The sequence below is a fragment of the Prunus persica genome, chromosome G3 (assembly GCF_000346465.2).
Source record: "Prunus persica cultivar Lovell chromosome G3, Prunus_persica_NCBIv2, whole genome shotgun sequence".
NCBI lineage: Eukaryota > Viridiplantae > Streptophyta > Magnoliopsida > Rosales > Rosaceae > Prunus > Prunus persica.
The window spans coordinates 18,869,843-19,001,701 of NC_034011.1; the positions used below are offsets into that span (position 1 = coordinate 18,869,843).

General features: G+C 35.9%; 12 protein-coding genes across 17 annotated transcripts; 6 read left to right on the forward strand and 6 right to left on the reverse strand.

Moving 5' to 3' along the window:
* On the forward strand, positions 12,961-18,805 carry LOC18783002 (serine/threonine-protein kinase HT1). 2 transcript variants are annotated; one of them, XM_020560175.1, is made up of 13 exons: positions 12,962-13,463; positions 13,581-13,655; positions 13,741-13,836; positions 14,434-14,519; positions 14,659-14,779; positions 15,099-15,178; positions 16,053-16,115; positions 16,542-16,660; positions 17,060-17,145; positions 17,422-17,543; positions 17,918-18,029; positions 18,172-18,270; positions 18,540-18,805. In XM_020560175.1, exons 1-12 carry the CDS (start codon positions 13,128-13,130, stop codon positions 18,268-18,270), a joined length of 1,395 nt encoding a protein of 464 aa, XP_020415764.1. In that variant the 5' UTR covers positions 12,962-13,127; the 3' UTR covers positions 18,540-18,805. The 2 variants fall into 2 exon arrangements, with proteins under 2 accessions (XP_007215345.1, XP_020415764.1); XM_007215283.2 differs by lacking the exon at positions 18,540-18,805 and having other exon boundaries at positions 12,961-13,463; positions 18,172-18,538.
* On the reverse strand, positions 18,926-21,208 carry LOC18782048 (ATP-dependent DNA helicase PIF1). The gene is made up of 2 exons (XM_020560174.1): positions 20,926-21,208; positions 18,926-20,773 (listed from the first exon to the last, which is right to left on the reverse strand). Exon 2 carries the CDS (start codon positions 20,700-20,702, stop codon positions 19,155-19,157), a length of 1,548 nt encoding a protein of 515 aa, XP_020415763.1. The 5' UTR covers positions 20,703-20,773; positions 20,926-21,208; the 3' UTR covers positions 18,926-19,154.
* LOC18784236 lies at positions 33,150-40,251 on the forward strand. The gene is made up of 4 exons (XM_020560309.1): positions 33,150-33,664; positions 33,756-34,542; positions 36,763-39,845; positions 39,946-40,251. Exons 1-3 carry the CDS (start codon positions 33,633-33,635, stop codon positions 39,841-39,843), a joined length of 3,900 nt encoding a protein of 1,299 aa, XP_020415898.1. The 5' UTR covers positions 33,150-33,632; the 3' UTR covers positions 39,844-39,845; positions 39,946-40,251.
* LOC18783706 (HVA22-like protein f) lies at positions 40,454-42,304 on the reverse strand. 3 transcript variants are annotated; one of them, XM_020560312.1, is made up of 5 exons: positions 42,133-42,304; positions 41,417-41,443; positions 41,192-41,314; positions 40,804-41,021; positions 40,454-40,673 (listed from the first exon to the last, which is right to left on the reverse strand). In XM_020560312.1, the coding sequence occupies exons 1-5, from the start codon at positions 42,177-42,179 to the stop codon at positions 40,669-40,671; spliced, it is 420 nt and encodes a 139-aa protein (XP_020415901.1). In that variant the 5' UTR covers positions 42,180-42,304; the 3' UTR covers positions 40,454-40,668. The 3 variants fall into 3 exon arrangements, with proteins under 3 accessions (XP_020415901.1, XP_020415899.1, XP_007215098.1); XM_020560310.1 differs by having other exon boundaries at positions 40,768-41,021; XM_007215036.2 differs by having other exon boundaries at positions 40,772-41,021; positions 42,133-42,300.
* Positions 56,061-61,660, forward strand: LOC18781815 (zinc finger BED domain-containing protein RICESLEEPER 1). The gene is made up of 2 exons (XM_007216928.2): positions 56,061-56,792; positions 59,317-61,660. The coding sequence occupies exon 2, from the start codon at positions 59,344-59,346 to the stop codon at positions 61,309-61,311; it is 1,968 nt and encodes a 655-aa protein (XP_007216990.1). The 5' UTR covers positions 56,061-56,792; positions 59,317-59,343; the 3' UTR covers positions 61,312-61,660.
* On the forward strand, positions 66,261-73,360 carry LOC18783633 (agamous-like MADS-box protein AGL1). Of its 2 annotated transcripts, none has more exons than XM_020559281.1 (9): positions 66,261-66,691; positions 66,851-67,141; positions 71,495-71,576; positions 71,974-72,035; positions 72,120-72,219; positions 72,318-72,359; positions 72,491-72,532; positions 72,688-72,863; positions 72,980-73,360. In XM_020559281.1, exons 2-9 carry the CDS (start codon positions 66,915-66,917, stop codon positions 72,981-72,983), a joined length of 735 nt encoding a protein of 244 aa, XP_020414870.1. In that variant the 5' UTR covers positions 66,261-66,691; positions 66,851-66,914; the 3' UTR covers positions 72,984-73,360. The 2 variants fall into 2 exon arrangements, with proteins under 2 accessions (XP_020414870.1, XP_007217264.1); XM_007217202.2 differs by having other exon boundaries at positions 66,384-66,691; positions 66,858-67,141.
* On the reverse strand, positions 80,629-85,753 carry LOC18783897 (probable galacturonosyltransferase 15). The gene is made up of 6 exons (XM_007215328.2): positions 85,156-85,753; positions 84,718-84,761; positions 83,751-83,903; positions 81,912-82,493; positions 81,521-81,823; positions 80,629-81,274 (listed from the first exon to the last, which is right to left on the reverse strand). The coding sequence occupies exons 1-6, from the start codon at positions 85,358-85,360 to the stop codon at positions 80,990-80,992; spliced, it is 1,572 nt and encodes a 523-aa protein (XP_007215390.2). The 5' UTR covers positions 85,361-85,753; the 3' UTR covers positions 80,629-80,989.
* On the reverse strand, positions 104,382-108,003 carry LOC18783225 (trifunctional UDP-glucose 4,6-dehydratase/UDP-4-keto-6-deoxy-D-glucose 3,5-epimerase/UDP-4-keto-L-rhamnose-reductase RHM1). The gene is made up of 3 exons (XM_007214944.2): positions 107,859-108,003; positions 105,270-106,857; positions 104,382-105,169 (listed from the first exon to the last, which is right to left on the reverse strand). Exons 2-3 carry the CDS (start codon positions 106,842-106,844, stop codon positions 104,717-104,719), a joined length of 2,028 nt encoding a protein of 675 aa, XP_007215006.1. The 5' UTR covers positions 106,845-106,857; positions 107,859-108,003; the 3' UTR covers positions 104,382-104,716.
* On the forward strand, positions 115,136-117,375 carry LOC18781730. Of its 2 annotated transcripts, XM_020558760.1 has the most exons (3): positions 115,140-115,244; positions 115,793-115,807; positions 115,964-117,375. In XM_020558760.1, the coding sequence occupies exon 3, from the start codon at positions 115,966-115,968 to the stop codon at positions 117,007-117,009; it is 1,044 nt and encodes a 347-aa protein (XP_020414349.1). In that variant the 5' UTR covers positions 115,140-115,244; positions 115,793-115,807; positions 115,964-115,965; the 3' UTR covers positions 117,010-117,375. The 2 variants fall into 2 exon arrangements, with proteins under 2 accessions (XP_007217662.1, XP_020414349.1); XM_007217600.2 differs by lacking the exon at positions 115,793-115,807 and having other exon boundaries at positions 115,136-115,244.
* LOC18784295 (protodermal factor 1) lies at positions 118,739-120,572 on the reverse strand. Its single transcript, XM_007217399.2, has 3 exons — positions 120,355-120,572; positions 119,508-119,943; positions 118,739-119,309 (listed from the first exon to the last, which is right to left on the reverse strand). The coding sequence occupies exons 1-3, from the start codon at positions 120,509-120,511 to the stop codon at positions 118,976-118,978; spliced, it is 927 nt and encodes a 308-aa protein (XP_007217461.2). The 5' UTR covers positions 120,512-120,572; the 3' UTR covers positions 118,739-118,975.
* Positions 124,025-125,746, forward strand: LOC18784094 (taxadiene 5-alpha hydroxylase). Its single transcript, XM_007217220.2, has 3 exons — positions 124,025-124,931; positions 125,059-125,246; positions 125,340-125,746. Exons 1-3 carry the CDS (start codon positions 124,025-124,027, stop codon positions 125,634-125,636), a joined length of 1,392 nt encoding a protein of 463 aa, XP_007217282.2. The 3' UTR covers positions 125,637-125,746.
* Positions 125,755-129,094, reverse strand: LOC18783915 (MDIS1-interacting receptor like kinase 2). The gene is made up of 2 exons (XM_020561117.1): positions 126,495-129,094; positions 125,755-126,387 (listed from the first exon to the last, which is right to left on the reverse strand). Exons 1-2 carry the CDS (start codon positions 128,983-128,985, stop codon positions 126,086-126,088), a joined length of 2,793 nt encoding a protein of 930 aa, XP_020416706.1. The 5' UTR covers positions 128,986-129,094; the 3' UTR covers positions 125,755-126,085.

Below are 131,859 nucleotides of genomic sequence, written 5' to 3' on the forward strand. Positions count from 1 at the left end.
TATTGTGCATGCTGCCAGTTGTGGATATTAAATGTGTTTTTATGCAGGTTGAATTTCTGGGCAATGTTCAATTTATAAGGGAGACTCTGCCGAAATTTCGGCAGAAAGTCTCGTACCCTTATTCCATTTTGGGAAAAAGGGTATAGCTTTAGAAGTGGGCCCGACATCGGGGTGATGTCGGGAATTTCCACAGGATTCGTCTCGGGTTTCGGGAAATTCGGGGCGAGTCCTTTCATGGGGGCCAAGTTCAGGGACGTATACAGTAATTAACCCTTAAAAAAACGAATGGAAGTAAAAGAGGAGTAAGAAAATCAGCACCCTATAAATATATCTAGGTACTTATGCTAAGAACTCCTTTTGTAAAGCATTATGGCTAGGAAAAAAAAAAAAAACCTTATTTTTCATATATATATATATATATATATATATGATGGTAACTTGTGCTTCAAAGAGCGTGCAGGAGCAATAACTTAACGGGTAATTACTTATCGCAATTAATGTAAAACCCTTTGAAACTTTGAATATTTTGATTGAAACCTTGAAATTTGGTTAATTTTTTATATTCTAGCAATTAATGAAATTCGTTGGTTGATTGGAGAGACTTGTCTGCTAATTGATTTTCAATCAAGGCTTTAGAGAAGAATTAGAAAATTAGTTAATTACCGTTTGTTGTTATTAGGCCTAAGTATTAGGATTTTCTTAGGAAGAATGAGACATTATATTGTTATAATTTTAATATTTATGTGTTGCACTTGATACTATTTTTTATGTTATTATGAAATTAAATTTAGGGTTAATCGTTTCATCAGTCCCTGAACTTAGACCTGATTTGCATTAGAGTCCCTCAATTTCCAAAATCGTTCCCATTATCCTTCAACTTCGGTTTCATTAAGACAAATGGTCATGCCGTCAATTTTGTTAACTTTTCTATTAAATGCAGGGGCAAAATGGTATTTTTGTATTCAATGATTAAAATATGATTAAAAAAATTAAAATTAAACTCCCCTCCCCCCCTCCCTTCTATCCCGATTTCTACTCCCCCAAAACTTTTTTTTTTGGTTTGATTTTATTTTATTGTTATTTTAAAGATATGATTTTTACTCATTTTTTTGGTTTTAATATAAAAATACCATTTTGCCCTTGCATTTAACAGAAAAAGTTAACAAAATTGACAGCATGACCATTTGTCCTAACAAAAGTGAAGTTAAAGAACCACGAGAACTATTTTGGAAATTGAGGGACTCAAATGCAAATCGGGTCTAAATTCAGAGACTAATAAAATGATTAACCCTTGAATTTATATACATGGTTATTGATTTTGTGTACTATATTCTTGAAATTAGCATTTGATGAAAATGGCCTATAAAACTCCCTTTGCAAAGTACTACACATGTCATTGTTGCTATAAAATGGAATGTATTAGTGCTTTTATAAGTTAGGAAAGAGATGTATAATGGCTTTTTTTTTTCAAAAAAAAACTTCAACAATACAATCAAAGACATCAATAAGATATTGAAAGTACTAATCCCCGGAGGACAACAAACTCACATGTTAAAAACTAAACTAAAGCGGACAAAAGCCACAATAAAACTATTAGTCCACATCACCACAATTAACCATAAGACCAAACAAAGTCCACATACCCAACATAACTGAAACCCTAAAGCAAACCATGAGCCTAAAAGAACCTTACCACTACCACTTGAAAAAGCACCTTCTCGGCCATACCCACCACCGCATTCATAACAGATCTAGGGAAATATGGTTTCCATCAATCTATCTGCGCATAAGAGTGAATAAATAAATGAAAACAACTATCTTGATAAAAAAACAATTGGGTAACTCCGTCAAAGAATGCTATAACTGCATAAAACAATGCTATAAGATTGCATCCAAATTGCTATACTACTTCTAAACTGTTTTTCCATTGAATCAAGTTTCTTTTCCAATATAAAAAAATTCATTCTCTTTGAGTTTTAATTACAACATTAAATCCCTTATATTGTCACCTACTCATAGGGAGATGTACGATGTTAATTATTTCTTGAATGGTAATCTAGGGAGTTGCTTTTGCATTGAAAGGTATTTGCAAGGAAACTCATGATTTTTTTTTTTGGGTAGCAATCTTAGCTTGTCAGTTAAAATACCACATGTGTATTGGTACAATTTGACAGACTCTCACCCATCGGAGCACACGGCAGAGGTACTACCACACCTCAATAAAAGACGACTACTCAACAATGGCTTGGATGCTTCCTGATTATGGATTCAATATATGTTGTTGTTGCTTATTTTTTTACCTACAAGATGATACACATAAAAGCAAATACAGTATCTCAAAAGGCTTTCACAGATATGTGATTTCAGCTGCTAAGAGCTCCAACTTACCCATCAAAGTCGAAGTTGTTGACACTTGTTTGGATATGGACCCCCATCTATATTAGAAAAGTGGTCATCAATGTGGTTAGTAAATGTAATCTAAATAGCAACACCAATTTTGTCACATTCCAGATCGGCTCAATCATAGCACGATATTGTTCTCTTTGGGCACCTTGCCCTCACGGTTTTGTTTCCGGGAACTCACGAGCAACTTCCCAGTTGGTCACCCATCATCAGATTGCTCTGCCCCAAACTAGCTTAACTTCGGAGTTCTCATGACTCCGAAGCTAGTGAGCTCCCAAAAGGCCTCGTGCTAGATGGAGGTAGGCATGTACATATAAGGCAGATCACTCCCTCTCTGTTGGTCGATGTGAGATGTTACAATCCACCCCCCTTAGGGGCTCGACATCCTCATCGGCACATTCGCACCACACAGCAGAGTGGCTCTGATACCATTCTGTCACATCTCGGATCGGATCGGCTCTGCCTTAGCACGATATTGTCCGTTTTGGGCCCACTGCCCTCACTATTTTGTTTCTGAGAACTCACAAGCAACTTCCCAGTGAATCACTCATCCTAAGATTGCTCTACCCCAAACTCGCTTAACTTCAGAGTTCTCATGATTCCAAAGCTAATGAGCTCCCAAAAGGCCTCGTGCTAGATGGAGATAGGCATGTACATATAAGGCACATCACCTCCTTTCCGTTAGTCGATGGAGCAATATGAAAACTAGAAACTGTGAAAGTTTGGTCACACTTAATGTACAAATGCTTGAATATGTTGACGAAATGCAAGCTAATGTTATCATTATCATTCTTTTTATTATTAATTTTGAATAATGTAATGTAAACATTGGTATGAAGTATTAGAGTCGAGGAATATTATTAACCTATTAAAATTGTGGCTCAAATCCTTTGCCTCTTTTGCTTGTGTGAGTGCTCATATAATATAAGCCATATATACTAACAAATTTTGGGTTTGATTTTAACTTAATTTTGTCCACTCCTTTCATTTAGCTTTTAAATAATTGCATTATTGAATTTGGTTATGTACCTATCGGCATGTTCTAATTAGCTTTATTGACACAAGCAATGGCTGAGGCATATTAAGGCTTGACTCGAAATTTTGACAGCATTTAATATTTTGGCTTTGCCTCCTACAAATTTAGGAAATATATGTAATAAATTATTGCTTATGGTCCCTCCCCATTAAAGAAAAGCTACGATTTCCCTCTATAACTAAAAGACTAAGGCCTCATTTGGTTCGCAGAAAAGATTTGATGGGAACCAGGAAAGTAACCAAGAAATACCATTTTATTTCCTTTCACATATTTGGTTTCTGTAGGAATGTAAAGTGAAGTTTGTTTAATTTTTCAGTTTTTTTTTTTTTTTTTGAGGTCCTTTCCTATTGAAAGGGGCGATAGCATATTAAACTCACACACACAACACGGATGCTAGGACTCGAACCCAGGACCTTGCCTGAGGGAGTAAATACTCCAAACCACTACACTAGTGGGTCCGTTGCTTAATTTTTCAGTTATACTCATATGAAATCAAATAAAAAAATAATGCATTTAATGCTATATTGTAATTCTAAATTGTTAATGGAGACAAAATAGTCATGAAAAATGTACATTTAATGTTGGTTCATTTTCCCAAACTTTCCCATGAGGAGGAAAACAAAACCCAAGTGGAGAGGAGGGTTTCACTTTCCCCTATTTTCTCATGTGCCAGGCAACTATTTCCTATGCTTGGACTTACCAAAAATGGGAAAGCAATTGATTTTCCATCCCCAAGCCTCTTTTTCCTTTTTTTTTTCTTTATAAGGGAAAAAAAGAACTACAACCGAAAACCACGCGGGCACGCAGGCCCTACCAAGTCAAAATAAAAAGGAACAGAACAGCTTAACGGAAAACCCCTATCCCACAACCAGGACGGAGTAAGATTATGGCCTAAGCTAGCAACAGCATTAGCAATAAAGTTAGCCTCCCAAAAAATGTGCTGAAAAGAAATCTCATCGCAATAAGAACTGAGCAATTAAATGTCTTGCACAAGGAGACTTATGCTCTAGGAAACCGAAACCAGATTGTTAACACAATCAATGATGAGTTTTGAGTCACCTTCCACTATCTTTCGCCAACCCTTATGAATAGCATGCGCCAGGCTATCCCGAAGAGCCAAACACTTTGCGACTGTAATTGAAACTTGACCAGAGGTTTTAGCGCCAGCTAAACGAACATTACCATTCCAGTCACGAATCACAAAACCAGTAGCAGCCAAATTACCACTCACCAAACCATCAAAATTCACTTTAACCCAGTCCAGAGGCGGTGGTTTACACTTGATGTGAACCCTTCCAGTAGACTTCTGACTCTTTTTCCATGAACCAAATAAGGTCTAAGTGATTTTGGGGCCCACCAATATATTAATAAAAAAATAAAAGCAACCAATCAAATAAAGTTTCAAAAAAAATCCCCTTTGTCAAATAGGGAGTAAACTTTTACCCAAATAAAAAAGGTTAGGAATTTTTTTTTTCTTTCCCCTATATGAACTACCATGAACTTAGTCTGAAGCAATCTTTGTCTTTGAAGAATCGTTCCACAGCCGCATACATCAAAAGAAAATAATTGAATTTGGGTGTTTGCTCTCCCACATCCTTCTTCAAAAAAATTTATTCTTTATGCGTTAGATAACTTTACATAGTCATATTTTTTTTCTTTGATTATTTTATTTATATATTTTATGAGAATATATTTGTATATGTTTATATGAGTGAAAATTGAAGTTTTCATTTATTAAAATTATGTGTTTTGTATCTTATATGCTTTATGCATATAATATGAATTTTTGTTGTTGTATAATTTAGGAATCATGTCCTCAATAAAATTTGTAATTAGTTTGTAAATGAAGAAACAATATGGATTTTTCAAAAGAAAACATACTGAAATATCTAAAGTTACCTCATATATACATGATTCTAATATTGAGACAGTAACATATGAAAACCATTTTGGATCTCCAAGAATTGAGACTACTGACAATGAAGTTGATATTAGTTCTTTAGAGCGCGACCAAAGGCTATGTCCACAAATATGGAATTATCATGTTAATCAACGTGATGAAATTCAACAAGCTTACATTAACGTCAGTCCATACCGACCTATACTTTATGTTCACCTGTTTTGATTTAATCCTGTGATTGTAGGGTAAAGTTCCCCATTGACTTGACAACCATTGATGGTCAACAAGTCAACTTTCTTTTGTGTATGAGCATGCCACTGCTAGCAGTTTTAATACCCTAGCAGACTTCTAAAAAATAGATAACTTGTGCCCCAAGTTACTAATTCTAAACAAGCAATTATGAAATTTGGTGAGGAATATCTCCCAAGTAAGTTCTTTTCTTGCCTCAAACGAGTGAGGACTTCTCAATTTTTCACAGTACAAAGCTGGTAGTTCTGACTAGAATAGATAAAAAGAAAACAAACTGTTTTAATAGAACTGCCTATTACAGGACTCAAAAGAGAAATGCCAACTCTAAAAAAAAAAAAAAAAAAAAAAAAAAAAAAAACTGAACGTTGGACTTCGATTTCTGTCTGGATAGCTGCCTCTGAACCTGGCTGGACTGGATGTGTTTGTGCTGGATTGGATCATCAACACCTTCAACTGATGAGTTTCAGCTGGAAATTGATACCAACGTTTGAGTTTGGCAGAGCTTCGATCTATCTCAAGCCTTGAAAAGCTTCTTTAACTGATAGAATTGGGGACTCTTTGGTCTAAAGAGGGTAGAAGTGGCTGGATTGATGATCATTGGGCTGTAGCTGTATTGTAGTATTTGTTCTGCTTAATCAAAGCTTTTTGTAAATTTGTTGAGGTTTTCATATTGTGAAAACCTAGACTCTGCTTGACTTGGCTTGTGCTAAACCAAATTTGTAACGAGAGAAATCTCGCTTTGTAAAACTGTTTCTCTGAACTGAACTGAAATCAAAGATTTGAATTCTAGCTGATTTGTCTCTTGTGGATCAAAGAGCTTTGGTTGCTTCAGTGTCTGAAGACTTTTGAGATCAGTTGATCTTTTTGAGTTTGTGAGTTATGACTTTGAGAGTTTTTATCTTGATTGATTTTTTTGGCTGTCCTTTGATCTGTTCACCTCCTCTCATATTTATAGGAAATGCTGGAGTAGGGTTTTTAATCTTTAATAATGGGCGGCAGATCTTTCAAAGATCTTTCTTTTTAAATGCCACAAAAATGGAAGTTATTATTCTGGCAGAGAAGAACCATCAACAGTCAGTTTTCATAGTGATCTTTTCCTTACTTTTCCCTGAAAGAAAACCAACTCTTCTTGTTCTCTGTCTGTCCCTTGTAAAAATACAATATGCCATGATGGTAGGTTTGCTTTTCCTGATGAACAACTCTCTTGCTCCCTGCTTATCTCTTGGAAATATAACCTGCTTTGGTGCAGAGCTTCTTTGCACATTTAAGAGGGAATTTGATCTTCTTTCCCTAACTACAAAGATGGAGAAATCCTCCTGTAAGACATGCCTTCATTAACACCTTGTCACCTCCTCTGTGATAGTTGAAAATTTTGACTTTTCCAAAGTCAAAAAGTCACGTTGGGGCTCTCTTTGAGAAAAAAGATCTGCTGACTTGCCTTTTTTTGGGGTAGAGATCAAGTGGTGCGAATTTTTCAGAAGTTGGGCTTTTTATCCAAAGCAGCGTGTCATTTTTTAATTGCCAATAATAGTATTTTATTTTTTAGACCATGGCTATATTTGTAATCTGCTCAAAAAGGTTTAGGCTGTTTCATCTTCTTCGTTTGATTTCTAATTCCCATAAATAAAAAGCCCAAAACGTTTTGTTCATATGCCTTTTGACAAAAAATGGACTAGCGTGCAATATTTTGCCCCAAACACTTTCCAAGTATCCAAAATCAGGATCAGTAACTCATTAGTATAGCTTTCAAAGTTCATGGTTCAAGCTCTTTCCTTCGTGGTTAGAATATTCACCTGTGAAAGATGCAACTTTTTGTCTACCGTGCTATCTTTTTAAAAAACCATCTGGATATTTTGGGCAAAATGCTTTCACTCTTGAGGGATTTCAAAGTTGGAAGAAAGTTAGAGATGGAAAAAATTGTTCTTTTCTAAATCATAAGGGGAAATATCCTAACTCCCCTCATAAAATTGCCAAGAGATCATGTTTGAATTTGATGAATCAATCTTAGCATATACAAAAAGTCGTTGAGAATTATTATTCCCAACAAATTGTAGACAATTGACAACGACTTAAGGCAACAATTGAAGCAGTCAGGTGGCTTGCATTCCAAGGATGTGCTTTTAGAGGCCATGATGAAAAAAAGAATTCAATCAATTTCAAATGTTAGAGATATTGGCTGCATATAATGAAAAGGTTTTGGAGTTGTCTTAGATAAAGCTCCCAAAAATGCCTCTTATACATCACCAAATATCCAAAAAGAAATTTTACATGTTTTTCAACTAAAGTGAAGAAAGCAATCTCTGAAGAAATTGGGAAATCAAAGTTTTGTATAATTGTTGACGAAGCGTGTGATGAATCTAAGAGAGAGCAAATGGCTATAGTGTTGTGATTTGTTGACAAAGAATGTCTTATTTAGGAGCTTTTTTTGGGCTTGTTCATGTGTCAAACACTGAGGCATCACTTCTGAAAAAAGGTATATACTTTATATTGTCTCATAATTCACTAAATATTCAAAATATTATAGGACAAGGATACGATGGTGCAAGTAACATGTGAGGTAAGTGGAATGGGTTACAAGCTTTGATTTTGAATGATTGCTCATATGCTTATTATGTTCATTGTTTAGCACGTCGATTACAATTGGCATTAATTGCATCATCAAGAGAATTCATCACTTTTTCACTAAATTGACTTCTATTATTAATATTGTTGGTGCTTCATGCAAGCATAATGATGAACTGAGAAATGCTGAAGCTGGTGAAATTGAGCAAATGATTGAAATTGATGAGAACGAGACTAGGAAAGGAATTAACCAAATTGGGACCTCACAACGTACTTGTGATATTTGTTGGGTTTCTCATTTGAAATCAATTACCAGCTTGGTAAATATGTTCAGTGCAACATGCATAGTTCTAATTAATATACTTGATAACGGAACTACTTATTCTCAACGAGGAGATGCTGATGCAGCTTATAAGGCAATGACTTCATATGAATTTGTCAAGCTTTGCAATGTCAATCCCAAAACATCATAAATGCCATGAATCTTGTTTCTTCCACTAAAGTATGATGGATGGGATTCTTTGCTTACCAAGGTGAATTCTTTTTATGAAGTATGGAACATAGATATCGTATATATGAATGCTCATTATGTTGCAAGACGAGGTCGAGCTTGTCATCAACAAGATGATTTTATGATTAAACATTATTACTTGATAGATATTTTTTTATGTTGTAATTGTGGAACATATATCTCACCGGCCAATAAGGAGACGACACGTGGAAAAGGAATATTCCCTAGGTCAACTAATTACGATAAATTATCTTTGATTTAAGATAGTAATATCTCCCTAAATCAAGGAACCAATTTCCACCAAATCTCTTAGAGTAATTCATATAATCTTTTTGGGTCCGAATAATCCTAACCAAATAAAGATTATTCTCCCAAAACCCTAGCACACAAAGAGCATATAAATACATGGCTACACAAGGCATTCAAGGTAATTCTAAACTCACATTCAAAACTCTAGCTGAATTTCTCCTCTCTTTCTTTCTCGCCCCTCCTTCAAGCTCTCCCTCACATGGAAAAGTGCCACCACACACAGCTCTAGCCACCCAGCTCTCTACATCCGAGAAAACTTCATCCATTTTAGCTATTGTTGTATCTTTATCAAGATCCAATCTAACTAACTTAGGCATCGGAGGGCCTTTGACCAACACCCGGATGTGGTCTATTAACTCCTATTTATTTCGCAAGGATCGAGAAAGAGAGAGAAGGAAGATCGAAGATCGAAGCATCAACCTGCAAATATTCCCCATGCAGAATTTTACTCAAACAATAATAAACTCTCAACTCAAAGAATTAAATAGCCGATTTAGTGATCAAACAACATAGCTGCTTATTCTAGGGCGGCTTTGAATCCTCATAAAGTGAGTAAGTCTTTTAGAATTGATGATATCTGTCAATTGGTAGATAAGTTCTACCTGCAAGACTTTGAAGATCATTAGAAGATAGATTTGAGAAGACAACTTTAACATTTTGAGAGTGATGTCGTTTGACTTCTAGAGTTCAAAAACTTGTCAACAATTTCTGATCTATCTCAATGATTGGTAACGACTAGAAGATCAATGACATATCCACTTGTTTATAGAATGGTTATGCTTGTGCTTACTCTTCATGTTTTTACTGCAACTACTGAGCGATCATTTTTTACTATGCGTATAGTAAAAACTAGGCTTCGTAACAAGATGGAAGACGAATTTCGCACAGACTCTTTAATTATGTGCATCGAAAGGGCAATTACATAAAAGTTTAGCATTGACTCAATCATAGGTTTTCAAGATATGAAATAACAACGAGTGTTATTTTGATACCTAATTGAATAAACAATTGTTTTCTGCCTTTTAATTTTCCAAACATTGTTAAGGTTGAAAAATTGGAATTTTTTAATGTCTTTTTTTTGTTTATATGTTGCCCCCCCCCCCCCCCCCCCCCCCCCCTCCCCAAATATAAACTCATGGCTCTGCCACTAGACACAAGCAATATGTGCAGTTGGGTTGGTTGAGAAATATATCTGGCATGACTCTAATTGTGCCTCTTGCCTCATTTGGCCATGCTTTCTTCATGTTGTGCTTCCGATATTGTTAACTATCAATTTAAGTCTCGGGCAAATGTTGAATGTCAGCTCCAGTTATGTTTTCTCAATGCCAAAGGATGTTTGAATTATCACAGTCGATCGAATAGATTTTAATTATGAAAAATGAAATTCGTGACAATGAGAGTGTTTTGGAGTCATTGTCTGATCTACTTTTGTCGTCAAGTACCCAATGGCTCGAGAAAGATCTTTTTATGTATCCAACATTTACCTTTGAACTGTTTTGTGGTGCAATAGTACATGTTTATTTTCTTAATTTTATGTCTTTTCTTTCTTAAATATGATGTTTATGTTCACAAGGTAAGATACTATCCCTTTTTTATGAGTCATGCTTGGAAGATGAGATATTCAATATACTCCAGCTTTCACTGAATTTATTGTCTACACGAGAATTCAGTGAAAACTGGAATCCATCAAAATACTTCATCCTCTAAGTAGGGCTCATAAAATATGGATGGTCAAAATACTTCATCCTCTAAGTAGGGCTCATCAAAATACTTCTGAACATAAGTATCATACCTAAAACAAGAAAATACATAAAATTAAGAACATAAAAACGTACTATTGTACCACAAAAACTGTTCAAAAGACTTACAATAAACGTCAGTACATGAAAAAATCTTTCCCGATCCATTTGGTACCGAACGGCAAAAGTAGATCGAACAATTCAAAACATGCCCAATGTCATGAATGTCTTTTTTCATAATTAAAATCTGATAAAATCGACTGTGCTCATTCAAACATCTTTTGGCATTGAGAGTCTTTACTACATCATGATAACTCTCCCTAATGTAAGTATAGTTTTATGTCTTTCATGAATTATCATTTAGTATTTACAACATCATTCAAGTGTTTATTGTGAGAAATTACTATTCAGTTTTAGATGTCCAATGAAGGGAAAGGGTGCGTAGTTTGTTAAATTTTGGATTGCAAAAGCAAATTGGAAACTTTTCTCTATTAAACACTATGTTGTCCTCACATATTTCTGAATTCATGAGGGCTATTTTTAAGAAATTCAAAAGTGGATTGGACAAATAGTTGTTTCCTTTCTCTATTAGTATAGAGTAAACTCCTTTATTTGTTTAAAGTTATTAATTATGTCTTGTAAATAATAATTTCCAAAAATATTTAGGAGAAATTATTATTTGAGTTATTTATTTTGAACCATCACTATCTTGTTCATGTCATTTTTTTCAAAGAAGTCAATTACAAAATTGAATTAGCTCTTTCTTTCGGTAATAAGGGAGCCCTCCTTTGGCACCAAAGCTAAGTATGCCTTTTTGTTGGTTTCCTTTTCTTTGAATGTTCATATATTCAGTGCACTTCCAATTTCTCATTGTCTTCACAGTTTTATTCATTTGATCAGTTTACTTCTCATAAAGTACTTGCCAAGCTTCATCAAGTAAGAGCAAATTTTTTTCTTGTCCTTCCCCACTATACCATAGTATACTTAAGGAAAATTTTATTTGTATACACAACTTGTGTATATTGAACTCTGAAAATAAATTGCTCATAAACTTTTATCTAACTATATGATCCGGATTTACAATTTAGTTTCTGTGTAGCAAAAGAACATTATTCATCATATTTAAATATCGTACAATGTGACAAAATATACGAGCTAATCATTCATATCCAAATATATAAAGGGTAATGCGAACATTCTAGAAATGATTTTTTTTTCTTTCTCCCTCACACGCAAGCTCATTTTCACTTAAAACACACAAATGCATGCGTAACATGTGGAAACTTACTCTACAATGCTGAAGATATGTGGAAGATGGAGGTTTTGAACCCTAAACCTCCTGAAACCATAGCCAACACTTTGGGCTTGGATGTGGAGTATGATCATGTTGTTTGCTGCTAGGAGAAAGAACCTAGCCCAAGATGGGTAGGCTTATATGTTTTTTTATTTATTATAAATAAATACAAGTGATAGTCTAAACTACAATGAGGAATGAAGTTTTCTAACATATACTATCAAGGTGTCATAGGGTTTGAACCTTAAACCATTAGTCTGCAAATCATTGCCCTTATTTACTGCTATACACCGTTGGGGGGTAGGCTTATATCTGATTGTGCTTAGCTTTTGTGTGGGGGCTCTTGACCAGGGGCGGAGGGAGTTAAGGTAATCTCAAATTATGGACAATTACAAATCTTTTATTAAATTTCAGATTGCCCTTTTTTATTTTTATGTTTTTCTTCTCTCTCTTTTCCGCTATTATTACTATCCATTCTAAATATCTTTTCGTCTTTTTTCGCTAATAACAATAATGAGTATATAATTAATGTGATATATAAAATAATAGAGTATAGTAATCAAATTTAGGAATTCTGAATTGAATAAAAAATTAATTCCAATGTCACTATGAAGATAAATATATTTATATGAGGTGCTCCTCTGTGAAAATTGTCTGGCTCTGCCACTACTCTTGACCCCCAATGTTCAAATGTTTAATGGGAATTTTCCCATGTTTAATTCTTTTCTTGATTTTCTGTAAAGAAAATATGGGGGTGGAAGAAGATGGGGTTGGTGTGATGGCGGCGTGCCGCCAACTCTTGCAACTGTTTTATTGTTATTGACGACGACCACTAGACAGTGAGAATATGTTTTTTGTTTTTTCATCATTTTTAATTTTAATCAAGAAAGAGAAAGAAAAGAAAAGAAAAATAGGAAAAAGAAAATTCCACACCCCACCACAGAACAGAGTAGCTGAGGTGACCAAGTCCCTTTCTTTCACAATCGTGCTCAGAACTGTTTCTGCTAAAAAAGCCTACAACTTTATTCTTATCCTCCCAGTTCATCTCTCCTCTAAATTTGTTTGTTTTCTCATTCTGCACCCAAATCCCAAATCCCAAATCCTTCTTCTTCTCCATTCCATACATGGAAGCCATGCCACAACCTCTACAACCTCCACAACAAGCAGCAGCAGCAGGGACCCGGTTCACTCTGCTGAAGCAGTCGTCGCTCGCACCGGACCGGGAGGACTCGGTGACGCTGGAGCCGGTTGATCCGCCGGTGAGGCTGATGTACATGGCCAACGAGGGCGACTTGGACGCCATTGAAGAGCTCTTGGACTCCGGAACCAATGTCAATTTCAGAGACATTGATGACCGCACCGCTCTCCACATCGCCGCCTGCCAGGGCCGAACCGACGTCGTTCAGTTGTTGCTCAACAGAGGCGCCGAGGTCGACCCACAAGACCGCTGGGGCAGCACTGTAAGACATTTCACTGCCAATTTTGTCACTTTGGGTTTGTTTGTATGTGTGTATCGGTTGCTAGCAATTGCTTTGCTTAGTGCCAAGGACTCAGTGAGTGATTTATTTGTTCAACAGCCTCTTGCAGATGCAATGTATTACAAGAACGATGATGTGATCAAACTTTTAGAGGAGCATGGCGCTAAACCTCCGGTATTTAGTGGATTTTATGTCATCTACTTGTATTTGGGTATGCAAAGTTCCACAAATTGAGTAGTTTGGTTCTTCCAAATTTTAGATGGCTCCCATGCATGTCCAAAACGCACGTGAAGTCCCAGAATATGAGATTGATCCTACTGAGCTTGATTTCTCCAACAGTGTTGATATAACTAAGGTACGTCTCATGAGTCATATCATGGGAAAAGGTCCTATACTATGGGGTAGTCAATGGTTTTTATTTTGTTTTAAGAGGTCTGATTCAAGTACACGGTGACACAAGGCAAAGGCTCCTCCTTTCTAACTGATATAATAAGCAACTAAGCAGCTAATAAAGCAATTATAAATGGCAAAATATGACAAGGGATTGAAGTTGAAACTCAGAAGTTTGGGTTTCTGGGTGCAAGAGAACCAGCTCCACGTCAAATCTATGTGACCATAATGGCTCGTTTGTCTTGGTGCATGCATCTAGTTACTGAGCATGATATTTCTGCTGGGCTTATGAGGAGCTATATACCTCTGGCTGGGTTTAACTAAAATTTCCACATTTCCACATAGAAATGAAGGAAGTGAAAAAGTAGACTAGTGAAACTTCATACGTCTATGTGACTAGTTTTATGTGGGCGTCTGTTCAATGAGCTTAAGATAAAAGATTCAGTTGAGTACGGATTACTATTGATTAAGGTACTGGGTATGATGGGTTTAATGGTGATATTGATCTTGATTGCGTTATTCAGCTGTTTATTCTGTGTTTTTCCATTGAAATATATGATAGGGAACCTATCGCATTGCATCTTGGCGTGGAATTCAAGTTGCAGTTAAAACACTCGGGGAGAAAGTATTCTCTGATGAAGATAAAGTGTGGGTTTGTCTTACTTTAGGCATAAGTTTTTGTCTGTATATTATTACTGTTATACTTTCTAGTGTAATTTTGATAAGACTTAAAAAGTCTTGAATCTTTATTTTTTACTGGAGTTTTAATTGCTGAATGGAATTTCAGAAATGCATTCAGGGATGAGCTTGCTTTACTTCAGAAGATACGACATCCAAATGTTGTCCAATTTTTGGGTGCTGTAACACAAAGCAGTCCAATGATGATTGTCACAGAATATCTACCCAAGGTCTAACTGAAACATGAGAAGAATTTAGCTTAATATCTTCCCTGAAAAACATCATTCATTCCTACGTCTTACATGTTTCATCATCTTGTGTCTGAGTATTTGATTTTGACTTAATTCAGAAAACACTTGCATTGCATTGAGATTACAAAATAAAGGCATAAACGGTTAGTAGTAGTACAAACAAAATGAGGCCAATGTATTGTGTGGTTGTTTGGCATCATACACAATTGTAAAGATTTAATATATTTTTTATTGTCTTTTTCATCAGAATATCATTACATTCAAAGCTTTTGTTGAGCCTTTATTTTTACTTTTGCAGGGAGATTTTCATGCATATCTTAAAAGGAAAGGTGCATTAAAGCCAACAACAGCAGTAAAGTTTTCACTTGATATTGCTAGGTCAGTCAAGTGGCTTGTACACTGAATTTGTTTGCAAGTTTTTGTGGAAATGTGAATGGTCATTACATGTGCCTGATCTTGACATGGAATCTGATGTTTCCATGCTATATTATCAAGTTGGAGTTCTATTATTTTGTGTGTGGAATTTGAGGTGTAATTCTTTTAATTCCTTAAATAATTTATAGCAAGTGTCATTTCTTTTAATATTCGTAGTACTTGATTGACTTGAATCATAGCATACCACATTCGTGGATTTCCTTAATTTGATACAAGGATGGTCATTGGGGAGGTTTTTTGTTTTGGAACTTACCAGCAGTTAAAATCATAAGGTCAGCTGCTTGGTCCGCATTGCCTCCGTGAGAATTACATTCCCTATGGAGACATCCCATTAAAAGTGAGAACTCTAATTCCCTGTAGGGTTAGAAAATTTCTGGGGTGGGAATTCAAATATGGGGTGAAGATAATGAAAATGAAACTAACTATATAATAGAAAATCCAACGAAGAGCAGTCAGCCAATTACTTGTTTCCTCTGTTATATTGCAGTTTTTGGATCATATTGGAGTGTTACAGTGAAGCTATGTATGCTTGGTTGTATAGGTGTTTTGTTGTCACTGCTTGAATCATTGAATGGACTTGAAGGCCAAGTTGGTTAGTTTTGGTATCTACCTTTTATCTACTGGGGCCATGGTTTTTGGTATCTACCTTTTATCTACTGGGGCCATGGTTTTGTGTGGATCAAATGCAAACAGTATTCTTTGATTGAGTTTGTGGTTTTGGCATTCGTGGTGGTGGAAGGTGGATGATTGCTACCTATTATAGCTAGGCAATTTCATGTGTTCTCTTAGCTTAATGAGCACTATACTGATATTGCAGGGGGATGAATTATCTTCATGAGCATAAACCTGAAGCAATAATTCATCGAGATCTTGAGCCCTCGTATGCTCTCTCTCTCTCTCTCTCGTGCATTATTGCTTTTATTTTTTCTAGTGGCAAAACAGATGTAAACCAGCATAGTTTTACTTATATATTATCTGAGTCATCAGCAGGAAACTTATAAAATGAGCCATTGAGCGCAGGAAGGACAGTGGAATGTGACCAAGTAATATAAATGGGTGGAAAACTTAAGTTGAAGCCTAAACGGAACAAAATTGAGTGGGCGCAGTTTGGGCACAAATTGATAACTTGCATTCTTTCTTTCACTCCTCTTAGTTTAATAAATTGTTTGAAGCACTGTGGATTTTTTTCATCTTAGCTGAGCATGTGAAGCATCATAGTTATATGCTGGCATGAATCGTGCACTATCGATAAATAAATGGTTGAAGCTGTTGATAGTTTTTTAATTGTTCGTGAGTAAGATAACAGAAACATATTGCGGGATGATTCTGGGCATCTGAAAGTTGCAGACTTTGGGTTGAGCAAGCTACTGAAAGTTGCAAATACAGTTAAAGAGGACAGACCTGTGACTAGTCAAGACACTTCTTGTATGTTGCTCCTTTTCTGAACATTATTATCTTCCATTTATTTGATCAAAGCTATTCTGTGTGTAAAATTGTAGAGTCATCCAATCAATTCTAGTCTTTATTAAGAAATAAAACCCAGCTTGTTTGGATGACAATTTTGCTAATTTTAACTGGGAGGGGGAATACACCCTCATTTTATTGCATGGGTTGCTAACCCTATTAGAATCCCACACGGGCTCTCTTGTAATTTAGTTAGAGCTCTAGAATCTTAGCAATTCTTTGTCTCCTAAATGTTAGACATAACAGGATAAGGCTTAGGCTTATGTAAACATGTAATCATTCCAATTTTGAATATATCTGGTACTTCCTATCAGCATGTAGGCCTATTGTTGCTGATATAATGAAATCTCCAATGAACAGGGAGATATGTGGCTCCTGAGGTTTACAGAAATGAAGAATATGATACAAAAGTGGATGTTTTTTCATTTGCTTTGATCTTGCAAGAGGTACTCTCTCTCTCTCTCTCTCTCTCTCTCTCTCTCTCTCTCTCACACACACACACACACACACACACACACACACACACACATCTAGATAGAACCCTTTTTTTTTTCTTTAGTTATTTTCTGACCAAGTTTGTTGTCATTTGTTCGATGTTTATACGCTCAATTAATTTCTGTTCATTAATGTTTTCCAATTATCAGGTGTTTGTGCTCTTGATGGTCTAAGCAAAAATTACATTTTCAATGATTGAAGATAATATTTACCCTTTTTCTTTCCAGATGATTGAAGGTTGTCTACCATTTTCTACAAAGCCAGAAAAGGAAGTTCCTAAGGCATATGTTGCAAATGAGCGCCCACCATTTAGAGCTCCACCAAAGTATTATGCACTTGGATTGAAGGAGTAAGTTGTTTGCATGTATATGTGAGGTGTCATTTTCTTTATGCCTACCCACTTGTTTGTTGGTAATTATTTTGATATATTTTGTGGTACTAAAAATGAGTTTTTGACCAGTCTTCCAAACTGTTGCTATCTACACCTCATGATTATAAACAAGTTTGGCTCCCTAATTGTTGGAACCTAAAAGCTTTGAAGATGGGGGAAACAAAGCTTTCTATTTGATTTTTATTTTATATAAAAATGATTATATTGTGAAACTCCAATTTGAGAGGAAAATCCCTTGTTCCGTTTGCTCAAGATCTTTTATATACTGGGGTATATTCTCTTTGATAGGGGGAGCTCCTTGTTAAGAAAGCTTACTTGAAGTTTGTGTACAGGTTAATTGAGGAATGTTGGAGTCAGGATCCGTTCAAGAGACCAACATTCAGGCAAATAATTAAGAGGTTGGATGACATTAATACCCAGTTTGCTAGAAAAAGACGCTGGAAGGTGCATTCTCTCTCTGCCCAAATTACCTGGTTTTGACACTTGGAAATGCATTTTCTGGGATACTTGATTTCCTTTCATACATCTGCTGGAAATTTGGCTGTTATTGTAAATTCACCTCTGCAATTTCTTGTATTTTATACAGGGTATGCCACTTAAATGTCTCCAGAATCTCGAGGCCATGTTGAAGAAGGATCGTACATGCCCAAGCAGCCGTTCATCTACCCAGTCTACAGTGAGATGAGTAAGTATTGCCTCATGTCAGGCAGGACTAAAAGCTCTTTTTCTCCTCCAACTGAGGAAGCTTTTTCTAGCACAGTTTGTGAGATAGTTATACCTTTTTGCCAGCATGCCAAGTTTGCCTCTTAGTTGGGCCAACAGATGCTGTGTAATACAATGGGTAATGCTATTCTCACATGAAGAATTTGTAGAGTTTCTTCCAACTGGAGCATTTATTTCTTCTTTTTTTAAACAATAATAATCATAACAAAACTACACTTTGGTTGTTCTTAGGAATGGTCCCCAGCTTTATGGCTTATTGGGTGGCGTTGTTTGGTCTTTAAATCCAGAGACAATTTGGAAGGGGACTTGCAGCTTTAACATTTGCAAGCCAACCCAAGTTACTGAATCGTTTTATCAAGATCAAGTTGTTGCAGTACATTTGTCAATTACGAAAGGACCTAAATGCCATGTGGGTAAAATTTCACAAGTTCTAATCCCCTCAATATGTGAAACATACATTCATAAATAATAAATCATCCACCGAAAAGACAAAAAAAGAATCGCTTATGGCAGAAAAGATAAGGTAAATGGAAATGTTAAGCCATATGTGCTCCAAGTCTTCATCTCTGTGAGTAAACACACACGCACAACAAAAAAAACAAAAATTATCTCTCATTTGATAAGGGAAAAAATTAATTAGAATATGCCTAAAACAACTGATAACCATTAACAGTGTTGACAAGATTATATTTGCCAAAAATCTGATCAGATGCTATGTTGAGGGCACCTCTCAGGCTTATTCTATGAACAAGTACTAATTTTTACTCTAGCATCTTTCAGTCTTTTTCCTGGACTGATGGGCATCACAATTCAGAAAGAGAAAATTGGTATTTGTTCCTCCAATGTTTATTTGATGTAAGCCCGCATGTATTTTCTGCCATTAATTTCCTGGCTGCTGTTATCATTGCTGCCATTTTTGTTCTGGCTGACATTATCATCCTCACCCTCCTTATCTTGTTCACTAGTAAATTTGTTATAAAACTGCGCAACCTTAGGGTGCACCTTAATCTTCGAAGGGTCGAAACCAGATAAATACAGGCCTTCCAAGCTTCTCACTCGGGAAAGAGCTACATAAACCATTCCATTTTCGAAAGCTCTAGAGAGATCGGTGTGAAGGCGGTCAAGAGTCATGCCCTGACACTTGTGAATGCTTGAAGCCCATGCCAATATGAGAGGTAGCTGCTCTCTTTTAGCGACTGAATCTCCCTCATTCGCAGTCCATGTATTTGGTTCAATCGTCATTTCTAACCCCGAATCAAATCTAACAACCGGTAGCAGCCCATCATCACATATTCTTGTCACACCCACATCCTCTGACTCATAAAATCCTGTAACAGTTCCAGTGGCACCATTCACCAGGCCACGCCAAGTATTCAAATTTTTTACCAGCATCACCCTAGCATCTTCGCACAGGGCAATTTCTTTAGGCGCTATCCCCTGTTCAAGCTGTCTCTTCAAAGAATCCTCCCCGCTATCAACAGCTGTATAAACAACAAGTTCATTGCCCAAGCTTGCCAATCTACTTGAATTCACTCTATTTACGTCTTCATTCCTTGGATAGAGTTGTACCACAGTAGGATCTGGCTCGGCTTTTGAGCAAGACTGTTCTAGTAACTTTAAGTCTTCAGGATCACTCTCCCCTCTTCTTATACCCTGAAGCAACTTGATCAGTTGAGGGTCAGATTGCCGAAAAACCTTGGTAAGGTTAACTTGTAAGTCAAAGCTAGAATCCCAACACTCAGCTTCAAATGCAAATTCCTTACCCCCTGAATTCTGTTGAGGTTTAACAGGCGGTAACTGAAAGAAATCCCCACTCACAACAAGTTGAATCCCACCCCAAACTTCATCGACTTGCTTAATGGCTCTGGCAATGAAGTCAAGACTCTCAAACAACTCTGCATCAACCATGCTACTTTCATCTAAAACCAACGCCTCGGCTTTCCGCCACCTCTTATAAGCCTTATCATTTTTGGAAATCCTATGTAGCAAAGTGTCCCTATCAGCCATGGCACATCCAATACCAGCAAAAGAGTGAAGGGTCTGCCCACTAATTGCGCAAGCCGCAACACCAGTAGGTGCGGTGACAAAAACCTTTGAAGGTCCGTGACGTTTCTTCAATTGTTTGATAATATGCTTAACCAAGATTGTCTTCCCGGTCCCCGCAGAACCGGTAATGAACACAGATTTTCCCTCAGAAATGGCTGACATGACTTGTTTTTGTTGGTCAGTCCATTGAACTCTCTCTCTGGTTTTAGTGTTTTTGGCCTCTCCCTCTCTAGCTTTGTATCCGCTCTTGTATTTACCTTGAGCCCATTTCGAGTTTTTGCCAGTGATTTTGGTGCTAAAATTTCTATGCGCAGACAATGCACAGCCAAAAAACTTCATACCCAACATTTTTCCTTTTCAACTCCTTTCTGGGTCCTCTAAATTAGGCTCTCTTTTTTCCCTTCTCATATTTGGTAACACTAACAGATACAACAAGATGCACAAAGCATCATCAATATGAAAGGGAAATAGTGCATATGGTGAAATGAGATTGCTTGATATTAGGGACAAAGTGAAAAACAGTAAGAGAATATAGCAGAACCGAGAAAGCAAGGAAAGATTCGAGCTTTACCTTTCAGATTGTGCTCGGAATATGTACTGAGAGAAATTTTTAAAGTATTTCCTAGCCAGCCCCAACAATCTCTATCTCGAAATTAGGCTTCTTTAATCTGGAGAAGTTATGATACTGATATACAAGAAGAAGACGTGCTTCCTGCCAAAGTTGAAATGGTCGAAGGTGGGCAACCCCACTTCTTCATTGACAATCTTGGGCTTGTGTTCTTTTTTTTTGGGCTTTTTGGGCTTCATTGTAACTATTTCAATTTTGCAACTTCACTATTTAATTATTTGTCAATACACTTCATTATATCATAATTCCCTTTTTTTTAGGAAAAATCTATATCCATATCTTGAGCTCTAATAAGACCCACCCTGCATTGTATTTTAATAATATGATCTGTCTATTTTTTAGGTATTCATTTAAATATCATTTTTACAAAAAATCACTTGAATCGGGATTCCATTAACCACTCAATTAAATGGTTATTTTAGTGTTTTCTTAAAGCACCGTATTCATACATTTTGTTAAGCACCGTGTTCACACAACTAAATGTCTTATGGTTTCTGATTTGCCTAATTTTTTGCAAGAATGGTCTATGAGTAAAGAATTGAAAAATATACAGTTTGGATTGTTGAAATTAAATTCGTAGTGGGGCTCAAAGGGTATCCCTCGATGAAAAGGGACTATTTATCTATATATTTAAAAGTAGTAAGAATGGTAAAACATTTAAAATACCCAAAAATTCCCTTAGTTAAAGAAAATGTTAACAAATGAACATTTTCATTACATGGGTAATATAGTAAATTAACAATAGTTTTATATTAAAAAAATTTGAAAAACAAAAACAAAATGAGAGCATGGTTCCTATTTTTATGAGATACAACTACACTCATTTCCTCTTTATTAATTTAAATTGAATTACTAATATATATATATAAATTAAAACATATATCTATATATATAAAGTAAAAGGCATAGAATGGTAAAACATTCAAAATACCAAGAAATGCCATTGGTTAATGTAAATATTAAGAATTGAAATTATTAATTAAATGAGGATAATATGGTAAATTCATATTTTTTATATTTAAAAAATTAAAATTAAAAGAAAAATAATATAATAGATCCTATTTTTATGGAACACAACTACCCATTATCTTTTTTAATTCTAAAATAAATTTAAATTTTAAAATAAAAAGTCTCTCGCAGAGCATAAGTGCGTGCGAAGAGGCTAGTATGTATAAAGCAAAAGGCAGAGAATGGTGAAACATTCAAAATACCAGAAAATGTCATTGGTTAATCCAAACATTAAGATTAAACTTATTAATTAAATGAGGATAATATGGTAAATTTATACATTTTTATATTTAAAAAAATTTTAAAAAAATCATATAATGAATCCTATTTTTATGGAACGCAACTACCCATTATCTTTTTTAATTCTAAAATAAATTTAATTTTTTTTATAAAAAAAAACCTTGTCACAGGCGTGGAAGCGCATGCGGAAAGGCTAGTATTAAGCAAGGTTCTTTTATACAAAAAAAAAAAAAACTAACTAAACTTTTATTATTATTAATATTTGCGTTCTCATAACTAGCCTGCCAATTGGCCTTTTTATTTTTCTCTTTTTTATTTATATTAAATTTGTTTACATATGCAAATACCATTTCTTTTTTACATCAGGTAAATATATAGATATTTAGAAAGAAAAAAAATTAAAAAATTGAAAAGAAAACATTTTTAAAAATGTGGGTGGAGTGGAATGAAGAGTAAAAAGAGGAATGTGGATGGATTGGGGGAGTAACTTCCTCTATATAATTACTTAGGTGAAATTTAATTTTTATTTTATAATTGAGAAAATTAATATTTTACCATTTCACCTTGATTATATTAATTTGCAGTCCTTTTAACATTTTGGTTAATTCATTTTTTGTCTTTCACTTTATATATAGATTATATTGATAAATCTAGACTTTAGACTTCATTTGTTAAGGGGAAAAAAACAGAATATGAATGATCACTATATATATGGCCCAATACTTCTCTACAAACAATTTGGTAAAATTCTCTCCAAACAATTACATACAATTTCTTAATTTCACTATAAAAAAAAAGCAGCAATAGTCACCATTATTTGGTGATATTTTGGTGACTAATGCGGGGGTGACTAAAGGCTTTAGTCACCAAAAGGCTTTTTTTGGTGACTAAAGCCTTTAGTCACTCCTACATTAATCATCAAATAATAGTGACTATTGCTATTTTTTTTACAGTGTTTTGAAATTATCCGTTCTCCATTAGATTAAAATGGTCCAATTGATCATATCTTGGGTTGAGTTATTCGAAGCAAAAGCACCTAATTTCATATCAATTTTGGGCATGCAAAGATACTTACATCATGGCAAAAAGAGAAGAAGAATTATTAGCATGAAAATAACTACTTTCAACATTTGACTACGTAGAAAAGTGTGATCCCTTTTTCAGAATGATGCACATATATTTAGTATACAATTTTTGTCCATTGAAATCATCAAATAGTGGGTTACAAAGCAGACGACATATTGATCACCTATGCATCATTCATTGAGAATTTTAGAAAGCATTTTGAAGTAATTCTCATCGCTTTTATAGAATGATGATATAATTATGATTCACTGATAGAAAAAGAAGGAACACCTCTTGAGTTATAAACCCTAGACAACATGCAGGTGACCCCCTGGTTTTTGTTTTTTTGTTTCTTAAACATATCTGAGTGAGAGAGAATCTTTTTAGCAATTACTAACTAGTTATTATTATTAATGAGCTGCTGCTGCTGCTTCAGCAGCAGACTCTTCTTCCATCTCTTATTGCATCCCTGAGCCTCATCAGTCGTCATCTATATATCTACATGAGAGAGAGAGAGAGAGAGAGAGAGAGAGAGAGAGAGAGAGAGAGAGAGAGAGAGAGATGGTGACATAAGAAGAAGGGTGGTAAGTAACCGTATATAAGGTCCAATGGAAAATGACCAAACACAAATTACACAAACGAAAAGGTGAAAAAGTACACTTAATTTATGAGTTGCATGCACTGCTATCATCGCCAACACCTGCTCTGCTGCTCATGAAGATTTGTCATGATCTGCATGCATGCATGTGTACTGCTTTTAACTGCATTCATGTTTCATGTCTGGAAAATTCAAACAGACGAGTTTCATCAGGCTTTGCCATTAAAACTAATAATCTAATTAATTCTGCTAATCACATCTTGTAATGAGTAATTTAGGATTCAGTACTCTAGAACATGCAGGATCGACAGACACGGAAAATATTGAAATTAATTGGTTGGATTTTGGAGTTTTTTTGGACTACATAGTCTGTGAAAGTTAAATACAATCGAAATTGGAAAGAGACAGGAGACAAGGGTCTCGTTGTCTGTGCATGGCCTCAAATTTTTGGCCAGAGCGATCCTTCTCCACTTAATTACGTGCAACTTGGGGACCTTCTGCTTGGAATTATCAACTGTTTATTCTCCCAAATTCGAAGCAATCGAGGAGAGAGAGAGAGAGAGAGAGCAACTCTAAATTGTAATCCACATCAATCCGATTCCCTCACTTCCAAGTTCCTATGCCAACGTGTTGCTTCATTTTATGCATTTCATTTCCAATAAGTTTTAGAAGCTCTTGATTTTTGGTTTTTTCACTATACTAATTTAGAGGTGTCTATAAATAGGACCTTACTTCTCACCAAAGAAAGGTGTATTTGGTTGTTGAGCCTTGGACTCATTCTATTTGTGCAAATAGACTTGAGTCATACAGCGATTCAGTTGGACTGTTGTATCCTGAAAGGGACAGATTAAGAAATATATTGTTGCACCGGTTCGTGGGTTTGAATTTTCTAAAAGAGAGCGAGACTTCCACGCCTCAACTTAATTGTCTTCATGCTTCTTGAAAGACAAATATTATTAATTTTATCGTAATTTCACCGACTTAACGCACTTGACCAACAAAAGAAAAACTTCTTATTTGTTTGACAACATAATTTGGTAACACGATCTGATAAGAAAAACATGAACTTATATGTTTCAATTTGTTTCTTTTATTTTTTCAATGAAAAAGGAAAGAAAATATATGAATTATTTATCAAAAGTTGATGAAGAAGGCAATGTTTGGTGTGCGTGAGAACATAATGACCGCTTCTTTCTTTACTTTTACATGGGCTTTTATGGCCAAAAAGTACACCCTGCAAAAACGCACGCACAAACACAACTGTGAAAACTGGCTTTCTGGGATATTAATAAGGATTAATTAAGGCTAATCACTGCATGTCAAATGCGTGTGAATACATAAATAGAAACAATATTACGTCATGCTCAATACTTAATTATCTCTTGGTAGACAAGGCGAAGTGGAGGCTCTGAGTCTGAAGTCTGATATATCAAGTGAATCATGTGATTACGATTCATCAATTGTTCCTTTGTCACATGCATGCCATGAGTGTCCAAAACATTAAATAAATTCCCAATTCCCAAATAATATGCACACATATATATATATATATATATATATATATATACCCCTAAATCTAACCTTTTTAAATTCTACCTGTGTCTAGCTAGATGCCTAGCTTTTTTGCACCAAAAGCAAACCCTATATAGGCCTAAGCTATTGCGTACTTGCCTATATGCATGTTCTGAAGAGTCTGGCTACATCCTACATGAGGAACTCAATTATAATCACAAACTCTTGATCGACAAAATTAAACATAATTCCTACTAAAACAGTTACCATATTAAGATATAGAAGGCTTATAACCCTGATCCGTGTAGAATATTTGAGTTTATTTAATTTGTGTGAATTGAGATATGTACAGGTAAGTCTGAGATGGCTTTCGTCCCTCAACTTACATGTAGCTCCATGTAATCTCTTAAAGTGCACAGTTTCGAAACAAAAGTCCGATTAAGATATTTAGCCTTATGCTTTCCTCAGTTAAGATATTTTGACTTCTTGGCTCTTCCAGAAAAACTCTTCTGGTTCCGTCCTAATGACAACCACTTATAAGTTACACAACAACCAACTCCGCTAAAAGTTGGCCCACTTTTAATTTGAAGAATGTTAACCATTAAACAAACCCAATAATTCCACATGCCCTACATTGAGATAAGAGTAGTTGTTTTAATGGGCTAAATTCGGCACACTGTTTATTTCAATTCAAAATTCAGAAGTAGAAAACACAAAGAATTGAGCTCTCAACCAAAACAAGTAAAGTCAGAATCCAGAGAATTAAGGACAGAAAAAAAAACGTAATTAATCATTAAAAAAAGGATCAAAAAGCATAACATGATGCTAATTAAGATGACGCGCCTCGTAGGGGACGTTTTGATTTGATTTGATATGAATGAAACCTGTTAAGAGAACTGTGAATGTGAGTCACAATAATAATCAGAAAATCCAAATGCAGGACAACGAAGCACGTGCGTCAGGAAGAGCAAACACCAAAAAGCTGCTAAACAAACATAAATTATTAAAAGCAGATAAAAGGCGGGAAACTAAACAGCCCGAATTTCTAGAAAAGTAATCACAAGGATAAAACTTATTTAGAAACCCCACCAAAACCCAAAAAAAAAAAAAAGGACCGAAAGAGGAAAGAATTTAATAACAAAACACTCATTCCTTTCCTTCCTCCTGTTTTCTTTCTTCTTGATTCAGTCTCGTCTCGACTCGATCGGTACAATGAGAAGCCCTTTGATTATTTTTGATAGATATTGCAGCTCACTCTTTTCATGCATGCAGATATGCAGCTCAGTCTGTGACGAGATGGCCAAGAGCAAGAGGGAAGAATCTTTAGTTTGGTTACCTAATTCTATACTTATGATGAAGATATTATCTATAGATAAGTACTATTTGTTTAATTAACTATTAGCCTGAAACTTTTACCAAAATCATTTGTGACATGCATCATTAAAAAATTTGTACGGAATGATGGTCTCTTCATTGCCGATTGATTTTAGAATAAAATCTTAACTTTCTTTATGATATCAGAAAACGTTTGTCCTCTATATGTTATTTACGTTACCTTGTTAAATTATCTACGTGTTAGAAATCTTGTACGTGTTTTATGTCACCCAATTAATTGTTTGCATACACACCTTGCATGGTTTGGAATCTGAAGATTTTCTCCATAGATGGGTCAATTTTTCTTCTCGAACATCTCTCTAGGGAGAATTCTTCTTCTTCCATTTACATCTTTAATTTCTTTTTCCCACTTGAACGAAAAATTAACACGACTTTTGTAATCTACCGTTAGAAATATTTTTACTCGTCACTTTAATCTAAGATAGGTGTATTTTCACCACCCTTCTTAATACTTGACACATGTCCATGAACATAATCATAATTAACTCTTTGCTTTGTATTTGTAAAACCATGATTATGCCTCTAAATACCTATCAAGTGTGTTGAAAAAAATGATAATGATATACCTTGAATTAAATGGTGATTTAAAATACTCTCATTTACCGTTTGTCTCTTTCGTCAAGAGAGCTTATTATTTCAGATTCCAACCCAAACCATCTCCAATATTACATGCATGCACACACCTCCACTGAAAATGTCATGGAATTTGTTACTCAAAAATAGCTAATAAATAAGAGTGTAGGTTTATCGTTTACGCACCAAACAATACTTTGATATCTTTAACCCCTTGGCAAAGATTATGAAGCAACGTGAGAATAGAATGGCTAAAATTTTATCCTAAAACATATAACTCTTGGTACATGTAAAATTTGTTTAAGTACTCCTAAAAACCTTAAGAATAAACAAGGAATTAAAATAGGAAAATAACAAAATTTTCAAAAACTGCAAAAACTTTAAAACTGAATTTCGAGCTACTAAACGATCTCGGATGCCCCAAAAAACCCATATATCATAGCAAAGCTTTGAATTTTAATCGTAACTATGTTCCCTTGAATCGATGAATCATGGCTTGATTATGATTTCAGAGTCCAAATGTACAGTTTGACTAATTTCTCTTTGCCCACCTCTCTCCAACACCTCTTCAACTATTTCTACCATCTGTTATATATCAGATTAGTTCAACTACCATATCACTCACCAGTGGTATATTCCTTCTTCTTCTTTGTTTCCGACAGTGATAAATGTTCCATTTATTACGATGTTTTCCTACATTTATTTAAAATTTGGTTGTGTTTGATGTCAAATTCAAAAAGCAGGTGACACGCCTACTAGCTCAAGCCCATAGATAGCGTCAAGGAATTGAAATCGCCAATTATGAACAATACTTATTATTCGTATCCCGAGGGAAAAAAAAAGTATATAGACAATGATCACAGTTTCTTTTTTTAATTATCAAAATAACTTCATTCAACTGGAAAAAAAAACTTGCATCAAACGAAATTTGAAAAATCGAAACGAAAAAAATGTAGTCTCGTTAAAACCTTGTCATAGAAATCTTTAAAAAGTAAAATTCAGTATTAAAAAAAAATAGTACCACTGCCCTCCCAAATAAACAAATAACAGACTAGGTCAATTCTAAATCATGTTCCAATCTTGCCACCAGCTAAGGTGGAGCAGCATCTTCCCAAAAGAACCTTGTGCCTTCCTTTAACCCAAACCGAGCAAGTGCATGTGCCACTCCATTGCCAATTCTAGGTTGATGCACCACATCTATTTCTTCCCTATCAACAAGCAAGCGTCGAATATCCTCCACCACATTACCAATGTTACTCCACCAATCCAACCCACCCTTGAATATTGTCAGCAGCATCTTCACAATTGTGTATAAAGATTATTTCAATTGTGATTTTATGGAAAACTTACAGATGATAGCAAATTGGAATTGACATCGGCAAGTATGAAAAAAATTGGCCGTGTATGTAATATCAGTACTCAAATTATAGGATATATTCCGATGTTGGTCGATAATGGTGAGTGCCAAATTTTGGTTGGTAGATGAATAGCTTAATTAAGATTTATTTACTAAGATTTGATTTAATTAGGGATTTAAAATTAGAATTGAGTGTATCATCCTTGTCAACGAGATTTAACCCAATAAAAATAGACATTGATTTGACTAACGATCTCAAATTCGAACCTTCATAATATCTTAATATTCCTTGAGATTAGCAAAAATCCACAAGCCACCCATAGCAAGGTAAATAAAGTTGTTTGAATGATGTGGGAATATATCGTATTCATAGACACAGTGTACATGATCTTATCTATTCAGTTGATTTTTATGTTGTACAAATATCCCAAATATATAATAAAAATAATAAACATGACATTATTTGTTTATAATGTATATAATAATGGTGGGTGGTAGAAAAAATATAGTATCTGTGGTGTTGTCCTATAGTTGTTAGATGTCGTTTTTTTCAACTTTTCTACACGCTAGCTGCTTGTAGCTTTCTTCTTTTTTCAACAGCAGGCAAGCAAACAGTATAAATTTATTTATTTTATTTTTTGTTAAAAAAGCAAACAGGATTTATTTACTCTGGTATTTTAATTTGTTTTTCGTACAATGGTGTCTTTATCCATGGGACACATGTTTCTGGTAGCTGGGGCCTATGTCAGCTCCTCAGTGGAGCGGAGCGCCTGTCTCCATCATCACATGAATGTATGCATGCATACCTATCATCCACATTACATGCATGCACATCATACACTACATACATACACACAGATAAATAATTTAAGGAGAAAGTGTAATTTGTCCATTTCTTTCACTATGGTTTTGGTTCTTGTAGTTTTTATTTTCTCAATTTAATTTATGTAGTTTGATCTTATCGTTGTTTAAGAATGTATCCAAATTTCCATTTAATTCCGTCCGAAATACCCCTAACGTCGGAGACACGTATTTATTTTGTCAAGAAATTGAACGGAAATTTAAATGTGTTCTTAAATTACAATAAAACAAACTACAAGGGACAAATTACAAAAAATAAGAGTGGAAATTTTGTCAAACTACAAGAACGAAAAGCAACTTTTAACCGATAATTTACCATGCATGCATGCATAACAGCACAAGGATAATATAATATGATAAAACAATGCATATGATGATGTTGAATTGTAAAAAGGGTAGTGGGGGACTGGGGAAAGAGGGATGGCGCATTAAAAATAGGGTATAAAAAATCAACGGTCACCATCATGGGGCTTGCAAATTTATCGTACTTTCAATTCAACAGCTTCATCTAGGCTCACTCTCCAACAAGTCAAAGCCATATCTACTCGCTTTAGTTTTTGGGGCAATGGGAAAACCCTACCTTTGATCACCTACGAAAGAGATTTAGAAACCCATCTGTATATCTTGCTGGTTGGTTTCTTGTATAATTAAGTGGGAGCAAGCAATTCAACTGATAAGTACGAAACTAACAACACCTAATTAATGGGTTAGAAGTTGGAATTAAGTTTAACAAAACATTATTGCATGAAGGATTCGATCGATTTTTGAAAAGAAACGATATCGACCTATAAAAGAAGATTACAAACCGCCCATCCTCTAAACATCACAAATGATATTAGGAGGGTCCCTATATATCAGACGTATGAGCTTCGGATAAAGAAAATACAAAACAACGGATTAATAGAAAATTATTTAAAAACTAATAAATTTTACAGGAGTTCCAGTACTTAATTAATGTTAGTTCAACTTCTTGTAGGAAGCATATGTATCCTGAGGAGGAGAATTGCAAGTCTGCAAGTAACTATTACAAAAGATTTTGTGGATGTAGCAATGAAATTCTGCTACAGGGAGAGGTGAATGGGAGTAGCTGACCTGCTCACCAAATATATAATACATGTCTGTATATATATAGAGTTGTGTATAAAAAATAAAAATAATTTCTATTTTGCAAGTGCTTCCAACTATTTGTGCATGCGCTCTATTAATTAATTCGGATTCAGCTGCTCACTTTTTGCATTGTTCTTGCAAGTGCACTTCTGTTTTACTTGATTTTAGTCAACGCAAGAGAGAAGGATTTGGTTTCACGCACGCCTTTTATATTGTTCTTAGTTCTTTAATTAATTCAATATTTTTCAGAAATAAAAAGTGTTAATTCTTTTTTTTTTATTAGAAGAAAAAGAAATTCTAGGATTTCGATCTTGAGTGCCAACATGAAAAAGGAAGAGAACCACAACCACTGTGGTAACTCCGCTGGACACAGTGTTATATATTCGTCTTTCATCATTCTTTAAATTGTATATAATTAATACAAAGCTTGTGAATATATGCAATGTAATGTTCTCTTAACATGTGGAGATATCAATAACATTCTGCATCCAAAATTTAATTTGCCACGGTTTATGTCTTGGATCTTTATTCCGTTCTTTTATATGCACATCTTCCTTCCACGCAATTAATCCTTTGCATATACAACTAGTTTTGTCCTTGTTATTAAGAGCAATAATAATAGTCACATACTATAGCATAATATGTTGACACACCACCTAATCAACAATTTTGTTTCATGAAAGCATATATATGGACAAAAATTCCACGTGCAAGCGCTGAGAAAACTTCATTTCTATTCAATTTTCTTCAATGTTGATCACGTTTTTTGACAAAATTTATTCTTTAGGGTATAAAATGATTCTTTAGAGCTTCGGTTTTAGGTTTTTAAGTATCAAATTTTGGACTTCATCCTAAAACAATCAATCATGTCATAATAATCAAATCAAAGTAAATTGAATAGAAATGAAGTTTTCTCAACGTTTCATGTCTTTAAGAAAAATATATAGAACGTCTTGTGCAAAATTGTCATGGTTTGGTAAGAAAAAATTAATTACCTTGTATAAAGATACATGTCAACACCACAAGTTGACATGTAAGGATTGCATAACCATTTCTAGTTAGTTCAGTGGATGAAAGTTGAAACTAATGAGAATCTATAATCTATAATTAGCATTGTATTTTGTCTTGGTAAATAGCTTATAAAAGTCACAAACAATTTAAGTTCAGGGGACCAGCTACCATTTGATGTAGGTAGACTTAAATAAATTTGTTTGCAACTGTGGTCCATACATGAGGGGGTGAGAGAGAAGGTTGATGTTAATTCACGAGTAGGCCCTGCCCTTCACTTCACCACAAGGTCTAAATCTAAAAGGTCCACCACAACACAACCAATAAAACTTATTTCACTTCTAACTACGCACTGCGAGTTTAAAAATTACTCCAAACTGTACGTAGATAATTGTGGTGGTCCATGTTTATATATATATGTGTGAGAGATATAGCAGAAATTCTTTCATACGGATATCTAAACATTATTATTATGCAGACGTCATATATGTTCTATTATTCCTTCTTATTTTTTTATTTATTTATAATGACATCTGCACGATAATAATTTACGGACAATCATATAAAAGAATAACTATATACACGTACCTATTAATTTATGAAACTTATATATGAGGTACGCCCTAGGGTGTAGAGAAAGCAAATTCAATGTAATTGAATTTTATTTTGAGAATAATAATAATAATAAAATCAAGTGCGTATGTTCACGCGATGTTGTTGTGTTGTGTTATGTTGGGGGTTGCTTTTGAATGCATAGGCATAGCAGAATCCTTGCTGCTTATGGCTACAAGAATAATCGAATATGGGTGCTGTTTTGTACACGAACTTTTTAGATATAGTTTAAATGATATAATAAATTAATGGTTTGATTATAATCCTTTTTTTAGAAGTACTTCACTCATACTGCCCACAGTTTCAATGAAAATGAGTTGCATAACTCATTGTAAAATGGGGTTTTATTTAAGTATGCACTCTTTGTAGTTCAAGCGGTGAAGAATATTTTAACTTTGCATTCAATATTTTATGTTCGATTCTTCTTCTTCTGATATATTAGATAGATGCATATTGAATTGATAACATAAAAAAAATAGCATATCATTGAAATTTCAATTCATGGTATCATCAAAAAATTCTGCAAACTTACACCATACAATTGAAAAGAAAATATTATTCTTTACATGTGTACAAAATGTAAAAGTAATGTTCACAAGATACTTTGAAATGTTTTCTTATCACAATATTATTATGTTGTGTTACAATAATAATATGTTTTTGAATGTGTTATAATATAAATGAATTTAATGCATCACATCGTCATGTCAGATACTATATTAGATATACACAATAGTACTAAAACTGTTCCTTACGTATAAGTATATAAAAGGAAAAGATAGAAAAATGTAAAAGAATGGGAAAAATAGGTAAGGGTGTGGGGATGAGAGAGAGAGAGAGAGAGAGAGAGAGAGTAGTTGTGTTGGGTCACTTTAGCGTTTTGCGTAGGGGTCTCACAGGTCGCTGTCAGTCATAAATAGGGGGAAAGAAAGCAAAGAAAGTGCTGCTGCTGCTCTTGTTGTTAGAGAGAGAAAGAGATAGAGAAGGAGAGAGAAGAAAGCTATAGCAAATACCACCACCTCTTCAGCCCATCAGTACTTCTCTTCAGTCTTCAGTCTGTCTGTCCTTCCCTCCATCGAGCGGGAAAAAGAAAATAATAATAAACACAAGAAAGAAAAGAAAAAAAAAAAGTACAACACAAACACCTCTCTATCTCTCTCCTCCTTTCTCTCATTTTCTCTATCCTCCTCTAAAGCTTTGCTCTTTGATTCTCTTCTCTCTCTCTCTACCTAGCTACAACCCTTATCCTCATTTCCTTCTCTTCTTCTTCTTCTTCTTCTTCTTCAAAGAATAATAATCTCTTCCAAAACGACCATGGCTGTTGCGTTTGAAGGCTTCTCCATCCGGTATGCTTTGCTGCTTACTGTTCAGCTCAGATACAGTGAGTTTTTCTCTGCTTTACAATTTATATGCTGCTTTTGATTTCGTCTGTTGCAGAGAGTACGCGGCAAAGATGAGAACCGTGGACGTGTTCAAATCCTATCCCTTCACTGCTGCAGACAGTCATGATGCTGATGAAGGTGATGAAGATATGAAGGAGAAGAAGAAGAAGAAGAAGAAGGAACAAGTCGAGGCCTTGCTTCCTCCGATCACTATCACCAAGTTCAAGTGGTGGGCCCACGAGCTCCACCGCTTAAGAGCATCCACTAATCCCCACCACCACCACCCAGAACAGATGTTAACGCTTGTTAACAAAGAAAGCTCAGATATCCCCAGAAACGACATCGAATTCACTGCCGTTGCCGATGAGCTTGAGGCTGAGGTCGAGTCTCAGGAAACCCAGAAATCGTCTGAGACGTCGTCGTCGTTGGTTTGTCCAGTTTGTAAAGATTTCTCATCGGCCACTGTCAACGCCGTGAATGCGCATATCGACAGCTGCCTTGCTCAGGCGTCGAGGGAGGAGCGGAGGCAGATGAGGAAGGCCAAGTCCAAAGTACCCAAGAAGAGATCTATTGCTGAGATTTTCGCCGTGGCGCCTCAGATCCAAAATCATTACGAAGAAGATGACGATGGTGATGATGAAGATTGTGAGCTGTTGGGTGAGAGTGGTGGTGATAGTAGTTTCAGTGTTTCAAGGTTGAAGGCAAAGAAGGTAAAGAAAAGGAAGAAGGAGAAGAAGAAGGTGTTGTTGTTGGAGGAGAACAGGAAGAAGTTCAACAAGAAGATGGTGATGAAGAATAAGAAGAATAAGAAGAAGAAGAATGATGGGTTAATTGCAAACAAGGTATGTGGTCAATTTTTATACCATAAAATACTAATGCGTATATATGTTTTCATGATTCATATCATAAATTGAGTTGCAATATTATCATTTGGTTGTTTGCTCTCCTTTTTTTTCTTTTCCTCACACTGTGTGCATAAAATTACTGCAATACATTTGTGATTGTACCTTGTCTCAACAACTTAGCAGCAATGAGGTTCTGAGAATAAAGGAGAACAAATGTTAGAAAACAAAATAGTATGCAGGAGATTTTATGGGTTGTTATTTTGGGGAGGATTTTCATTGGGTTATGGAGAAGGATGGTTGGTGCTCCAGCTGTACAGTACGGGTTTGATTTGAATAGAAAAAAGGGGTTTTAGATAGGTTGGGAGATCAGTTTTTGTCCCTCGTTTAGCAAAGTGTATCCTGGGCTAATCAATGATGATGTCTTTACCCCACTGTGGAGATAATCATTTGGGAATTGGGGGTCAAAGTACCCTCTGATTTTGATCAGATGGCAGCTGGTGTTTGATTAATGACATTGATATAGATTGATGGGCGATTGGATTGAGATTCATAAGTGGTGGGCTTCTGTGTTTATATGACTGATGGGTTCTAGCTATTATGCTTTAAAGTGTGGTAATTTGAAAGCAATTTTGCAAAGTCTTACATATATATGCTTGTAATGGAAACTGGTTGATTTCTGATCATCTGGAGATGCAATACAAAAATGTCATCGTTTCTTTGTTGAAATGGGCAAGAAGTACTGTTGTTTTGTATGATCTTCTTGGTCTTTGTCTTTCATATTTTGGAGTTTCTGGTTGGCCTTCGGAGTTTCTGGGTCCACCACTTCTTCAACTTCTGATTTCAATATATACATCACTTTAAATTTATATATAGAGAGATTAAAAAGTCATCACAGCAGGTTATGGAGGATTGTTTTGGGATGTTGCTCCATTGGTTGACCGTTTGGAAGGGCGTGTATATGATGCATGCTAGATGATTTGCATTCTTCTGTCATCATGTCATCAGAATATATACTGTGACTCGAACAGTGAAACATCTTTATTGTATGGACAAGATCTTGTTAACCGGAGTTTATTCTGCTTATATTAGTTACTTGGCTGGATATGGGGTCTTGAAAGTTTGGAATTACGTAAGAATAAGAGATTTGTTGCATGGGTATTTGTCCTTGTATTTGGAGCCCTTTCTTCGTTTTGCTCTTTCTTAATCTTTGTGGCATGGCCTGATATGTAGTTCGAGAGGATGATACCAAAGGATGATATTTCACTCCAGAAGATGAATCGGTCTAATTGTTCTGAGATAAATATGATATGCAGTTCGAGATGAAGATTCCTTTCTGCAAAATTCACTGTATAGGAATTCTGAATTTGAAGCAGCACTATGGCTACTTTGATCTAGTGGCATAGAACAATCTCCATATGAAGTTTTACACAGCTACTTGATGCCATTGATTGAAAGAAGGATGGACATTATGAGTCTCAGTTTATCTTGCTTGAACCAGCTATATATGTCCATAATGTGAATGTTTGGATCGCGAGACAAATGGTTTGGACAAGAGAGCATTCTCTAGGATGCTGCTAGTTTTTATATGAAACTGATTATTTGGAAATCCTCAGATAGAGAGAGGGTAATATGCACTGACAGCTTACAATCCTTTGTAATGGAGTTGGACAGATGACACCTTATTTGCAACGCAGCTGAATTTCGAGACTGCTTGATATATGGTTTTGTGATTGGGTCGACTTTCTCATTGACTGAAATTACCTGTCTACAGTTGATGCTTAACGTGCTTTATTTTTTTAATTGAAGAGTCCAACAACATATAAATCTTGATATATTTGATATATAAGTTTATTTGAAGGACACCCTTGTGGGGTCCACTACACATTGTATTTCAATGATCCGAACAGTTTAGTGTTTAGATATTCCCTCAAAGATCATCTATCTGCTTAGTGTTTAGATATTCCCTCAAAGATCATCTATCCAAAAAATAACTTGTATCCGAGACCATTTGACCACTCAATTAGATGGTTGTTATTATAGTATTTTCTTGAAGCAACATGTTTGTCTATTTTGTAGGTCCCTATTAGAAGCCTTAATGATTTTCAATTTGCATGATTTTTTGCAAGGATAATCTATGAATGAAGATTTGTATATGATAATGTGTTTTGATTGAAGAATTTATATGAAATGGTGTAATGACTTTCTTGTCTGAATCAGGAGAAGTCTTGCAAACTCAAATTGCAAAATCCAGTCACTTTTGCCAAAAAGCTGAATAAGAAGTTTGCACTGGACATTTGGGATGGTGTAACTGTCCGTGCAAGGACGCCAAATCTGAAATACTTATCTACAAAGAAGAGAAAAGTAGTTCAAACATCCAAATTGATTCCTAAGCATCAGAAGCAAATTTTTGCTGTTCGCAGCATTCTCAAGAATCATGACGTTTGTGGTCAGAACTCCGCATTTTGCAGCATGCAAGGTGATAGTCAAGCAAATCCTTGTGGTATTCAACACTCAGAAAGGCATGTTAGGTTTTCTGACAAGAATCACATACTTGGCCCAAGGAAGAATGGATTGTCTTTCTTTCAACACAATACTGTTGGCAACTTATCTTCTGATACCTTTGTTAGTTCATCTGAGAAGGACCAGTCTGCTGACAGTAATAAAGAAGCAGCCCCCATGGAGGTAGACAGAAGAGAAAATCATGTTTCAATTGGCACAGATAATGGAACTGAGGCCTGCAGTATAATTGGAAGGAAGGAATTGCCTAAAATATCTGATCATGCTGATATACCAAGTTTTCTGAGGCCACATATTACTCATCAGGAAAAAGTAAAGCATTTGCCTGATAAATCTGTACCTGCAAGTAGAGCTGCAACTGAAGATAATAATTTGAGTATGTTCGGTCAAGGCTATCCAATCACCTCACATAAACCTGCATATGCTGGCATTCCAAGATTGATATCTGCTCTAGAAGAACCACGCATAAATACTCATGGAGTTGCTGTTTCCAGAGCTTTTGGTTCCAGTGGGACGATGATTGATCATATTGAACATCCTATCTATGGAGCTGCTATGAGTTCAAGGGAAAATGCAGGAGCATTTCCTGAACCTTTTTCATCTAGTTTCACTTTCAATGAGATTGCAAGGGGGGGGCTTCCATTCCCTTCACAATCTGAAATAGATAAATTTAGTGATCATGGTCTGCACCGCCAATCATTATGTCCTCCCATGAACTTGATGGGTGCCTCATATCCCTTTCCAGAGTGGAAACAAAGAGCAGGTTCCTTTAGGGAAAGGTGTGTGGATGAGGATTTTATTGGTTTGCCTCTCAATTCGCAGGGTGAACTAATCCAGTTGAGTCCAACGGGTAGAAGTGGGTTCAACCAGCTGAGGAAGTTGGATACTATACCAGGGTCCTCCAGTAGCTTACCTGTGCAGAATTTTAGCCAGTTGATGAGTACGAGTAGCTTACCAGCGCATAACTTTACCCACAGAACGAGTATGGAAGATTCTTTGACTGCATACAAGAAGCATTTTGTGGAGAAAGAACTTCCAAATGATCAGTTGAATTTGTTTCCTATGCAGAATTATGTTAAAGAGAATTTTAATTCACATTTTCCAGACAGGTTAGGTGTTACTTACTTGGATAGCACTCAAAGAGCAGGTATACACCAGCTTGATTTTGAGAGCAGCAGAAGCAGCCACTCTTTTCGTCCGCTTGATTCAGGCCTGAACCTCATGAATATCTCTACCAGTGGATGCAGACAATTTGACCAGGTACAGAACCAAAAGACAGTGGGAATGATCCCTATGGATAATTCAGGTCACACATCGTCGAATATGAATCAACCAACAATGCGGTTAATGGGAAAAGATGTTGCAATTGGTAAAAGTAGCAGAGAGATTCAAGGATTTGAGGATGGAAAAGTTTGGACAGATAAGGAAATTATAGCAGAGCATTGTCCTTCAAGTACTGCCTTGCATAGTTCTTCCTTGAACAAGAATTTCCAGCAGAGTTGGCTTCCAGACACGGCATCAGGGAAGTTGAAAGAAACTGTAGCACAGTCTTCAGAAATTCACAGCGAACATGCCTCTCTACAAAATTTTCTGATGAAAGCCCCAGAATATAGATTTCCTCATCCTTACCACAACTGGCAAAGCAATTCAGATTTTCAAACTGGCAGCCTTACCGCCCACAGAAGTCCAAGTTCAAATTTGATCCATTTTGCTCAGTTACCCACTTCACCTGCAATGTTTAATAGGGCACCCAACTTCCCGGAAGCCTTCATATCTGGAGCTGAATCTCTACAGTTTGGCTCTCAACTACCTGTATTTTCTGGTCCACAAACTACCTGTGGACATGGGGTTTTAAGACCTGCTGAATTCAATTACAAGCAGAACCCACCACATTTTACAAAATCAGCATTTGGCTTTCCTTTCCTAAATCCGGAATGCAGAGAAAATGTCCAATCACCATGGTTTCAGAGCTCCTCCAAGGGCCTGCCCCCTTGGTTGTTACATGCAACACTACAGGGAAAACCACCAAATACAGCTTCTCAATCTTTTCCAGATGTGGGTAGGAAAAACCATCATCATATTATGCCGAGAAGTGATATTTTCACCGCGCCGTTCATGCATCATTCATCTGAATTTTCTTATCCTTGCAATTTGATGACCTATCATTCACAAGTGATGAGTTCACCTAGTCCGGCAACTACATTTCTGCCTCCACATGCTCCAGCCAATACAGGAGGAAATCAAAAAGCAATGTCTGCCATCAATATGGGCTACAGAAACAGAACCAAGGTAAAAGACAGATTGAAATCAAAAGATTTTGGTATCAAAGACCCTTATCCTTGCAAGAAAACCAAGAGACTTGCAGTAAAAGCAGTTGATTCAACAATTCCTCCTAACACGTTCAACTTAGAAATGCAAGAAAAGTTGAGTGCTGTTGCAGGGTCATCAAGAGGGAACTTTTTCAGTGAAATGCAGTCTACTTCGAGAGCACTTGACGTTGACTCGAGTAGGACAAAAGCAAGTGATTTGGGTTGCAGCCTACATGAAATTCAAGAGGATGGATTCGGAAGCTTTGGAATTGAGTCCTCCAAAGTAGATGGTATGGTGAAATCTGGTCCCATTAAACTATGCGCAGGAGCAAAACACATCCTAAAACCCACTCAAAATGTGGATCAGGATATCTCCAGGCCAATCCATTCTACTATCCCCTTTGTTGCAGTACCTAATGGTTGTAGAGAACCAGAGCCTCAGAAGAAATCAACAAAGATTTACAGGTTTTAGAAGTAAGTCTTATTCGATTGAAAATATTTTCCTTCCCCATCATCTTAATTATTTTATTATCTGTCATGCTTATAAGCATCACATTTTTTGTGAATGCAACAGGATCACTACTTAGTCCAGGATACAGAAATGTTCATGTGTGAATACCAGCATAGTTCATACATGATTTGGCGCCGTTGCACTTGCAGAGACAATTCGAAACACTTTTCCAATTATAACTGTCGAAACACTTTGTATTTTTAACATCTGTTTCTGCAGCAATGTATTCTCCACATGGCTTCTGTAAAATATGACATTGCAGTAGTGGCGTATATGCTTATCTTACAATTCAAGTTATTTTCAGACTACATCATTCTGTTTCTGGAATTCTACAAAGTGAAGTGATTATTGTTTTCTTCATCATATGAATTTTTTGAAGTCTGAATATCCTAATATCCTTTGGTTAGCAGGGAATTTAGTCAGGTTTTTTTTGCCTTTTTTTGGCTTTTATTAGCATATTCTCCAAAACTCGAGAGAAGTTATTATATATACCAAAGAAAGAAGATTAATCACAAGAAACAGAAAACGTAGGCCTCCATGACATAAAACACAGCGCATCAAGAACAAGTGCTGTATTTAATCCATGCATGTATATCATTGAATTTCATTGTCAGACCAAAGAAGAAAAAAAACAACATTAATTGTTAGTTTCTGCTACATGTCCATCGCAGCAGAAGAACATTTTGTTTCTTACAGTTTTCACATTTACATATTATATATATAATAAAAATTAAAAGAAGACCAGATCTCTTTTCAGCTTCTCCTCAGTACTTCCTAGCTTCTTTTTCAGCCTGAAAATTTTGATCACGCACTAATAAATTTAATCCCAGATAGAAGGCATGCATAAATATTAACTAATGGATCATGATTAACATTAATTTATACATACGGCTTTGACGACTCTTTCGAAAGCATCAATACCATGTTGATCGATGAAACGCTCAACGGACCTCCTTGCATCCAGGCTCATCATTTGGAGGACCTTCTTCTGACCCTCTGGCTTGTTTGAGTTCACCATATACCCTCCAAGCTTCACATATTTTCTCACAATGTTCTCATAAATATAGGCTGCCCCGTTGTAAATTGGCAACACCAACCACATGCAAAACAGCAGCTTCATATACGGCCATATTGGGATCCTACACACACATAATACATTAAATATGTCTTTTTTATACAAGCGATATTTAAGGGATGGAGGATCTCGGGTGTAAGGTTAACTGTGCACTTTGGAGTTACAAGTATATTGAATATGTTAGAATGTATGTATATATATATATATGCATACAAAATTAAAATTTTGACTTACCAAGCCAAGACTTTCCAGCAGGATAGCTCGAATAATGTTATGAAGGAATATATAACCCAATACGTTAGCCACTGCTGATCGTCTAGTGCAGAAGGGCTCTCGATTGCTCGCATTGATGCATACCTGTTCATGATCCACAAATGGAGAAACATATTTTAGTTAGCTCAGGTCTTTGCTTTTGTTGCCCTTTTTAATTTCTCTTATTGAGAGATGTCATTTACTTACAAAGGATAAAGAAGCATCACTCCTGGCCTGCAGAGCAGATGATCAAAAGAAAAAAAAAAAATTCTCAAGGTCAGTTCATTCTTAAGACTTGCAAAATGATGACAATTTAATTATTTATTTGGTTTAAAATGAATCATCAATTACTAAGTTGCAGTTCTTATGATCAAACATTTTTTTTGGGTAGATTTCCAAAATATCCACATGAACAATCTTGCAAGTTATAAGATGGTGATCGAATCATTAATGTAAATATGCAACAAGCTAGGAGAACTATAAAAAAAAGAAGGTAAACTACATATTAGTACCCAAACTTTAGGGGTCGTTACAAGCAATTACCCAACCTTCTAAAATTTTCAAGCACATACCTAACTCTTGGAAAACCTACAAATTAATCACGCCGTTACCCAGCCCATTATTGGAGTCGTTAAGTGATTACGTGGCATTAGGCAATGTACGTTTTATTTATTTCATGCATCAGACAATGTACGTTTTATATGCAATCTAAAGCAAATCAAGATGTCATCTATATATAGTTGAAATTCTGTGTATAGAAGTTGACATTTAAGAGAAAAGCGCCCTTCATAGAAGACTTTTTCCACTTTTTGCAGAAGACACATCACATCCGTATACAGTTATAAATGATAATATATGAAAAATACGCACCCACACAAAAACAAAACAAAAACTAAAGTTTAGGTGGGTTTTCTGTTAATTACCCGATTAATGTATCCAAATTTTTAGCAACGGCTGCAAGAACACCCATGCTTTCTGATGATTCTGATGATGAAATGCTATCTGACTGCTCACAAATTAATTCCTGCAATATTTGGATTGAGATATGTGGGGTTGTTGGGAAAGCGTGAGGAATGTGTGCCCTGTATATAAAGGGTTCTTTGCCCTGTGTGAGAGGTTGACGAAAGGCTGACGCCAAGTAAAGGATTTTTGGTATCAGAGGTTTTCTTTTGAGAAGAAACAACGTTCTAGCTGTTCATGAACTGACCACATATCTCAAGGGCATTAGCATATATACCTTACCTTTCTTTCTCTTGAAACTTTTCTCCTTTTTTTAAAAGTGCTTTTACGTTGGCATCTCATAACATATTTGATTTCAGTTTTTCTTGAACATAAATTAAAGTTTTACTTAACGTATATAAAAAAAATGCCTTTGGATGTTAGAGATATGATTCAAAACATGTAGAAAATAACTAAATTAAGATAAGAAATAGTAATTAAAGGCATGCTTAGGTGTAAATAAATGAACTTAATTAATTAGAATAGAATGCATGCTTATGAGAAAAGAAGATGGGCACACCTACTTTTTGAAAAAATATTCTTGAATACTACAAATGTAGTTTTGTCACATTCACGTTTCATGATTACAATCATGTCTCATATATATAGTCGTTATATGATCAATTAATATAAGAAAATAAGAGAGAATTCATTCTCGATATATACATTTGATTTATATTTACCGTATGAAGGAAAGAGAGAAGAATGGGAAAAAAATAAAAAGATAAAAAGATAGTAATTTAAAAAAGAAAAAAGAAAAAAGAAAAGAAAAGTAGAAGCAAACCCTAAAGATGGTGGTAACAAAAGGCAAGAATGAATCAAGTCAAGGCATGTGAGACAGGTAGGGCAGGGTACAACTAGAACACTTGATTATTTTGTGGTCCAAAAACAGTATCCTTCCTTAATAATTCCAAAAGCTTTCATCATTACATGTACTTTGTGCATTAACTTGATGCAACCCCCCAACATGTTATGTAAAAATGACCTAACCTAACACAACGAACACATCAATTACATATCCCGCTGCACTTCTAAGTTCTACTGCGTGTGGTTGCCATGCTTGGTAGCTGCTGTGATCACAATGAAGATCCTTTTTGGTCTGTTAACTTAAATGGAGTTGTGAGTGATTACATAAAGTTAAAAAGAACAATCGTCTAACATGCGTGTGATCATATGATATATATTTTATTATGAATATGCATGAGAAGAGTTAAAGATAGTTATTCATGCGAACGTGAGCAAAAACTATCGTCAATGTAACATGTCAAGTATCAAATTCCACGGACTGTAAAACTTTGTACCCGTTTTGTAAGTGCAACAACTGTATTCATCATGAAATCATATGTAGTTAATATGGGAATAACAAGTATTATCATGCTAGGATAGCAAGTTGAAATAAATCTAGGACAATTTGAATTCCACCTAACATGTTCAACTTACAAAAATAGTATAGGCGAGCGGATATACTCGGTTTTTTCCTAATTTTTTTTTAAAAATAGTATAGCCTGGCGGCTTTACTGTTTTCGACAGGTGGCACCTTGGCGCTAAGTGGGTCCTTTTTTAAAAATCAAGTATAGCCGCCCAGCTATACTATTTATATTTATAAAAAAAGAGGACCTGCCTTGCGATTAGGTGCCCACTTGTCCAAGTAAGTATAGCCGTGCGGCTATACTATTTATATTAAATAAAAAGCACCTGCCCACGTGTCAAGGAAAGTATCGCCGCGCAGCTATACTATTTAAAAAATTTTTAAAAATCGGTTATAGCCAGACAGCTATACTTTTTTTTTTTGGTAATAAAAGAGAGGACCCTAATGATTAGGCGCTCACGTGTCCAAATAAGTATGGTGGCATGACTAGACTATTTAATAAATAAAAAAATTATGAAAAAAGAACCTCCTAGTTGCATTAGTTTATAGTTTATAGATATTAATTTGCTATTTCAACTCTACAAGCTAGTAAAACTTAGTTGCATAATAAATTATTTAGTAATCATTAACAATTTTGGCAAATTCTATAAAAAAATACGTGTATGAAACATGAAAGTGGTAAATTCTATTTATGAGTAATAACTCTGGAAAAGTAAAAAATAAAAAGGGGACAACAGGGACTTGAGTAATGGCCTAATAGTAATGGATAATTCTATAAACTACTCTTATCGGTAAACGAAAATCAGGAAAAAAAAAATTTTAAAGAAAAAAATGATCCAGTATATATATAAAAGTATAGTGGATCGACTATATTATTTTAAAAAAAAAATTTAGGAAAAAAAAAGAAAGAAAAATAGAGTATAGCCGATTGGCTCTACTATTTATTAAAAAAAAAAGAAAAAAAAAAGGAGAGGACCCCAAATAAGTACCGCAGCACGGCTATATTATTATTATTATTTTTTAATTAAAAAAACCGAGTATAGCCAACTGGCTATACGATTTATAATTTAAAAACCTGCCTTGCGATTCGGCGTGCATGTGTACATGTAAGTATAGTCATGCGGCTATACGATTTATATTAAAAAAAAAAAGACCTGCCTTGCAATTAGGTGCCCACGTGTCCAGGAACGTATAGCCGTGCGGCTATACTATGTATAAATAATAAATAAAAAAATCGAGTCTAGCCAAACGGCTATACTTGTTTTTTTGTTTTTTTAAAGTGAGGACCCCATCGATTAGGAGCCCGTGTGTCCAAATAAGTATCGCCGCGCAGCTAGACTAATTAATAAAAAAATTAAGAAAAAAGGACTTCCTAGTTGCATTAGTTTATACTTTTTAGATATTAATTTGCTATTTCAACTCTACAAACTAGTAAAACTTAGTTGCATAATAAATTGTTCAGTAATCATGAATAATTTTGGCAAGTAACAACTGAAAAGTTTGGTCATTATATAATACTAGCCTCTCTGCACGCGCTTCCGCGCATGCGAGAGGTTTTTTTAAAAAAAATTTAAATTTATTTTAAAATTAAAAAAAGATAATGAATATTTGTGTTCCATAAAAATAGGACCCATTATCTGAATTTTCTTTTAATTTTAATTTTTTTAATACAAAAAATTGTGAATTTACCATATTATCCTCATTTAATTAATAATTTCAATTCTTAATATTTGCATTAACCAAGGGCATTTTCTGGTATTTTGAATGTTTCACCATTCTCTGCCTTTTGCTTTATATATATAGATTTTAATATAATATATTTAATTTTGTAATATATATTATTTTTATTCAATATTATGTGAAAAATATGTGTATAATACGTGAATTTTGTGCGTATTATTGAAAATTTTATAAAAAATACGTGTATTGAACATGAAGGTGGTAAATTCTTTATAAGGGTAATAACTCTAGAAAAGTAAAAAATAAAAAGGACACAATAGAGACTCGGGTAATGGCCTAATAGTAATGGATAATGCTCTAAACTACTATTATCAATAAACAAAAACTGGGGAAAAACATTTAAAATTAAAAAAAGGATCCTAGTATATATATAAAGAGTATACAATATCGACTATACTAAATATTTTTTTTTTAAAAAAAATAGAAAAATAGAGTATCGCCACCCAGCTATACTATTTATGCAAAAAAAAAATAAAAAAAAATTAGTATAGCCGGAGGAGAGGACCCCACCCAGTGGTTGCCACAATAAGTATAGCCGCACGGTTATACGATTTTTTAAAAAAATAAAAAACCGAGTATAGTCGACCGGCTATACTATTTATATTAAAAAAGAGGACTTGCCTTGCGATTGAGTGGTCAGGTGTCCAGGTAAGTATAGCTGTGCGGCTAACTGGGGGACCTCTTTTGTTTTTTTATAATAAATAGTATAGCCGGTCTGCTATACTCTATTTTTTTTAATAAGGCTTTTTATCACAAATGGTCCTTCAGGTTTACAAAATTATCACGAATCATTCTTCAGTTTTTTTGTGACACTAATAGTCCTTCAGGTTATCATCTACCCATCAAAATGGTCCTTCTAGTTAATTTCCGTCAATACTAACGTTAAAAAATCACTGCCCATTCGACCAAACCCCACCCTCAGAACTCTGTCCCTCCATTTCCTCTTGGGTCCTTCCATTTTGGCGCCCCAGTATATAACCAGTCTTGAAAAGTAAATTCTAAAGAAAATGAAACAATCCAAGCTCAACAGAAAGACCAACAATAGAGAACTCCAGAGAAAGACTAACTTCATGCTCATGGATCAATATGAAATATAGAAGAAGTTTTGCAAATTCATTATTGATGGCACATCAAATACTGAGTCCTCAATAGTTTTTTGAGTACCGATGTGATTCTATAGTTTTTCAACATCCAGTACGGAACAGAGGATGACTAAGACTTCATTTATAGCTGCAAATCTCAATGTGGCTGGCAATTTCTTCTCACCTAATTATGGTTACCCTTCAGTACCAAGCTAAGCTTTTGCACAGTGTCTTAATCTTGTGGCTAATTGCTTGTAGTTCTCCTCATTCATTATGATTACCTAGGGGAAGAAAAACATGTGTATAAAGAAGAAGACAGTAGAGTAAGCTTAAGACATCAAATATACAGTTTGTTCATAGCTAGCTCAACTCTGTTTCTTTCTTATTTTTCTTTTTTTTTGGTCTTCTTTTCCCCTTCTGCTTTCCTGTATAAAGGCACACAATGCAATAATTAGAGCAAGCTCTTTGATTCTTTGGAGTACCCTCAAATCCTCACACACTCCTTAGTTAAAAGAGCTTCACCCCCCCTAATGCTTTCCTCTTGGCCTCTGTTTTAGGCGTTCTATGTACTACTTAGTTCTTCTACCTCCTCTAACCAACACCACAACAACAACCCCACCCTCTCCCCCGACGTGTATTAATAATTGGGTTCCTTTTTCTTTTCAATTTTTGCTTGGTTTTCAATTCTAAATTCTCTCTCTCTCTCTCTCTCTCTCTCTCTCTCTCTCTCTCTCTCTCTCTCTCTCTCTCGGCCTTCATGGTGTACCTAGCTCCACTGTAATCTCTCTCTGTCTGTCTCTTTCATGCATCGTCTGTAATTGTTGTCTAACTTTTTGCTTGAGCTTGGATTGTTTCAATTTGTTTAGAATTTACTTTTCAAGATTGGTTATATACTGGGCCGCCAAAATGGAATGACCCAGGAGGAAATGGAGGGACAGAGTTCTGAGGGTTGGGTTTGGTCGAATGGGCAGTGATTTTTTAACGTTAGTTTTGACAGAAATTAACTAAAAGGACCATTTTGATGGGTAGATGATAACTTGAAGGATTATTAGTGTCACAAAAAAACTTGAAGGACGATTCGTGATAATTTTGTACATATGAAGGACCATTTGTGATAAAAAGCCTTTTAATAAATAATATAGTCAGTCAGCTATACTCTTTATATGTATAGTATGATCCTTTTTTTTCTTTTAAGTATTTTTACCCGATTTTTGTTTACCGATAAGAGTAGTTTAGAACATTATCCATTACTATTATGCCATTACATGAGTCTCTATTCTCCCCTTTTGATTTTTTACTTTTTCAAAGTTATTACCCGTATAAACAATTTCGCACTTTCACGTTTAATAATGTATTATACACATACGTACGTATTTTTTTAATAATACATATGTGTTCTACATATGTCTTAAAGACTCGGTAAAGTTCACGTTTTTAAAAAAAGCAAACGCACAATACTAGTATTATACAGGTACGTATGTATTTTTCATATTTATTACACTTTTTTTTACAAAAATTTCAATAAGACGCATAAAATTCACGTATTATGTTGAAGGAAAATGTGATCCTCCTAATATAATTTCACCACCACTAATTAAATAACGGGGTTTTATTATTTTAGGTTCGACCCATTTGAGACGCAAGTCTCTTAATTACAATCCCTTGCTTCAAGGGAACACCCTTTGATTCCATCATAAAGAAACAGAACGTGTGTGTTTGATTTTGCAACTGCTCCCAAGTCCAACCTCAGGATGCCTACGTATCCCTTGCGGGAATCAAGCCACTCGTAGTTCAAAGAATCGCAATGAATAAATGACTCATTGCGAGGGAAATTTGATTTGAATTGTATTGAGAAGTGTTTGAGTGAATTTAGCTGAATAAACCAGGGATTCGATATGGGATTGCATTTGGGATGGTTGCATCTAGATTGAATCTCTAGATTGCCTACGTACCCTTTCAAAGGGATCAAACCAACGTAGTTCAGAATTTGGAAATTAACGGGTAAGTGTGGCCCACTAATTGAGAATTTCTGTTTGAGAGACTTGGATTTAATCTCATTAGAGTTTTCATGGGTAGATGACCCATGGAAAATTGGATGGTTTTGTACCACTTTCGTTGTTGTCAATGTCCAAGAAAAATAATGAGTAATTTTAATTATCCCATTAATTTTTCCTAAACATTGACAATTGCGTTTGGGGATTTTCATAGGTAGATGACCTATGAGAAAAATTGGAAATTAATGGATAAGTGTGGCCCACTAATTAAGAATTTGTATTTGAGAGATTTAGAATTAATCTCAATGAAATTTGCATGGGTAGATGACCCATGAGAAATATTGGAAATTAATGGGTAAGTGTAGCCCACTAATTGAGAACTTGAATTTGAGAGATTTGAATTTAATCTCATTGAAATTTGCATGGGTAGATGACCCATGAAAAATTGAATGGTTTTGTACCACTTTTCTGGTTGTCAATGTCCAAGAAAAATAATGAGTAATTTTGATTATCCCATTAATTTTCCCAAAAAAATTGACAATTGCACTTGGGAAAGTGTTTTGGCGAAATCTGGTTAAGATAAACCAGAGATTTATACTTGATTGCGGTTGCGTCTATTGGGATGTTAGACTGCCTATGTACCCTTGACGGGATCAAACCGACGTAGTTCCAAATTTTAGAAATTAATGGGTAAGTGTGGCCCACTAATTGAGAATTTGTATCTTTGGGACAATTTGGAGATTTCCATAGGTAGATGACCTATGGGAAAAATTAGAAATTAATGGGTAAGTGTGGCCCACTAATTAAGAATTTGTGTTTGAGATATTTGAATTTAATCTCATTTGGAATTTGCATGGGTAGATGACCCATGGGGAAAATTGGATGGTTTTATACCATTTTTCTTTTGGTCAATATCAAAGAAAACTAATGGGCAATTTTGATGAACCCACCAATTTAATTTGATCATTGACACATGCGTTTGTATCCATGCATGATTTGGAGGATTTGAGATTAATGGGCTTTTTTGATCAACAAAACCCATTAATCCATATTGATGCTCCTTTAAAATCTTTTGGGAGTTGAGCTTAATGCTCCGCGCATGACCAATAATTTATTTGGACTAGAGTCATAGTCACAGCATGGTTGAGTCACTTGGCACTCTTTTCTGAACAGCTTCCTTGCAACAATGGTTGATTCCCACATTTCTTAATGTGGCTTTTGAAGTGGTTTTGTGCCCCTTGACATCTGGTGTGGTTTTGTGCCACTTGAGTCTTCACTTGACGATTTGAGAGTTAATGGGCATTTTTGGAATTTAAGCCCATAATCCATCATTTGCGGACTTGAGACTTTGTGTTTTGGGCTCTTAGACTTGTTGCATAACCTTTGTGACTTTGTACAACAAACCCATGAAGCCCACCTCAATTGATTTAGCAGTACCTGATTGACTCAGCTTTGAATTTGAGCGGAACTACCCTATCGCAAACGGACTTATGGAGGTCCTTACAGGAGTGAAGCCTTAGTGTTTTGCTTTCCCGAACCTGTCTTGAGTAAGTAGGCCTGTGAAGCTTTGAGCCGTGAAGCCGTGAACTTGTCTCGAACTTGTCTTGAGTAAATATGGAGCCGTGAAGTTCTAAGACTCCACCCTCTTGTTTATTTCTTGCATGCAAAATGAGAACAAAACAATATTGCTGCTTTCTTGTTTTGGTCTTTCACGTGGTGGCATCTCCTCCACAACAATATTATTTCCTTCCTTTTGTTTTCTTTCTTTTTGCTTTGGTGCAGCTTTATTGTCACTGAATTTGCTGACCACTTTGTTGGTAGAGACCCAATTGTTGACCTCTTAAACATCAACGAGTCGACACGTCTCATGTCTTGGAGCCCTTTAACAATTCATGAGCTGTTTTTTTCTTCTTTTTGGCTGACACTCACAAAAAGAAGGGGTGATCTCTCTTGTTTGCTGGAGGGGCAATCCAAGATCAAAGCATGTGATACACACAAACATTGCTCATTTTGGATTATGATGAAGATCCTTAGTTGGCTGTTTTTGACGGTGGGTTGAACACCCCAGCCTTGATTTATTATTTTTACTCTGCCAGCAAATAGATATTTTCTGTGGTTGCAATTAGAGCGTGCCAAAATGGTGCTTTGGTCTTGCGGCACTTTTTTTTTCCTTATTGCACATCATATCATGGCTCCACATTTTGTACAGAAGCTTTTATACCCAAACATGGGGGACTTCGGAGGAGCATGGAGATTCGCTCGGCAGAGCATTATTGACTTACGGGTTTTATACCCAAGCATGGATTGCCATCCGTTTGTTTGATTGTGGGTTGCCACCCATGATGGATTGATAATCCATATAATTTGGTTTATGGGTTTCATAAACAAGCTAAGAGACTTCCAGGGAGGAACTTTGTTGAAGATGCAAAAAATATAAAGGTGTTGAATCGAAGTGGCTCCCATTCTTGAATTGAAACTGCCAGTTTCATTGATTTGGAGCATTTGGTTTGCTCTGTTTCAGCAGCCTTTTTTTTAACTGCCTCATGACTGCCTCCCTCCTCAAGGCTATGCCCTCATCACTGCCGTGCACTTTTTCTTCAGCACTATGGTGCCTTCTCCATGTTTGTCCAAGCCTCATGGCTTTATTTATTTTTCTTGGTGTCTCTCCACAGCCTGCTGGCTGCCCCTTTTCTTCGTTGTCTTTGTTTGTTCTTGCTGTATGCAACAACACCAAGCTGCCAAAGAAAAGCGTGACTGTCTTCAGCTTCCTTTTTTTTTTGTTCATCGCCTCTGTATGCACCAGACCCCATGGTTTTGTTTGTGGGTTTTGTACCCAGATTGGATCGGTCACAGAGTGTTTGATTGAGGGTTACACACCCATGATGGATTTTGTATCCAAGATTTGTTTTGTGGGTTTGGATGCTCAAAGCATCTCTGAGAGAAATCTCACTGTCTTGCTGCCTTTGATTCTTTCAGTTTGATTTATTTTTTTGCTGTTTGTCCATCTCATGATGAACATCATTGAACGAGCTTTGGCTTTTGTGGCGCCACAATAAGGGAAACCTAGAGAACTCTAGGATTTCCTCTACGCCCCTTTTCAAGAGAGTTGTGCACCAGTTCTGATTTTTTTTTTTTTTTTGGTGATTTGCCCACCATCACAATCAGCCCACACGAATTGATGTTGAATTGGAGGTTGGACACATCTTTGAAAGCATTTGATCAGAGCTGCCTGTTGGAATAGAATATATGATGATTGAAATCATCTTGGCTGTCAGTCCATAGCTGGCTGTCCTGGAGGTACTTGAGAAGAGGTACACCTTAGAGTAGTTTCTTGACTTAATACGTGATGATTTCAATCATCATAGCCAAGAACCCCCATGGGTTGATCGTACTGGATGCATCCTTGGAAGTCTTTGAGCGAAGCCTTGCCATAGAGAGCCAAGAATCCTCTTATGTGCTTGCTCTTCCTCTTCGTTCCTGCAACTCTCCCCAAGACTTGCGGCCTTACAGGCTTTTTTTTTTTTTTTTTTTTTTTTTTTTTTCTGGAGCCTCCCCTTTTATTTTTGTCCTCCCAACCTCCCCTCGTGTCATGCCTCTTATAGAGGCTATCTTATGATGAGTTTGAATTCAAGCCGATGACCACTTCTCAACCGAGATGCTTATCTCTTGATGTTTCAAAACCACTGAAATACATCTATTTTATTTTTATATATTTTTCTTGATAAGATTGCAGGGACAAAACAAATTCAATTCTAACCCAAGTCAAATTCTTGGCTAATTGCTTTTGTGAAAATTTTCCGTTCAACATATTATATACATAATTCTCACATATTATTGAATAAAAATAATATATATTAAAAAATATAAATAATTTATTTGAAAAAACAATACAGTGAACAAACATTTAAGTTGTAATTTGCAAAAAATTTGCCGAATAAAACACGTATGTATTTTATTCATATCTTTTTCTGTTCCGTATTTTACTTACTATGAATGAATGTACAGCCGTGCTGCTGTACTTGGATTCTTAATATTAAAAATTGTACAACCGCCCAGCTATACTAGGTTTTTAAATTTTTTTTAAAAAAAAATAGTATAGCCGCTCGGCCATACTCGGTTTTTCCTAATTTTTGGTATAGCCGGCCGGCTATACCTTTTTTAAAAATTGTTTTAAAAAATAGTATAGTTGGCCGACTCTACTGGGTTTTTCTTGTTTTAATTTTTTTAATAAATAATATAGCCGAGAGGCTCTATGCTTTATCTATATATATAAAGCAAGAGGTAGAGAATGGTGAAACATTCAAAATACCAGAAAATGTCCTTAGTTAATCGAAACATTAAGAAATAAAATTATTACTTAAATGAGGATAATATGATAAATTCACACTTTTTCATATTAAAAAAATTTAAAATTAAAAGAAAAATAAGATAATGAATCCTATTTTTATGGAACACAATTACCCATTATCTTTTTTAATTCTAAAATAAATTTAAATTTTTTATTAAAAAAAAATCTCTCGCAAGTGCGGAAGCGCGTGCTGAGAGGCTAGTATATATAGTGGAATCCTTTTTTTCTTTTAAATTTTTTTCCTAATTTTTGTTTATCAATAAGAGTAGTTTAGAGCGTTATCCATTACTATTAGGCCATTACCTGAGTCTTTGTTGTCCCCTTTTGAGTTTTTTAATTTTTCGAGTTATTACCCATTTAAACAATTTAGCAATTTCACGTTTAATAATTTATTATACATGTAAGTACGTATTTTTCAATAATACATCCGTGTTCTACACACGTCTTAAAGACCCGGTAAAGTTCACATTTAAAAAAAAAAAAAACAAACGTACAATACTCGTATTATACAGGTACATTTTCATGTTTAATACACATAATTTTAACAAAAATTTCAATAAAACACACAAAATTCACATATTATACACAAAATTCTCAGATATTATTAAATAAAAATAATATATATATACTAGCTTCTCTGCACGCGCTTCCGCGCATGCGAGAGGTTTTTTTTAAAAAAAATTTAAAATTTATTTTAGAATTAAAAAAAATAATGGATATTTGTGTTCCATAAAAATAGGATCCATTATCTGAATTTTCTTTTAATTTTAATTTTTTTAATACGAAAAATTGTGAATTTACCATATTATCCTCATTTAATTAATAATTTCAATTCTTAATGTTTGTATTAACCAAGGGTATTTTCTGGTATTTTGAATGTTTCACCATTCTCTGCCTTTTGCTTTATATATATAGATATGTATATATATATATTGGCATACACCAAACAAAACAACTTAGGGTTAATTTCACAAATGATGCCTGAGTAGCCCACTAACCCAAACCTTTAAACTAGGGCTGTCTTTCGGCCGGATCGGATCGGAAACAGCAATTCCAATTCCAATCCAATATCTTTCGGAATTCAATATAGAGTTCCGATTCCGATTCCGAAAAAATTTGGAAATTTTCGGAAGATTCCGATTCCGAAGCCCTTAACTTACACAAAAAATTTAAGAGATTTAAATGCCCAAACTAGCATTTTGTAAAAATCTCAACTAATCTTTAATCAAGAAAACCCAGCTTAGGGGTTTAACAACTAGTCCAACAGGAACTTTACAGGCCCAAATAGGTTGTACTTTTAAGTCCCTACACAAAATGACTAGTTTGAAGATATTTATAAAGGACTAAACACCTGAAGTTTATTCTTGCAGTCGATATGGGACTCCAAGAAGAAATGGGAGTGCAACTTCTCTCTCCACTCTTTTCTTGATTTCTACTTGGTTACTCATCCATCACTTCTCCTCTCTCTTCCGTTTCTTCCTTTCTAATCCATGAATGCCAACCTTCATTTTCTTTCTTACTTAAAACTCTTCAGATATGGAACAATATGTACGGATCCCGTTAGGAAAAAAACAAAAACACTTCTCCAACCAAAAAAGAAATCATTCTTCAATTCTTTATCTCTACTGTTTCTTCTCTTGCATTTTTATTTTTCTGGGTTTGCACTAAATCATTTATCCGATGTATATGTTCTCCATTGAATCCTCATTGGAGCTCTCTTCCCTTGTTGCAATACCCCACACCATCCAGATTTTTTCTTTATCATTTATTTTTCTGTTTCTGCACAAATTCATTACTTTTTTGGATTGAGATGGAATGAAAACCTTTAATTAAGAAAGAAATAAAATCAAAGAATGAGTTTTAAAAATTTAGAAATGTTTCCTTCTTTTTTTCGTCACTTCAATTCAATGTAGGATTGGAAAAAAAACGCAGATGGTTTTTTTTTAAAGTTATAATTGCCTTGGACCTCCTCTTTCTGATTATCCTTGGAACCTATTATAATTGCCCAAGGCATAGCTTATTTTGAAAGTTATAGCATGTTTGAATTCACCTTATATATATATATATATAACAATCTATTATTTTATATACAACAATCTATATAGTATATTGATTATTAATCAAAGTAATTTGTCCTACATATTATATATTTATATTTTGTTCATGTGAATCAAATTTTTTTGATTCCATGCTAAAGATGGATTCACATTCATCAATTGATGCTCAAGACTCAAGTTATAGCCGAGTGACTATCACATTGGTTTTAGATTCTAGTGGGTCATGAACATGTATAAAGAGTGTTAGACGTTAATCATGCTCTAGACAATTGTAATACTACAATTTTCAGGTTGGAATACTACAATTGTTAAAGCTCCAATTAATATACGCACATTATATGTGGTGTTTCATGTATGAAATGATTTTATAATTAAAAGTTTAATTGAAGATAGTTTATAATTTTAAAAATACATACATAAATATAAAATGAAATAGTATAATACTTCCTACATTTACCATATATGTACATAGTACTTATGGATATAACAAGCACACATATGCACCTTTTTGTTATATTAAATCAAGCATATTTGCCAAATATATATATATAGTCTTAAAGTTACATACTACTATGTTTAGTTTTTTATTTTTTATTTTTTTGTCAAGCCTATATTTAGTATGTACAAATATTTGTATGTGGGTACTAAAACTTAACAAATAAGAAATGAAACATATATAAGACCTATAAACTAAAAATAATGCAATTATACTTAGAAACTCGGAATTTTTCGGAAAAAAATTAGAAAAATCGGATCGGAATGGATTCGGAGAACTTCGGAATTTTTCGGATCGGAATTTCGGAATGTTCGGCATTTATCGGAATTTTCGAATTTTGGCATTTTCGGATATCGGATTTATCGGAGTCGGATTTTTTTGGAAAAAATCAGACCGGAATCGGTCGGAATCGGATTTTCCAATCCAACTTACACCCCTACTTTAAACCGACTAAGCCTGTTAGGCGCAGCTATGGAAGTCGACCTAAACCCAATCATAAAGCACAAGCCACGCTCACCTTCACCGTGGGATAGCAGGGGACCCACTTTATCTCACCAACAAATACATGGCCTGATTTCTTCGCTCCATTGATGGTTTGAACTTTTGATGCATTCAACAACGCTCATCAAATTAAAGGAAAAACCATGTACTTTCCATTCGGTACTTTCCAGAGCTCCAAGCCATGAAAATTAGAAAATACCGAATAGAAATAAAAAAAAGTAAATAATTTAGTTACAAGCTAGTGAAATTAAACTTATTGGGAGAACAGCTAATATGGTCTAATCCAGTGAAGAATGACATTGACTTGCAGAATAACGATTTTAAGTTTGAACGCTCATGACATCTTATTAGTATGTGTGTATGAGAAATCTCATTAATTTAAACTATCGCTTGTTTTTTTTTTGTTTTTTTCAAACCTATTGGAAGAACAATGAAATCTTCTTTTCTTTCTTTCTTGTGTGTTACTAATTATATGAATAAATTTAATTGACAAAAAAATGTTTTTAGAACATTGGAATAGTATTTAGCATTTAGTGGAATAAAAGAAGAAGAAAATAAATGTACATATAAAATATTTTCCTCAATCAATTTATTTTTTAATTTTTCAAATATTAATAAACACATAGAATGTCAAGAATCATAATTGTTTAGCAAGTAACATTCAAAAAAAGAAACAAGTAAACATTATATCAATCTCATTCCCCACCCCAATATTAATTTTTTAAAGGAAAAAAAACCCCAAAAAAGAAAAGAAAAAAAAAATCCTCATTTTCGCAGAAAGGGTACATTAGTAATTGAACGAAGTCATTGCTTCGTTATCCCTTTCCTCCGCTGCGCGCCTTCTTACCAAATTGTTCTCCCGCTTCCATATTTACCCCACGGTGCCACTCTCTCTCTTTCTCACTGTCGCAGAACACCCTCAAACCCTAACCCTAGCAACCCCAATTCTCTTCATCTCTCTGGCAAAGTCGGCTTTCGTTGAGCTTCTTCCTTCACTGTACGGCTTCAACCCCTATACTCATTATTTCTCGTCTGTTAATTTTGATGCATTTCATCAATTTAATTTGATATTGTATTTTTTTACGGTTTGAGCCCCAAAATTGGCTTCGGGCTCCGACTCCGAATGTTATTGGGGCTTTGTTTACGTATGCGTTTCTTCTGGATTCTTTTATATTTATACGTTGCTATTCCGATCCGAGAACCGCAATAGGGTTTAAAAGTGGGCCCTTTGACCCGATTTGTTGCGACCCGTTTAGAATCGGGTTGGGTCAGGCGGGTCCTGGCCGCTCTTATCCGGTACCGATCCGCGGCGAGCTCCAGAAGCTCGTCTTGCCCAACCTAATTACCTTATTTTGAAAAACCCGACCCACCTTCCCTCTCTCTCCAGGCATGGACCCGGGTCCCATTATCGGGTCGGATTTCCAGACCAAAATTACATTTTCATTTTTGTTATTTCTTCAATGGTCGTTGCTTCTGTAGAGCAAAAGCTTCTCAGACATTGAAGAGGATAAAGATGTCTTTTTTTTTTTTGCCCCTCTCTTTCTTTCTTTTGGTTCTCGTAAAAGCATAAACAAAAGAGTTAATGTTTCTTAATCATCTTAATTTACTTGTCAATTTACCGCAAACCCGTAATTAGTTTTTAAATTTCATAAATTCGCTGGGCCATTTCTGTAGTTTTGTTGGCCTTGGCATGGTAAATTCTCTAGTGCATGCTTTCTGTGTGTATTGCAGTACTTGTAGAATGATATTCACGAGTTTTATGACAACCCTTTATCCATTCTTGTAGAGAGTGAGTCTGCCTGCATTACATTTTGTATGTTCTACAAAAGTATGCAGTTTTGATCCTTAACTCCTCTCCTCCTACCCAATTATTGGTTATGTGTTTTTACTTAGATGGCTGTGTCCAAATTTGTTTTCAACACAAGTGGTGGATAGTAAGTTTGTAAAATTGTGGACTAATCCTTGCTATTATAGCCACTTTCTGCTGAAAGAAATAGAAATTGTGTCTAAGGGCTTATTTTCAATGATTCGTGCTCTTTTTACTTAGTGATGGATCAAATCGTGTTTCTCACATCGGTCATAACTTTTCATATCCTATTCCATTCTGTTAACTGCCTTTTGATTTGGCATCTCTAGGTCTGCTTCTTTGAACTGGGTGATGTTGCTTTTGAGTAATTTGTTACTTGGAAGCTCGCATCACTTATTACTCCAGTAGTGTCTTTTTGCACCTGCACTGTTGGATATGAGTGTCCTGTTGATTTTCATCCAACAATCCACGTGGTTCTCATCTCACCATCAATTTATAAGCAAGTCATTCCCAACTGTTTTGCCTAAATTTTGGAAGTTTTAACCTGAGAACCGTAATTGGACTGGCATTTTTGTTTAGAATCAACCTAAGCAGATTAGAAAATCAATAGGTTTTGATGGAATAAATTTTGAGCGTAGGGCATTTGGATCATTAGTTTACAAATCTTTAATTCAATTATAATTGTAGCATCAAAATTAGCTAAGTTTTAGGATTCAGAGAGATGTGTGTGCACTATTTGCCTCTGTATAGGCAGGGGTTTTTGAAGCCTGCTATGTACTTAATGTCAAGACTTAGAACTTAAGCAAATATATAAACCAACTGTAGACTCTAGTACTTTAGTGTCTGAAGCAATATTGACACTCAGATAAAATTGATCCTTGCCATAATCAAGGAACTTAGGTCCAGGAACCTTCTGTGTGATTGATCCTAGCCTAACCATGACTAAGGAACTTTGATCTGGGAGTCTGCTTTTTACTAAGTGATGCTTGTGGCTTGCAATCTTTATCTTTCAGCTTTAATGAAAGAGGAACCTTTCCACTTGTGGGAATATACACTATAACCTTGCTGACTTCGATTCCAACCTCCCTTATTTCTGTTCCAACCACTTGCATTGTCACAAATTAAAAACACTCCCTGATGCCCAACTTAAAGGACCACAAAAGAAAATTAAACTCACAAAAAAATCTTGGAAATAAATCACAATTCAAGGCAGGAACAACTTAGGAAACAATGAAGTGTCACCCTTCCTAGGAAACTATAGTGTTACGTACAAAAGATTGACTCATTATTAATGACATGAACAGATTTTTGGTTCCTTTTTTTTTTTTTTGGTCAGGAGAACAGATTTTTGATTCAGAACTTGAAATTTTGTTTTTCTAGGGATTGCACATACAAAAGCCTATCATATTGTTTGTCATATAATTGTGGGTTATTGTAGATACTTTTTATGGAGGTTGCTAATCATATCTATGAGCCTATTACCAATTCTTTTAGATTGTTTCACTGTCTTGTGATGTAAAAATGCACAAACACATATAACTGTTTTCTGATAAAAAAAAACACGTAATTGTTTTCTGTCCTTTTTATTGAGGGCTAATTGATAATTTAAGAAAGGTTGGTAGTCATGTAGACGCATCTTCTTCTTGTTTTGGTGCTATTCTGCATTCTTTTTTTTCCTTTGTGGGTTAATAGTCCTACTACTGATAATGTGCAGATACTGGTGAAGTACCAAGTCAATGCAATGGATATGTCTGATGCGGTGATTGTCAAATCAACTAGATTAAAATCTGTTGTGTGGAATGACTTCGATAGGATTAAAAAGGGTGACAAATGTATTGCTGTGTGTAGACATTGTAAAAAGAAACTCAGTGGATCAAGTACCAGTGGGACATCACATTTGAGGAATCATTTAATTAGGTGTCAGCGAAGATCTAATCTTGGCATACCTCAACTCTTTGCAGCAAGAGAAAAGAAAAAGGAAGGAACTTATTTAAATTTGGATCAAGAGCAGAAGAAGGATGAAGCTTTTAACCTTGTGAATATCAGATTTGAGCAAGAGCAGACCAAAGATGACATCATTAACTATGGAAGTGGTAACTTTGATCAAAGGCGGAGTAGATTTGATCTTGCCCGAATGATTATTTTACATGGTTATCCATTGGATATGGTTGAGCATGTTGGATTCAGAGTGTTTGTCAAAAATCTACAGCCATTATTTGAGCTTGTGACATCTGAAAGAGTTGAGGCTGACTGTATGGAGATCTATGGGAAAGAGAAGCAAAAGGTGAAAGACATGTTGGGTAAATTGCCTGGTAAGATCAGCCTTACGGTGGATATGTGGGCGTCTTTGGATGGTACTGAGTACTTGTGTTTGACAGCACACTATATTGATGAGTCTTGGCAGTTAAATAAGAAGATTTTAAATTTTATTGTCATTGATTCTTCTCATACAGAAGACAAGCATTCAGAAATTATCATGGAATCTTTAATGGATTGGGATATTGACCGTAATTTGTTTTCCATGACATTTGATAGTTATTCCACCAATGACAATGTAGTATTTAGAATCAGAGACAGGCTGTCCCAAAACAAGCTGCTTTCTTGTGATGGTCAGTTATTTGATGTACGCTGTGCAGCAAATGTTATTAATATGATGTCTCAGGATGCTCTGGAAGCACTATGTGAGATGACTGATAAGATTCGAGGAAGTATTCGGTATGTCAAAAGTTCACAAGTAATACAAGAAAAATTCAACTCGATAGTTCACCAAGTTGGAGGTGAGAGTAGGAGGTGCTTATGCCTAGATAATCCATTGCAATGGAACTCAACATATGTTATGGTTGAAATTGCTTTGGAGTACAGGGACGCATTTGCTCTTTTGCAAGAAAATGACCCTGTCTACGCCATGTGCCCGTCTGATGTCGAATGGGATAGAGTGAACATCATTACTAGCTACTTAAAGCTCTTTGTTGGGGTTACCAATGTTTTCACAAGATTCAAGTCTCCAACTGCAAATTTGTATTTTCCTGAGCTTTGTGAAGTATACTCGCAGCTGAATGAGTGGTGCAAGAATGCAGATGATTACATTAGTTCTCTGGCTTTGAAGATGAGAAGCAAATTTGAAGAATATTGGATGAGATGTAGCTTGAGTTTAGCAGTTGCAGTCATGTTAGATCCTCGATTCAAGATGAAACCGGTAGATTATTATTATGCCCAATTCTTTGGCAGTGGTGCTCCAGGCCGAATTTCTGATGTTTTTGAGTGTGTCAAAACACTATATAATGAACATTCAACCTGCTTAGCTTATGTTGATCAAGGTCTGGCTTGGCAAGTAGGTGGTAGTTCTCGCTTGCCTGGTTCTGGAAGGGACTTGAGGGATAGGCTGACTGGTTTTGATAAATTTCTGCATGAAACTACTGAGATTGATGGGACAAAGTCGGATTTGGACAAGTATTTGGAGGAGCCTCTCTTTCCTCGTAATGCAGAGTTTGACATATTAAATTGGTGGAAAGTTCATGCACCTAGGTACCCTATCCTATCTATGATGGCACGCAATGTGTTGGGAATTCCTGTGTCAAAAGTTCCAATAGACTCTACGTTCAACACAGGAGGAAGAGTGCTCGACCGTGATTGGAGTTCAATGAACCCAGCTACCATCCAAGCATTGATGTGTGCACAAGACTGGATACGAAGTGAACTAGAAAGTTAATTTAGGTCAATTTTGGTTCTTCTAATGACATTATCAGGATTTACATCGTTCCTGTAATTCTGGTGCAAATTGGGAAGCTAAATTGTATTGGTCTTCGTTTCAGTTTCTCTTATATATATTTCGTAGGTCTTTCCATCTCAATAAACTCTTCTCCATAGATTGTTCCAGATATTGTACATACATAGTTATTTTTTCTTAATTTTACAGGGCTGCTGCATTAGCATCTTTAGCATTTCTAGTAAAATTATATTTAACAATTTGTGTATGCGTGGATGATTGTTGCCAAGTGAACTTGGCATTTCCAGTTGATTCAACAAAGAAGAAAAGATTATTTGAATTGGAAGATTTACTTGTGGAGAATCTTTGATCAATTTTCTTGTAGATTTTCTTTCTAATCATGCCATGTTTAGTGTGGATGAAAGGTTTACAATTTAGCAGGTTATTTCACATGATAAAGTTCCTTCTGTCAGATACTTTCTGTGCGCAGTTACTACCCAATTTTACTGCATTGTCTGGTATGTTAATACAATTGAAGTTCTCTGGTAATTTTTTTTTTTCCAGATTACTGTTTTACCTTTTAACTTGTGTTGCCGTTGAAGTTCTGATGGAAGAAATGGGCTTTTTTGAAAAGCATTCTGACCATACTTTGGAACTTGCTCGCTTTCTGTTTAAAGCCAAAAGAAAGGGAAAAAGTGGACAGATTTTGGTATGTTTACCTAGTTTATGGGTAAGAATATATTCAATCAAAGATTAACAACAGTACAAATTCAAAAGCAGAGCCAAACAACAACAGAAAATAAAGCTCAACCAAAACCTGGTCTACAAAAGAAAGGGAAAAAAAAAAACAATAAAAGAAACTCTAATTCTAATAGCTTGAGAAAAAAACCATGAAGAAAGCTTTGTTTTAGAGATTCCTAGGGCACTAAAAATCTGTATCCCAGCTTTGAGGATAGTAGGTAAGCTGACAGCCCTCCAGTACTCGTAGGCAGCAGCATGTGACAAAAGCTGCATTTCAAAAACAAGTGGTCTCTGTTCATGAAGTTTGACAGAAGACACCCAGCAACCTTCAATGGAAATTAAGCCCAATGAGCCCATGTTTCAGCAACCTTTCAAAACAAGTGGTTTCTATCTAAAAATTGATTTGCTCAAGCGGTTAAGAGTATTTATCCACACACTAGAAGTTCTAAGTTTAATTCACCCTTCCTCCATATCGGTTGTATCGAAAAAAGAAACAAAACCCTTTTCAACCCTTTTCATGTTTTGGTTGGAGAATTTAGCTGACATCAAATTGGAATAAATGCTTTATGTTGACCATATATTATTTGGGCTACCATTTCCTCAGCAAAACATCACGATGTGGTCATCACTATCACCGCCGGCACCATCAAATCTTAAGGATGTGAAATGTTTCACATGTGTACTCAAAGTTTCTAATTTTTGTTAAATGGTTATTGGAAAGTTGAGATTACCACTTTCATTTTAAAAAAAAAACTAAAAATAAAAATTATAGAGTTGGGATTTAATAATTCAATGCAATAGTTGAATCAATTAAACTATTTTGACATCTATTGAATTGAATAGCATTTTCACTTTGCAATAGTACAGTTCAATAGGCACACACACTACACGGATGTTAGGACCTTTTCTATTGAGAGAGGCGATAGCATACTAAACTCACACACACTACACGGATGTTAGGATTCGAACCCAATACCTTACCTGAGAGAGTAAATACTCCATACCACTACACTAGTGTGTCCTTTGCTATTTTGGATTATTATTATTTTTTAAATAAAGGCAAAGAAAGGTATAATGGAATTCAATAGAGATGTAGGTCCCATAGTTAGCCTATTTCAATGAATTAACAGCATAATGCATTAATTGACGTATTTTTTCTATTTTTAATTGGCATGTGGATCCCATGGTTAGTCTATTGCAATGACAATAGAGGGTTCATCACATAGCACTCTCTATTACAATTGCATCCATTGCAATGAACTAAATCACAATTGCAAGTGATAATTTAATATTTTAGTTCAATTTCATGCAATAAACTTCAAACTTCAAACCCTACCCAGTTGCAATCACATCATAAATTTGTACCGAGGCCATATGCAATATTCTGTCATGCGCATGAAATTATCAAAATTAGAACAAAAAATCACTAGTGTCCTTTTAAGTATGTTGTCACATATAGATTATACTCCAAGCATTTCAATTCCTATTATGTGGAAGGAATGTGACAGAGGGTATGTGGCATTTATTGTATTAGGTATAAGCATTGAAAACCTGCCTTCTTTCACCATCATCATTTCCCAAGTTCAAATAGAACATCATTGTTGCATTGCACCATCATTTTGTGGTCCCTCCTCACCCTTCACAATATTGAATATAAATACCATTAATTTTGCAATGAATTATGGCTTGTACTTCAGATTAGGTCTCTCTCACTTTCTCTCTGTCTCCAATGCTTCCAAAAGAAAGCAAAAGGTGATTTTATTTAGAAATGCATCCCATTCAGCTTTGTGTGCGTCAACTTTTGCTTTTGCCCACAACTTGCACATAAATTGACATGGAGGATGCTGTGGATGTACGTATCTCTCTGGAAATGACGCTTACCCCTTTGTGATTTCACACTTCGTTGTCAATTTTGTTCCGTTTAGTCATGCGCGACCTTAATCTACGTAACATTTTCAAGAATTTTTGAAGGCTCTCTTATGACTTCAAAGTTGGTCAAAAAATTTCTACAATTCGGGCAATTTGCATAATTGCAATTAATGGTTTAGTATGCTCTTGTTGTTGAAGGTAAAATGAGCTTGAACAAGAAAACAATGTAAAATGAGAAATATTATGTGATGTTGGATGGGAACATCGATATGAGATTTCAGATAATAATGCTATGTTACGGCCAAGTAACCTTATGTGGCATGTGTGCGTAGTCCATTTCAGACATCAAATAAATGTGGGAACTACATTTTATTAATAATTAGAAATTACATGTATGTGCATGAGTGACTAGCCTAGCAAAATTCTTTCAAATAATAAGTTTCTTTGTGTGTAACAGGTTCTAACAAAAGATCCCATAACCATTTTCATTATATATGCAGTCCGAAATAACAATTCAGAGTTGACTCATCAAAGCCAAAGGGGTTCGATACACCAAACAAACGATCTTATATAAAATGAAAGGTATGCCCATCAAGATTCAACCCAGCTTGTGTGTGGCTGTGTTGCACTTGTGCATGTTTCCCGTGGATGTATGAAAATTCACAGAATAGCAAAAGTGGTTGATCCACAAAAGTGTAGAGTTCTCCACTAAGGCTGTAAAAGATATGGATTCCATTAATTGTTATATCACATCACAAAATCTTTGTTCTTCTTTCGGCATCCAACTCATCTTTGGTTTTGTCTTTACCATGATTCATCAAATATCAATCTTCTACATGACTCATCCTTGGAATTTTTACTTAAAGTTGAATTGTTGCAGCTCGATGAGCAAGTCTTTGCTATAACAATTTCATATGGGAAGTTATAATATCTCTCCTTTTTCTCTTTTCTTTTTGTGGTTTGTCATGTGGCTAGTCTTAAAGTTAGAACTCAGAAATTATTATGAGCTTTCACACAGAAAAGATTTAGGACACTGCTTCCCTCCTTATTTAGAAGGAGGCATTTCTACTTCCTGCAAATCGAAGTTTGACACATATGCAAAAATAATTTATAAAAAACATAAAAAGAAGAATATCGACGCACACATGTCAAACTTAGCAAAAAAGTAGGAGTTCCTACTTTCAAGAAAGGAGGCAAGTATTTTTCAAAGATTTATATATTTAGATATGGTTCATCAAATCATGATATTTAAGTCATGACATTTCACTTCTTTGGTGGGCTAGCTGAAATACCATTAGGATAGGATGGTGGCTGTATATTAATGCTCGGAGGAAACATCTGATATATTCATACATGTATGTCTGTTAGCATATAGAATGCCTACTGATCAGGTCCACGGTCATATCAAAGGAGCTAGCTAGGTAGGCAGCTAGGGCTAAGGTCCCTTGGGATACATGACATGATATCCTACGAAATTCGGCACCGTAGAGATGGATATATAGTCTTGCCGGCCATGTCAAACATGTCAAATGCATATGTTTATTTGACAGACGAAACAAATTCGAGTATTAATCAACTCACGAGTTTAACCTCAGGAGACCCAATAGTTGTTATATACATTATGATATGAATTTGAAGTGGCATACGAGATAAAAATATGAAGGAGAGATGAACATATGTATTTGGTAAAATAAAATGGGGAGAAAATAACTGAATGTTGGACAAAAACATGTGTGGAGAGATGCTCCTGAGCAAAACCCTGTTTAAGAAACTTACTTTGAATAAAAACTGCAGTTATATAATAGACATTCCTGGTGCTGCTTAACAGTTTCCTTCAATCATGAACAAATAATATTTTTAATTTTGGGTGACCATGGATTCTTATTACATGTATAATCTCTCTCTCAAGACCACCTACATTTTGTGGCTTCAATATATATACCAGATTGATGTAAATTTCAGGTAACACAAATGGATCAAAGGGCCTGTTCCATTCTTACCATAAATGAACTAAAAAATAAGGGATTGTCATGAACACTTCACAGGACATCACATGGGAGTCTTCTTCTGTTACGTCACTACTACCCTTGTAAGTAACTATATGTTCTAATAATGCAGGAGAGAGAGAGAGAGAGAGAGAGAGAGAGAGAGAGAGAGAATGAAATGAAAACTTTCAACAGCAGTGTTGACGTCATAAACAAATCTAGAATAAAAGGCCAACTCAAAAATCCAAGAAGCAAATAACATGGGAGGTCCTCTCATTTTGTTTTTTCTCTTCAAAAGACCATGGGCCTCCCTCTTTCTTTCTTTCTTTCTTTCTTTTTAAGAATTGAAGCTCTTGAGTGCAACTTAGCAAAGGGTCCCATTAATTCAAGCTCTGTTCATAATAATAAGTCACTCTCCAAAAGACCTTTTTATCAACATCACACACACACACACCTTCCCCTTTTCCCCATACATGAAGAAATGGACGGTTCATGGAGCATGAAAGCAAAACACCCCAAACCCTCCTATTCAATTCAATCTTCTCCATCCCTCTTTATATATATGTTCCTATACTCCTAAATTCCTACATAACAACCTAAAGCTAGCTAAGGATACATATTTGGTATTCTAGACTATCCTTACAAAGCAAATAATAGAGGGCGTTGGGTGATGGTTGGGAGGTCTATTTTCTCTGTCCTTAAATATCCATCTCCTTAACCAAACCCACTTGCAACTTCTGCAACTCTTCCTGTTGCCATTTCAACCAAAAGATCACTCAACTCAACAAGTAATTCTTCCTTTGCATATCCCTAGCTATATGCTTTGTTTTGGTTTCCTTTACTAATTGGCTATTGGTGGGCTTAATCTTTGTCTATTACTTATTACCAATATGGTTGTCACAATTGATCATGCCTTTTAATTGGACAGTGGTGTTTTTCTTTGCTAGCTAACAGAAAAACCAAAATTCAACTTGGGGGTTTTTGCCATTTTTTTTTTCCATCTTTGCAACAATGGAGTTCCCAAATCAAGCACCTGAGAGCTCTTCCCAAAGAAAAATTGGAAGAGGCAAGATTGAGATTAAGCGGATCGAAAACACTACAAATCGACAAGTCACCTTCTGCAAGCGCCGCAACGGTTTGCTTAAGAAAGCCTATGAGTTATCTGTTCTGTGTGATGCTGAAGTTGCTCTTATTGTCTTCTCTACCCGTGGCCGCCTGTATGAGTATGCTAACAACAGGTTTGCACTCAAATTTTCTCTTCTTTAATTATTTTTGTTTTAGTACTTCAACCTCTCTCTATAAGTCTCTTCTTCTTCTCCTTCTTTTGATCTGAACTCTAAGCTTTTCTTCAGTTCACTCAATGATCAATATATATATATATATATATAGCTTTACTTTACTATAACTTGTTTATTTTTTTTGGTTGCTCAAAATTCAGTTCTGAAATCTCACTAACAGCTCTCTTTCAAAGGTTGTTTCTTTGGATTTTTTGTAGCAAATATGAAGAGAGTCTCTATGAGAAGTTAAGATTGACTTGTTCTTTCTGATTTTGTGTCTAGTTAGGTGAAGCTTGATGAGTAAAGTGGCCCTAGAAAAAGATTCATCAGTCTTTATTTTATTCTTTCTGTTGTTTTCCTTTATGATCTTTGAGGTATATTTCACCTATCAACCTGAAATTTTTATCTTTCTAGAAAGTTCTTTGTTTGACTGGATTGCAGATCTGTTGGTAACAGATAGAAACAGAAGTAGTAGTGTATTATGAGAGCAAACTTAGGGTTGCCAAGAGTTGCAGGTCTGTTAGATCAGCTTCCTTGTATCTCCATTGTTGTTAAACTCAGCCAGGTCCTCTCTCTCTCTTCTCTCTCTCTCTCTCTCTCTCTCTCTCTCTCTCTCTCTCTCTCTCTCTTCACATGTCATCTATCACTCCATCAAAAGTACGTCTGCCTCACAAAGCTGTCCAGCTCTCATTAGCCAGTTCCCTTCATGTCTTGACTTTTCCTAAGTAATATGTCAGCTCAGCTAGACAGTAAAAATCAAATGGAAGCTTAGGGGTGAAAAAAATTGAAATTAATGTCTGTTATTCAAACCTTAACCAGTTTGCCCGAACTAAATCTCATCACCTTTATAGTTAGAAATCAGCAAAACCATGCTTCAATCAGTTGGCTGTAAGTCTGGAAAAAAAAGGTTCATAGCTTAATAGTCTAAAGTTTTGTCTAGATCTTATGCTTAGGGTTTCAAAAACCCAAAGTCCAGTGGGTGTTATTATTTATGACCAATCTACCCTTTATTTAGTACATATAACAAATTTGGAATTGGGATATATAGGGGAAGCATGTGCCTAGGGTTTCTTGTGTGAGCTGTGTAGTTACAGCATACGAATCTTTGGTCACGTCAGACATGATGTTTCTGTTCTTGATCAGTCCGGACAAAGAAGCTGTTGTGTCATGATGATTCTTTTTCTTCAATCCATCTTCTCTTCTTACCATTTACCCAATATCTTCATTTTGTTTCTTTTTATCTTTTAAGTTGATGTGGTGAAAAAACAGCATTATTATTATAATCTATGGACAGAAAGAGAAATGAGAGTCATGACACATAGAATGCCTTTCATCTATGTGGAAACAATCTCCTCAAGAATCATAAAAGAGTCTTAAACACATGCTTCAAATTTTGATGTGTCAAAAAACCCATTAGTTTTATGGTTTTTACAGAGCCAAGAAAAGTTATTAATGACTGCGACTCTTGTGAAGAGAGAGAGAGAGAGAGAGAGAGAGAGGTTTTGAATTAATTAAAGTCTGAAATGACTGAGGAATGGAGGAGGAGGTACGAGCCAATAAGAGGGAGGGCTTGCAAAACCCTTTTGGTGAATGATGAAGATAAAGTGTGAAGAAAAATGCAAAAAAATGGCTGCCAAAACAGACATCTCTGTCTCTGAGATTTCAGAGACATAAAAGGAAATAAATTCTTTTCAGATCTTTGAATTAAAAAAAATCACTTGTTTAATACCCAGAGACTTGGTAATATTTACAGAGTCTTTTGGGGTTTTGGGGTCATCGAGGTGAGTATGAGACTGTTCCTCTGGGTATTGCCCATTGTGTAATGGGCTACTGACACGTGGTGTTGATTAGAGGCTGTGAGAGGCGAGCCAATCATATTTGGGGATCTTCTGCCAGCATGGCAGAGCCAACCAATCACTGGCTCGACGAAATTAAGGTAACAAAGTCTCCAAGAGAATAGTGAAATACTTACTTTGGTTCAGTTCTGTCGTATAACATCAACTATAGGACTATATTAACTGTTGTGGAGCCACGTCTGTCCATGACCCCTAAAATGCTTTTAATACCTTTAAGAATACATAGTATTTTTGGGAAGTTTTATATAATATGTGAACATTTTATCGGGAATTTTTGAGTGTAACGGTCATACTGTCATGTGATGTTATGCATCCATGTGTCATAGTAATTTTATTTTATTATTCTCTAAATAAAATAATTGGTCATACTGGTTTTGTTTTTGTATTAATTTTATTAAAATAACTAATATTAAAAAGGTTCTTGTGACCATGAAAGAGAGAGTGCACCATACATAAACATTTATTAACAAATTTCGAATTTCACATGCTTAATATTGTATTTTCTAGTGAAGAATTACATAAAGATATAATATGTATAATTAATTTAGGAAATATCTATTCAGGGGGAGAGTTAGTATCAAATTGACACCTCTTCCAACATTGAGTAGAGAAATACTACTAAATTAAGAGCTAGTTGATATTAATAGTTCTAAATATGTACCAAAATCCAATGATTGGGAAATTTCATGTTAGTGCTATGTTGGAATATTATTTATGGAAGTGTTTGCATATGCTTGGTGCATAATCTTCTAAAGAAGTACATTATCAAGATGAATTCTACCTAAGGAAAACTAGTGTAAGTTTGTTGAAGTTGAAAATTGGACTATTGACAATCAACTCGTGTTATGTCATGTTCGGGTCGTGTCATTTTACAGTTGAGAGGAGTACATATCTCCTAAACCATAAATTAATTAAAACTAAAACTCTCTTGTTTGTTGACTATATTCATCATTCTTACATCCCATTAAAAATCACTCAATTTATGAAATGCTAGCAAAAACCAAGAAATAAACCAGCAATTCTATAAGAATTCATAAAATATGAGATCAAGAAATGAAAGAACAATGACTTCTTTCATATAATATCAGTTAAATATGTTTATCTCAGGAGAGCATGTGAAAAGTAGGACATGATCACATACGGTTCATTATTAATATTGTTGAAATAAGTTTTTCTTGAACGTTATATGTCAAAACTCCTTAAAATTATGCGAGAAAAAAAAAAAATTGTTTCCCATAGTTTAAGTTGAAAATCCTTGATGGTACAGCTCTAAGCTTGCTTTATCCAAAGCAGCAGAGAAAGTTTCAACTAAAATGGAAACTATTATGGTGGTTTTCGCCGTATATATGGTGCTTTTGTTATGCTCTCCAATGGTGCTTTTGTCTCTGACTGTATGTGTCTCTGGGTGGATGTGTGTGTGTTTTTGGAGCTTTGATTATTTTGCTAAATTCTGAGACTTTGTCTTTTTATTGACTTCCATAACAAAAGATCATTTTAGTTCATATTCAATACTGTGTATAGGGCATCCATATCTACCGTTCTTGATTATTTGGAACAATCTATTTGGTATAGTTAATTTACTCTCATAAAAAATAAGAAAATATATAGTTTACTTATTCATCGGAATATGTATACAATCGGCTTCTAATCTCTTCATGAGCTCTAAGAGCTAGCTAGTTAGGGCCAGGATTTTGTGTGTGTGTGTATATGTACGTGTCTAGGCTAAGGTTTTAATGGAAAGAAGAGAACACATATTGGAATCTCAATTCTTTTATGAGATCCAATAACATCTAAAATACAGATGAGGATGTTAAGAATTTTACCTTCATGAAAAGCAATAATCTTTGATCTTCAAGAACCAAAGTCCACAATTGCTCTCCACACGACCAAGCCTCAGAAATCCTTAAACCAATAAATTTGTTTTGGCTCCTATGTTGCTTGAAAACAAGGATGTGATGATGTTTCATGGAGAAAATATATAAAAGCTTCACGGATTATTGGGGTTTTTTGTTTTGTTTTGTTGTTGTACTGCAAATTTGCAGTCATGCATGGTGAGACTAATAATTGCACAAAAGAGAGAAGAGAACAAGACAATAATAGGTTTTTGGTGTCTCTGGATGTGTGCGGCAGCTCTCTTTGACTGAAAATGATGTGTTATGGTTGGCCTCTAGGCGTCTAGCTTATCCCTTTGTAGGGCAACAATGCTTAGGTGCCACTAATTTATGCATCTGATTGCTACACAATTGCATAATTCTGTACAAACATGCTTGAACAATTAATTCTAACTTGAAGTTCATTGGGATTCTGTGGCATTCCTTCTATATCTAGTTTGAACTCTCCTTCATTTTATTAAGGGTGCCTTTGAGGATAAGCAATTCCGTTGAAAATCATAATGTTTTTAACCAAACAAAATGATTGTAAGGTTTTACCTTGTTCTCTTTCTTCTTTCACTTTGCAGCGTTAGAGCAACGATTGATAGGTACAAAAAAGCATGTACTGATTCTACGAATGGTGGATCTGTTTCTGAAGCTAACACTCAGGTAAACTCTGTTTAGACAATGATTTTTATTTTTTTAAGGGTGTATGTTCCAAAGAAGATATGTTCTAGCATGCTTGCAAGAGATTTTCATATATTTTCTTGAATGAAACCCTAATAATCTGGCTTCTCATATCTTTTTGTAACAGTATAAAGTTACAAACCCATAATTAGGCAGAAACTTTCTAGCATCAGTCTAAACTAGTAGTTTTTATATAAATTAATAAGCTTCCTTTTCTCGTATATAGCTAGATGATTAATTTAGGATGGTTTGATAGAGAATAACCCCCTTGCCAATCATGTTAAGAAAATGTTTGAAACAGTTCAGTTAACAGGTTGTTAGTCAAACTTAGTTTTATATATGGGTTTTTCTAACGCTATCACAACATGCATGGCCTCAGTTTTATCAGCAGGAATCATCTAAATTACGAAGACAGATTCGCGAAATCCAGAACTCAAACAGGTAAACTACAAATAATTTTATTAAGGTATATGTTCATCTAATATCTGCAATGTATTATGATATAATGATTTATGTTGTCTCCAGGCATATACTGGGTGAAGCTCTTAGCACTTTGAACATCAAGGAACTCAAGAACCTAGAAGGAAGACTGGAGAAAGGGATCAGCAGGATAAGATCCAAAAAGGTAGTGCACTTTCCCTACTTTGATTTGAAATTTGTTGAAGTTTTTCACTTTTTATCTACACTCAGAATCTCAACTGACGTGATCGAATGTGTCCCTAGAACGAAATGCTGTTTGCTGAAATCGAATTTATGCAAAAGAGGGTAACTTTTGTCTCTCCTACTCTCTAGCATGAAATTGCACTATATTATTTCTTCAATAATACAAGACTCTTTTTGTGCAAATTCTTAAAATGAAACTCAAATCCTGCTGTTCTTATGTGCACATTGTGCAGGAGATGGAGCTGCAAAACCATAACAATTATCTGAGAGCAAAGGTCTCTCTCTCTCTCTCTCTCTCTCTCTCTCTCTCTCTCTCTCTCTCTCTCTCTCTCTCTCTTCAACCACATAATTAAGCCACACTAAAAAATTAATTAGACTACTTAAGATCTTAGTTTATTATTAATTAAGGTTGCATGCATGGTACATATAGATAGCTGAAAATGAGAGGGCACAACAGCAGCAAACAAATATGATTCAAGGAACTTCTTATGATCAGTCAATGCCTTCACAGTCATACGACAGGAACTTCCTCCCTGTAATCTTGGAGGCGAATAATAATAATAATAACCATTACTCTCGCCATGACCAGACAGCTCTCCAACTTGTGTAAGATCTTTTATTTCTTCCGTCTTACATCTTCCACTCCATTAACTTAAACTTAGATTTATTTATTTTCAAATAATGATCATAAGTTTCTGTTTATATTTGATCTTTGGATGCAGTTGAAATGCCGGAATGCCGTCTGATGTTCCATTCTATCCTTTGATCTGTTTTCCATAAATCTATCAGATAATTGACTGTAATTTGATGTATATGGTTGAGAACCAGCTTCTCAATGTTCTCACCACTCAGTTCAATCAGAATTTTCTGCATTAACTACCTATGATGTACCCAAACTCTAAGATAATATATTAAATTGGGTATACTAGTGATTTGCCCCTGAATTTGTGCTTAACTTTCGATTCACTCCCTATTTTTTTTATTATAGAAAATTAAGGATATAAATTTTTTTTTTCGCCAATTTCCCCTCTACCGTCTAAATCCTCAACATTTCATCTAATTTTTAGTTAAATCATTTTAATTTTTTTTTTTTGAGAAAAAAATTGAAAAAAAAAAACAGGAAAATTGACAACAACAACAACCAAAAAAAAAAAAAAAAGAAGATGAAGAAAAAGACACTGAACCAAACCTATCGCCACTCCCTTCCCCTAGCAACCCAATCGCCAACCCCCCGTCCCCTAGCTATATCTCCTTCAGCAACCCCATCAACCCTAAACCCTAAAACCCCAGCCGAAACCCATCCCCACGCGAGATCCATTCCAAGCCCCAGCTGAGACGATCCCCAGGCCCTTGCCCACAAAGTCCTAGACCTATCCCATCCCCCAACCTTGCCCCCCCAGGCGTAGACCCATCCCATGCTCCAGCCCTTGCCCCCGTGAGATCTACCTCTAGACCCAGATTCATCCCTCCCTTCCTCTAAAAGGCGGCGGCAACATACCCACCCCAACCCATAGAATCCAGCCCTCAACCCACTTGTGTGTGTGTGTGTGTGTGTGTGTGTGTGTGTGTGTGTGTGTGAGAGAGAGAGAGAGAGAGAGAGAGAGAGAGAGAGAGAGAGAGAGAGAGAGAGAGAGAGAGAATTTTCAGTTTTTTATTATTCATTTTATTTTTCAGTTTTTATTTATTCATTTTATTTTTCAGTTTTTATTTTATTTTGTTAAGATTTCATAGGGACGGACCTTTAGCCCACCATTAGCAACATCGATATTGTCCCCAACTTAATCACATGTTTAGCAGGTATGGGATTTTTATACAAAAGGTCTCGATGTTATTAGGAGTGGAACCATTTATTATATGAGACTTTCTATTTTGTTATGTTTCCAATGTGGGGCTCGTGTATTCTTCAACACTCCTCCTCACGTGAGACCACTTTTTAGTGGGCCACACATGCAATCAATTCCACATCAGTCACTTGTTTTTATAAAAATAAATAAAAATAAAAATAATTTGGGGTTTGTTTGATTTTGATTAAATTTGGGGTTTTTTTGTTTGATTTGGGTTTAATCGGGCCCAGTCAACTGACTTGCTCTGATACTATGTTAAGATTTCAGAGAGACGGATCCTTGGCCTACCACTAGTAACATCGATATTGTCCCCAACTTAATCACCTATTTAGCAGGTGTGTGGTTTTTGTACAAAAGGCCTCGATGTTATTAGGAGTGAAACCATTTATTATATGAGACTTTCTATTTTATTAAGTTTCCGATGTCACTAGTAAAAAAAACCCCTTGCGCGACCAAATTTTGTGCGACGAAAAACTATTCGTCGCTCAAAGTCACTTTGCGCGACGAAACTTGAAACTTCGTCACTCAAAGTCTTGCGCGACCAAATTTTGTACGACAAAAAATAATTCGTCGCGCAAAGTCACTTCGCGCGACAAACTTTTGCGCGACGACAACACATCGTCGCCCAAAGTCTTGCGCGACCAACTTTGCGTGACGAAAAATAATTCGTTGCTCAAAGTGACTTTGCGCGACGAAAAGTAAACTTCGTCGCGCAAAGTCCTTATAAAAATAAATAAAATTAAAAAATTATTTTTTAAAATCTTTGCATGACGTAATCCAAACATTTTGTCACTTAAACCAATTTATTTTTGTTTTTTATTTTGTATGCATAATACTTAAGAAATTAAACGGTATATATATTTATTAAGTAGCTTTAAATTTATTATTTTAGATCGGATCGGATTTTTGTTAGAAAAATATATTATTGTTGTTTGGATTGGGTTTTTGTTAGAAAATATATATTTTAAATTGACGATCGAATTAGTTCATTGTATTCATATAGGGTCAAGGAGTGTAGCTGTAAAAAATCATCAAAATCGGAGTTAAAATAACAGTTAAATCGTAATTTTTCATTACAACCGTCGAAAAGTTTTGTCCCATTACTTGATCTCTGAATGTTTATTTTTTCTGATTTTTGGCGTATATGATCTCGAAGTATAAACAAAAAGTTTGACGGTTGGATCGTTGAAACTAGTTTTTTTGAATGCATATGCCATCAAAACAATATATTCACTAACAATTAAGAGTTTATTTATACTTTCGTTAAATATTACATAAGATTTTGTGGTATCCACTAGTGTAAATATTTTAAATTGAAGATCAAATTTAGTCATTGTATTCATATAGGGTCAAGGAGTGTAGCTATAAAAAATCATCAAAATCGGAGTTAAAATAACCGTTAAATCATGATTTTTCATTTATAACCGTCGAAAAGTTTTGTCCCGTTGCTTGATCTATGAATGTTTATTTTTTTCGATTTTTGGCATATATGATCTCGAAGTATAAACAAACAAGTTTGACAGTTGGATCGTTGAAACTAGTTTCGTAGAATGTGTATGCCATCAAAACAATATATTCACTAACAATTAAGAGTTTATTTATATTTTCGTTAAATATAACATAAGATTTTGTGGTATCAACTAGTGTAAATATTTTAAATTGAAGATCAAATTCAGTCATTGTATTCATATAGGGTCAAGGAGTGTAGTTGTAAAAAATCATCAAAATCGGAGTTAAAATAACTGTTAAATCATGATTTTTCATTTATAACTGTTGAAAAGTTTTGTCCCTTTACTTGATCTCTGAATGTTTATTTTTTCTGATTTTTGGCGTATATGATCTCGAAGTATAAACAAACAAGTTTGACGGTTGGATCGTTGAAACTAGTTTCGTAGAATGTGTATGCCATCAAAACAATATATTCACTAACAATTAAGAGTTTATTTATATTTTCGTTAAATATAACATAAGATTTTGTGCTATCCACTAGTGTAAATATTTTAAATTGAAGATCAAATTCAGTCATTGTATTCATATAGGGTCAAGGAGTGTAGCCGTAAAAATCATCAAAGTCGGAGTTAAAATAACCGTTAAATCATGATTTTTTATTTATAACCGTTGAAAAGTTTTGTCCCGTTACTTGATCTATGAATGTTTATTTTTTTCGATTTTTGGCGTATATGATCTCGAAGTATAAAAAAATAAGTTTGACGGTTGGATCGTTGAAACTAGTTTCGTAGAATGCATATGCCATCAAAACAATATATTCACTAACAATTAAGAGTTTATTTATACTTTTGTTAAATATAACATAAGATTTTGTGGTATCCACTAGTGCAAATGTTTTAAATTGAAGATCAAATTCAATCATTGTATTCATATAGGGTCAAGGAGTGTAGCTGTAAAAAATCATCAAAATCGGAGTTAAAATAACCGTTAAATCGTGATTTTTCATTTATAACTATCGAAAAGTTTTATCCCGTTACTATTTGAATATTTATTTTTTGCTATTTTTGGAGTATACGATCTTGAAGTATATACAAACAAGTCTTACGGTTGGATCGTTGAATGGTGTGTGTATATATATATATATTTATTAAGTAGCTTTAAATTTATTTATTTTGTACGTATAACACTTAAGAAATTGAATAGTATATACATTTATTAAGTAGCTTTCACCTTTATTATATTTTAAATCATAAAATAATTTTTTTTATTTTTTATTATTCAAAACAATTATTTTTATAAATATTGTGCTACGTTTTCGTCTTTCAAAAGTTTGCGCGACCAACAGTTCGTCGTGCAAAACTCAAAAAATTTGGGTGAGTACCAAAAATGGGACGCGAGTTTTTAAAATAAAATAAAAACTTTAGACTTTGCGCGACCAATATTTTTTGTCCCTCAAAACTTTGCGCAACCAATATATATTTTTCGTCGCGCAAAAATTTGGGCGGGTACCAAAAATGGGACGCGGGACTTTCTTTTATATAATTGTTTTAGACTTTGCGCGACCAATATGTACTTTTCGTCGCGCAAAAATTTAAAAATTTTGGCGGGTACTAAAAATGGGATGCGGGAAATTTTTGTTTTTAAATAATTTTTTTTAGACTTTGCGCGACCAATTTTCCTGTATTCGTCGCGCAAAGTTAAATATTTGGCGGGTACCAAAAATGGGATGCGGGAATTTTTTTAAAAAAAATTAATTTTTTTTAGACTTTGCGCGACCAATATGTATTTTTCGTCGCGCAAAGTTAAATTTTGGCGGGTACCTGAGATGCGGGAATTTTTTTTAAAAAAAATAATTTGTGGCGCAAAACTTTGCGAGACCAATATGTTTCGTCGCGCAAAACTTTGCGCGACCAACAATATTTTTCGTCGCGCAAAGTGATACGATTTTTAAAACCGAAATAACTCCTCCACCATTTTCTCAATGCCTTTCTCTACTCTTACCTCTCCTCTCTCTTTCCCTCTCCCCAAATTCCACCCTTTCTCTCACACTCACTCCTCTCACTTAATCTCTCATATCTCTCTTCACTATCTCTCACTCTCACTCACTCTCTCATCTATCTTTTCACTATCTCTCACTCTCTCATCTCTCTATCACTATCTTATCTAATTCTCTCACACTCACTTCTCCCTCTCATTCTCACTCACTCTCAATCTTGCCAAAAGGTATATTCTCTCTATATTTTAAATTTTTTTCATTAATATGTGTTTTTGGAGTTAGTTTTGAGTTTGTGTGGGGTTTGGGGTTGAGTAAAGGGGAGATATTGGAGTTTGGGTTGGATTTGTGGTATAACAATTTTAGGGGAGATTATGCATTCTTTTTTTTGTTGTTGTTGTTATATGACCATATTTATTTTTTTGTAGGTAATCATCGAGACTTTGATGGCTAAAGTTGAGGATTAGGAAGCTATCAAAACATATCATCCGCCACTACCACCACAATACGCTTGTATTAGAATTTTATTATTGTATTTTGTTAATTTATGTGTACATTTTGAATATTATATATATTTATTGGATAATTTGATCACTATTTTTCATATGTAATTTTATTTTGAATATGTCAATTTAAATTAAAGTAATTAAGAAAAATCTTACAATTAAATTAAATTTAAAAAGTAAAAATTTGAAAAAATTAATATCAATTTTAATTAAAGTGATTTAAGAAAAATCATACAATTAAATTAAATTTAAAAAGTAAAAATTTGAATAAATTAATATTCAAGAAATAATAAAACAAAAAGTCAAAAACCTTGCACGACAAAATATTTTGTAGCGCAAACTATTAAATTAGTTTATTTTAATTAAAAAAATTTAAAACACAAAAAATATTTCGTCGCGCAAAACTCTAAAAATGTAGGCGGGTACCAAAAATGGGACGCGGGAATTTTTTATTTTTTATAAATTTTTATGAGACTTTGCGCAACAAATATTTTTCGTCGCGCAAACCTTTGCGCGACCAATGTGTTTCGTCGCGCAAACCTTTGGCGACCAATGTGTTTCGTCGCTCAAACCTTTGCGCGACCAATGTGTTTCGTCGCGCAAAACTTTGCGCGACAAATATTTTTCGTCACGCAAACCTTTGCGCGACCAATGTGTTTCGTCGCGCAAAGTTTTGCGCGACCAATGTGTTTCGTCGCGCAAAGTTTTGCGCAACCAATATTTTTTCGTCGCGCAAAGTCACTTTGCGCGACCAGTGAAAAAACTGGGTCGCGCAAAGTCTTTCTTCACGATCTTTGCGCGACGGATTCTGCGCGACGAAGTTTCTGTCGCGTTAAAATTTGTGCGACTACAATGTATTTTGCGCGACGAAATTCTCTTCGTCGCGCAAAGTGTAAAATGTAGTAGTGTGTGGGACTCGTGTATTCTTCAACATTTTTAAAGTACAAAATGACTATTTTACCCTCATATTTAATGGCAAATTGGATGAAATGTTGCGGATTTAGACGGTATGGGGGAAATTGGTAACAAAAAAAAAGTTCATATCTAAAAAAAATATGGATAGGGGGTAAATCAAAAATTTGGTATAAGTTCAGAGGGCAAATCACTAGTATATCCTATTAAATTTGATTTTCTCACCCCAATTAAAAGTTACCATTTATCTCTGCCTCTTGTTGTTCATGCTTGTAGGGATTCGGGGCTAACTGATTTTTTTAGGCTTCATATATATATATATATATATATATATATATATATACAGAGAACTTCCATTGAGGGATCCTTCAAATAAGCTTATTTGAGGGACACCCCTTATAGGCCCCACTTCGGATTGTATTTCACTAATCCAAACATTCTATTTTATAGATACTCATTCAAAGATCATCTCTACAAAAAATCACTTGAATCCGATATCATTTGACCACCCAATTAAGTTATTGGAATTTTAGCATTTTCTTGAAGCATCGTGTTCATTGATTTTGTAAGACACAATTGGATGTCGAAACGGTTTCCGATTTGTCTAATTTTTTGTAAGGATGATCTATGAATGAAGACCTAAAAAATAGATTGTTTGGATCATTGGGAAAAAAATTGTAGGGTACCCTAAAGGGCGTCCCTCAAATAAAATTATTTGAGGAATCCCTCAATAGAAAGGGACTATATATATATATATATATATTTCTAGTATAATGCTTTAATTTGCTTTTCCAGTTTTCACTTTAATTTGTGGAAAATGGATTTATAAGGTTTGCCTAGGAGACAAGAAAGTGAGTGGGGAGGAGTTTGTAGGGCTCGGCTGATAGGTTTTTTGACTTCATAGAAAACACTTCACGTGAGCTGCCAATACAGCCCAACAGCATTATGCTTTTATGCCAGTGGGATAATCCATTAGGCAATTGTAGGCAAGACAGAGGTACCAGTCTACCACATCCTTATTCAATGTGGTATATGGCATTTTATGTAGTGTAGTACTAATACCTATCATACACGTGTAGTTGATTGTGAGTATTATTCACGTGCGCGAAAATAGCTGATTAAAAATGTTAACATCAATCGTCTACGTATATGTAGTTAACTGTGAATCTTTTGCGCAAGATACTCTAATAATTTAGACCATTGTTTCAATAAAAAGAAAATTTAAAGCTGTGACAAGAGATGAAGCCTCACCCATCCAAATTCGAATGGGTAGCAGTTTGCATTCTCAAACATTTGTTATGTCATTTCACTTCTATTTTTGGGTCGGTATTTGTTGTGTAATTTATTCTTGAAATTTTTTTTTTTGGCTCAGCAAAAATATATATCAGCTAATAATTGAGCGCTTTTGTTTTGTTTGAGATCAAACCCAACAACAACACATTATTGTTGCGGTGGTGTATAATGTTTTCAGAATTAAAAATTATGAACTAATAATTACATAGTTAGGCATATTCTCAATGTTGACAAACTAGCCTCACCCGTGATTGGATTTGGTGACAAAGATCCCTACCCTACCTAAACTATTTATCCCATTGGCAGCACTAATTGTTCTCCCTCTTTTTTTGTGTCTAAAAAGAAAAAAACACAAAGTAGAGGGAATATAAACAAGAATGAAAAGACTAATTACTACCAAGTTTGATCATTGAGCTAAGCAATTTCAATTTTACCCGAGTAAATTTACAATATAATGTCAGAGAGATACATACATCCATGAAGAAGCTTATATCCCTTTATGTGCATTAAAGGTTGAAAATCCTGATTCTATGCTATATCGATTTGCATCGCCTGGTACCTTCGTTCGTCTACTGTCTATTATGGACATGAATACGAACCATCTGAAGTGTCCAGAGCTGAGCTGAGTGAGTGCAGAGACTGAAGCCAAAACCACCTTCTTCCCTCTGTTCCCCAAACTCTGCTTCTGGATTTGTCCCAAAATGAATATCTGAGAGTGAAAGAACTTCGTCCTCTTCACCCCATGATCCTACATTTTCTAACAAACTTGTTTGAAGAATTTACATGCTTATTCCATAAGCCCCGTACCTCTGGAAAGCCAATCTCAAGCCACGGCTTTGCTGGGCCACTGAAATGAATAACGGAAGCAGCCTCCAATATGTCCCTGGGAACTTCTGGGGACCGGGAACCTAACCCGGCGACATGCCATAATGGGTCAATATGATGCACATGACCCTCAAATGCAATTAAGGCAGGTGGAATTATTCCTGGACGCCACAATGTCAACCCAGATTCCTGGCTCTGTGAGACACATATAAGATACACGAGTATCAGTTGCTTATTATGCTTTAGGAGAAAGACATGTCTTGTTTTCCTATTCTTTTAATATTTGTTTGGTTGCCTCAGTAGGGAAGATTTATATATTCCAAATCACTTTAGACAAATATGACTCAAGGATCTTATAACTAGCCTCCCTAAAATAAGTGACACTAAGTTACAAGCAGTTTCCAATCAAGAAATTACTGGATCATATGAGAATATACTTACAAGTTTTAACCAATGATGGTATGTTTCTGTTATATTGGCTCGCCTCCAAGCTTCAAGATCGTAGACATTCATGCCATACAGCCATGCACAACGATTGTGATCAAAGTTGGAAGATATGATAGGGTGTGAAAAATTGAAGTAATCCTTGTATTTTCTTCCTGGGCAACAGTTGTCACCGTCCCATGAATTGACAACTGCACCAACAACATTGCCATTGAGATCGAGTTCCCACAAAGATGATATGTCATGTTGTACAACAATATCATCGTCCAAGAACACTATCTTGTTGAGATCTGGAAACAGCTGTGTGGCCCATGAAAATTAGATGATATCATTACAAATTCATATTCAATGTCATCCATTCCATCTGTGAAATCAATAGAGCGATTACCTCAGGGATATAAATTCGAAGAAGGTTCATAAGGGAAAGGCAGCTGGGACTGAGAGCTTCTAAGAATCTTTTATGTTCTCCATCATACTCGAAGTCCTCTTCTTTCAAATTTTTGTAATATTGTCCCCAAATCAGGCGATGGATCTCTAACATCTCTTTGACCGCAACATTTACTTCCTGAGACCACTCGTACTGGTGTAACCCTTTAACTTCCACCACTGCTGATTGAATAGAATGAATTGCAAACCATGCATGCATTGGAGTGTAAGTTTTCTTGTCAGTCACTATGTGAAAAATCAACTTTTCAGGGTTGGCTGATTTTTCGACTGTAGAAGAGATAACAACAGAAGCTGCAAGGACATTATCAGTTAGGAGAACAAGGTGGTGAAAGGAGGGATCAGAAAGTCGAGAAACATATTCAGGAGGAGGCAAGCGAGATCGAGCCATCGCGTTTACAGCATATTCTTCAGCTAATTTGAGGCAAAGACAATGTAGGCTCTTGGGCACACCATGTGAGGCTAAATGCCAGTAAATTGACTCACGCTGCCTGGCTGACTGAACCTTGTGTTCCATCCTTGATAGCTGCATATTAAGTAACAAACTATTCTTCAGTTAATTAAGCAGTATATTGACAGAGATTCAACAAATTACTTTGGGTTATTCAACAAAGCCACATTGATCTTTTACAAATATTATGCTAGTTGTCACAATTTTTATCTCAAACAGCTTTTCTGAAGATTAATTTACAATAAATACGAAAAAGGCATTTCTTAAATCTTCAACATAATTTTACTTCATGTCAAATTTAGACCTTGAAATCTGTTCACTTTTGTCCAACTAACTGCAGCTAGCATCTGTGGCCAAAATTTAGGCAGCAATTATCGAATCAGTTTGCCACCTTTCAAAGTTCTTGTGGTCCCAAAGGCTTGCACACTCTAAAGTAAAGGGAGTTTCATATGAGGAACTAGGAAGTAAAGCAATCTATGCGAAAGATGCTCAACTTCAAGATTCTGCATAAAAACAACAAGCAACGGAAGAAAAAAGGGGCATGGATAGTGATGGCACAAATCGTCAAAATCAATTTTCAGTAGAAAATGACACCTTGGGCAACTACACTAGGACCACAAATGTGTATTCTGCCCGCTATTGTTAGAGAAACTTTTTATTTGCTTGAACAAACAGCCAAAGAACATTGTAGGCAGAGATGGGCCAGTTGGCAATGGAAATTTTTTGGCATGCAACACGCAATTTTCATTTAGGACAAATAAATCTCTGAAATTATTGATATGTGGGTCTAAAGAAAATTGGGTCATATAAGTTTAGAATTGTATTCCAGTTACTAGGAACGAAACAAAGAGAAATGGAAATTGTTTTGAATTGAAACTGGAAGCAGGTAGTTTCTATAAACTGGTTTACTGGTTTTGGACTCTCTTTTTCCTTCATATTAACCCGTGAGCTTCCAAAACTAATCCAATACCATACGAGCAAGGAGTCTCCTTAACATAATTATAGTAGCAAAGCAACAGCCCCAGAAATAACAAAATTAATAAATAAAAACAAACTAAATTAAATTAGGGGGTAGATTTATGTAGGAGAGTTAACCAGACCCAAGACCAATTCCAATAGATAAGCCAGTTGGGTAGGTGGAGTTTAAAAGTTTTAGACCAACTTTTGCCAACCCGAAATGATGTACTAGACAATAGAAATGGTGGCATCACCATCATCCCTATCAGTACATACCAAAAGTGATGATGGAAAAAGAAACAAAACTAACCGCTGGCTAATAGCTATAAATGAAGAGATAAAGATAAAGCGTAGTGAAAGTGAGTGAGAGTTTACCATAGCCTTTGTTTTGAAAGCGAAGGCTTTGACATCTTGTTGCTTCAACGTCATCTCCTGCACAAGCTGGTTGAAAGACTCTATCCCTTTCTCATTATTATCGACCTTACCATCCTTTGCTTCCAGCAGTGCTCTTGTCAACTCCTCTCTGAGCTTCATTGCGGTACATTTACATGCATCACCCACGTAAAAAACAATAACCCATTAGATGATTAAATCACAGCCGTCTGATGTTTGATCCCACTAAACCGTGTTGACGTGGGATTGGAAAAGAAAAAAGCTATTGACAGTTGGTTCCACTCAAAGTTATGGATTGATGATGTAGTGGAAGCAGTCAAAATAGTTCTGGTTTGGAAATAGAGGTTTTGGGCCAATTATTGCATTTTTTGTTTTTATTCCTTTTTTTAAATTAAGATCAAGTGGACGAGAATAATATGATTGCATACAACTGGCCACGTGTCCACGAAAGCAACTGATGGGGGTGAGGCAAATACCGACACACCCCCAAATGCGCTTATCCATTGACTGCTATTCTATGTAATTTCTTAGTACGAAAATGATATCACCTACTCAATCGTCTAACATTAAATACCACATATCAATTAGGAAACAATTAAGCCAAATATAAACAACTTTTATTAAAATCTAGCAGATAATGCGTACATGTTTACTAATACATGTACTCTTACGAAAATGTCCCCCACATGCTTCTTCCATATAATTACTTTCAGTAATTTTGAGTGATTCTGAAAAAAAAAACACATTTTATACGGTCCTCTATAAAATCAATTAAAATCACTTAACATAATTACATGAAAGTAATTCTCCGTATATGTGGTACCGGGGTTATATGCTCTAAATAAAGTTGGACAAAAATCTTTGTTTTTTTTTCTTTTTCGGTGCAAAATAAGCTGAAAAATGAAAATGGTATTTGGTAAATAGAGTGTTGGGAGCATTTAGCACTTACCATAGATTCGTCGCTCCCGCTGAAAAACCTCCATCCTATACAGTCTGCATTACCAAACACAAAACAACAAAATTCCCAAATAATTAAAGTCGGAAATCATTCTTGAAAGATAGACAATAGAACAGAATTCAAGGGTATTATTGAGATACAGAACTTGGAAGAAAAAAGCCTGGTTCACAATCAGAACTCAGAACAGAACAGCTTTTTGCTTATTATTATGCTTGGCTATGAAAATTGGAATTTGAAAAGGCAAAAAAATGTACAATAGCCAACAGCTGCGTTTTAGTTAGCACAGCACTCCAAAATCTTTTTCAGATAATTTTCAAAATATCTCAAATCAATATATTATAGATATTTAATTAACTTTTAACCTAAAAACTTTAAGAAAAGAAAAAAGAAAAGAAAAAAACTAGAGAGAGAGAGAGTTTGTGTTGTTACCAAGCGTGGAAGAGCAGGCAGTGGCAGATTCAAGGACAATGAACGCAATTCTGACGAAAAGGAAGGGCAAAATTAGCGCGAGCACCAGCACCAACGGCAACACCGTCCGGCCGGAAATCCTCCGAGTCGCCGGAGATGCCTTGCTGGCGCCGGCGCTCGATATCGTCAGCCTCTTTATCCCCGTCGTGGATATGTAGAACTTCATCTTCCTCCAAAGCAAGAAGCAGAGCAGCTTTCTCTCTTCTGCAGCTTCATCAATACGACGGCGGATGATCGGGCTAGAGAGTGCAGAACAGTCTCGAGCTCATTCGAGCTCCGACGAGATCTGACCGCACAGAGCGCGAGTGAGATTGAAAACTCGAAATGCGAATGGGATTTGGGGTTTGGAATTTGGAGGGAGGCCACGGACTGGAATTAGTCGAAGATGGCCAGAGAGATGATGCAGAGTTTTTTTTTCTCTCTCTGTTTTCAGGAGACGCAAAACTCAATCAGATCACGCTCTTTTTATTTATAAATTTTCCTCCCCAAAATTCTATTTTTTTTAATTTGGAACGTTAAAATTAAAGTAAAAAAATAAAAAAGAGAGAGAAGGGGAAAGGCCAAAAGCAAAGCCGCGTTGAAAGCCGCGGGAAAGAGAGGAAATTTTATAGGGGAGAGAGAGAGAGAGAGAGAGAGAGACAGAGTGAGAATGTGTGAGCTAAATTAGTTAGATGGGTTAGTTGTGGCCCTCGGTTTTGGAACTTAATTACGGATTTTGATCTTGGCTTTTCGCTAATATTACCGACAGATTGCGAGCGTCACTCCTTATTTGTCCCTCGCTTTCTCTTTTTTTTAATTTTTATGGCTTTGCGAGCGTCACTCAGTATTTGTGCCGACAACTGTTTTATTTATTATTGTTTCTATTATTCATTTTTTTATGCGTATTATTTCTTTCATACATAAATGAGAAAGGGATTCGAACGTAAGACCTCTTGTGCACGTGTTATGCCATGTTCTTTCATACATATACGGAGAGAGATTCGAATGTAGGAGATCTTGTGCGCAAGTTATATCATGGCACTGTTAATTAAATAGTGGAACTTACTGAAATTACGTAGAGGGGTTACATCACTTGGCATCACTTCAATTGCCAAGTGAGAGGAGCTGAGCATTACTCAGAAATTGGACGGATTTAATTGCAATATTTGATCGGTTTTACTTTGATGTGACAAACATTGACTATTACGTAGCCATCAAACTGATATGGACTTTTTTCCTCCAGAGATAATTCCCAATTCAACATCAAATTATCATCCATCACTATTAGCTAAGATTCATGTATATAGTTGAGTAAATTAATTGCGGTTTCTAATAGCATCTTTAATAGTCTCTTTAATTATTTTGAGATGCTCAAATAGGTGAGTATATCAAAAAAAAAGAAATCTCTCCAACAGTCTTGTCAAATTAAATCATTAAAGTTGCGACCTCTTTCTCTCTCTTAAGGGGCCTTTTTTTTCCTAGCTCATAAAAAGATTATAGCCCAGTCAGTGGCGGATTTACTAAGGTGCTATCTACCCTTCATTTGGATTCAAATAAAAATACTAGAAAATCAAATTCTCACCAAATCAAAATATAAAAAATCAGTTTTAGTGCAAAATAAGATTTAGGCTAAAAATGATGGCTCATTAAGTCAATATATACTTCATACAAAAATCCCATAAAATCAAGTTTTCTTATTTGATGTGTAAAGAATAAAAGCCGCCAAAAATTATCTTGAAAAAATGATTATTCCGAAAAACTATTTTTCATACTTAGCCAATATTTTTACATAAAATAATTTTTCATGTATAATATGAATGCATGAAGGGACCTAACGTCAATCTAGTTAAAAGCCGCCACAAAGAGTTTTACAAGAATAACTTAACTCTTATGTATTGAAGAAATAAAAGTCGTCAATGGAGCACGCTTGTTTGTTTGTTTTTTTTTAAATAAATAAATCCTGGTCAAAATTGCACCTTTGCTAAAAAAATCATGGGTCTGCTAGTGAGTCCAACCAATTGAATAAGCTACCATCCTAAGTAATTCCTTGTAGTGCACTGGAGAATAAAAAGGAGATAAAGAAATATGCACATCTCTACACATAGGGAAAAAAAAATGCACAGCGAGCGGAAAAAAAGAAAGAAAAGTAGATGAAATTGTTTATGTCCCCCTTTGATTAGTGGTATTATTATTTATTGTTATCAATGAAATTACATCATACGGTCAAGTTTTCTATCTACTTAGTATGTTTATGTGTAAATTAAATTTAGCCCAGTCAAGTTTGAAATCCTGAGTCCGTCCCTGACTGGTAAGTTAACTTTGACTCTTCAAAACATTTAATTTTACTTTAGAAAAACAAAACCTACCTTGAAAATGTTAAAAATATGTATTTTATTATTATTATTTAAAGATAATAAATACATAGACATTTTTCACATGTTTTCATATTTTTCATTGTTTTTCATGATGTTACATTAATTAAATTAAAGAATCAATTGGAGCAAAAATTATTCAAATAATAAATAAATATTTTCAAATTACCACATAAATCAACAAACTTTAATTTAAAAAATTTAATTTGCTACTATTTAACATGCTCTAATAGTTTTGAATTCCAAAGTTATGATTCTTATTACTTAAATGCCAAAGTTAGTCAATATTGGTCATTCATTTCTACCAATAACTTTGTATCACATCCATGTGATCCTGCATGTGAGAATATAAATGCCATCATGCATTGCAATTTTAACTACCAACTGCTTTATTAATGCGATGTCACCAACCCTTATCGTTTGTGATTATTTCATTTTTATCTGTAAATTAATGCCAGATAGATGCTATTAATTAATTATTAGATATTGTTATGTTTTTATTTTTTGAGTATAAGTGATAGTTTAAATTATAAAAGAGAGAGCTTCTCATAAAAAGAAAATGCAAAGAGCAATACCGCTGTGGAGATTCGAACTTCAAACTTGAAACGACTAGTTTGCAAATCAAAACTTTTTTTATTGGATTATATCCCATTGACATTAGTTGTTGTTATCTAGCTAGTAACAATTGGTAACAAATGACAAATTGTTCAATTTCTACATCAATCATGAGCATGACAAAGCATGCAGAAATGTCTTCCCTGACTTGCCGTGAAAAATCGGGAAGTCCTCATTAATTATTTGCGTTTTCACAACGTTACCTGGTCAACATTATTTTATAGATTCAAACCCGTTTCTTAAATTAACAAAACATCTGAAAAATGATTGTACAAGACATTTATAAACACAAAAGGGTGTACTTATATACGGATGGTCCAACGAATATTGAATGAATGTATGAGATGACCTTTAAATTATTGTTACACATTCAATTATCGTAATTTTAAAAAAAAGATTAATATAATAAATTTACGATTATTAGAATTCGAATTCATGATTTTTCTTTGAGGAACAGTTATTACACATTCAATTGTCAATTATGCGTTATCGATGCGTCAACTTAATACATACAACTTTTTGGTGGTGTGTTATCTCTGGAATATTACCTACGAAAGCAAATTTGACACGAAAAAATGTGTCTCTAGATGAGGACTGTATGTCCTGTGGGGGCCCAATTGAATCTTCAATTCATATCCTTCGTGACTGCCTGTTTGCAATTTGTGCTTGGCGTAGTTCGACATTAAGTAGTAGCAGGTGGAACAATGACGCCTATTCACCCAAAGGATTGGGTATTTCGCTGTGCAGAGCAATTAAGCTGTCATGACTTTGCAAATTTTCTCATGGAGGGTTGGGCAATTTGGGAAGCATGAAATGGATTGCTATGGAATAATAAGAAAAGTAGGCATGAACAACTCAACTTGCATGCATATCTCTGAGACTATAGATTTTTTGCGGGTTAATAATTGCTTGGGGTCTCAAAGTAGGCAAGGTCAAATAAAACTAATGTGGCATCCACCACATGAGAACAGTCTTAGAATAAATGTGGATGGTGCTTGGAAGCCAGGGACCACGGAGGGTGGTGTTGGTGTGGTTGTGAGAGACTCCACCGGCAATTTTGTGGCGGGTTGTGCAACTAAATTGACTAATGTTTTCTCTGCGCCATAAATAGACGCTTTGGCTGCAAGATCATGTACAGTATTGGCGATGGAAAGGGGTTATCAAAATGTTGTCTTTGAAAGTGATGCTCTCTAGATCGTTACAGCACTTCAAAGTCACTCCATAGACAAGTCCGTCATAGGACCTGTGGTGGAGGATACCAAGAGCTTGCTGACACAGATCACTGGGAAAAGTTTTACCCATATTCGTCGTATTGCTAATGGTGTGCTCATCGTTTAGCGCATTTTGCCTTGCATATCGGGGGTTCTTTATACTGGTTCGCGGAACCTCCTGATTTTATTTCTGATGTATTGTACAAAGATTGTAATTCGTGACCAAAGAATTTCCTTTGCCCTTGATACGAGTTCAAACTTCTTGTATTACCTTTTTTACATCAATAATATTCTATCGCTTATCATAAAAAATAAAATATATATATATATATATACAGTCCCGATCTCTTGGACCACAGGAGTCCAAGAGATTGTGGTCACCCACCGTTGGATATTAATCCAATGGTTCAAAATGATATATATAAATGCAATATGACATAAATGATTATTACCCGATTCAAGTCATAAATGAGTGAACCGTTGAATTTACATCCAACGGTGAGTGACCATAAATCTCTTGGACTACAGGGGTCCAAGAGATCAGGACTGTATATATATAACTTGCTAGTAATTTCACGCATTCGGACTCTCTTTTTCTGTTTTCCATTTTTTGGTCACACATCTATCCTTCGTTGAATTATTAACTACGAGCCTCTGAGGCTTTTTTTTATTATAAATTTTATAAATTTATTTTAGAATTAAAAAAGATAATGAGTGTTGTGTTCCATAAAAATAGGATCCATTATCTGATTTTTCTTTTAATTTTAATTTTTTTAAATATGAAAAAGTGTGAATTTACCATATTATTCTCGTTTAATTAATAATTTCAATTCTTAATATTTGCATTAATCATGGGCATTTTCTGGTATTTTGAATGTTTTATCATTCTCTGTCTTTTGTTTTATATATATAGATGATTGTGTTGTTAAATTAATTGGAGTTGGGAAAAAAAACAACTTTTTTAATTCTAAATCCAGTATTATTCCTCCTTGCATGTAATTTTTAATGTTATACATATTTTTAGCAAAAAAAAAAAGAAAAAAAATGATTATGAAGTACTTATAAATTAATAGTTACGTGCCCTTGTTAGAATAATATTTGAAAGCTGGGTGCTTTTTTTTTTCTTTTGAGAGAGAGAAAAGCTGGGTGTTTCTTAAGGATCACTTCAAAGTAAAAACTTGCATGGATTGAATAATGCTTTTCGAAGTTTTGGTGTTTTGACAGCTTTCTCTTTTCAACCAGACAAAGGCCCCATTGTTTCCGTTAGCATCTCCCTCTAAAGTTGAAGGAAAGGTAAATCCACACTTTAAGACTTAGAGAGCTAGATTGCGATGCCTCACAATTTAGGTCAAAAGAGGCCAAACCTTCCTTTTTCACAATTGAGAAGTCACTTGAAGACCAAAAAATCCATTTGTAGTTTTTCGGGTGTGACTGGTTTTACTTTTCTTATAACTTATTCATTCACATAAGCATGATGTGACAACATTAACGTATAGTTTAAAATTAGGCTAATGCTTGTGCAAAGGTATAACAAGTTTTGACTTGAACAATGTTACAATTGGATTCTTTTTAGACATGAGTAATTAACGCTCCATCTCTTCCCTCACAAAGCAAAACCAGCAAAAGAAGTTGAATGTCCGTCCTTTCTACAAGCTATATATTGGGAGACTGAATCGAATAAAGAATCTCGAGTGCATGAATATAGTAGGGAGGTGGAGTCCATGATAATATTTTATTTTAAGAAATTTAAAACTAAGATAGATTATTATCAGTCGTGAAAAAAAGACTAACTGTATTGTCGATTTTATATCGATAAGGCGTCAATATCATTGTCGATGACATGTCAATAACAAAACTTATCAAGATATTATCAATACATTATCACCAGTATCAATTCATTTTTAACAAAGGACGAACATCTTGCACAAAGAATTTTTGAACCAAACTAAGAAGACTACATCTTTTTTTGGTCGAAATCATATCTCATTTCATTAAAATGCCAAATAGGCAAGTGTACAAAGCACAAACCAATGGCACAATAGAATTGTAACACAACCGGAAAAGAACATATAAACTCAAATCAAGTCTAGAACAAAGTTCGTACACCCAGCATAATAACCAAAAAAAAAAAAAAAACTCAAAATAAAACAACACACATAGTCTAGTGGCCCACCCCAAATACAATCAGGGCTCGTTTGGTACGTCGGACTGTACTGACTAATTTTTGTCGGATAGTATTAATTTGTTCCGGAGAGTACTGACTATTTATCCATAATATTATAAGGCGTTTGGTGCTGTTCCGGATAAATAGTCAGACTAAGTTATACTGTGTTTGGTGATGTTCCGGATAACATCAGATCAGACTATTTTTAAAATAAAAAAAAATTTCTTTGATAATTTTAATGGAAATTGAGATTCAAATGACACGAATTTTTTTTGGTAAGATTCATATGACAAGATTTGTTTTTCAATTGTTTTTGCCAATATTTTTTTTCTTCATATAACCCATTATCATAATTGTAGTATCTCATAAAAATTCCAACATACTCGCATACGTTAATAAAAACAGTACCAAATAATGTATAATTCAAAGTGATCACATACTAAGGTGATAAGAGCAAAAGGGAAAGTTGTTCATAAACCAAACTACATCAAAGAGTGAATCACAGCTCCCTCGCCCCAAGTAAGAAAAGAACAAATGCTTTTCTCATAGCACCATCCAATGTCAAGAATGTTCTCTTATCACTTGCTTTCTCTAAAATTAGCCGCAGTGCCTTAATTTGGTCATTAATAGACAAGTCCATCTTTGCCAATTCAGCAGCAATGTCAAGTATTGGTTCTGATCCTTTCACCAAACTATTAGTTATAGTTTGAAATTGGTCAATAGACATAGAAATCATCTCACCAAATGCTTTAGCCATTTCCTTTTGAATATCAGTATCTGCATTTCGTTTGCGGTGTCGACTGCTTGAGCTAGCTGAGTTTTGTTGATTTGATATTGGCAAAGAGGCAGAATGATCTGGTTCAACCTCAATTTCCTCATCATCATCATTGATATCAATGTGATGCACATGCTCATTCATCATTTCAGTGGGAGTTGCAGACCCTCTACCAGTTGCTCGGTCCTTCCCAAATATATTCTTCAACCTATCATATATTAGACATTGTTTCCCCCTCCAACCATCAGCATCCTTGTTATGCTGCATCAAAATGGAAAAATTATATAAAAAAAATATAAGTATAAAAAAAAAATATAAGAATTGAAGTACCTACTAATAGTCTCCCCCGATCGCTTAAATTTTCTACTCATTGTACGATTCTTCACATGATGTGCGAGTGTATGTAAAAACATACACACTTGCTCTTCTATGGTTACTGAACTATATGTTCTCACTCTCCCATCATCACAGACCAATTGACATAAATAATGGAAAGTTCTCCTATCCATCCTAATTTGGTTCACACATTGTATGTCATCAATTCCTATAATACTATCTAAATAATTTGACCGAGTTGCAATCCCGAAAAACCTTTGACTCCTACTAGCATTCCGTTGTTGGCGTCGTTGTTCTAAATTGTAGTTTGTCATGAATCACATCATGCACCAAACCATGATATGCAAGAACCACAATCTAATAATAAAGTATACCACAATCTTTCTTTCATCCATATCTAGGCATAATATAAAGGAAATTTTTTCAGTAAAAGTAATATAAATAACCATGCATTAATTTTAGCAATATAAATAATCATGTACAACAAGAAGGAGAAAGTAGCAGCAGAACAGAAGCATTGCAATCAAAAGAGCCAAGGCCACAAGCTTGGGAATCGTAAAAAAATGGATATCAACATTGCAATGTTGGTTTTTATAAAGAGAGCCTCCTCTTACTTTTTTTTTCGATTTAGCTTTCATTCATGTAAGTAAGCATAACCTAATTTCAAAAACGAAAAATACATAACCTAATTCCACAAAAATTTAATAAAAAAAATTGAAATATATAAAGAATAGAGAAGAAGCAAGAAAAAGCATATTGGAGAGAGTATGAAAGAGAGAGAGAGAGAGAGAGAGAGAGAGAGAGAGAGAGAGAGAGAGAGTGAGAGATGGATATCTGCAGAAGAGTGAAGAAAATAACCTTTGGAGAAGTTAGCAGAGAAAAACCCTAGGGAGAAGAAGATGAAACGAGCGTTTGATTTTTTTTTCGTAGAACGCATGCTTAGCCGTATAATTAAGCGTGTATTATCTAAACCGGAGTGTGTGGATTGTATTAGTTAATCAGGTAAGGAGAGTATTAAAAGCCCAACTCGTATAAAATAGTCGGGTAATTAAATAATACAAGTTGACACCAAACACTTGACATAGACTATTTACTCCCATCCAGAATTTAATACGGTGTACCAAACGAGCCCTCAGAGTCTAAAAAATAAGCATACAGCCCAGTTTATACCCAAAACTAGAAGTTTGGCAAACCCTAGCCTAAGCACACAAAAACCGCCGCCGTTGACAATAGAACAGGGAGCGCCCCACCTCAGCAGAAAGTGAAAGGAGACATCACCACCTCACAAAACAGCATAGCTGCACACAAAAGACCCACAAATCTGCCACCAAGACCAGAAGTTCCATAAACCACAAAGCTATATCAACTCAATGACATCCACCCATGAATCACCAACTCCACCAAGTTTGAACCCGCCTATGCCCCATAGAGAATACATCAACCAATCAAAGCAAGACCAAGGGAAATGAAAACCCGAAGCCCAAAGAATAAAGCAAGTGGAAGGTGGTGGTGCAAGCACCAGAGTAAGAGCTATATACACGTTTCGATGGGGACGCGAGAGATGGCGTTTTGGATTAACTTCTACACCCCGCAGGAAAGGCCACATCGAAGAAGGAGAAAAAGAATCCAAGGGGTAGATGGAAGTGTTCACCCGTTTTGTTTTTACTTTTGTGATGGAAGGGTAAAGTTTCCCACTGCCTTGGAAACCATTGACTGGTCAACAAGTCAGCTTTCTTTGGTGTGAGAGCGTGTCACTGTTAGCAATGAAAATCCTAACAAACTTCTTTAAAATGGATAACTTGCGCCACAAGCTATTGATTTCTAAACAAGTGATTGTGAATTTGGGTGAGGAATATCTCCCAAGTAAGTTCTTTTCCTGCCTCAGGCTGGTGAGGACTTTATAATTTATCACAGTATAAAATTGGTAGTTCTAACCAGAATAGATGATAATAAAGTGAATTGTTTTAGGCAGAACTGCCTTTTAAAAAATTTAAGAAGGAAAAATCAACTCTAAAAAGATAAAAAGATGGTTGGAATCCCATTTCTGCCTGAGTAGAAACTTCTGATCGGGGCTGGATTGAGCTGTGCTAGACTGAGCTGTTAATAACTTCGACTGCTTAGCTTCAGTTGTAAATCGATACCAAAGTTCAATTTTGGCAGAGTTTTAATCTACTTCAAGCCTTGGGAGGCTTTTGAGTGGGCAGAACTGCGGTTTCTTCAATATGAAGGGGTAGAAGTGGCTGGACTTGAGGACTTAATGAGCTGGAATTGCACTGTAAAATTTGTTGAGGTTTTCATATTTGTGAAAACTCAAACTCTGCTTGTCTTGGGTTTTGCTGAACCAAATTTGTAACGAGAGGAGTCTCGTTTTGAATGACTTATTTCTCTGAGTCTGAACTTCGAAGTTCTGATCTATACCTGGCTTCTTTTGTGGCTCAAATGAGCTTTTGGTTGCTCCTGTTTGTTTTGAAGGTTCTCAGTGATCAAGTGATCATTTTGAGTTTTTTGCCTTTGGTTGATTTTTGATTATCGATTTTTTGTGTATTTTGCTCTGTTCACATTCTCCTATATTTATAAGAAATGCTTTGAAGTAGGGTTTCTTTATTTTAATAATGGGCGGCAAAAATTCTCAAAAGATCTTTCATTTTTTTAAATACAAAGAAGAAGAGGTTTTCTCAATTCTGGCAGATAAGTTTTCAACAGTCAATTCCTACGGTAGTCACTTCCCTGTTTTTTTTTTTGAAAGAGAACCTGACCCTTCTTTAATTCTCAACTGCCCTTGTGAGAGCTCAATCGTGATGGTCAGTTTGCTTCTCCAGTTTGAACAACTTCCTGTTTCCTGTTTATCTGTTTAGAAAATACAGTCTGCGTATCCCTTGAAAGGTGGTGCCTTCTTTGGAGTAGAAACAATATCTCTGAATATAAAAGGGTTTTTTTGATCTTCTGGTGGCAAAGATTTCAGAGACGTCCCTTCTTTTCGCCTGCCTCTGTCAACTCTTTATCAACCCAGTTGAAATTGTTGACTTTCCTAAATCAGAAAAAGAGATTCATGTGGGTCTGTTCTTTTCGGCTCCTTCGTTTCTTTTAATCATGCCCAACCCCTTTTGATTTTTCTAGAGCCATGGGCTGATTGCTTTTCTTTTCGAGGCCCAAGTTTATTTGTAGAGCCCAGACTGCTTGGGCCCTGTGGTTTTGTCTTTGTTGTTTTTGGGCTTTTTGGGCTGGGCGTGCCAAAATTAGGCCCAAACAGGAAGAAGCTTGGACAAAATTGGATTTAGAGAGAGGTTGAAGGAAAATTTGGGACACATAATTAAAATAAGACATATAGTCTTAGATCCACCCACAAGAGTGGAAAGAAATCACCAAAGAAAGCAAAGAGGGAGGAAATGGTGAGAATGTTGGAGGGTGTTGAGAATGGTAGAGGGAAGAGAGAGGAGAGATGAGGAGAAAAAAGAGGGTTGAGATGATAGTAAAGAGGAGAGGTGAGGGGAGGAGAGGCAGTGACCTATTCCTCCCCCTTATTGAGAAAGGGTTGGTTGGTTTCCTAGGGTTAGTCATGAGAGAGAAAAGGGGCTAAGCATCCTAGTTTAAGAAGACCACATTAATCACATATATATATATATATAAAGCAAAAGGCAGAGAATTGTGAAACATTCAAAATATCAGAAAATGCCATTGGTTAATTCAAATATTAAGAATTAAATTATTAATTAAATGAGGCTAATATGGTAAATTCATATTTTCATATTTAAAAATTAAAATTAAAAATAAAATCAGATAATAGGACCTATTTTTATGGAACATAACTACTCATATTATCTTTTCTTAATTCTAAAAAGAAAATTAAAAAGAAAAAAGACAACCAATTGGCACATGCGTGAGCATGTGCCAAGGGGCTAGTATATGTTGATGTACAAAAATAGTCGAGCACTTTTGGGCCCAATGTCACATCCCGGGATCGGCTCGCCGTAGCACGATATTGTCCGCTTTAGGCCCCCCCTTTCTGGCCCTCACGGTTTTATTTCTGGGAGCTCACGAGCAACTTCCCAGTGGGTCACCCATTCTGGGATTGTTCTAGCCTCCAACTCGCTTAACTTCGGAGTTCCTGCGACTCCGAAGCCAGTGAGCTCCCAAAAGGCCTCGTGCTAGATGGATGCGGGTGTGCACATATAAGGCATATCGCCCCCTCTCCGTTGGTTGATGTGGGATCTTACAATCCACCCCCCTTAAGGGCCCGACGTCCTCGTCGGCACACTTGCACCACAAGGCAGAGTGGCTCTGATACCAAATTGTCACATCCCAGAATCGGCTCCGCCGTAGCACGATATTGTCCGCTTTGGGCCCCTCATCTCTGGCCCTCACGGTTTTATTTCTGGGAGCTCACGAGCAACTTCCCAGTGGGTCACCCATCCTGGGATTGCTCTAGCCCCCAACTCGCTTAACTTCGGAGTTCCTGCGACTCCGAAACCAGTGAGCTCCCAAAAGGCCTCGTGCTAGATGGATGCTGGTGTGCACATATAAGGCACATCGCCCCCTCTCCGTTGGTTGATGTGGGATCTTACACCCAACTTAGAGATGTTGTGTCACCTTCTGCCCCCTTGGGCTCTTTGGCAGATGAGGAGAATCTGCAAGACAAAGAGCTACGAGAAGACCTTGGGCACCGGTGTGGTACCGGTCGAAGGCTCCTCGATGCTTAAGTTAGCTTAAGGGCAGAGTGAATAACAATTTGGACAGAGTATGAGCTAAGTAGCCGAATGAAACAGTTACTTCATTTTGGGGACTTGCGCCCTTTTTTATATATCTTGGGAGATGTGCACCTTGAGTGAGATTTTGATGTGGGACTGTGAGTATTGTCTTGGAGGCTGCCACATGTCCTTTTGTCCAGCCTGATAAAACAAACGTCTTTTTTGGTCGGATTGACAAGTTGTGTTGCCAAAGGCTCTCTTTATCGATGGTCGTTTTATGGGCCTCAATGCATTGTTTGAGGTTTATGAGTCCTTTTGTAAGTCTCATATTCTACGTGTCGAGGAATAATTGACCGATCATATATGGTATAAACAACATATATAAACTAGCCTAATTGCAAACACTCAACCTCCCATTTTTCGGGTATGAGCACAAAGATCCAAACCATCGACAGTGAAGTATGATACATTTTTCTCCTCGATCGTGACATTTTTCTACTAGAATCTCATCCCAAAAGATTCTTTTTCTTTCTTCTAATTAATATTTTGGGCACGTTATTTCTCATTTGACACCTCACCTTATAAAATCTTGGTTGAAATGTTATGTATGCCCCAATTTTGAGGAACCAGAAGCTTAATCAGCACATGAAATCGGGACCTACAATTTAGGGCAACAAGAGCTGATGTGACCGTACGGGCTCAGTTTGGCTCTGAACGCACATGGACTTTGAGCTAATTCTCTTGCTAAAATTAAGGAGTTAGATGGTGTATGTGTACCTCTCACAGTGTCATTGGGCCCACAAAGTTTGTGTTTTCCACAAACTTGAGCCTGGTAACATGCAATTTGGGGGCCCTCTTGGATCAAAGTGATATCCACATATATACACGCGGCATAATTCCAGTTTTCTTAGGTCAGGAGTTAAAGAAAGTCTTTGAGACAGATGATGAGAAAAGTCACATCGGCTAGGAATTCTAGTTTGCTTAAAAAAAGTACTTGTGAAATAAATGAACACTAGAGTTACGCTTGTGAAATGACTAAATCACTATTATAAAGTAACATTACGGTTAATCCATGCAAAATTCATATAGGTGTGAAATATATGATAAAAATCCCGAACGACTGACTTTAGTAAAATTCATATATGGTCATAGATATAATAAAAAATAATTGTTATTGACACTCTAAAATAATGATTATAGACGAAAATATTATCAAGAAACATTACTACATATATGTTATAGATATAAAAATATGTTCAGAGGTACAATAAATAAAAACGGTGGTGTCCGTATTTGGCACCCTCACTATAGAATTTCGTTGTCCATATAATACTAAGCTACCCTAAAGAAGTAGTGCGCTGATGGTGGTCCTCATCGGCATTAGCTCCTGAGATTGCTGCACTAGGTTCCTGGAAAGAAGTTATAATCAAAACGTGTTATTACATACCAGGCAATAGCACTTAGCAGGTGGTGAATCCTGTAATACATTATCTGTTAAAAGGGCAACGATAACAGTTTCAAATGAAGTTTTTGCTCTAATTTCAGTACCACCTTGTTGGCTCTTAATTGATTTATAAGGTCCAAGGCATCAGGCTGTCTTCAAACAACAGGTCCAACACCATTTCAATTCGTTTTTTCAAAAAAAATATCAAATTACAGTATCAAATTTTTGTTTTTTCTTAGCCCTCGCATGCTCTTCTGCAGACCCAGCCTGATGAACCCTGGGAGGCTTAGCACCTCAATGGTATAGGTACACCCTGTCCGAAATCAAGACTCCAAAGTTTCAAAACCAGCTACAGAGAGAAGAAATTAGCTAAAATTTTAGATGTAAATGCAACATTTAAATTCATAAATTAGAAGGTTTTTCATGCAATTATGCAATCATAAGTCTAGAAACACATCTTCACTTATCCATCACAAACTAGAAAACAACAAATACAAAACATAAACAAAGTTAAGAATACGCTCCTAAGCTCATATTACTCTTTCGTGGCACTAAAAACCACAGCTACCTACTCATCACTAACAAACATCGATCCCCCCCTTCTGCATAAAAGGAAAAATGAAATGTTACTAAACTCTTTAGAAACAACAATGCATTCTATCCCACAAGAAGTATATAAGCTCACAGTTATAGAGTTACTTGCGCTTAATCGCCTACGCGAGCACTTGTGAAATGACTAATCACTATGATCAGAGTAACATTACGGTTAATTGACCATGTGAGTAGGTGTGAAATATATGATAGAAATCGTGAACGATTGACCAAGATAATAAAAAAGTACTATGATTCACACTTCAAAATAGTGATTATGCACGAAAACATTATCAAGAAACATTACTACATATACCTCTGTATTGTTTTACTGTCATTATAGCATCAATCTATATCACCTATTCAACCAAAAATTCATCTCATTAATGGTTCAAATTTTTTTGTAGCATTTATATTCATACCATTTACTTACAAGCTCTAAATCATAACTGTTCGTATTTGTAAATTTTCATCCAAACGGTTTGAAACAATGCTTAGAACCTGGTTTGTTATCTATTAAAAGACTTGATCAAGTGCTTCACCATTTGTGTGTGATGTATATTACTTTCGTGAAGTAATGAAAAAAACGACTTGGCCCTTGTTTTGAACTTACATAAGGGCTTTAGCATCTGATTAGAAAAAAGGATTTAACACTGGCTTTCAATAATGTGATAGGCAAATTGCTGAGTTTATCACAAGCCTTTCTCTTTAGCGTTTCCCTCGCTTTCTTTAGCTGTATTAGGCCAAAATGAACTGTTGATACAAACAATAATCAGCATTTTCGAGAGAACCAGACTAGGGAGTAGGAGGCCACCCTCTCATTCGATTCAGTCACAATATCTGAGATCAGGAACATGATTATCTGCAACAAAGAAAAAGATTTCCTGTTGTTTATTAGAGAATCAACCATATACTTAATAAGCACAGATATAAAAGAGTAACTGGATTTTGATGTTTTAATATCAGTTGCTTACTCAGAAAGTGCAGTGATCTCTCAAGACCTGTCGAGCAAGATCAACTGCTCCACTCCTTTTGTATATAAGATGCAAATTAAAAGCTGCTTCTCTGCGAAGGTCACAGTAACCCGGTAATCGATTTTCAACAGACTCTGGCTTTTCATGGGGAAGTTTTGGGATGGGGTAATCCTTCACATGCATTGCAAGAACTTTGTCATAGTGCCAAGCTGCCAGCGTCACAAGACCGACGTGATTGTATGCCCTGGCTATGTTGAAAAAAAGCCTCTTGGCTGAATTCACAAAGCTGCAAATTTTTGTAGAGGAAAGCTAAGCCTTGTGCAACACACTGGTGCCTATTCTGAAGTCTGTGTCCAAGGGCCAAGTTGATTAAGGCAGTACCGACACACAGATTAATCAGGGGATTCTCTGGCAATCATTTATAAGCATCAAGGTATTCTCTCGCAGCATCTTAATGACGGCTCTTTTTAGTAAAATGATGCCCAGAAATGATACTCGGAGGTGCACAGTCTTTGAGTTTGTCTCGCTTACCACATAGAAACTTATAATGCCTCACATACCAGTCATCTGATCTGGTAATTACTTTGTAATAGCAGTTCCAGGCAGCATTGCTGTATGGATGCTGGTTGTTGAGAGTGTTTGGCCCACATTGAAATGTTAAGGGACCTAGCCTGGGTTTATAAGGAGTTGGAGCTACTCCCCCCATTCCCAATTGGTTTTGGGGTGGAACCTCAACTTCCTTTATGGTATCAGAGCAAGGCTTCACGTGTTGGGCCCAACGGCCACACGTGCTCCCACTTCACTCAATATGTGTTGTCCACGTGTTAGGCTTGAAAGTTCGCCACACGTGTGGGGGCGTGTTGAGAGTGTTTGTCCCATATTGAAATGTTAAGGGACCTAGCCTGGGTTTATAAGGAGTTGAGCTACTCCCCTCATTGCCAATTGGTTTTGAGGTGGAACCTCAACTTCCTTCAATTGTGAGAATGTGAAGATAAAGAGTCCCACATTGGAAAGTTGAGAAACCTAGCATGGGCTTATAAGGAGTTGGGCTACTCCCCCCATTGCCAATTGGTTTTGGGGTTGAAACCTCAACTTCCTTTATGGTATCAGAGTGGGTTAGCCCACGTGTGAAAGTCCAACAGCCACACGTGCTCCACGTCACCCAAAATGTGTTGTCCACGTGTTAGGCTTGAAAATTCGCCACACGTGCGGGGGCTTGTGAGAATGTGAAGATAAAGAGTCTCACATTGGAAAGTTGAGAAACCTAGCATGGGCTTATAAGGAGTTGGGCTACTCCCCCCATTGCCAATTGGTTTTGGGGTGAAACCTCAACTTCCTTCACTGGTGTGCAATGTATTTTACACAGTCAACCCCATGCTCAGGATCCGGAGTGTTGTATGCAATTTGAGCTCCAAGAGACCGGAGTTCCTCCGCAACAGAACACATGTTGCGAGTCGATTTCAAAGCAAGATTTATTATCTCCAATGCTTCGCAATATCTATGCAAGGAAGCCAGTGAGAATCATCACTTTGCCATTCAACTCTAGTAGCCGTTGCCTCAGCTCTCTTTTCTTCCTTTTCTTTTGCCTTCTTTTGAAGCAACTTCTTCGCTCGGGTTGCTTTCAGCAGATCTCATGCAGGAGCTACTGGTCTAGATCTGCAAAATAGGTTATCTGTTTGGTGATCATCCAGGACTTTCGCTCTTTCTAACAGAAAACTTTTTGGGTAAACTTGGAAAGCAAAAGTTAACTCGTATAATATATTAATGACATTGTTTTAAGTGTAAGGAGAATGACACATATCAAGCAAAAAAGGAAGAATGTCCAAAGAAGAAGGTTAGAGAGAAGGTTGCGAGCATTCCCCAACAGAAAATGGCTATTTTAACATTGCTGTATCAATGGGTTTCAATTCAACTAGGGGATTTATTGAAAGCTTGTAAATCATCACAACAATAGTCTGTCTTTGTATAGTCTTAGATCAATGTTCTGCAAATCAATAATTTGTGTTTTTTTTTCTTCCTCCATTGATCTTTAGTTTGTTTCCTTAATATTTGAATTGAAGGGATGGAGAGTTATTAATGGCATAAGTTCATGCCTGCCTAACCTTTTGCCTTGGGAATTCTCTATGCCATTTCTGGAGAATGATCAGTCGAAGATCACCGCTGGTTCAAATGAAAATGGTGCTGGGTCGGACCAAAAAAATCAAAGAAGAGAGCTAAGGGGTAGCTAGAGATGAAGGGTAGTGTTGAGGGAGAGAGGAATCTTGAAAATTGAGTGTAGTTTTTTTTTTTTTTTTTTTTTTTTGAAAAGGAGAATTCATTCATAAAACCACAGACGTACAAAGAGCAATATAATATAGTGGCCTCGTTAAAACCTTCTTAAGACAAGAATCCCAGGGAAGGAAAGAGTATCACACATGTCATGGACTAACAGGAGAGTCCAATTGAGGTCACGTTGGACCATTACAATAAAAGAACAAGTCAAAAACAAAACCTAACACAAAAACCTCTGAAGAGAACCACAACTAAAGACCAACACAGTAAACCCACATGAGAGAACTGTAGAAATCCCAAATAGTAAACTCACAGGAGAAGACCGCAGAACATCCCAATTATCAAAAGAAGCCTTTTATGAGCAAAATCATAGCCCTTTAACACTCATACAAACTGTAAGTCATACCATAGCAGAAACCAGGAGAGAACACGGAGGACGAACACAGAAACAACAGTAAAAAGACCTATGAGAAACACTCCACTTCAATTCAGAACCTGACAAAGAAAACCTCCTATGACCAAGCATAGTTCTTCGATCGGTGCAGAGTAAAGAAGAGCACCACATCTTAACAACTACCACCAGCGTCGCTACTGCCACCGCTGTTAAAGCAGAGACAAAACATCAGCTACCAGATATCACAATTCTCCCAAAGAGAGACATAATCCAGCGTCACTACTGTCATCGCCGCCGAGATAGAGACAACAATAATCACCTAGAACACTGCAAAAACAAACAGACAAACAGACCTAAACAGATCTAGACGATCTAGGGAGGAGAAGGGGAGGAGAAGAGGGGATAAGAGAAAAGGAAAATATGGGAGAAAAGAAGGGGAGATGAGGAGAGGAAGGGGAAGATGGGCGGAGGGGAGGAGGAGCAGTGGCCATCTTCCCCCTTTAGCTTCCTCGCGGTTGGTTGTCAGCAAAGAGGAAATTGCGTTTAGTTATGTTTCACTTTTTTTTGAGTCTGAGTGTGGAGTTATGTTTCCAAAAAGTAATAAATGAATATTATTTTTAAAATAAAAATAATAATGACATATTCATTTCTAATCTTTAAATTACTCGTCATCTAATGGTTGAAAAAGTGTGTCAAAATTCATAATTTTTTTGTGTGTTCTCTGATCCTGACTCATATATACATGCGGATACCATTATAAATAAGGAGAAAAACAAGGAGAGATAGTAGCCAGAGGTAGACCTACAGAAGCACTCGAATGTTGCCCCTTCGCTTAGGCAGTGCACGCCACTTGTTCGACAAAAGTCCTCTTTGAACCCTCCTTTGTTGTGCTTTTCGCTGTGCACAATGCGTGCTTACATTATTATTATTTTTTAAATCCCTAACCGAAACCACGTGGTTTTGGATTAGGAAAAAGGGTTTAGGGATATTTTGCTTGTTTTTTGTTCAAACAAGGAGACTCTGTGTTTTTTAGTTTTAAAGAAAGAGTCCTTTACGTCCCACCATCAATTCCTTATAAAAGAATCAGAAAATTCGTAACTTTTTTCACATCCGCATCACCACAAGGTCTGTGTTTTTCCCCTTCTTTTTTTCTTTTTTTATTATTTTATTTTATAGAGAATTCCAAGTCTTTTATAAAAGCTGATTCATCAATCAAGTCTTGTGCATAGGAAGAAAATTTTGTACCGATCATGCTTCAAAGTAAGTTCAAATGTAATTCATAATTAATCTAATGGTCCCACATAACATATTTAAATGAGATCATGTCTTCTTTTGTTTTTGATACAGACATCACGTATTTTAATGGTCCATAGATAGAAATAGATAAACTTGTATGAATAAATTATTCAAAATTACATGTTCTTTATTACATATCCGAAATTACAATATGCCACAACTTACAGAAGACCTTTTAAAATTTAAATATTCAGAAGCAATTCCAAAGCTCCTTATCCAAACCAGAACCTACAGTACCAACTTGGGAAGCAAACTTATAGCTATTACAGAAACAATTGAACCAATGGGATGAGACAGATGGATCATGACAATAATCATCACATGAAAATAACTCTATTTCCCAGAACAAAATAAATAAATAAAATATGCATGAATTGGTATTGAGGTCTACTTCATGAAACACTTGATTTGCTGCTCAGCCAGAAAATGCCTTCTTGTTCGGTTCAAAGACGTATTTAATCAGTGATTCCTTGATTGGAAGCAATTCAGGGAACTCTTTCTTCAACTTAGATGCATCCATCTCATTGTTACTTCTTGGTGCAACAATAACCTTGGCTTGTTCTTCAAGTGTAAAGTTAGTCCACTTGAAACTGGGGTCAATGTACTTCTTGTACATCTCCAGAATCTCATTGTGACTCACGACGCCAGGGTTTGTGAAGTTCCATAAGCCCCTCAAGTTCCTCTTGGCCATCTCAACGGAAATGGGTAGAAGCTCATCCAAAATGGTCATGCTGTTTGGAATGTCAACCACTTTGTCGTACCGCGAGATCTTCGTGATGAAGTTGCGGGGATTGCTGAGATCAGATGATATTGGCATCCGGACTCTAAGAGTGCAAACATTGTCATATTCCTTCAAAAGCTCTTCAACCTGCCACAAAAATGGGAAAGAGAGATATCAGTTGGCAGATAGTCCGAAGTTTATTTTCAAAATTATAACAGTAATAGATATGGATAGTTGAGAAAGATACCATGGCTTTGGTTTTGGAATAAAATGAGCCAGTGAAATTGGGTGTGTCTTCCTCTTTGAACCCGATTCCTGATCTTGATGGATGGGCAGCATCATACTCGAAGATACAACCAGTAGCATAATTAATCATCAGGAGGTTGTGATCTCTGCAGACATCAGCCAAGGTTAATGTACCGACAACATTGGTCCGAATTGTTTCTGGTTTATGAGATTCACACCAATCCACATTGGGCCTCCCAGTCACTCCAGCAGCATTGAAAACATGGGTTGGTTTAACACTCTGAATATCAGCCAAGAGGTGTGACCGTTCCTGAAGACGCCCTTGTCCATACTCATAGGGTATCCCCTGCTTCTCACAAATCTTCCCAAGAAGGCCTCCAATCCACCCCGTTTTACCATAAATCAAAAACTTCAAAGATGGCTTCTGAGTAGATGGATTGTTCTTTGGAGGTGGAACAACCATGTGGCTCTCCCTAGAATCACTTGCTGACAAAGAGAAGGCAGAAGCGCCAGTATCAGTACCATCAAATTTTCTTTCAATCCCAGGAACCATGAGCATTTTTGGATGAGGAAGCAGTGCCCCAGAAACATCTCCCCACCATTCGGGATTCTTGACATACCAGTCCATCGTCTTCCTCAAACCCTCCTCCCACGAAGTCCTTTCAGACCATCCCAAGTTTTTCAGCTTCTGGTCATCCAAGAAATATCTTTGATCATTAAACGGCCTGTTTTCGACAAACTTTATTTGAGTATCTGGGTTCAAAGAGAAGAGTTGGCAAATTTCCTTAGCCACATCAACCACCCTCCTCTCCTTCTTTGTCCCAATGTTGTACACATGGCCTACCTCACCCTTATGCAGAATGACTTCAAATGCCTCTGCTACGTCCTCACAGTAGAGGTAACTCCTGACATTTGATCCATCACCATGAATTGGAAGAGGCTTCCCTTTCATAGCCAAGAGAATGAATTTTGGAATCATCTTTTCAGGGAACTGATTGGGGCCATAAACATTGTTTCCTCTGGTAGTTATGACAGGCAATCCATATGAACGCCCATATGCCATTACAAGCATCTCTGCTCCAGCTTTAGTTGCAGAGTAGGGGTTTGTCGGAAGAAGCTGAGAAGCCTCATGATTTCCCACCACAGCATCTTCATCTGTCTCTCCATAGACTTCATCTGTGCTTACATGAATGAATCTTTTGATTTGACCAGTGACTTTGCATGCTTCTAGAAGAACATGCGTACCATAGATGTTGTTTTTGGTGAACTCAAAGCTGTTACCAAAAGAATTGTCGACATGGGTCTGGGCTGCAAAGTGCATTATTGTATCAATGGACTCAGTGAGAAGGATGAAGTTGACAAGGTCAGCACTGCCAATGTCTCCCTTGATAAACTTAAAGTTGGATGATGACCTTGAGGGATGAAGGTTCTTCAAATTTGAACAGTAATCAAGCTTGTCAAGGACCACAATCTTGTACTCAGGGTAGTTCCGGATAAGCCGGTTGCAAACATGGGATGCAATGAAGCCAGCAGCTCCAGTAATCAAGATGTTCTTCGGTTTATACGCAGTAGCCATATCTCAAAGAATTCTGCATAATCCAGCATACAGAATTTGACTCAGAATCCTAAAACTTCAATTTAAAGAAAGTATTCTAACAAATGCAGGAGAAAAAGGCTATATATAGCTTACTAGCATAATTAAAAGAAACAAACAGAAATAATAATGCAAATTCACGGACAAAATAAACTTCAACACTAGGTTTAAGGGTCAATTGCTGCATTAGTATTTCCAGGAAAAAAAAATGTGTTACAAAAGTATGTTTGTTTTGTTTGCAAATGTCACTGTACACCTGAATCCGGAAGGACTATCAAAATTTTAGCATTTCTCTCCAATCAGTCTAAAAAAATATCGAAAAGAAAAAAACTCTTCCATCTGATGTTCACGTTTTCATGTAAAATAAGCTGAAAAAGACATCTAATAATTATAAAAGAACTGAACATCCACCTAATTACGATAACAGCAGAGTAGCTATCCATAAATAAATAAAAGAGATGACAGCAGAGTATAGGCAATGAGATATTTTTATGAAAAAATAAGCAGGCCAGTGCGAACAATTTATAGCAAAGAAATTATTTCCTAACCTATCAACACAATCCCATTTTGCTTTTCCTGACTTTGTTTTCAAAAAGAAACAAGCATTTCATTTTTCTAGACTTAATTTTTCAAAGAAGCAACCAGACCCCAACAATGCGAAGCGTCCAAAGTACCATTTACCCGGATCCATGAAAATTGCAGCATCAGACTGACCCAGATCGTACCCCTAAACATATAACAACATTTTCCAAAAAAACTGACACTCACAAAGCAAACAAAGCAAACAAAGCAAACAAAGCACAACCCATTTTGATTTCACTAGCGTAAACCCAATAAAACAAGCTTAAAGCCAAATGCTTTCATGTATTAGCAGGAGATCTGAGTCTACATTGAGGAGTTAATTCCTTGATTAACAGATATTCAGACATGTGGTTAAGTAAATTAAACGAACTTTAATCGCAGAAAACATAGAAAGATAGAAACTTTACTACTTACAAGTTCTGGGCTGGACTGGATCTTGAGCTCAATTTGCAGCCTTTTTATCTTCTGGTGAATTTAAGACAGGGGTGAAGAAGAACGAAGAAGAGAAAAGACTAGGAAAGAGAAAAGGATATATGAGAGAGTGTGAGGAGGGAAGACTGTTACGGTGGGGTATTTATAAATACGGGTCATGCCTAGGGAGACCAACTTTAGATACCAACTTGTGTACCAACTCTCTAATAGAGGTGGAGCCCAACAATACAATGGGTCCCACACTCTATTAGAGAGTTGGTACACAAGTTGGTATCTAAAGTTGGTCTCCCTAGCATTTTCCTGCATCACAAGAATTGAATTTTTTTTAATTTATTTTTGTATTTTGTATTTGCTTTTCTTGTTTTAAAATGTTGGAATATTTGATGTGTTTTTTTATGGGGAAGTAGGTAGCGATATATATTGTACGGTTGGGCCACCGATTTTAAAGCCATGTTATTGTCTGTGGCTTTATGAGTAAGACAGAGACCCATAACAAAAAATTGGTAAATGTGTTAAATGACTTACCCAAGTTGAGGTGTCTCAAAGGGAGCCATCTAGTAGTACTCAGCCATGATCAATTTTGGGGTGGGTAGCCATTGGATGCAAGCTGCAACCTAATTTCATAAAGAAGACAACGAGCCAAGGTTTTTGGCTAAAATTTAGAGTTATGATTCACTTTTTTAAGGATGAATGTGAATCTTTACGATAGAATTTAGGCATTATGACTTGTGAGTAAGTTTTCTTATGATAAAAGAGACAAAGAAAAAAATGTGTTATATATTCGATTCATATAAGTTACTTTCGATGATTATGCTTATCAATGAATTCCGAGCCTCTATAATTACGTATTGTACATTTACCTGCATTTCGCTACATCTTAACTATCTTAAAGATCTAACCACTTAAAAGGATGTCACGTCATCAAGCTTTTGGTTAATTTGTTTTCCCCTAAATTAACGTTGAGCTAACGTTAACTTTCTTGAGCTTCCTTTTTTTTCAATCTTCGTGCCTTCAACGTCTTTATCTGCATTTACTATGTTTCTCACAAATCTTTCTACAGCCTTTGTATACAATGGAAAATGGTTGCAAAAATCTTCAATTCCAATCAGGTCAAATTAGTTTTTCTTTTTCTTTTTTCTTGCAATAATGTCAAAAATCTTCAATTCCAATATTTTTTTTTCTATGCCTTTTGGGGAAGAAAGCGTGATGCCAATTGTTGATACCAGAATCAGAAACCAATAAAAGATAAATACGTGGACAATATTCGTCATCGGCAGAGAAGTCCTCGGCACCTGGGCATACTGATCACAGACTGAAGGCCCAAATGCTCACTGGACACTTGGCATACCCACAGTGAATGTCCACAGTCCCACATCAAAATTCTACACAACTTGCACACCTCTCAAGGTTTATAAAAGAAACACAATTCCCCAAAATAGAGGTAATCAGAACCTACGGCATACTGCTTATTGATCTGTCAGTTTAAGCTTACTAAATCCGCACTTACTCAAGTATCGGAGAGCCTTCGGCCGGTACCACAGCGGTGCCCTAAGGTCTTACCGAGCGTTCATTATCTTGCAAATCATTCTCCCCACCGAGGCCCAAAGCATACCGAAGGCCCAACATCACGAAGTTGAGTCAGAAAAGGGCCAGATCATTTTTTCGCATCAACACCAATGAAAGTTTATATGATTTCTGAATTTTAACTTTAATTGAGTCCCTTCTTCTTCCTCCAATGATAAGTAAAAAAAAAAAAATAATGTTTTGATATCTTTCAATCAAAAGAGGAAGGGGAGAAAATATGTGCAATGAAAAAAATAGTTTTACCTGACTGGAGTTAAAATTCTTGCAATCATGGGAGATACATCATTGAACTTCCACTGATATAAAGAATGGAGAAGGATGTATGATGAACAACAGGAGAAATACGCTCATGCCATGTAAAGACACTCAAAAGCACGAAACTGATGGCATAATTGTTAACGTCAGTTAAATAAGGAAATTCCAAGCTTGATGACGTGGCATGTCTTAAGTGGTTAGATTATTTGGACGATTGAGATGTAGTGAAATGCGGATAAATACACAATATGTAAATGTAGAGGCTCGGAATTCCTCATCAATATAAAAAATTTAGTTGCTCTATCGTGAGGTTAACGAAAGTATAAATTCCACTCAACCTTGCAATTTCATGTACCACAATAATTTTTTTTTATGCTTATCGACAAACAAATTAGTATGTGTCAAATATAATTACACTTGTTAAATTGAGGCACATGTCATTTTAAGAACAGAGACTTTGATGCAATAGGGATAATATTTTTTGCTATCTTCTATCAATAGTGCAATGACACGTGGAATAACTTTTTCATATATCATTGCATTATTGATCGGAAGTAGCAAAACAGTGCAATCCATATTACAAAAAAGTTTTTTTGCATTTTAAGTGAAGTAAAAATTCAACCCAATTGTGTGTTAAAATTTGAATAAATTAGTACCTTGGAAGAAGCAATCACACACAAGTTTTTCTGGGACTGAAGGGAATAAAACTACCCATGCCTTCATCACAAGTGTATTTACCTTTCCATCTATCTTGATCATCAAACATGAACATAAAACGTTTACAATTATATTTTATAAAAACACAGCTAACAAAACATCTATGTTTGTGTGCTTAAATCAATAAGATCTGCAAAGGGGTTGTATCTTTCTATTAAGTCTTATGTGTATTAGGTTTAGTTACTCTAATGCTCTTTGAAATTATGATCAAATCTCATATTGTCTTTAAAACTATAGCCAAATTTCATATTGTCCCCGAAATTTGAAGTGACCTAATGTTTTGTGTCTCATTTTGCTCCTTAATTACCATTAACTCCGTTAAATAATCTATTAACTACAATGATGCGGCATGTGTGAGACCTATTATTTTGATCGAAGTACATGATGCCATGTGTAAAAATATCATATATTTTTACTTGGGTTTTGTACTAAAATAGTCATTCTTCACAACTCCATACAATATCTCTTTATTGTTCCTATAGTGTTTCTTTAATACAAAGGGTCTATTTAAGAATAGAAGTTGTGAAGAAAAAAAGGTTATTTTAGTAAATTTCACTATTTTTTTTTAATAAAAAAAAAATGTTTTTCATTATCTCTTCATTTTCACCAAAAAAAACTTACTTGTAATAGAGATAATACTGTTTTGCTCTTTTCAGCCAATAACACAATGACACGTGAAAAAATTATTTCACATATCATTACATCATTGGCCGAAAATAACAAAAAGTAATATCCCTTTCATATGAAAGTCATTCTCCATCTTCACACCCTCACATAGTCACAAACCCCATAGCTGCTATGGACTGAATTATTATTCCAGAGAAACAAAGGTCCAAGCTTTTCGTTCTCTCCCAGATTCAACAAATTTAAACCAAATTATCCACGAAAACTAGTGGGTTCTTCATGTTGCTTCCAAGGAGACTGACAAGAAGGCCATGCAAACCGTCCTTCAATGGGTTTTTTGTTTTTTTTGTTGTTGCCATGATAATTAGAAGGAAATTTAAATTAAGTTTTGTTCTTACAACTTTAACAGGGAGGTCTCTGTTTGGAGAAATCTAAGAAATAAAATTTTGAAGTTCTGAAGTTTGGGCACTTTTCTTGGGTTTGAGCCACAGGTTTGGAATAATTAAAAGTCCTGAAATATTTTGTTCATTCAAGTGAACTATTGTGGTTGTGGTTGTCTGTGAGAGATGGAAGAAAAACAGGGACCTTTGCTTTACCCATCAATCAAATAGTTCCAATTTCCAAATGGTTCTGAAGAAGGGTGTGCTCCTGGTGGGGTTGGTTGGGGAAGATGGGGTTGTGCTCATGAATGGTCTTTTTCTTTTTCCAGTGAGAGAAAGCTAAGTTTTGCCCAATCCCACATTTCGTTTTAATGCATCTGAAGATACTCTCCGCAGGACCGCAGTTACTATTTACCTGTGCTGTCGAAACAACAGAGAGTTGGGAAGGGAAGGGATAACCATTTGGCCCTGAAAAGTTAAAGAGAGAATCCCTCAACCCTTTCTCCCCACAATAGACATGACCCCACATTCCCATAAGAAAAAGAAGACATGGAACTTTTCATTCCATCAACAAATATTGAAGCAATTTTCCAATGATCAGGATGATGACTTGCATGAGTGAGAGAAAAATCACTTTCCTAATTCGGATTGCAAACGCTTTCTGACAACTAAAGGAGTTTCTAATAATTTTTTATGGAAAAAAAAAAACTTTAAAAAATGCTCATGACTCATACAAATGCTTTTAAAAAACAATACCAAATACTTTTTCATGAAGCACTTGAATTTTTAATGAAAATTACAACCAGCTTGTAGAAAAATGTTTATGAGCATAGATATCAACCCAACTACCATTGTAGAAAGATGATGGCAGTTAAGGAATAAGAAAAAGGCAACTGTAAAATTACTCTTCCAAAACAACCAACATGATTTGACAACCCATAAGAATGCTCCAATTAACTAGACCTATGAGGTTGATTCAGTAACTGAGAGATGTTAAAATGTCATTGTCAACGTCTGTAGAATTGGGCAATTCAATCCTGATCACAAATGAATTAGCCAATTTCACATTGTGGATGTCCCTTTTTGCTGATGTTTTGCTTTTGAGCATGCTTCTGATCTTCAATTTTCGTAGTCATCTTATGCCAATATAAGGTGATAGAGCCTTTTTTCTTTTCTTTTTTCTTTCTTTGTCACGGCAAAATACCCCTTGAATTGCAATGTTACATATTTCTCAGTTCAATGTTATTTTTATAATAGATTAATACTTAATTAATAATTAATTTGTAGTTCAAGTAGTTAAAAGGGTTTATCTATGAATACGTGGTCCTGCCTTAAATTCCTCTTCTCCCTAATATTGTTTTTATAAATAAATAAAAATGTGTAAAATGGTGATAGGAAGGGATTTGTATCGTTACAACCATTACCCATGTATTTGAGAAGAGTATTTACTCATACACCTGAGGTCTTAGATTCGATTTCCCTCTTTAATATCGCTTGTATCAAATGAAAATGTGATATATGGTGGTTGGTTCATATAGAACAATTGTTAGGTTTATTGTCTTTGGTCGGTTGTACTACCTGATTTAGGTTTGGGACTTCATGTTTTATGTGTTGTGGCCATCTTGCTTTCTGTAATGAATTTTATATTCGGACAAAAGAAGAGTTGAGGGATAATTATAAGGTGTGGTGTGGTTGGTAAATTGATATTTTTAGTTGGCGAGTTATCTGGTGCTTCAATAGTAGGGGTTCGAAACCCGTTGAAAACACTTTGTGGTCAAGGTCAAGCCGAACCTCAAGCCGAACCTCAAGCGGGGATTAATCCCACCCTTCAGGTGTGGGGACATCTTGTGGTGTTTACCAAAAAAAAAAAAAGAAGTTGAGGATGGTTGGACCACTAAATTTAAGTACTCGTAAGACCATCTCGAACTATGTTGAAGCTAAACTCAAAATTCTACCCTTCAAAATACAGCTATTCATATATTGTCTGGACTCAAATTGTTTTTTCCTCCAACTATGTAGACTTATAATTTGAGTCCACAACTTTATTAAATTGTTTAAAAATAATTAACCTTCAATTTTGTTTTGGCGTTAATTTTTCTTGACATTATTTTTGTTTCAACATTCACGATTTAATTTTAACCTAAAAAATCCAAAATCTAAAACATAAATATTTTCACTTAAAAATAAAAACATATTAAAATAAACGAATTACAATTAAGATACATGACAATTACAAAATTATTTGAAATTAGATCTGATTTAAATTAACTATAAAAATTATTTTCAACGTTGGATTTAATTCAGGAGTTGAATGTGAAATTTTCCAACTGAGATTGCGTAAAAATGATCCTGACAATTGATCATATATAGTCTTTGGAATTTTTAGAAAGAAAAATTGAAACATCAACCTCAAGTCAACGACTCCTGCATTTCCTTCAGCCGCTCGTCAGGAGCTAGAAAAGGAGTCGGCAACAATTTGCTGCAACGTAGGGCAAGCTATGTATTTCCTTTACGTGGCCTTGATTGCTGGCATGTTGGGCTCCATAAATTTACCAATCCATGCAATATTCAACCTGAAATTCCGCCTAAGATATTGCATGGCCAAAATTTTCACGTTCAAATGCGTGGGTTTGGAAATGGAATTTGAACTAAAATGTCAAAATTTCAGTTTTCTCCCCGTAGTTGGAGATGGTCTAAGATTGTTGTTTGTGATTTACGAGTGAGAGAGACCCACACACCTAAATTCATAATTATAATATACTATATTAAATTCACTCATCCAATCATAGCAGTAGTAGTAAATTAATATAGCCTAAGCCTAGTACGTGTCACGCAGAAAGGGACCCATCAGCATTCAAAAAACTTTTATGTTCAATTAGGGTTGCTCTTGGATTCCTCACGGTGCAAAAACTTTCTTGAGTTTGAATCACCGGATATGGTCTAGTTTAGTAGAAAATAGTATTGACTTGTAGATCAGTAGTCTTATATTCGAAATTTCATGACATTTTGACAGTGTGTATGAGAATCCTCTTTCTAACTTTGAGAAAAAAAAAAAAAAGAATCATCGAACTATTTGTATATTGCCCACAATGGCCATTCTTTGTTTTGAGAAAAATAAATATTTGGTTGTGACAGTTATAATATAAATTCATTAGTAACACCATGTAGCCTCTCCACAAAAAGGATCAACGAGAAGCCAATTACCCCTTTCACGATTCCAAGAATTTGACTCATGGTAGTTCATGTCTCATCAACAATACCAGACTGATACAGCCTTCGTATGGATAGCCAAATGTAATGAGTTTTTGCGGTTTAACTTCCAAAACCTCTTCTTCTCTAATTAAGCTTAATGTTTTAGAGTTTGAGATTATAATTTCACTAAAATTATATCCTCATACTTACAACAAGAGTTCGACTCTCGCCTTTTTATAAAAAAGTAAACAAATAAAAAAGCACACTAAATAGTATCAGGGTGTCTGACTACACTCGGAAATATCTTAAGCACTACTTAGAAGAGTCTTTCCAGATATGTTTTTCTTAATAGTAGTAATTTATTTTATTTTATTTTATTTTATTTTTAAATGACATAATTTTGAATAACAGTTTAATTGAAACGATCCCGGGCCGTCATGGGCTGAGCTCAAGCGGGCCGGGCCCAAAACCCCTTTCTAGCGTCACATTCAGTAACGCTCATGTATAAACGGCGTCTTCTACAACATGGCGACTGCAACTGAAGAAACCGCAGCAAATTCTCAGAGCTCGGCAATCTAACAGCTCACTTCCAGAACTGGATCCAGAGTTCTTACAGGTATTTTTTAGCTGTTTGCATTCTGAATCAGTGCATTTTCGTATAAATTGTTTGGTTTCCGAGAAACCATAGGAAAATAAAGTTTTAGAAAAAAATTGTATGTTAACTGTTGTATGCTCGGCTTGATTCAAAACGAAGTTCTCTGTTTTCCCCTGCATTTTCTTACTAGGCAAGGTTAAAAGGCAGCAATTCCTTCTCAAAGATTGTACCTTTGATATGCTTAGAAGTGATTATTAAATCCGCTGCGGTGTTAGGCTAGATTATTCTGAAATGTGTATGCAATCAATTAGATATCTTAGATTATACCTTTCTAGCTTTACAAAAATGGATGGGATATTTCAGAGTTGACAGAAAACTTGGACACAGGTTGTAAATGTTCATAAAATGGTTTGTAAATATGAGCATTGCATAACCATTGAAATCAAGCCTAGAGATTTTGTCTGGCATAAGTCCCCAAATTGAGACTTTTTCTGTTGTGAAATTTAAATTTTACATTTGTTTAAAATGCTTTGATGCTGGATTTTTGAGTTTGGCTCAGGTTATTGCAGTCTTTGTATTCTCAGGTATTGAACAGTTAAATCAAGATCAACAAGATGGGACTACAAAAATTTAATCTAGTATCCTCAGTAACTAAATGGGGTTTATGGAAAAAGAAATTTCAATTACAATGGATTTCGTATATACTCTCAGCCAATGTTTTTGCTAAATTTTGTTTTCAGTAATGTTGAACCGCGGAAACAGATCGAAGGCATGGAATGGGCCTCAAAACCGTTTGGCTGGACTTGTGGTAGTGTCTCTTACAGTGTTTCTTCTCATTTTCATATTGTCAGTTGGCACCAATGATCAAAAGCCCAGTTCATTACTTGAACTTCCAAAGGAAAAGTGGCATAGCTTTAAGTCACTGGTGCAACTTTCACCAACCTTAGAGTTTCGAAATGGAACTGATGTAATATGGCAAATACCAGATTCGCCTAAAGCAGTTCTTTTTCTTGCTCATGGTTGCAATGGTAGAGCTGCTCACTTTTGGGACAAGTCTACTCACTGTCCTAACTGCATTGGTTTGCCAGAAGAAAGACTAATTGCTCTTCATGCTCTTGCTCGAAAGTTTGCTGTCCTTACTATATCAAGTGCAGGGATATGCTGGACTCTTGGGGAAGAGATAATTATTGTTAAAGATATTATCAAATGGTGGGTTAAGAAGAACAAGCTTGAAAAGCTTCCTCTTGTTGCTATGGGGGCCTCTTCCGGGGGATACTTTGTTTCTGTGCTTGCCACTGTGTTGAAGTTCACTAGTATTACAATTATGATTGCTGAAGGGAAGTTTGATAAAATGGACATAAAAGAGAGCTATCCCCCTACTCTTTTCATGCACATGCCGAAGGATATATTAAGGAAGCAAAAGATAGATGAGTATATGGAAATTTTAAGAAATAAAGGGGTTGATGTTGCAGAGATTGAATGCAAGGAGTTCCCCTTGTCACCACATCTCTTAGCTGATAGAATCCCAGGTCTTGATCTGTCTGTTTCTGCTAAGCTATTTGAACTCTTCCGGCACAAGGGTTTTATCGATGAGAATGGATATATGAAGAATGATGGGCGTAGAACACGTTGGAAAGAAGCTGTCAGAGAGAGTAAAATTATTTTCCCAGACAAGCATCTGGCCCATTACATTCAGGAGGAGTTAAATCTGGCATTTGCATACCATGAAATGACTAGCTTGCACTCTGACAGGATGTTTATATGGTTTGAATCTCATATGAGGTAACTGCTTGTCAAATTCTCCCTTCTTCTGCCTTGACCAGTTTGGTGGATCCAGCCCAGAATCTGAAGTAATTTAAATGTATTTCACTCTCCATTTTGAGGGCATGGATTTGAAAAACACATATAGAATTGTTCTTTTGCATCATTCAGAAATCAATTGGCTCTCCTTAAAGAAAAAGCTGTATTGAGCTGGCTGAAGTACTAGATTAGCTTGAAGGGTGCATGCTCAAGAGTATATGATGGATGTAAATCAGATGTTAGGTAAACTTTCTGTCCCTAAAAAGGAAAGAATTCAACTGTAAACCAATCTTCCTATTTCACATGATGTTGAAGGAAGAAAGAATTACAAAAGTAGTTTACTGTTCAATAATCTTTGCATGGGTTCCAACATTTTCATTCCTTAGACAGAGCAAGAGACACCATCTGTTTCTTGTTCTTCTTGGAGAACTGAGCTCTTTTTAAGCTTACTCTTTTCATTTTGGCCTTGCGTTTGGTATATTTACCTGAAACTAACATACTAACATTCATCTTATCTCATATTTACTTTTATATTTTCTGAGTGTTGATTTTTAGGAAATTGTTGCCTTGAAAATTTTGAGGTGCATGTTGCAATTAATGCTTGTTGTACTGAGGGAACATGTATAACCTTGTATCATCGTGTCCATGTTTATATAATAAGGCATCAAAGGTCTTCCGAAGCTTACCAGTAGGCAATGTGAATAGGCGCATCTTGGGACAGGCATCTGTCTGTGGGTTGCACAAGACAAATATCAGAAGCACAATACTTCAAGTAAATAGAAGATGGCAAGTTGCCTTGTCCCCTAAGATTAAAAACTAACCTTCAAACACATTCTAGGTTGGACAATGGATGAATATTCAACTGCTATCATAAAATCATTGCTAAACATTTTGAATTGTAGACTCATCTGTCGCCCCCTCTTTACTCATAGTCTCATCCCATCCCTTTTCATACAAGGGTTTTTCTACAGAGAGAATTCATATTGTATGCGAACACAATTGTGGTCATTAGATTGACAGATTCAACCATCTCAAGTACTGAAGATGCATACTTTCACATAAATTTTCTCATCCCGTCCAAAAAAGTTGTTTGAATTATAATTACCATTATTTCTCAATTATTTATTTTTCAATCTCACTAATTTCTCAAAAAAGTTGTTTAAATATTTTTCCTTTATTTAATTTTTGTTGGTTAGGTTGGTATCCATTTATTATTTGTTTAATGCTTGATTGTACTTTTAAGTACATTAAGAAACTGGGCTGTGTTTTCCTGATTGAGTTTGTCTGGGGCATGCCTTTAACTCAATTTCAATTATCTACCACATTGTCTTTGTCATTCGCCTAGCTCATGAAAGTTTATTTTTGTGTGTATAATGTCTGTCCTTGTGTTTGTATTTTTCAACTGATTTACAATGTAGAGATAGTCAATATTGAAGATTTAAGACGGTGGGCCTTGTATTTTTTGCTTTTCCGCAACATGCAACTGCCATGCTAGAAAATTTAATGCACTCGATTTACAAGACCAGTGGCACAAACTGACCTTTTATTATAATAACTTTGCACCATGCGATCATGCAATATGACCTGTAAAGATAGTACAGTGGTTTTAATTTTTATGTTACTTTCACATTAACTAAGTGTCCCAAATTTGGGATTTTTTGGTTGTTGTATTACTGTTGCTTCTTTTATGCTGGACATACATGCTGCATGAGATATGGTTCAATGAAATCCCGAATCTTATTTAAAACTAAAACAACATAAGCTAAGCATTAAATTAATGTAAACCCAGTATCCATCTTAAAATGCTGTAGCATTTTAAATATAATTGGGCACTAAAGAACACAAATTTCTAGAACAAAACACACTCTGAAATAGTCGTAGATATAGGTAAAGAACTCGTAGTCATGATAAACTGTGAAATGAAATGAAAGCAGATGATGATGTGATTGAGATCAGGCTCTAGACTTGAGTTTTCCTTCATTGGCCAGCTTGAACACACGGGCTTGAGATGCTGCAGCTTTGTTTGATCCCAGAGCTCCCACAAAGCTGTCCCTGACTTGCTTGGTTGTGAAATGGAACCTGTTATCAACCATGGAATTCAGCAAGGCAGCAGTTCCTTGTCTGTATAGTTCACCAAGCCCATCAGTATGTGTATTGGAAAGCGCTTGCTGCAAGCTCATGGTGCTTGAGCCAAACCCTGGAAGGCTAGTCACTCCAAATGCATGGCCCAAAGTTCCCCACCAGCCTAACAGACCCCATATCACTGTGGGATGGTTCCTCCAGTAGCTGCAAAACATGGTAATAATTTTTTGACTTAGAGATGGCATTGAAGTTATATATACACACATAGAGCTTCAGTTGAGGGATCCCTCAAATAAGCTTAGGGATCCCTTGTGGGTTCACTCCGCATTGTATTTCAATGACCCGAACAATATAACCGTATATGTATATATCTGATCAGTTTTGTGATTAATTGGAACTTACATGCATGTAAACGGTGGAGAGTTGGGATCAGGAAGAAAAGGGGGTGTAGGAATACTAGGAGTGTTTGGGTCAGTTGGTGGGGTTCCAATGTATGGCATTGGGGGGCTAACAATGTCTGGTGTGGGAGGGGTTAAAACGTCTGGTGTGGGAGGGGTTAAAATGTCTGGTGTGGGAGGGGTTAAAATGTCTGGTGTTTGTGGGGGGCTATAGCCTCCTGAAGTTGGTGGAGAGTTGTAGTAGCCACCGCCACTTGGAGGAGTTGAGGGTGTTGATGGCCGGGATGGAGTTCCAGGGTCATGTGATGGAGTTGGGTTGTGATATGGTGGGGTGCCACAGTTGGAAGGTGGTGATGATGGTGTTGGGTGGTGGCTTCTATGAGAGGGGGGTCTGTGAGAGTCACCATGTGATGGTGGATTGGAAGGAGTACTGTGTGGACCTGCATTAATAAAAGACGTGTTAGATATTACAATATTACTGGCTTGATCATCAGCCTAATGCATGCTATGACACAGTTTCTGCTATATGCTAGCTAGATGTTTGTGATATAAACAATATTTTACAATTTGAACCCAAAACATGTTTGTTTACTGTGATGAACTCACATATTTAGGTAAGAAGAGTGGCATTTTGTTCTTGTAGTGTAATATTTTAAACTGGTAAGTGAAACAACCAACTTTGCAAGAATATCAATCTTGAAGGACAAAAATATATAAAGTACAGACAAAATGTGTGTGTTGAACAGATAAACAATGCACGTGTTAAGACCAGAAACGGAAAGAAAAAAAGAAAGAAAAAAAAACAGAAATAATGTGTGTGTTCTGTGAAGAAGAGAGAGAGACAGAGAGACCTCCAGGGGGGCTTCCTGCATGTGGGTCTGGAGAGTAGTAGGTCTTCTGGCCTTCAACAGTGGAGGACATAACAGGGATGACCAAGTTTTGGGATATCATCCCAGCAACCAAAGTCCATATGAACAAAGAGGCAACTCTGCTTCTCACTCTGCCCATTTTTTTCTTCTTAGAATACACTGAGGAAAGGAGGAAGCAGAAGTGAAGGATGGATTGTTTCCAGGAGGAAGAGGTGAAATATATAGGGTAGATGTAGAGAAGTTAATATTAGCAGGTGAAGGAGTACTGAAGTTAGTTGATGTGATGCAGGTGCATTTATCATCCTATTTACTCTTGTGTTTTTACAATAATGGTATCAAGTTTTGAAGTAGCTTTGAGACACAAACCACATAAAATCAAATGAAAGCTCTCTCTCTCTCTCTCTCTCTCTCTCTCTCTCTCATATAATTTATTTTCTGCATTACTTATGAAGTTTATTGAATCATGTGGCATGGGCTAATATGGGTGTTGACATATAATATTGCTTGTCATTGGTTCTGACCTGGATAAATGGGATTAGGGAGCTAATTGTTTTTTTATATTTCTTGATGAGGCCTCTGCTTGGAAGCAAATACCATTTAAGTTTAGAAAGCATGATATATAAAATGTGACAAGAAAGGACAAATCTTCCCTCCCCAGCCTTGTGGGTTGGGATAATATATGGAAACCAATGCATGATCTGCCTTCAACTGGCTGTTTGCAAGCTTCAGCCTTCAATATGAATGAGACACCACTAGTGGCTGTGGACAGATGGCAAACCAAATTTTTTCAATCACAAGTTTGTGAACTCCATCTTGCTCTGAGATCCAAGACAATAACCCAGAATAGAGCATGAACCCAATTTGAGTTTGTCTCAAAACCAATCCAAACCTTGACCATCATGTCATTATGTCCTTGTATTAAAATTTGGACTAGGATTAGATGTCCTGGTCCCTATTCAACCTAAATGGATATTGTGTTAGATATGAGATTATTTAGAAATTAATTACAATATGGTACATGAAGTTATTTCAATCCCTTGTCCAAGATATGCCTGTATGCTAGATGTAGAGCCCTGAGCTAGTGGAGCCAACCCATAAATTTGTGTAAATTGTGATGGGCCATATGAAGATTTCTCAGCCTTAATTGTATAAAATTTTCAAGTACGGCTAGCATCCCTCTCCTCTCTAGCATCTTCAGCTTCTACATCTTTGTGGGTTGGAAATGAATCAAACCATGTATGAAGAAGATCTTTTGTGGTTGTTTGGGCAGGGAATTGAAACTGAACCAACCAACATCTTGTCGGGTATCAAATTTTGGAGAATTGGTCATGGTTTCATGAAATCTGTCATGAAAAATTCCCCATTTTTGTCTCCATATAAATTTGTAACAAGCTATGCACATTGCAGATGGAAATATTAGATAGAACAAATATGTTAGAGGTATGGTATGGATAAAAGATGGCAAATGACTCAAAATTCTGTATATGAACATAAAACTTATATCAGACATAAAAACGTAAGGAAGGACCCCAACACCTGGTAGAAAGAGAGAGAGATGGGCCAAGAGATGCTGATCCATTAAGTGGGTTCTGTGTCAAACTTAATGAGTTTGACAGAGAGGTAGGTGAGATTGAACAGAAGTGTTAGGAGTAGAGTAAAGAAGACAGCAAAGAAGGGCATTGTTTTTAGAGGTTCGTAATTGAATCACTTTCAAGTTTCAAACCCCTCTGACCATAAATTTGAAGCATATGAGAGAGAGAGAGAGAGAGAGAACCAAAGTTTTATGGCTGTGTAAGAGACAGGTTGGTTAATGGCCAGGCCACAGTAAGGTTCATGAGTTGTCACACATTGGAGAAGGTCACAATGAAACAGTAAGTTAAATTCCGCAGTGATGGATGGCAAGGAGGCCTATGGAGCTGCACGCTAGCTAGCCACTGATGAATTTAAAAACATGGTTTTGGATTTGGTGGCAGTTGAAAGCATTAATCCCATAAACATCTTCAGGAATTTGGTGCAATAATTATACAAAAATATGATGAAGTGAAAATGTCTAGAAAGAATATTAATTAGCCTGGTCTAACTTCAAATGAGCAAAAGAACAATGGTTTATAATATTAATTAATCCAAGATTAATCATAGCTCTAAATTCAAAAACTAATTTTTGAAGCCATCTGCTTATCCCATGCTTGCTGTAAAATCAGTTTTCTTGATCCAGAGACCTTTTTCCTGGGAACCCCATTAAAAGATCCATTTCCTTTTCTCGGGTAGAGAGGGAGGGAGTTTCATTGTCTCTCTAGTATGACAAGTTCCACTGCTGCTTCTGTGGAATTTCCTAACAGAGAGAGACTGGCTGCAAATCTTATCAATGCTCACACACAGGTCCCCAAATTGTTTTTGCTATAGAGATGTGAATTTACTGCTACAACTGTACCATTAACTGCTACAACTGACATCCTCTCAAAGTAAACTTCAATGTCTGGATTTGCATCTCCTTAAAACATGTATGATATGTGCATAGCATGGATGGTGCTTGCTTTTGCTAGATATTTGGTGCTGGAAGAAGATTATGTACTCAACCATGTACTAAATGTATGACACTATGGCTACAATCCATAAAAGACATACATACCCATATACAATTGACTAATTACTTATCTCAGCGACAGAGCCACATGTAGATAGAGGATGGACTTGGACGTCCCAACCTACATGTAACTCTATGTACTTTTTAAAGATATTTGAACTTCTTGGCCCCTTCAGAAAAAGTCTTTTGACTCTTCCCCTGGGCATGAGCTTTGTATCATAAATATACATGTGAACCTTATCTTTAGGAATGATGAATAGTATTCCACACATAGATCCACAAATTTCGGTCCCCAACATGGCTGTTGGTTAATTTATGCACGAGGCATGCCCTTTGCAGGATAATATATATACTGGGTTTCTTAGCATTGCTTTACCCCAATATTTATCCATTATTGCAGCATACACATATTTGGCATGGCATGGTTCCAAGGTCTCATCTGTTATTGTTGAAATCAGCAATCAGGCGAGATGGAAAAGATTCCATGGTTTTCATCATGTGTTAATCTTTTATGAGAGAGAGAGAGAGAGAGAGAGATTGTATGGTATCAGCAGCCTTACCAGATCTCTTGGGATTTCTTTTGTGATTAAAAATTTAAGAATATTTGACTGGTCGGCAGCAAGAGATTGTATGCTTCTTCTAGATACACATTTTATGTAACATTATGTGGTGATCTTTGATTATGTGTCATTCTCTGGGGCGGTGGACTTTTGATCCTCAGCTCAAAAGCACATGCAGGGTCTGTGGTCACTGCTTTCATACCCTCTAGAAATATGGGAACTTAACTTTGAGTCAACGTAATTGGGATGATCATAGCTGTTGAATTTGTAGAAAAAGGATATAGAATTTGTGGGACGGTCAGGACTTCATGATTGGTTGACTTTTCAGAGGGGTTTGACTTTCTGGTTTTTCCTTCTATAAAGCAAACAACAATCTGCTCACCTGATATACATTATTATTATTTGAACTGTAAAATTCCAGCTTTTTGAGTCCATCAACAATATCAAATCATCAATGGCTAATGAAATTAGCCCTCTTTGTTTTTGTTTCTTATGCATTTTGGCTGCAATGGTCTTTATCATCATTTTCTTGAAGCACAAGAAACACCGTAACACGAACAAGCAAAATCTGCCACCTGGGGAAATGGGGCTTCCTTGGATAGGCCAGACCATGGAGTTCTACAAAGCTCAACGTAAAAACAGTTTGTTTGACGATTTCATACAACCCCGGGTTACGAAATATGGCAAAATCTTCTCAACACATCTCATGGGATCACCAACTGTGATTGTAAATGGAGCCAATGCTAATAAGTTCCTGTTGTCCAATGAGTTCAAGTTGGTGGTGAGCTCCTGGCCTTCTGCGTCGGTTCAGCTGATGGGGAAGGACTCCATCATGGAAAAACAAGGAGAGAGGCACCGCTGCCTTCGCGGGCTTATAGGCTCAAGCCTTGGCCAGGCAGGGCTTGAGACTTTAGTGCCCAAAATATGCAACTCTGTGCAGCTGCATTTGGACACAAAATGGAAAGGCCAGGACAAGATTAGCCTATATCGTTCGACGAAAGTCTTGACGTTTACCATAGTGTTTGAATGCTTGTTGGGGAACAAAGTGGAGGCAGAGATGTTGGAAACCTTTGAGAGGGTTTTGGAAGGGGTTTTTGCAGCACCAGTTATGATTCCTGGGTCCAGGTTTTGGAGAGCAAAGAAAGCAAGGAAGACGATAGAGAAAATGCTGGTTGAAGTAGTAAGAGAGAAGAGGATGCAAATGGAAGGCAAGCTAGAAGAACAGGGGGAGCAGGGAGGGATGTTACTGTCGCGATTGGTGGCTGGGATGATTCGAGGAGAAATTACCAAAGAGGAGGTTGTTGATAATGTGGTTTTGCTAGTTTTTGCAGCTCATGATACTACTTCCTTTGCCATTGCCATGACATTCAAAATGCTGGCTCAGAATCCTTATTGCCATAGTCTCCTACTTAAAGGTATATAATCTTTCATGCAGTCGAAGTTCATCTATTTTAATTGACAGCAAAAATAAGTTTAATCTGTTATCCGAGAAACTCCTCGTTCAACAAGCTTATCAGTGAGTTTCATTTCATTTCCCGTCAGAACATGCTGAGATAATGAGAAGCAAAAGACCAGGTGAAAATCTGACATTGGATGACACAAAGAAGATGAAGTATACCTGGCAGGTTGCTCGTGAAAGCATGCGGCTCTTCCCTCCTATCTTTGGCTCTTTCAGGAAAGCCATTGCTGACATTGAATATGAAGGCTTCACCATTCCAAGAGGATGGAAGGTACATATGTGTTTTGCTTTGGCCACACTACAATTTTATGCAGGTTTATACTTACAGGGTTTGGACTAATTTTTAGTGGTTTATTTTATTCAGGTTTTGTGGACAACATATGGAACACATTACAATTCAGAATATTTTCAAGATCCTCTGAGATTCAATCCAAGTCGGTTCGATGAGTCTGTTCCACCATATGTGTTTCTTGCATTTGGTGGAGGGCCAAGAGTGTGTGCAGGGTACCAACTGGCCAAGTTGAATATCCTCATCTTTGTGCATTTTGTTGTTACTCGTTATGATTGGTCTTTGCTCTATCCTGATGAGCCTGTAACCATGGATCCCCTCCCATTCCCTTCCCATGGGATGCCTATCAAAATTACCCCAAAGTTATTTTGAAGAGCACAACAACCCAAAGTTCTTGCAGCTCATCACTTTATCAGCAACCAGGAAAACTCACATAATCAAAGATTTACGCCCCCAAGTCAGCTTTTGATTGAATCAGTGTCTCATCCTATTAGAAGCGAAGACTATTTCAATTCATATTCCAGACAAGTAATAACAAACAACAGGCTGACACGAACTTCGTATGCCTACAATGTATTATTGTTACATGTGAAAAAAATTCATCAGTATGTTAGTATCACAGTCCTGGCATCAAAAATTGATTTGACTTTGAACCCAAGGTTCCTGAGAGCTACTATTATAGAAATTAAACATGTGCGGAAGAGGGGTGTAATTTGATTTGGATAAATCTTACACACAGATTTACATTCAAAGAAGCTACCACAGGTCCTCATCAAGAATAATCAGCTAATCTTTTCTAATATCTTTGGCAGAGGAGTCCTTCAAAATAACAACTCATGGGAAATTTGTTGCATGGTTGGTCGAGATTGTGGATTTGTTCGCAAGCAAGCAAATGCAAGGTTTACAACAGTGACCACCTTTTCAACAACATGATTTCCAGGAGGTGAGAGGCGGGGGTCCAAAACGTCCTTGAGTTGTATAGGTTGGGCTGTTGATGTTAATGAGAGTGACAAAAAATAGGAGATGAGATCTCCAGGATGCTTTCCCATGATCACTTCTAATGCTACCACTCCAAAACTATAAACATCACATTTCTCATTCGTTTCCATTGTGTATGCCAACTCTGCAAAACAAAGATCAATTCATGATGAGTAAAAGCCTATCCATCATATTTCTGAAATATGCAGCAGGCCATGTATTATAGACAGAAGACAAGCAGGAAATAAGTACCTGGAGCACTGTATCCAAATGTGCCTGCAAATGAAGTCCAATTCGAAGTGTCAGCCTTCAAGAGCTTAGCTGTACCAAAATCCGAGACATAAGCCCCATACTCTAAGTCCAGCAAGATATTCTTGCTCGATATGTCTCGATGCAATATTGCAGGTGAACAATCATGATGCATATAAGATAATGCATTAGCCACATCTTTGACAACATTCACTCTCTCAATCCATCCAAACTTAAAGGCATGGTTTTCGTCAGTCAATATGTTTTCCAGGCTCCCCCCTTCTATGAAATCGTAAACCAAAAGAGGGTGTTGTGGATGTGAACAAAAACCATAGAGCTTCAATATGTTGCGGTGACGAATTTCTGAAAGAGTACGAACCTCATTCTCAAAAGCCTTGAAATTTGCTACTCCACTATCTTGTACAATGTGAAGTTTCTTTACTGCAACAATCCGACCTGTTTGCAGCTCAGCTTTATAAACACTTGCATTCCCTCCCACTCCTACACAATATTTGGAGTTGAATTCCTCTGTAGCTTCAATGATGTCTTCATACTCCAATCTTCCATCATAGCTCCAAACTGCGAATTGGTTTTCATTTTGCGCTTCTTGCGAATAGCAACACACACAAAGAATCCCAAATACTACAAATGCAAAAAAGAGGATGGCTAAAACAAAGACTATGATGAATATAACTGATTTGCTGCCCTTTTTCCCTCCTCTTGTTTCAGACGGGCAAGTGTTCAAACCAGTGGCATTACCACACAGGCCTGTGTTATTCACAAAAGCTACAGCTGAAGCCTCAAGGAATGCTTTGTTGTTGGGAAGAGGACCCTCCAAATGATTGAAGGATAGGTCAATAACTGTCAAGCTCAACATATTATCAAAGGTATATGGGATTGAACCAGAGAGCTCATTATGGGAGAGATTCAATGCTTCCAACTTTACCAATTGTCCAAGCTGTGGCGGTATTTCCTTCATCAGGGAATTTTGACTAAGATCAAGAACTTGAAGAGAATGCATGCTTCCCATCCGAAGAGGAATGCTCTCACTGAATTTATTTTTGCTCAAATTCAAGTTCAGTAACTCTCTGCACCCATCTAATTGTTCTGGAATTGGTCCATTGAAATCATTGGCTGCTAAGTTAAGTTGTTGTAGATCGGTTAACATTCCAATTTCTGGTGGAACACTACCCGAAAGTTTATTATCACCCAGGTTAAGGTTGAACAAGGATGTCAACCTCCCTAGTTCCCTTGAGATTGTCCCAGTGAGATTATTCGAAGAGAGGTCAAGTATATGCAGCTGAATTGATCCCTCAAACTGAGGAACTCTTCCGGAAATTCTGTTATTGCTGAGCTTCAAGCTTTGTAAGTTTTGACACTCTCCCCAGTTTTCAGAAAGTTCTCCATAGAATCTGTTATAACTGAGGTCGACATAAACTAATTTTGGATAAATGCCAAACTCTTCATTTATGTTTCCTGTTAGCTGGTTTCTTTCAAGCCTCAATCTAACTAAGCTGGTGCAGTTTCTCAAGCTTGTAGGCATGAGGCCTGTCAACTGATTGTGATGTGCTGTAAACATTTCAAGTAATCCACCACTGCATAAATCTGGGGGAATATTACCAGACAAGTTGTTGCCACTCAGCCACAGGTGCTTCAAAAATTTAAGATTGCTCAATTCTAAAGGAAGGGAGCCATTTAGTCTGTTATCTACCAACCCTAGAAGGGTAAGAAACTGAAGCTTTCCTACTTCATTTGGAATGGTTCCAGTTAATTGATTACCCATCAGGTACAACTCCTTCAGCCTAGTCAGGTTTCCTATGCTTGAAGGAATTGAGCCAGAGAAATTGTTGCGATGAAGAGCTAGAACAGTTAAGTTTGACAGGTTTCCAATTGATTCTGGAATTGAACCTGTGAGACTGTTTTTCTCTATATGAATCACACTGAGTGAATTCAGCATACATATTTCCAGAGGGATATTTCCAGAAAGTTCATTGTTATGAAGAGAAAGAATGGTTAAGTTTCCCAATAAACCAACTTCATGGGGAATGGACCCATTAAGGTTATTTTCAGAAAGATCAAGGATTTGAAGACTTTTCAGAAAACCTATTTCTGATGGGATTCTTCCAGAAATTGAGTTATGGCTCAAGTTAAGGCTTAGGAGACTGGGGAAAGATGAGAAACTGAATGAATGAAGTGTACCTCTTAAACCAGAACCAGTGAGGTTTATCTGAGTGATGCTTCCAATATTGTTGCAACCAATCCCATCCCAATTGCAAGTGCTGTTTCCAACCCATGAAGACAAGAGAGACAGGCTTGTGTTGTCAAGGCTAGCCTTCCAATTCAGGAGAGCCTCTGCTTCCGGTCCTGCAGCTGAAGCTGAAGGTGCTAAACAAGAAGAAACCAACATGAGAATAATAGCCATTAGGATGACTTGAAATGAATGCTGTGAAGCAGCAACATTAGCAGAAAGTGGTTTCTCTTTTTGGGATGCCATGGTTTTAAGCTGTGAATATGTCTTGGTTACTGCAAATCAGGAGATGGCACAAGAAACCCGTCTGCCAAAAGTAGCTGGTTTGGCCTCGAGGAAGAGTCTGGTACTTTAATTTGGCCCAATATGACTTGTGCACAGTGCAGGCTCCATTAGAATATATATATATATATATATATTATATATATATATATACACACGTACATAAGGATATGATTGAAATTCCATCTTCATCAGTCATGGACTTTATTATTGTTTTATTACAAGTAGACAAGTAAGACATTTGATGGAAAATATTTTCCGTCCTTACTTGGTAAGTAAGTAGAATTCTATACACATGTCACTAGCAGTGTGACATATATTGTAAAATAAATTATTTTTATATATGTGTCAAATTATAATTCGCAGGAAGAATGAACATCGATAATAAAGGCAAGTAGTATCCATATTTGATTATTTAAACTTGTAATTAGCATAGGTTCATGCCTATGAATTTTGAGCCAAGTGTGGACATTAAACAGATCAAGTTTTCCTTGGAAGACCTGGAAGACCTGAGGTAGACGCCAAGTCTTTTGGTGACTTCAAAAAAATGTGTGTTTGGCGTGTCAGTAGAAACAGAGAAATCCAAGGCTCCAAATTTAAAAATGGAGAGTCGAAGCCAGTAGATGATGCAGCGCAGCCTCCCCCATTGGGTCATTGCATTTAAATTTTATCCTTTTAGAATTTGTCAGTTGACCTTTGACCTTTTGTCAAATTAGGTGCCAAATTCTAGTATTCTACCCATAATCTTCTCTCTCTCTCTCTCTCTCTCTCTCTCTCTCTCTCTCTCTCTCTTTATCTTACAAGAAAAGTAAGCATTACTTGCACCGTCCAAGCTCTTTCCAGAGTGTGAAAAGAGGATGCAGGTTCTTCCGTTTCTTTCTCCAATTCGTCCAACACATGAGATTTGAAAAATCTACCATATTATGATCATATCTACTGCCCCAAACGTGTGCTAATTGCAATTCATCAAACTCTCTACGCAAAAGATGATAGCCATCTTTAGTCAAAGGTTGAATTGGGGTTACCAAATTTTTTCAACCATCTATGTTCTCATTTCCTTTTTCTTTCTTTTCCCTTTCATGATGAACCCAAAGCCAAATTGTGTTAAGATATTACCCAATTCCCCTTTCACTGACAGCTAAAAGATTTTTTTATTTCTGAATGTATCAACAATACCTAACTTCCCATAGACTTGGAAACAACTTTGGCCTTTCAAGTTCTTGAGATAAATTATGATACAGTAAGACAAGGTGAAATCAAGCTTGGTTAACCAGCTGTCCCAAGGTAAATTTGTCAATTGTGAGTGGTAAAGATATCTTTGGAATTGATAGCTCCTCGGAGACTTGTTGCATGGTTAGCCGAGATTGTGGTTTGTTTTGCAAATTGCAAGCATGAAAATGCAAGCTTCACAACAAGCACCACCACTTTCTCTGCAACTTGATCTCTAGGAGGTGAAAGCCTTCGGTCCAGAACGTCCCTCAGCGGTGTATCCAGCGCAATTGTTATTCCACCCTCCTGTAGCGTGTGAAGTTTCTTCACTGCAACAATCTGGCCTGTTTGCATCTTCACTTGCATGCCCCCCTGCTCCTACACAATGCTTAGAATTAAATTCCTCTGTAGCTTCAATGATGTCCTCATAAACCAATTTCCCATCAAAGCTCCATATATCAAATAGATTTTCCGTTTCCTGTGATTCCCTTACAGTATGGTGATGGGGACGAATGGTGATGGCCGCAATCAAAATGATCTTATTTTTACTCTTTTTCCTATTTCTTGTTGTAGGGTTGGCATGCCTTCAGACCTGTGGCATTACCACACAATCCTTTGTTACTCTCTAACGCTTTGATTGGAGCCTCGTTGAAGGCTCTGATGTTGGAAAGATGACCCTACAATTGGTTGTAGGCGCCACGTGTCAAAACAAGTATATTTTTAGAAAACAAATTAAAAACAGAGTATAGCCGTGCGGCAATACTTTTTTTTTTTATTAAAAAAATCGTAGTATAGCCGCACGGCTATACTATTTAATTTAATTTAATTTTTTAAAAAGGACCCTCCTAATTGCGTTAGTTAGTACTTCATAGATATTAATTTATTAGTTTTAATATATCCAAAGTAGATATTAATCAGCCACTATATAATATTTTTATAACATATATTATTTTTATTCAATAATATGTGAGAATTATTTGTATAATACATAAATTTTGTAAAAAATACGTGTATAAAACATTAGAAGTATGTATGTACATGTACAATAAGACTATTGTACGTTTGGTTTTTTGTTTTTTGTTTTTGTTTTTTAAACGTGAGACGTGTATAGAACACGAATGTATTATTGAAAAAATACATATGTACATATGTAAGACTACCGTCTGGCTGTACTATATATATAATACTATAGCCATTCATCTATACTATTTACTAGCCTCTCTGCACGCGCTTCCGCGCTTGCGAGAGGTTTTTTTAAAAAAATAAGTAAATTTATTTTAGAATTAAAAAAGATAATGGGTAGTTGTGTTCCATAAAAATAGGATACATTATCTGCTTTTTCTTTTTCTTTAAGTTTTTTAAATATGAAAAAGTGTGAATTTACCATATTATCCTCATTTAATTAATAATTTGAATTCTTAATGTTTGCATTAACCAAGGGCATTTTCTGGTATTTTGAATGTTTCACCATTCTCTGCCTTTTGCATTATATATATAGATTAAAGAAAAAGAAAAAAATAGTACGGCGGCTATACTATTTTTTTCTTCAAAAAAATAGAAAATAATTGAGAATAGGCTGCTATACTATTTACTATAAATTTAAACTTAAAAAAAGAGAGCCGCCGTACT

Excerpts from the sequence above, each read along its gene's own strand:
- LOC18783002 (XM_007215283.2), top strand. The coding sequence starts at position 13,128 with ATGGAAGCCATGCCACAACCTCTACAACCTCCACAACAAGCAGCAGCA. Across the intron at positions 13,656-13,740 it reads AGCATGGCGCTAAACCTCCG|ATGGCTCCCATGCATGTCCA; the intron begins GTATTTAGTGGA and ends TCCAAATTTTAG. Across the intron at positions 16,116-16,541 it reads CATCGAGATCTTGAGCCCTC|AAACATATTGCGGGATGATT; the intron begins GTATGCTCTCTC and ends GTAAGATAACAG.
- LOC18782048 (XM_020560174.1), bottom strand. The coding sequence starts at position 20,702 with ATGTTGGGTATGAAGTTTTTTGGCTGTGCATTGTCTGCGCATAGAAAT.
- LOC18784236 (XM_020560309.1), top strand. The coding sequence starts at position 33,633 with ATGGCTGTTGCGTTTGAAGGCTTCTCCATCCG. Across the intron at positions 33,665-33,755 it reads TTTGAAGGCTTCTCCATCCG|AGAGTACGCGGCAAAGATGA; the intron begins GTATGCTTTGCT and ends CGTCTGTTGCAG. Across the intron at positions 34,543-36,762 it reads ATGGGTTAATTGCAAACAAG|GAGAAGTCTTGCAAACTCAA; the intron begins GTATGTGGTCAA and ends TGTCTGAATCAG.
- LOC18783706 (XM_007215036.2), bottom strand. The coding sequence starts at position 42,179 with ATGGGTGTTCTTGCAGCCGTTGCTAAAAATTTGGATACATTAATCGG. Across the intron at positions 41,315-41,416 it reads GTGATGCTTCTTTATCCTTT|GTATGCATCAATGCGAGCAA; the intron begins GTAAGTAAATGA and ends GATCATGAACAG. Across the intron at positions 40,674-40,771 it reads TCGAAAGAGTCGTCAAAGCC|GCTGAAAAAGAAGCTAGGAA; the intron begins GTATGTATAAAT and ends CAAAATTTTCAG.
- LOC18781815 (XM_007216928.2), top strand. The coding sequence starts at position 59,344 with ATGGATATGTCTGATGCGGTGATTGTCAAATCAACTAGATTAAAATCT.
- LOC18783633 (XM_020559281.1), top strand. The coding sequence starts at position 66,915 with ATGGAGTTCCCAAATCAAGCACCTGAGAGCTCTTCCCAAAGAAAAATT. Across the intron at positions 71,577-71,973 it reads TTTCTGAAGCTAACACTCAG|TTTTATCAGCAGGAATCATC; the intron begins GTAAACTCTGTT and ends GCATGGCCTCAG. Across the intron at positions 72,360-72,490 it reads TCGAATTTATGCAAAAGAGG|GAGATGGAGCTGCAAAACCA; the intron begins GTAACTTTTGTC and ends CACATTGTGCAG.
- LOC18783897 (XM_007215328.2), bottom strand. The coding sequence starts at position 85,360 with ATGAAGTTCTACATATCCACGACGGGGATAAAGAGGCTGACGATATCG. Across the intron at positions 83,904-84,717 it reads GCGGGAGCGACGAATCTATG|CTCAGAGAGGAGTTGACAAG; the intron begins GTAAGTGCTAAA and ends ACCGCAATGAAG. Across the intron at positions 81,824-81,911 it reads TTCGAATTTATATCCCTGAG|CTGTTTCCAGATCTCAACAA; the intron begins GTAATCGCTCTA and ends TGGGCCACACAG.
- LOC18783225 (XM_007214944.2), bottom strand. The coding sequence starts at position 106,844 with ATGGCTACTGCGTATAAACCGAAGAACATCTTGATTACTGGAGCTGCT. Across the intron at positions 105,170-105,269 it reads ATTCCAAAACCAAAGCCATG|GTTGAAGAGCTTTTGAAGGA; the intron begins GTATCTTTCTCA and ends TTTTTGTGGCAG.
- LOC18781730 (XM_007217600.2), top strand. The coding sequence starts at position 115,966 with ATGTTGAACCGCGGAAACAGATCGAAGGCATGGAATGGGCCTCAAAAC.
- LOC18784295 (XM_007217399.2), bottom strand. The coding sequence starts at position 120,511 with ATGGGCAGAGTGAGAAGCAGAGTTGCCTCTTTGTTCATATGGACTTTG. Across the intron at positions 119,944-120,354 it reads TGCAGGAAGCCCCCCTGGAG|GTCCACACAGTACTCCTTCC; the intron begins GTCTCTCTGTCT and ends TTATTAATGCAG. Across the intron at positions 119,310-119,507 it reads TCTCCACCGTTTACATGCAT|CTACTGGAGGAACCATCCCA; the intron begins GTAAGTTCCAAT and ends CATGTTTTGCAG.
- LOC18784094 (XM_007217220.2), top strand. The coding sequence starts at position 124,025 with ATGGTCTTTATCATCATTTTCTTGAAGCACAAGAAACACCGTAACACG. Across the intron at positions 124,932-125,058 it reads CCATAGTCTCCTACTTAAAG|AACATGCTGAGATAATGAGA; the intron begins GTATATAATCTT and ends ATTTCCCGTCAG. Across the intron at positions 125,247-125,339 it reads CCATTCCAAGAGGATGGAAG|GTTTTGTGGACAACATATGG; the intron begins GTACATATGTGT and ends TATTTTATTCAG.
- LOC18783915 (XM_020561117.1), bottom strand. The coding sequence starts at position 128,985 with ATGGCATCCCAAAAAGAGAAACCACTTTCTGCTAATGTTGCTGCTTCA. Across the intron at positions 126,388-126,494 it reads ATTTGGATACAGTGCTCCAG|AGTTGGCATACACAATGGAA; the intron begins GTACTTATTTCC and ends TTTGTTTTGCAG.